Source organism: Amphibalanus amphitrite, unplaced genomic scaffold (genome assembly GCF_019059575.1).
Source record: "Amphibalanus amphitrite isolate SeventyFive unplaced genomic scaffold, NRLGWU_Aamphi_draft 001735F_arrow, whole genome shotgun sequence".
Lineage (NCBI taxonomy): Eukaryota > Metazoa > Arthropoda > Thecostraca > Balanomorpha > Balanidae > Amphibalanus > Amphibalanus amphitrite.
Window position 1 is genome coordinate 1 of NW_024883228.1, and position 117,010 is coordinate 117,010.

Below are 117,010 nucleotides of genomic sequence, written 5' to 3' on the forward strand. Positions count from 1 at the left end.
AATATTTGCTTTCGTTTCACCTAGAGCAGTTTACACAGTGTGTGCCCGTTAGTGCACCATGCCATAGCATTCCCTAATCATTTCTGAGCCGCACTGTGAAAGAATGAAGGCGCTAGCACAGGGCTGACCGGCGCTACTAAAGTTTTCGTCCGTTGCGGTCGGGTGCCGCGGCGCGGTGGGCAGCCCGGGCGGCGCTCTTCACAAGATCTCGCGAGTGAGCATATTACTTTTGACTTAAGGTCAATATTTGACCTACTTATAGCAGTTTAAAGTTAAACGTCTGTCGAAATTGCGATCCGCGGTGAAAGCAATCCGCCCCGACCGCGACACCCGACCGCGCCGGACAAAAACTTCAATAGCGCCGTACTGCCCTGTGCTAGCGCCTTAATTTTTTCACGGTGTGACTCAGAAATGGTTAGGGAATGATATGGTATGATGCATTAACGGGCACACACTGTGTAAACTGCTGTAGGTGAAACGAAAGCAAATATTTGTTAGTAAAAAACTGCGATTGCAACATGATGACAAATGATTAGATCACCGTCAAATCAAAAAAGATGCGGCTTTTTGTGACCCCGCATGAGAAGCAGCAGGCTTCAGGGATCATTGCCATGTATAATTTTTGTCATTTGTATGAAATGAACGCACGCTAGCGGCGTTTGAAGTTGACAGTATCTGACAGTCATTTTACGACATAGAAAATGTCACGACGTCTGTCAAGACAGCCTCAGATTCAGATTCACTTTCAGAATCACATTCGGATCCCCTTAGATTTTCATAAAACTGGTCCATGGGTACAGTTTTGGACGCTGATTCCAACGGTGAAGTCTGTTTTTCGCCACATATTATACTTTGGCCCCTAGAGGCATTCAAACTTTTTTTGGGCGAAGGGGGACCCCCTTAGATTTTCATAAAAACTGGTCCATGGGTACAGTTTTGGACGGTGATTCCAATGGTGAAGTCTGTTTTTCGCCACATATTATACTTTGGCCCCTAGAGGCATTCAAAGTTTTTTTGGGGCGAAGGGGGACCCCCTTAGATTTTCATAAAAAACTGGTCCATTGGTACAGTTTTGGACGCTGATTCCAACGGTGAAGTCTGTTTTTCGCCACATATTATACTTTGGCCCCTAGAGGCATTCAAAGTTTTTTGGGGCGAAGGGGGACCCCCTTAGATTTTCATAAAAACTGGTCCATGTGTACAGTTTTGGACGCTGATTCCAATGGTGAAGTCTGTTTTTCGCCACATATTATACTTTGGCCCCTAGAGGCATTCAAAGTTTTTTTGGGGCGAAGGGGGACCCCCTTAGATTTTCATTAAAACTGGTCCATGTGTACAGTTTTGGACGCTGATTCCAACGGTGAAGTCTGTTTTTCGCCACATATTATACTTTGGTCCCTAGAGGCATTCAGATTCACTTTCAGAATCACATTCGGACCCCCTTAGATTTTCATAAAAACTGGTCCATGGGTACAGTTTTGGACGCTGATTCCAATGGTGAAGTCTGTTTTTCGCCACATATTATACTTTGGCCCCTAGAGGCATTCAAAGTTTTTTGGGGCGAAGGGGGACCCCCTTAGATTTTCATAAAAACTGGTCCATGTGTACAGTTTTGGACGCTGATTCCAATGGTGAAGTCTGTTTTTCGCCACATATTATACTTTGGCCCCTAGAGGCATTCAAAGTTTTTTTTTGGGCGAAGGGGGACCCCCTTAGATTTTCATAAAAACTGGTCCATGTGTACAGTTTTGGACGCTGATTCCAATGGTGAAGTCTGTTTTTCGCCACATATTATACTTTGGCCCCTAGAGGCATTCAAAGTTTTTTTTGGGGGCGAAGGGGGACCCCTTAGATTTTCATAAAAACTGGTCCATGTGTACAGTTTTGGACGCTGATTCCAGTGGTGAAGTCTGTTTTTCGCCACATATTATACTTTGGCCCCTAGAGGCATTCAAAGTTTTTTGGGGCGAAGGGGGACCCCCTTAGATTTTCATAAAAACTAGTCCATGGGTACAGTTTTGGACGCTGATTCCAACGGTGAAGTCTGTTTTTCGCCACATATTATACTTTGGCCCCTAGAGGCATTCAAAGTTTTTTGGGAAGGGGGACCCCCTTAGATTTTCATAAAAACTGGTCCATGTGTACAGTTTTGGACGCTGATTCCAATGGTGAAGTCTGTTTTTCGCCACATATTATACTTTGGCCCCTAGAGGCATTCAAAATTTTTTGGGGCGAAGGGGGACCCCTTAGATTTTCATAAAAACTGGTCCATGGTTACAATTTTGGACGGTGATTCCAATGGTGAAGTCTGTTTTTCGCCACATATTATACTTTGGCCCCTAGAGGCATTCAATTTTTTGAATGTCGTCACAATTATACAATTATACAGTCGCCACATATTATACTTTGGCCCCTAGAGGCATTCAAAGTTTTTTTTGGGGGGCGAAGGGGGACCCCCTTATATTTTCATTAAAACTGGTCCATGTGTACAGTTTTGGACGCTGATTCCAACGGTGAAGTCTGTTTTTCGCCACATATATACTTTGGCCCATAGAGGCATTCAGATTCACTTTCAGAATCACATTCGGACCCCCTTAGATTTTCATAAAAACTGGTCCATGGGTACAGTTTTGGACGCTGATTCCAATGGTGAAGTCTGTTTTTCGCCACATATTATACTTTGGCCCCTAGAGGCATTCAAAGTTTTTTTTTGGGGCGAAGGGGTACCCCCTTAGATTTTCATAAAAACTGGTCCATTGGTACAGTTTTGGACGCTCATTCCAACGGTGAAGTCTGTTTTTCGCCACATATTATACTTTGGCCCCTAGAGGCATTCAAAGTTTTTTTGGGGGCGAAGGGGGACCCCCTTAGATTTTCATAAAAACTGGTCCATGGTTACAGTTTTGGACGCTGATTCCAATGGTGAAGTCTGTTTTTCGCCACATATTTTACTTTGGCCCAGTTTTTATGAAAATCTAAGGGGGTCCCCCTTCGCCCCCAAAAAAAACTTTGAATGCCTCTAGGGGCCAAAGTATTATGTGGCGAAAAACAGATTTCACCATTGGAATCAGCGTCCAAAACTGTACACATGGACCAGTTTTTATGAAAATCTAAGGGGGTCCCCCTTCGCCCCAAAAAAACTTTGAATGCCTCTACGGGCCAAAGTATAATATGTGGCGAAAAACAGACTTCTTCATTGGAATCAGCGTCCAAAACTGTACACATGGACCAGTTTTTATGAAAATCTAAGGGGGTCCCCCTTCCCCCAAAAAACTTTGAATGCCTCTAGGGGCTAAAGTAAAATATGTGGCGAAAAACAGACTTCACCGTTGGAATCAGCGTCCAAAACTGTACCCATGGACCAGTTTTTATGAAAATCTAAGGGGGTCCCCCTTCGCCCCCAAAAAAACTTTGAATGCCTCTAGGGGCCAATGTATAATATGTGGCGAAAAACAGACTTCACCATTGGAATCAGCGTCCAAAACTGTACACATGGACCAGTTTTTATGAAAATCTAAGGGGGTCCCCCTTCCTCCAAAAAACTTTGAATGCCTCTAGGGGCCAAAGTATAATATGTGGCGAAAAACAGACTTCACCGTTGGAATCAGCGTCCAAAACTGTACCCATGGACCAGTTTTTATGAAAATCTAAGGGGGTCCCCCTTCGCCCCAAAAAACTTTGAATGCCTCTAGGGGCCAAAGTATACTATGTGGCGAAAAACAGACTTCACCATTGGAATCAACGTCAAAACTGTACCCATGGACCAGTTTTTATGAAAATTAAGGGGGTCCGAATGTGATTCTGAAAGTGAATCTGAATGCCTCTAGGGGCCAAAGTATAATATGTGGCGAAAAACAGACTTCACCGTTGGAATCAGCGTCCAAAACTGTACACATGGACCAGTTTTAATGAAAATCTAAGGGGGTCCCCCTTCGCCCCAAAAAAACTTTGAATGCCTCTAGGGGCCAAAGTATAATATGTGGCGAAAAACAGACTTCACCATTGGAATCAGCGTCCAAAACTGTTACCATGGACCAGTTTTTATGAAAATCTAAGGGGGTCCCCCTTCGCCCCAAAAAACTTTGAATGCCTCTAGGGCCAAAGTATAATATGTGGCGAAAAACAGACTTCACCGTTGGAATCAGCGTCCAAAACTGTACCCATGGACCAGTTTTTATGAAAATCTAAGGGGGTCCCCCTTCGCCCAAAAAAAACTTTGAATGCCTCTAGGGGCCAAAGTATAATATGTGGCGAAAAACAGACTTCACCATTGGAATCAGCGTCCAAAACTGTACCCATGGACCAGTTTTTATGAAAATCTAATGGGGTCCCCCTTCGCCCCAAAAAACTTTGAATGCCTCTAGGGGCCAAAGTATAATATGTGGCGAAAAACAGACTTCACCGTTGGAATCAGCGTCCAAAACTGTACCCATGGACCAGTTTTTATGAAAATCTAAGGGGGTCCGAATGTGATTCTGAAAGTGAATCTGAATGCCTCTAGGGGCCAAAGTATAATATGTGGCGAAAAACAGACTTCACCGTTGGAATCAGCGTCCAAAACTGTACCCATGGACCAGTTTTTATGAAAATCTAAGGGGGTCCCCCTTCGCCCCAAAAAACTTTGAATGCCTCTAGGGGCCAAAGTATAATATGTGGCGAAAAACAGACTTCACCGTTGGAATCAGCGTCCAAAACTGTACACATGGACCAGTTTTAATGAAAATCTAAGGGGGTCCCCCTTCGCCCCAAAAAAACTTTGAATGCCTCTAGGGGCCAAAGTATAATATGTGGCGAAAAACAGACTTCACCATTGGAATCAGCGTCCAAAACTGTACCCATGGACCAGTTTTTATGAAAATCTAAGTGGGTCCACCTTCGCCCCCAAAAAACTTTGAATGCCTCTAGGGGCCAAAGTATAATATGTGGCGAAAACAGACTTCACCGTTGGAATCAGCGTCCAAAACTGTACCCATGGACCAGTTTTTATGAAAATCTAAGGGGGTCCCCCTTCGCCCAAAAAAAAACTTTGAATGCCTCTAGGGGCCAAAGTATAATATGTGGCGAAAAACAGACTTCACCATTGGAATCAGCGTCCAAAACTGTACCCATGGACCAGTTTTTATGAAAATCTAAGGGGGTCCCCCTTCGCCCCAAAACTTTGAATGCCTCTAGGGGCCAAAGTATTATATGTGGCGAAAAAACAGACTTCACCATTGGAATCAGCGTCCAAAACTGTACCCATGGACCAGTTTTTATGAAAATCTAAGGGGGTCCGAATGTGATTCTGAAAGTGAATCTGAATGCCTCTAGGGGCCAAAGTATAATATGTGGCGAAAAACAGACTTCACCGTTGGAATCAGCGTCCAAAACTGTACACATGGACCAGTTTTAATGAAAATCTAAGGGGGTCCCCCTTCGCCCCAAAAAAACTTTGAATGCCTCTAGGGGCCAAAGTATAATATGTGGCGAAAAACAGACTTCACCATTGGAATCAGCGTCCAAACTGTAACCATGGACCAGTTTTTATGAAAATCTAAGGGGGTCCCCCTTCGCCCCAAAAAACTTTGAATGCCTCTAGGGGCCAAGTATAATATGTGGCGAAAAACAGACTTCACCATTGGAATCAGCGTCCAAAACTGTACCCATGGACCAGTTTTTATGAAAATCTAAGGGGGTCCCCTTCGCCCCAAAAAAACTTTGAATGCCTCTAGGGGCCAAAGTATAATATGTGGCGAAAAACAGACTTCACCATTGGAATCAGCGTTCAAAACTGTACCCATGGACCAGTTTTATGAAAATCTAAGGGGGTCCGAATGTGATTCTGAAAGTGAATCTGAATCTGAGGCTGTCTTGACAGACGTAATGTCACGACTGATCACCGATCACAATCATGCACGAGGCCGGTTTCAACAAAATATGAAAACTATGTGATTTCAGATGCGCCAAACATTTCTTTGATTAGCCATATAGCGATTTACTCGGTTTGGTAAACTCGACTTTTTGGTATTTATGGCCACTCGTGAACCCCATTTGCATCACTGTGCCTCGCCCGTATTGGTGTTTTTCCAGCCGCGAACGTATAGGGGGGGGGGGATGGTCCGTTGGACCCCCCCTTGCCGTTTCGCCCCTGATCGAGCTAGAGCTTCGCGGAAAAAACGAGCGTGTTGCCCGTGACGAGAGGAAGCCGATGATACCCAATTTTAAGGTCCTAGGTCATTGGTTGACCTTGCAGGTCAGGTTTAAATGACCCAAAAGTCCGGAAAATCGGGACCTGTTAGAACGTCGTAAAGTGTGGCTGCTATGGGGTTTTCGGGGTGCTGATCACGAATATCATGTTAGTTTTGATCACAGATGATGTCTTCATGCATTTAGGCCAGATCGGGTCAGGTCAGGTCAGGTCAACCAGTAAGGGTTTTCGTAGTAGGTGGCAACCGCCTCTGACAGCTTCGTAACATGTTACGAAGGCACCAAAACTACTTCGTAAATGTTCATATGGTTGCTAAATTCGAATTAAGCTAAAAAAAAACTGGCCTAGAAACATGTAAAACTCGAAAAAGTGAACCAAGGTCATCAAAGGTCAATGACCTGACCTGACCTTCAGGTGACCTTGACACCCACCCTAATGCATGGGGGCAACATCATATCACATCTTTGAACGCTTGAAACCACGAAAAGACTGCAAACGCGCGGCTAATGCGAGCCGACATACGCCGAATCGCGATTCCGGCCAAACATGGTCTCGAAAAGTAGGTCACAGGTCAAAGGTCATTTGGGTCAGGGTCATGAAATTTTCAGGGTAGGTGTAAAATTGATGAACGCGAGGGTACTGAAAGTTTCGTCGCGATCGGCCGCTTTTAACGCGAGTTATTCGCGAACCCCCCCCCCCCCTTATACGGGCGAGGATTAAGAATCATCTCTAACATTATTCGTAGCCCAGCTCATAGTGGAGAACCGTCTTAAAAACAAGCCCATGATCGTTTGTATGAACAATTGTTTGATTTTATCAACCATCGAAGGGAAACTGCCAATACGCAATGCGCATCATTTAACCCGCGCCCCGTTGGGCTCTGCCGAGCAACGCGCCCGGTTGGGGGGGGGGGGCCATTTTGGCCCCCCTAAGATCTCGAGAACCACGCAACATAGCGACAAGCGGTAAACGGCGTTGGATAGCCCCAACGGGGAACTACCTTGTGACCCAATTTTATTGACCTAGGTCAAACCGATGACGTCACAGGTCAGGTCAAAGGTCCAATTTTCACCGTTTACAGGCACTTTAAGAAAAGCGTTGTAAAATCGAGTAAAATGCATTTCATTGAAAATCATCGATGGGGAAATGTTCTTCAAACACATATTTTGCTAGTTGAGGTCACTGATACCAGGTCAGGTCACAGAGGTCAGGTCACGGGGGGTCACAATATGAAAGTGTCGTGTGATACATGTTTTATGGTCCATTTTACATGACAAATGCGATTATATGGGTCAGGCAGCCTTTGGGGCCAGCTTAGATCACGTTTTGGTCAAGGTCAGGTCAAGGTCAGGTCAAGGTCAGGTCAAATTAGGTCAAATTTCAAAGTTAATATTTTTGCATAAAATGGGTATCGAATCGATGCAGCTCGTCACGGGGAGTTCAATGGTGGTCTTTGTTTTGCCGTACGTGGTCTAGAATTGCTAAAAATTGAGTTCAAAAATGTGACGTCATCATTTTTGAACAGTTTTTTCGCTATAACTTGGCCAAAAAACGAGATATCGATCTGAAATTTGGTATGTATATAGAAGAGCGCTGGAACTATCACATATATTCCGGTTTTTTTCGAAATTCGGAAAATTTTTGGATTTTTTTAAAGTTTTTCTAAAAAAATCAATTTTTTGAGTTTTTTTGGTCAAAAACCAAAAATTTGAAAATCCGAGATAGCAGTTTTGTAGCGCCGCTTTTTGTCTACTAGACCATATAAAGAACTTTGAAATTGCTTGATAACTGTAGATTTGGTGAGCGTTTCAAGATTGCATGTTTTTTGCTCATTTTTGCTCGAACATGACCTCAGTTTGACCTCAATAACTCCTGACCTAAGGTGACCTAAGACTTGAAATTTGGTGTGAAGGTGTCAAATTGATGCCCGGGAAGGTACTGAAAATTTGGCGGCGCTGCGCGCCGCCGTTTTCTTGCTATTCAGGAAAAACCACAGGGGGGGGGGGCCAAAATGGCCCCCCCCCCCCCAACGGGGCGAGGGTTAAAGCATTTAAAGCGAAGTATGTAGTGACGGCGTTGTTCATGCACCTGTAAAATTGGATGCGTTTCATATCCAACACAGCTTCTCTATCTTCTCCAGGGCGGTACAGAGCGTACAGAGTGGTCTGGGTATGTAGGTGACCTTTCCCCTCTATGCGTAACTGGCTGCTGTGTTACGTAGCGATCCGCGGTAAGCGACGTCCGAACGAATATAAAACTATAATGAAGAAACTACATTTTGTATCAGAGCTGTAGAGATTAGGCCACTGGAGGTCAGTAAAGGCATTTCTTTTACTCTAGTCAGTCGAGTTTCTTGACGTTTTTTCCTGCACTAGTCGGCTCATCGCTCATGAACTTACAGAGCTGGAAGTGATGGAACATCGCATAAACGATGACTTTTAGTCCCACTTAATCGATAAAACTTTTAAATCTCATTCGCTAAAGTGGCCTAAGATTTGGTGATGATGTCAACGGTTTTGCCTCCAAAGGGCAGAACCGCCAAAAGCGACGTTGTTCTATTTCTTTTTTTTTAAGCGGCGCAAGGCCCGGGTAGGTCATTGAATACGGAGCGAGTAAAGCGAGCGAAGCAAGCGAAGTCTTTCGTAGATCAACGGAAATTTCTGAGTGTGAGCGGCCTTTGGTTTGCGAGGCTTATAGCTCAGCCAGCAACCACTTGACCGATTTACTTGCGATTTACTTGATTTATTTACTTGCGGATTTTACTATTTTTGTAGGTTAGCTTCATTCCTTCTACCAAGTATTGGACTATTCCCAATGCATGTGGGTGACCCCTTATGCACGTGCCACGTGCAAAACGAAGTGTCAGTTTTGTAACAATGGCAATGTCTCGGTAACTACTGAGCCGATTGCGCTAAAACTTGGCATGTAGGTACTATAGGTAGGCACCCACTAGGCAATGCATTTGCATGTGCCACAGTTGGGATGCTGCTGCACATGCGCACGTGCAGGGGTCGATTCCAGATCTCGAGAATGGCTGGACCAATTGCGCTCAAATTTGGTACGCGGTTAGGGACCGGTTAGAAGGGTGCCGTACAAAACTCAGTTGTGGCCCATTTTGCTCGTGAGCACGTGCAGGGTGCCGCTTCAAGATCTCGAGAACGGCTGGGCCGATTGTGCTCAAATTTGACACATCGCTAGAGACCGGTTAGTAGGGTGTATTGCACAATGCACAAGTTAGTTGGAGGTACCCTCGCAATTTCGCACGCGTAATTGCGTCTAATTGCGTCACCCTCTCGCTTGCTCCGTTGGTCGCCCCAAAAGGCGTTTTACTGGTCAATATGCTTCGAAAGAATTATGATTAGACGTTAGCCCTCTCCGGCACAGGGGCTGGGGGGGGGGGGGTTAACCCTCGCACGACCAGGCCATTTCTCATAACACGAACGACCAGGGGAGGGGGGGTTGTTACGACCCCCCCTGGCGTTTCGAAACGGAAGGTCGTAGAGCTTAGCGGAAAAAACCAACGGATTGCTCTCAACGAGATCTCGCGATTGGTGGTATATTTTTTGGTCCTAGGTCAACATTTGACCTACTTATGACCGGTCAAAGGTCAAATTTTCCGAAAAAATCAAACTTTTTCAACTTTGCGCAACGATCGCGGCAAAACGGTGAGAGATATTAACTTCAAACCTTCAACAACGTATTCCCCACTCAATTCTGCATCATATATGGTGTTTTTGGTGTATTTACCCTATAAAAGTAAGAGGCCTATTGCTGATGAGTGATATGGTGTCACATCACCCTCCGGTGTTTGTCCCGATTCGTCGGCTGTTGACCACTGCTCCGCTATAAATACTGTAGGTAACGACTCAGAAAAGATATGTGGATATCCACTGCAATGTGGATAGCATCAGCAGAAAACCTCGGGACTCGGTACACACTTCGTGAAAATCCGGCCGGAGGCTGTACCTCTTATGACGTCATAACTCCGTGACCTGACCTGACCCGGTCAATTTTCTTGCACCACACGATAGCCAATGCTTGCCCCAACATGCATGGGAAGTTTCAGCATGATCCATCAAACAATGTGGGTATCACCGGCAGAAAACATAGGGATTCGGCGCACACGTTTGGTAACTGTCGGCCGGAGGCTGTACCTCTTATGACGTCATAACTCCGTGACCTGACATGACCCGATCAATTTTTTTTCGGCAAAAGATGCGCAAAGGTTGCCCCAGAGGGTATTGAAAATTTCAGCCCGCTACGACAAGCCGTTTAGCGTGCACTTCGAAAAACCTCAGGGGGGGGTTGATACACCCCCCCCCCCTAGGCGTTCTAGGGTTAACCCTCGCCGGACCTATAGGTTTTCTACATACGCGCCGGCCGAGGGGGGCGGGTACGACCCCCTCGCCGTTTCGCCCCTGGTGGAGCTAGCGCGTCGCGGAAAAAAACGAGCGTGTGCGCCGTTACGAGACGCAGAGATTGGTACCCGATTTTAAGGTCCTAGGTCGACCGGTGACCTCTGAGGTCAGGTCAAGTGCCCCAAGGTACGGTTCAGTTTTTGGTGAATAACTTCGCAAAAAACGGCCGCAGTGCCGCGATTTTGGCAGCATCGTGTTCGCCTCGCTCAAGCGCGTCGAATGATATACTTTTTTCGGGTCAGGTCAACTTTGGGTGTTGACCTCAGGTCAAGGTCAGGTCAGCACCCCCCAGATCACTAGTTTGTTTAACCCGCGCCCTGCTGGGGGTCCTGGATTTGCACGCCCTGCTGGGGGGGGGGGGTGTTTGAACACCCCCCTTCTAACTCGGCTCCTGGGCCACGCAGCGATACGCGGAAGGCGGCATTCGAAAGAGCGTCAAAAATAATGAGGAAATCACTTCGGTCAATTTTTTGGTCAGGTCAAAGGTCAGGTCACCAGAGGTCATTGAAGGCAAAATTTCGCCGATTTCCAGGTCGAATGTCGACAATTTCCAAGAAGCCAACGCATAACTCGGGAACCAACAGAGCTACAGCGCCGCGGAAAAGCGCATTCGATAGCCCTATTAACACGCCCTTTCTGAGTAATTCTCTCAGATTTGACCTAACGTCAACGGTTTTGCCTGCAGGGGGCAAAAACTGCAAAAATAGCCGATTTTTTTTCGGAAACAGTTTTTCTGCAATAACTTTTGACCCAAGCCTTGTACGAGCTTACTTTTACCGTCATCGTGTTCCTCTCGTCAAGACGCATCGAATGAACTATAACTTGACCTTGAAAGGTCAACTTGAAAATTTGACCTCAGGTCAAGGTCATGACCTGACCGGAAAGGGTCATGTTGCATATCAGTCGATCCGTATCGTCGAGCTGAACACATCTAAGACATTTTCGTCGCTCTAGCATGCCTCTATCAAAACTTATTTGCGAAAAACTGTTAGATACCATTCGTGACCTAAGATGACCTCAGGGCATAAACAGGGGTCACGGACACCATTTCCATGTTCAGTGTGTCTAAACCACTTGTAATTCAGTGTTTGGGAGTGTTTATAATGTCTTTCGTCCAAAAGAGGCGCATTTCAATTTTCTCCCATTGACAATTATAAGGTCGCAAAATTGACCTGACCTTAGGTCATCGATATCAAAATTCTGAGATATACATTTTGTACATGCTATTGCTCTTAGCAATCGCTGAAAGTTTCAAAGCGATCGGTCACTCGGTGTAGTTATGACAGACATTGAAACTTTTTATGAGGTGAGGTCACTTCAAGTGACCTGGTGACCTGACCTTGAATGACCTTGGTCTGAAATTTTCACAACATGTGTAGAATTGATGTATGATAAGGTGTAACAAAAACGGCGGCGCTCTGCGCCGCCGTTTTTGAGATATTCGCGAAAAACCACAAGGGGGGTGTTCAAACACCCCCCCAGCAGGGCGCGGGTTAAAGAGGTCATGTCGCATATCATACGATTCGGCAGGTCTTCCTGAGTCCATTGGTGACTTCCCTGACTCGCTAGCTCAATTTGATCAAGAGTTATTGACGAAAAACTAATATGACCTTGATGACGTCATAAATGACGTCACGCAAGGTCTGCATCTGACCTTGCAAGGAGTGCATCAAATCACGATTCTGTGTGCTTGAGATGGTTAGAGATCGTTCCCGGCGCCAGAATAGCAGTTTTCATTTTTCCCCGTTGACTTATAATGGTGAGGTCACGAAAATGACCTGACCTCATATGACCTTTAGGAAAAATCCGAGATATACAAGTTGTGAGACTCATAATGGATACTAGATCCTGCAAGTTTCATTTCCCTGTGACATCTCCTCTGGCAGTGAGGGCGTTGCGAAGTTGCGACATCTGAAGACCGTGCAGAGGTTCACTTATGACGTCATAGGTCAGTGACCTGACCTGACCCAAAAATACGGTTGGTGTCAAAAGCTCCGGCTTGAATCAAAGGTCAGGTATGCCAAGTTTCAGCTCTCTATCGCCAGCGTGTTCGGAGCTATCGCGAAAAAAAAAAACTATGGGGGGCGGGCCCCCCTCGGCCGGCTAGGGTTAATGCACCCCCTCCTAAGGTTTTTTTTCTTGCGAATAACTTGCGTACAAAGTGGCCGATTGCGACCAAACTTTCAATGCCCTCGCATTGATCAATTTGACACATACCTACCCTGAAAATTTCATGACCCTGACCCAAATGACCTTTGACCTGTGACCTACTTTCCGAGACCATGTTTGGCCGGAATCGCGATTCGACGTATGTCGGCTCGCATTAGCCGCGCGTTTGCAAGCTTTTCGTGGTTTCAAACGTTGAAATATGTGATTTGATGTTGCTCTCATGCATAAGGGTGGATGCCAAGGTCACCTGAAGGTCAGGTCAGGTCATTGACCTTTGGTAACTTCGGCTCACTTTTTCGAGTTTTACTTGTTTCTAGGCTAGTGTTTTGAGCTGAATTCGAATTTAGCATTCATTTGAACATTTACGAATTAGTTTTGGTGCCTTCGTAACATGTTACGAAGCTATCAAAGGCGGTTGACACGTACTACGAATATCCGTCACGACCCCTACTGGTTGACCTGACCTGACCTGACCCGACCTGGTCTAAATGCTTTAAGACATGATCTGTGACCAAAACTAACACGAAATTTGTGATCAGAGCCCCGAAAACCCCCATAGCAGCCATACTTTACGACTTTCTAAAAAGTTCCCGATTTTCCCGATTTTTGGGTCATTGACCTGACCTGGAAGGTCAACCGATGACCCAGGAACTTAAAATTGGGTATCATCGGAATCGTCTCGTGACGGACAACACGCTCGTTTTTTTTCTGCGAAGCACTAGCTCGATCAGGGGCCAAACGCGAGGGGGGGGGGTGTACTTACCAATCCCCCCTTGCACCGTCGAAGGACGCAAAATGGCCTGTGCCGGCGAGGGTTAATGATAAACATGAACATGAAACATGAAATTAAACCATGAAATTGAAATTGAAAGTGACCTAGAGTCAAGGTCATGACCTAACCATGGAAAGAAGATGCTGCACATAACCGATGCTTAGGTATGAAAAATTGTACACTAGGTGCTTACTAGTGAAATCACTTACAGAAAATCAGGATAACGTTTACTAAAACAATGCTTTGGCGTTAAATATGACGTATGTCTGAAAATGGCGGGGCTATATTTTTGCCATCGATCTACAGATGTAATGAAGTTGACCCTCCTTAGGTCACTTAGAGCTATCTAAAAACAAGGGAAGAAGATTTTCAATGCACCCTTGTCCCTTATCATTGACAAAAAAAACAAAAAAACAAGGAAGCCCACGCTTCGTTGGTGTATAATTTGGGCTTGTTTGTCTTGAAGTAAAATCCCTTATCATTACCTGGTGACGTGACATCGAACACCCCGGGTCGCTTTTACATGTGCGAAAAATAAGTATGTCATAAGTTGAACACACAAAAAAAAAAACGGTAGCGTAGCGCTGGTGTAGCGCCCTCATGATAAAGTTCACCCAACACTTCTCGCGAGTCAAACGAGGCTCATCATGATTGAATAAGGAGTTAGCATTTTCAACAGGATTTGGAGAATGGTTGGGGATTGTTACGATAACGAATGCTTGCACTTATCACTGATTTCACCATTCTTTTTTTCAGATAGTGCCCTGTATCAAGGCCGATGTCAACGTTCCATGCGCTTCTGGGAATGTGAATAGGCTTGTTTGGGCAGTGACACGGCTTGCAGCCGTGACTAGGCAGCGGTAACTACGAAGAGACAACAATTACCGACCCGTCTACACGATATCACAATGCACCGGTGGAGAATAGCAGGTGAGACCCGGTGGTAATCGACCTTTTATCGAATGCTTGTGGCTAACGTGTGTGGCTTTTTTGACCCTCGCCCATATTGGTGTTTTGCCAGCCGCGAACGTATAAGGGGAGAGGGGGGTCCGTTGGACCCCATCCTTGCCGTTTCGCCCCTGATCGAGCTAGAGCTTCGCGGAAAAACGAGCGTGTTGCCCGTGACGAGAGGAAGCCGATAGTACCTAATTTTAAGGCCTTAGGTCATTGGTTGACCCTCCAGGTCAGGTCAATGACCCAAAAGTCGGGAAAATCGGGACCTGTAAGACCGTCGTAAAGTGTGGCTGCTATTGTTTTTTTTTCGGGGTGCTGATCACGAATATCATGCAAGTTTTGATCAGAGATGATGTCTTCATGCATTTAGGCCAGGTCAGGTCAGGTCAACCAGTAGGGGTCCTGCACTCCTGCCGAGTAGGTATTCGTAATAGGCGTCAACCGCCTCTGACAGCTTTGTAACGAAAGCACCAAAACTATTTCGTTAAATGTTCAACTGGTTGCTAAATTCGAATTCAGCTCTGAAAACTAGCCTAGAAACATGTACGTACAACTCAAAAAGTGAATCGAAGTCACCAAAGGTCAATGAACTGGCCTGACCTTCATGTGACCCTGACACCCACCCTTATGCATGGGACCAGCATCATATCAAATGTTTGAGCGCTTGAAACCACGAAAAGACTGCAAACGCGCGGCTAATGCGGGCCGACATTCGCCGAATCGCGATTCCGGCCAAACATGGCCTCGAGAAATGGGTCACAGGTCAAAGGTCATTTGGGTCAGGGTCATGAAATTTTTAGAGTAGGTGTAAAAATTATTACCGCGAGGGTACTGAAAACTTCGCCGCAATCGGCCGCTTTTTACGCGAGTTATTCGCAAAAAACGAAGGGGGTCCGTTCGACCCTCCCCCCTTATACGGGCGAGGGTTAACTTACCCAAATCTAGATGACTTTTTATCTAAATCTACGAGTATAGCTCCTACACGGCTTTGACGTTTTATTGCGTCAACCTCAGATAGCGGCTGGAAAAGTAAATGAATTGCACCAGAGAACGGTAATGCGATAAAAAAGTTAAATTAATCACGTAAAAGCAATTATAGAAAGTGCATTGCAGCTCATACATCTAGGCATGAATTTCACGATTACTCTCCTGAATCATGGCACACTATCTCTGAATGGCGAATAGTTATTTTATGGGCATCAATTTCTGCTTGGGCTTTCTCTAAAACAATAGCAAACCGCGAAGTAACAAAATGAGATTTGAGTAAGACGAGGCGCAGCAATCAGACCCCATTACTATAAAATACAATCTAGCCAGTGGCTGAAAAAAAAAAACTATCCAAATAAAGCAGCCGACTGTTTTTCCGCGGTGATTATGAAGAAAGATGCAGTGCTTAACCCAGTTTTGTTCTCCGTTTCCAGCAGCCGTGGCGCTGGCCTGCGCTGCCGTCTGCCTGGGTGACGATACTACCGAACCAAGCATAAGCCCTTCGCCAGCCACAGCCGGAACCATGACGACACCAGAGTCGCCGAACTCCGGGTCCACGGTCGCTGCCAGTGCCGGACCTACGGCCGCCTCTACAGCTGCCAGCGCCGCCAGCGCCGCCTCTGACCCAGGGGGCAGCACGGCCGCGGCCGACCCGGCCACCTCGGCCTCCTCCGCGTCACCGCCGGCGACGGATGACGTCAGCGCGTCGACACCGACAGCAGCCGACGGTGACGGCGCGTCGACCGCGGCGGAGCCGTCTGCGGAGGGCGAGGCGGCGGTGGAGGTGACGACGACGGCGGCAACTGAGACGACAGAGGCTCCGAGCCCGGCGGCGGCCGTCGACAGCTCGGCGGAGACGGAGACGACCGAGACCGCCACAGAGTCAACAGAGGGCTCAGCAGCCACTACAGCGGCGTCAACTGCTGCAGAGACAGCCACGACGGCATCTCCAGCTGCCCAGACCTCTGCTGAAACGGTCCCGGAGGCAACGGAGTCTCAAGCGTCTGGGTCACCGCCCGCAGCGTCCACTGACGGACCATCGGAGCCTGAGACCACCATAGCCGCAGAAACGACGGCCACCACAGCAGCTGATGAGACCTCAGCGGCCACAGAGGCCCCTGTGGTGACCACCACACCCCCACCAGCGCCTACCACCCAGCCATCGACTGCAGCACCGACCGCAGCTGGGGACACATCTCCAGCGGTCTCCCCAGCTGGGACGCGGCCGCCGAGCCCCGGGCCGGCTGGTGTCAGCAGTGCGGGGACAGAGCCGACAGCTGCCTCCCCGGCCGTCAGCACCGAGCACCCGGCTAATGTGACAGCCAGTGAGCGGACCAGTGAACGGACCACGGCCACACCGCCCGTGGAGACCTACGGCTACCCGAGGGTAAGCGGCGCCTCTGTGTCCGATCCCATCTAATCCCCGGTCCGCTGGAGTCATCAATCAGGCTGGGGATAAAACGGCACCGCCAGGCATCAGACGTCTGCCTTGGACCGTCCTCCCCGATTCGCCATAGACCGTCTCCGGACCCTCCCTCCCCTCCCCTCCCTCCCCTCCCCTCCCGACGCTCCCCTCCGATCCTCCTGGCGGGCACCTCTCCGCTTTCCCTGACCCTCCCCGAGCCCCTCTGATCCTCCCAGCGCCTCCGCACACTGGGCCGGGGGTCCGGAAAAGTGCTAGAAATTATTTGTGATTGAGTCGTTGATCTCAGTGACAAGCAAACATGCTAAAAACGAAGTGGGGCTGCTTAACCCTCGCCGGACCTATTGTCGGACCCCCCACCCCCTCGGCCGGCCGAGGGGGGAGGGTTCGTACTTCGTACGACCCCTTTTTGCCGTTTCGCCCCTAATGGAGCTAGAGCCTCGCAGAAAAAACAAGCGTGTGCGCCGTTTCAAGGCGGAACGATTGATACCCGATTTTAAGGTCCCAGGTCAACCGGTAACCTCTGAGGTGAAGTCAAAAAGCCCAAGGTAGGGTTTGGTTTTTGGCAAATAATTTCGCAAAAAAATGGCCGCAGAGCAGCGATTTTGGCACCATCGTGTTCGCCTGGCTCAGGCGCGTCGAATGGTATGCTTTTTGTTCGGGTGAGGTCAACTTAACCCTCGCACGACCAGGCCATTTCTCATAACACGAACGACCAGGGGGGGGGGGGGTTGTTACGAGTCGTAACACGACCCCCCCTGGTGTTTCGAAACGGAAGGTCGTAGAGCTTAGCGGAAAAACCAACGGATTGCTCTCAACGAGATCTCGCGATTGGTGGTATATTTTTGGTCCTAGGTCAACATTTGACCTACTTATGACCGGTCAAAGGTCAAATTTTCCGAAAAAATCAAACTTTTTCAACTTTCCGCGGCGATTGCGGCAAAACGGTGGGAGATATCGACTTGAAACCTTAACTATCGTGTTTCTTGATCAATTCTCTATCGTTTGGTATGTATTTCGTTTCCCTAGCTCTAAAAATGGCGCGTTGGGAGCGCCGGAAGTCGGCAAGGTCACAGTCGGCGGCAGAAATTCGAAATATCAAAATTTAAATTTTTGAAATCTGATTGTATTTTTGGATTTGGGAGGTCCATTTGCTCCCTATAGAAGCTAATATTGCTGCATATTCCCATTGAGGTGACAAGAATTAGCAAAATAGTGGTTCGGGCGCTTTTCAAAAATAGTACCGGACGCTGTTCCTCTTGTGACGTCATAGCTCCGTGACCTGACCTGACCCGGTCAATTTTCTTGCACCACACGATAGCCAATGCTTGCCCCAACATGCATGGGAAGTTTCATCATGATCCATCAAACAATGTGGGTATCACCGGCAGAAAACCTAGGGATTCGGCGCACACGTTTGGTAACTGTCGGCCGGAGGCTGTACAGGGACCCGCAGTTGCTTCTGTACACACTAGTATTTCAGCGTATTCTTTGCCTGTGACACCGTTGGAGGCGAATTGGGAAATGATTGTGTGCTTATTGAAACCACCATCTGAAGGGCTTTAAACTGATGTGCTGCTCTCCTAATTCAATGAACTTTTTATGGCTATATCAGCAAAACATTGTTTTCAGCGCTTTTTCCTGCCCCATTCCTTCTGAAACCTGGAACCGCTTATTCCATTTACTCCTGCCATCTGACGATGGTCGTGCTGACTACTAGTTCCGGCGCTAGTTACTGCTCCAGTTTTGCACCCGGCACAAACTCGGGCGGCGCCGGCCCGTGGCTCGACCAGGGAGGGTCGGACCGAGCCGACTGCCTGGGGCGCGGTTAGATCGGACGCCCTGCTGGGGAAGGGGACGGGAGTGAGGGGGAGGGGAGGAGGTCGTCACGTGGTCCGTCCAAGCTCGCAGACGACCTGTCCTGCGCCCAGCGATGTTCCGTGATCCAAAATGGCACGAGAGCTGTGGAATGCCTGGAGGAGACGCTTCGAAAGCGAACTTCAGCAGCACTAATTTACCATATTCTGTGGAGATAAATGAATATTAATATTATCTTAATGAATATTATCTTAATGCAGAAAAAAATTGTATGCCTAAACTGTCTAAGCTGTATCTTTTTAAAAATTGGAAATAGGATTATTTTTAGGGACTTATAGGTTTCGTATATACAGTGAATTGTGTTACATTGAGCCGTTTCGCTGTTATGGTTACTAACTGAAGAGTTATCCTTTTTTCTCACATGGAATGACAATACAATAACAATACGAATAAAACCAGACGTTTCGCACAAAAAAGTGCCTCCGTCAGTGGCAAAAAATAAGTAATTAGGCATACATGTTTTCTTTCAATAAAATTGATGAAGTAGTTATCTTTATTTTTTTAAGATATATTTTCAGCAGTTTTTAAGCACATCATGGACGCTTATAAACATTTGTGTATTTTATCGGCAACCCGGCTGGCCAGACCGAGACGGTGCCGCATATAGCTCTCATCGATGTTAAACCTATACACTTATTTTTCTTCACTGACGAAGGCACGTTGTTGTCCGAAACGTTTGGTTTTATTCGCATTGTTTTTATATTGTCATTGTCCGTGAGAAAAACATACTCATATGGACTGGTCTCAGTTCATGTAGAAATTGTTGCATATTCATCAACACAGATAAAATGAATATTAGCCGTCACCACACATATAAGAAGAGTTAAGTAGACCGCGCCCCCTGTTTTTCACCAATAAATCGCGGCACAGCGAAGGATTGCGACGATTCTTTGGTGCCCTGGAGTTAAACAATTTTACAACTTCCCGGAAAATTAAATAGCCCTTATCATTTTTCCATCTTGTCTGAGAATTTTAAATCCCTGAACCAAATTACCTTTAATCTGTGATTATTTTTCTCAAGATCATGTCAGGCCAGAATAGCAATTTAAAGTCAGCGCACATCTTCTGTTTCCATAGTCGTTTCGTGATTAGCAACGTGACAGCATGTGAAATATACTATCTAATGTTTGTCTCATTGATTGTTGTGGGTGCCAAGGTGACGTGAAACTCAGGTTGGTCATTCACTTGAAATGATCTCGGTTAACTTCCTTAAATTTACACCTTTTTACTGTGGTTTTTAGGAAGTGTTGGTTTGAAATTTAGCACCCATTTTAGCATTTGAAAACTAGGCATACTTAGGTATCAGTTATAGTGCTTATGCAATATGTTGCAAGGCTGTAAGTGCTGGTTAACATCCTATGGATAGCCGGCAGAACGCCTAATGGGTAATCTGGCGTGACCCGTCCTACCCCAAATGCTTTGATACATCATCTTTGATCAAAGCAAGTGCAAATTTGGAGTCAGAAGCAAGCCAAGTCCCAGCGAACTTCACTTGGAGAAATTCTAGCAGGACTCAATTTTCCGTGCTTTTGGGTTATTAACCTGATCTGGGAGGTCAACCAGTGACCTAGGATCTCAGCATTGACCAGGACATAAAAATAATTAGCTTTCTCTCGTCAGCGATGACCAGGACCCTCAAATCATCGGATTTCTCTCGTCACGAGCAGCTCGCTCTTTTTATTTTTCAGCGAAGCTCTGGCTCTTTTTATCAAGGGCCGAATGGCTGAGGGTTTCTACGCCCCTCCGCTACATGTAAGACGCTGAAAAGAAATGACTAAATGGGTGAGGGTTAAATATCGATTCGTTTTTAAGTGCCGAAGCCCGAAACACTTTAATTTACTTCGATAGCAGTTTTTAAGACCAACGAGCTCGAATACTATAACTTCTTGAACAATGTAAGCACCACATAAAATGAATCGTGAGAGAAGCGGCTCAAGATTAAGGAGCTATGAGACACTTAATAAAAAACGGCATAGATTAGAAACTGCACCTAACTTGCACTGGAATTTTAAACCCTTTCGTTGCAGACAGGTATGTAGATTAAATTTTAGGATTGATTTCAGCTGATGCTCAAATGGAGCTATTCATCCGTTCATTCATGCGACCATCCAATTCCATTCATAAAAGAAGCCGGTGACAAAATTGCTCATTTTAGATAAGTGTGAAATACAAACTCACTAAAAGTTTAATGATACGGCAAATTTGACAGCTTTCATAATGAACAAATAACTTTAACAAATCAAAGTTGAGAGCCCCAAATAGGGGAGAGGTAAGATGAGCCAAGGGGCAAGTTTAGCCACCCCATGTTTCTCAGCTCCTATGGCGCTAATTGACTTGAGCATCCATGTGCCGTTCGCTTACGATGCTGCAGTCTTTCACGTGAGACGGCAACGTTCTCACGCCCAGCACCCGGTAACATGTGGTATCGCCCCTGATAACTAAGACATGTTTTGCCTTTAAAATGAGATGGTTGTTATCTGCGGTGCATGGTTATTTTCCTTAGCGGGTGTCATTAATCGAAAATGGCCACGGGTGGGGCAGGATGAGCCATTTTCACCTGGGGAAGATGAGCCGGATAAGCCATTGTTGTCTCCGCTGTCGAAAACCAAACTGAGCTGCGCTTGTTTCTGCTGAATAAAAATGGTAGGAAACAATTTTTCTTTGTTGATTACACAAGTTGTATGTGATTTGCAGATTATCTGAAGGATAAAATGATTTCTTCCGTGATAGAAACCTTGACGAGTTATTGGAAGGCTTAAAACAGTCAGTTTTTGATGGAGGAAAAAAACTTTGCCATAAGTATGTATGCCATGGAGTAAATAAAAGAGCGAGCCCACTCTTCGCCGCGCCCGGGAAAAGAAGAGGTTCGCTTTTTCTATCCATGCTCAACTATCCCCACGACGTGTCTCTGTGGTAACCACGTGTGTCGCCGGCCGGCACGGGAGTTCCCGGCGCAGACCGATTCGCGCGCCGACTTGTGACGTCGCTACCCCGCCCCGGCGCTGGGGAGGCGGCCCAGGACGTGTCTGTTCGTGAACTTTGTCCCATCACGATGCGACCGCGTGGCTGCGGCCTGCGCTGCCGCAGTGCGTCGGCCAGTGACCAATCCGCGCTCCGATCGGCAGCCACGTGGTGTCCGAGTGCTTCTGCGCATGTCTGGGCCCGGCCCGCTGCGTCGGGCCGCGCGCTTCCCCGGGACTTCTGGCCGAGCTCTTGGCCCGAGCAGACGCGTCACGTCTGGCTCCATTAGGCCCGTTCTGTCCGGGATTTATAACTTAGATTAGGCAGGGCATATTTGGCAAACTTGGATTTCATTCTCGTCTCTTCGTCGCTCCATTGTCTGATTCGCTGTTTCGGTTTTTGCCTTCGTTTTGGAACTTAAAATATAACAACCCGCTCTTTTAATTAATTCTTTTACTTGGGGCCGTTTGGATCGAACTGATTGAATTTTTGGAACACGCACCAGGTTGATATTTTCCATTTCTGATTAACGTAAAATCCAGTCACTGATATGTGGTGAACCGCCCCACAGCACCACATATTGGTGACCGCCGACGTGATTCTTGTTCGATTTTTCCATACTTCCGGGTTGTCGCCTCCGCTCATTCCCGAATCAATTATTTTATTTTATTCCCCCACATGGATTGCTATTCCGTCGCTCCACAGTGGCTTCTGCGCCACTTTTCCATGATGGTTTCTGTGCCATCTCTCCGCCGTGTGATTAGTTAGGTATTTATCTTCTCGGTGATTTTATTTCGGCGTTCCATTGGCACTTTCGGATTTTGCACTCGGTGTTTTAAATTTTAATTGTTCAGTGCATTGCAAACACCGGCTATACTTTAACGATCATGACGAACGAGGGCACGATGGAACCCGCTCATGCTGAGCCGGTCCATCATGTGTCGATCAAGCCGCCGGTTTTTATGGAGACCGCGGTTGACGGCTGGTTTGCTATTATGGACGCCCAATTTAACATTGCCAAAATCACCAACTCGCAGACCAAATTCTACCACGTTCTCTCTGCCCTGCCTCCGGAAACTATCTCGCACATTCCGCGTGCTGTCTTGAGCAACAAAAATTTCTCTGAGCTACAGACAGCCGTCACTGACATGTACGAAAAGACAAAGCCAGAGATGTTTGAGAAACTGATCAGCAAAACGCGTCTGACGGGCCGCCCCTCACTCTTTCTAAGCGAACTCAGAGAGGTGGCCGACAAGGTTGGCGTCGGAGACGATCTCGTTCGGCACAAATTTATCCAGTCGCTACCCACAGGCATTGCTACGGCCCTGGCTTCTCAGCGCGAGCTCTCATTGTCGCAGTTGGGCAAACTCGCGGACGAACTGATGCCTCTTGTGCAAAACTCAGCTGCTAACATGGTTCACTGTCAGGATCAGGACCCACAGTCCGACTCACAGGAGTTCCTTGTGGCTCAGCAGCACCCAAGGTACCACAGGGCCACTCAGCCGCAGAGCCGAGCCGCCACACACTCCCCTGCTCGTGATGCTCGTGATTCAAGAGCGTCTCTCGGTCTCACGCCGTTCCACCCTGACCAGAAGCCGAAAGTATGCCGTGCTCACCTGTTTTTCGGCAGCAGAGCACGCACTTGCAAGCCATGGTGTCACTGGCCCGACAAAGCTGCTGATCTGACCATGCAGCCGTCCTCACGAGCTGCATCTCCCTCCCGTGCAGCCTCAGAGTCGGGAAACGAGAGGAGCAGGCCGTAAACGCAGCCCTCGGCCTGCCGCTCCTTAGGGTAACAGCCAAGGTGAATGATCAGCCCCTGAAATTCATCGTGGATACTGGCGCTGGTGTATCCCTGGTTCCGCCCTCCTATGTGAACGGAACTATAATCCACCCGTCCGCTGTTTCGATCACAACTGCCAGCGGGCAGCCACTGCGCGTGCATGGCGAGGCCACTCTCGATATTGTCCTCCCCACACTCAGACGCAGTTACACATGGACATTTGTAGTGGCTGAAGTGACAGAGCCACTACTCGGTAACGATTTTCTCGCTCACAACTCGTTGGTTGTCGATTGTGGTTCCCAAGTTCTCCGCGACTCCACCACTCTGCTCTCTGCTCCCGGTGTACCGACGACCGGGGAGTCTGTTCATTTGGTGATAAATGATCTCGCTCAGGTGCCTGAGGCAGTGCGGCCCATCCTAGAGGATCACCCCGCTGTTCTCAGCCCTAACCAGCCGGATTACACAGACTCGCCAATCAAAACCACTCACTTCATCGACACCGGCAGCGCTCCACCCACGTTCGCCAGCCCACGCAAGCTGCCGCCCGACAAACTAACCGCAGCAAAGCAAGCACTCGATGTGCTGCTCAAAACAGGAGTGATTCGTCCGTCTAGGTTCCCGTGGGCCTCACCCATCCACATGGTTCCGAAGAGTACTCCTGGTGAGTGGCGTGTCACCGGTGATTACCGCGCGCTCAACGCCGTAACCAAACCGGACCGCTACCCACTGCCGCACATTCAGAGCCTCTCAACCAAGCTCCACAACGCTCAGTGGTTCAGCAAAATTGATCTGCTCCGTGCATATCACCAGGTGCCTATGAACCCCGCTGACTCAGAGAAGACGGCCGTCACCACGCCCTTCGGCTTGTACGAATACGCCTTCATTCCAATGGGGCTTCGCAACGCAGGTGCCACATTCCAGAGGGTCATGGACGGCATCTTCCGAGACGTGCCGTGCGTATTCGTCTATCTCGACGATATTCTGGTATTTTCCGAGAACCAGGAGCAGCATGAGAAAGATCTGCGCCTCGTGTTCAGCAAGCTGGCTGAGCACAAGCTTCGCATCTCACTGGAGAAATGCGAGTTCATGAAGAAGTCACTCATTTTCCTCGGTCATGACGTCACCAGCACAGGTGTCACACCTCCCAAGGCCAGAGTGAAGGAGATTCTGGACCTCCCTCTACCGCATGACTCAGAGTCACTGCGTCGCTATCTGGGACTCATCGGCTTCTACCGGCGTATGATTCCGCGATTCGCCGATGTCACGTTCCACCTGACCGAACTGATTCGACTCAATCCAAAAAGCAAAGAACTGACGTGGACAGAGGAACAGACTCAGGCGTTCAGTGACAGTAAAGCAGCGCTGGCTGGCGCCTGCACTCTGCCACATCCAGTGCCACACTGCGAGCAGTACGAGCTCGTTACTGACGCATCACAAGTCGCGGTGGGTGCCGCGCTCCATCAGATTGTGGACGGAGTACCCGTTCCCATTGGCTTCTTTTCACGGAAGCTCAGTCAGGCCCAACAGAAGTACGCCGCGTATGACAGAGAGCTACTCGCGGCTTATCTGGCCACACTCCATTTTCGTGACATGATCGAAGGCCGCCACGTTACCCTGCGAACAGACCACAAGCCACTCGTGCGCGCTTTTCACAGCCCGCACACGGCTAAGTCTGACCGCCAACAGCGTCACTGGTGTGTCGTCACGGAATACATCACGGAGGTCTCGTACATTCGTGGCAGTGACAACGTGGTGGCGGACTGCCTCAGTCGCCCGGTACATGCAGTGTCCCTCGATGCATGTGACCTCCATTTTATCGCGGCGGCTCAGAAGCAGGAAAAGGAGAGAGACGCCGACAGTGCTGATACAGAGCACCAGCATGCCGAGTCAGGTTCAGAATCGCGCTCAAAGCCGCAGGACATCTCCCGATTGGAGCCAGTAACACTGTCTGGCGACATCACAGTCCTGTGTGAAAACACTGCACCACATCCACGCCCGTACGTACCAGAGGCATGCAGGCGCGCCGTGTTTGATCGTTTTCACGGCCTGTCACACCCGGGTAGGAAAGGCACCACCCGTCTCATCAGCTCTCGCTATTTCTGGCATGATATGCGCCGTGACATTGCGCGATGGGTGAAGGAGTGTGAAGCATGCCAGGAAGCCAAGGTGCACAGGCACACTCGTTCTCCGCCCGGTCGATTCGATGTGCCCTCGCAGCGGTTCGAAACTGTACATATAGACATAGTCGGGCCGCTGCCCCCGTCAGTACCCCACGGGCACCCCTTCACCGCGCCATTTCGTTATTTGTTGACATGCATCGATCGCGCCACGCGTTGGGTCGAGGCCGTGCCGTTGGTCTCGATCACCGCGGAAAGTGTAGCCTCTGCTTTCCTCGACACTTGGGTGTCCCGGTTCGGAGTTCCGCTGCATGTTGTCACGGACCGCGGTTCCCAATTCGAATCAGAACTGTTTGCACACTTGTCTTCAATGATAGGTTTCCATCGCCTCCGAACCACTGCTTATCATCCGACATGTAATGGGATGGTGGAACGAGTCCACCGAACGCTCAAAGCCGCCATCCGGGCGCGCAGGCAAGAGTGGCTGCGCGCGCTACCCGTCGTTTTGCTAGGTTTGAGAGCCATGCCAGCAGAGTCGGGTTTTTCGGCATTCACTGCCGTCACAGGCGCGCAGGTGCTGTTCCCCCGCTGCGCCGTCGAGAAGGTCCCCGTCGGGACAAAGTACGTCCAAGAACTGGCCAAGCGTATGTCAGAAATCGATTTCGTCACACTCTCACAGGGCTCGAACCATGCCCGCACACCACCGACACATGTGCCACCCGATCTCATGACATGCACACACGTGTGGGTACGCGTTGACCGCGTGCGGCACTCTCTGGAGTCCCCGTACCGCGGCCCCATGCGAGTCATCAGACGCAGCCCTAAAGTGTTCACGTTGGAGCTGCCGACTGGCGCCCACGACACTGTAAGCGTCGACAGACTCAAACCGGCACACATGCCGCCACCTGAGGACACGCTTGGTCCGAGCAGTACCGAGCCTACGGCTCCGGAGCAGCAGCCGTCACCATCGACCTCGCTCGGGCCCCTCGCCACTGGGGCGCCCGACGAGCCGACACCGACGCCAACGACTACAAGACCGTCCAGCAAGAGGACTTCAAAACCTGGAGTGACGTCTTCCGCATCGCCGGCCAGGGACGACAAGCCGTCCGCGGCTGCGCCGGTGCACACCCGCAGCGGCCGCCGCGTGCAGTTCCGGCCGCAACCGGACTTCCGATACTTTTGAGTGCGCCCGCGTACGTGCGTTCGAGGACGATCCTGATCGCGTGGCGCCGACAGTGAAGTGATAACTGCGTCGCGCGGTGTAGTGATTCTTGCGTCGCGCAGGACCGTGCAGTGACAATTGCGTTGCGCCGTACCGTGTAGTGATTGTTGCGTCGCGCAGTGAAGTGTCGATCGCGTCGCGCCCGGAGTGATGTGAAAAGTGATTGTTTTGGCTTATCGTGTATGCGCTCCGCGCTGAGGCGGTGAGTACTGTGGTAACCACGTGTGTCGCCGGCCGGCACGGGAGTTCCCGGCGCAGACCGATTCGCGCGCCGACTTGTGACGTCGCTACCCCGCCCCGGCGCTGGGGAGGCGGCCCAGGACGTGTCTGTTCGTGAACTTTGTCCCATCACGATGCGACCGCGTGGCTGCGGCCTGCGCTGCCGCAGTGCGTCGGCCAGTGACCAATCCGCGCTCCGATCGGCAGCCACGTGGTGTCCGAGTGCTTCTGCGCATGTCTGGGCCCGGCCCGCTGCGTCGGGCCGCGCGCTTCCCCGGGACTTCTGGCCGAGCTCTTGGCCCGAGCAGACGCGTCACGTCTGGCTCCATTAGGCCCGTTCTGTCCGGGATTTATAACTTAGATTAGGCAGGGCATATTTGGCAAACTTGGATTTCATTCTCGTCTCTTCGTCGCTCCATTGTCTGATTCGCTGTTTCGGTTTTTGCCTTCGTTTTGGAACTTAAAATATAACAACCCGCTCTTTTAATTAATTCTTTTACTTGGGGCCGTTTGGATCGAACTGATTGAATTTTTGGAACACGCACCAGGTTGATATTTTCCATTTCTGATTAACGTAAAATCCAGTCACTGATATGTGGTGAACCGCCCCACAGCACCACATCTCAACTTACCCCGCCCATGGGGTAAGATGAGCAACGTGCAAGATGACTTTTGACGTAGCCTTTTCAGTACAAAAATAAGCGGTATGGAACATTTCTGGCCACCATTACATGCGCAACTGACCACTCTGTCCGTCCAACCCGTAAACGCAGAAAAAATGATCAGTAAGTTAGCCTGTAGCTAACGAAAAACAAAATGCGGCTCAACTTACCTCATTCTCCCCTACGTAACACAATTGAGGGCATTTTTTAGGCCATCACAGTATTTGTCAACAATTGTTTGGGGGACTGGGGAGGGTGGTTACTGGCTCATAAACTGCCCCCCCCCAAAAAAAAGAAACAAGAAAGAAAACGAAACCGATCATCCGCGAAAAGAACTATTGAGCTCGAACCAAGGTGACGAATCGATTTATAGGTATGCAGGATGACTAACGATGCCACTTTTTAGGCCTGGCTACACTATGCGTTTTCTGCGTGCTTTTTTTTGCGTGTTTGCGGGTTTTGCGTAATATCGTTCTAGAAAAATAAACGATATTACGTTTTTGTGATGTTTTTTATATTTAATTCTAGTTTATTAACTTCTGCATATAGCTAATGTAAAAATTATATTATTTTTTACTTTTTCTAGAACGATATTAGGCAAAAAACGCAAACCCGCAAAAAACGCACGCATAAAACGCATAGTGTAGCCAGGCCTTTTGACTTCTTGTGTCAAATAAATTCCATCATCTGGATAGCACGTCAACGTTTGTTGCAAAATGTCGTACTTGACATTTTGCAACAAACGTATACTATTTGGCGCGACTATATTATAGCCTCATAAATGTTCTGAAACTAAAACCGTTTCTTCGCAATTAACTTGGACCACGTCATCCCAGCTTATGCACGACAAAAAATAAAATAATGCTTCAGGATCACTGGCCTGAATTCCAATGCTTAAAGTTTACTCAAAACCGGTGTGGCTGAGCCTGAGGCACTCTTCGCTACATCTCGTGACGGCCACCATTGTGTTGCATTTTTCGGTAAGCTATAAGTTAATAAGGAAAAAATTGGTGAGTGGGTTGAAAACAGCCCTCACCCTCCACACCCCCCCCCCCACCCCCTCCTTCTTCTGGAAACACAAGTAACCGAAAGATCTGGCGATGGTTTATCCACTCTCCTCTGCCGCCGCGCTGCGAGGCCTCGATTCGTTCGGTATGTGGCTTCCTGAGCGGTCCTCCCCGGAGGCAAGGTGAAAGGTCATGGCCTGTATCAGAAATTTATACGTTGCTGAATATGTTTTATAGTTCTTCCAAGGCCTTGGACACCTTTTATTATATCGGATAAGCATTGCACTTTCTTGTCATTCAATACATTTAAAGAAAACTTGATCATAATCTTATACTGCGGCAACTGTAGTTCTGTTTACGGTTGCCTCTTTATGATACGGGCCACCACCACCTCCACTGCGCTGGAGCTCTGGCGTTCTACCCCTCCCCACTACGGACCGGCCCTCGGGCTAGGTGTGTTAGTACTGAGCGCAAACCTGTAGTAGTCACGTGACTTTCATTCACGTAGCGGGAACGGAAGCTATAGGCGATACCAAGGACGGGCTCTGGGGAGGCAACCGGCGCGGAAAAATAGCACGATTGTAGTTTTAGAAGAATATCTGTTGCGGTAAGAGGAATTATACAAAACGTAGGTCCTAGGAGCAAACATGTGTTATTCCTCCATACTTTGCGCTACATTTCCTTTCTCCAATGGCCAGCACTTAGCAAATAATAGCGCCATTCTAAATTGGTAATATATGTGTACAGTAGCAACTGCGGGTCCCTGTACCTCTTATGACGTCATAACTCCGTGACCTGACATGACCCGATCAATTTTTTTTTGGCAAAAGATGCGCAAAGGTTGCCCCAGAGGGTATTGAAAATTTCAGCCCGCTACGACAAGCCGTTTAGCGTGCACTTCGAAAAAACCTCAGGGGGGGTTGATACAACCCCCCCCCCTAGGCGTTCTAGGGTTAAGGTATTGACCTCGAGTCAAGGTCAGTTCAGAGCCCATCAGGCCACGAACTTAATCGAAGGAGGTCGTATCGCATATCATTCGATTCGGGAGGTCTTCCCGAGTCCATTGGTGGCTTTCCCGAGTCGCTGGCTCAATTTGATCGTGAGTTATTGACGAGAAACTCCTATGACCGGTGTGACGTCATAAATGACGTCACGGAAGGTCAACAATGCAAAAGTAAAGCATCGGATCTTGCAAGGAGTGCACGAAATCACGATTCCGTGTGCTTGAGATAGTTTGAAATCACTCCATGCGCAAAAACAACAGTTTCCTTATTTCCCCATTCACTTTTAATGGCGAGGTCACGTGACCTCGAAGAGTAGCAGGCATTAGCGAAAATTGCGAGTAGGGCACGACAGAAAGATGATTGGTGGTTTGTATGGCATGGCCATTTTTAGCGGCTCGAAATAACATTTCTCAAAAAGTCTAACTAAAGAGCAAGTTGTTGTTGATTATCACTGACTTGTGTTTAGGGGTTAATAATGACTGAATTTTTTAGTTTGGCCCAGAAATGTTGACAGCATTGTGTGCGTTGATCAATTCGGAGCTCAGGGACATATATTTTATTTGGATTATAAGCGTTTGTTTTTCACAACTTCCAGCGTTTTAACCCGCGCCCCACTGGGGTCTGCGTATAACACGCCCTACTGGGGGGGGGGGGGGGCTATTCATAGCCCCCCCTCCTAACTCCGAAACTACTGGGCCGATCGTCAAAATTCAAACGGCATCTGATAGCCCCGGAAAAACTGTCGAGCGAAACCTAATTTCATTGACCTCGAGGTCACCGATGACGTCACAGGTCAGGTCAAAGTAAAAATTATTAGCATTTTGGCTTCTTCACGTTTTGGGCCCTGGCCGCCGTCTTACAAGTCAGATCAGGCTCATTTTTGGTTCACACACTCGTGAACAGATGCTCTAGATACTCTGAGGGTACCAAACTTGTACTTTGATTTTCAGGTCAAGGTCAGGTCATCACAGGTCACGAAAATATGATATCATCCGTCGGTCACGTGACACATGTTTTATGGTCCATTTAGGTCAGAGATTTCGAATTTGATGTCGTTTGTGTCATTTGAGGTCATTTTGAGCCAAATTTAGCTCAGGTCAGGTCACTTTCAGGTCAAAAAAGGTCAAATTTTGAAGTTAAAATTTTTCAACAAAAAAGGTGTCTATTGGATGCAGTTTGAGCTCAGGAACACGATGGTGCTATTTATATTGGCGTACGATGGCAAATTCATGCTGAAAAATTGATTTGAAAAATTAATAATTGTTAATTTTTTGCAATAATGCGTATAACTTGGCCATTTTTGAAGATATTTAGCTAAAACTTGCTAGAGTTAGTCATAATAATGCGTTCTATGACATATATTCCGGTTTTTACGAAAAGTCAAAATTTTTTTGAAAAAAAAAAATGTAAAAATATAAATTTTGAGTTTTATTATATAAAATTTTCTAAATTTTCAAAATTTCGAAAATCCGAGATAGCAGTTTGATAGTGCAGTCTATTTTGAGTCCTCTCATGTAAAGGAATTGGATCTAGCTTAAAAACTGAGCTCTTGGGAGCGATTGCCGTGGTTCAATGTTTTGCTTCGAAATCGGCCGAACATGACGTCACTCTGACGTCATTTCCGGCCGACCTATGGTAGGTACGAAGTTCAAATTTTGACACAAGGTGTCAAATTGATGCAGCCGAAGGTACTGAAAGTTTGGCGTCGATACGTCAAGCGGTTTGGAAGTTATTGCAGAAAAACGGGAGGGGGGCTATAAATAGCCCCCCCCCCAGTGGGGCGCGGGTTAAAGAGCGCCGGGCCTTCAGTAGAGCGGCGAGGTGACAATTGCCCCTACATCATGTGGTTTACTGGCGCATACCTCGAAAAGTAGCAGGGAAAAGCAGCAAAGCACCTATATGGAACAAAAGATGAGTAATCAGAGGCTAGTATAAAATGTTCATTTTTAGCCGCTCGAAATAACGTTTTTATAAAAGTCTAATTAAAAAATTGGATATGATTTTAAATTACGTCTTGCAGCTGCTTGCAAACAGCTAGCTTATCTTGCAGAAAAGCGATGCAATATGTCAGAATGATGTTGGCACAGTGAACAACAGTGCCCTGAACTAGTCTGACAGGAAATTTCGTTCAAAACGACGATTGGTCAACTAATAAATTACCACTAAAGTTCATCATTAAAATCGGTAAATGTGGTGGCCTATAGAGAGCCTAAATTGTCTTGTGTTTGGTGACAACTGACGACCTCAATTTTGACCTTAGGGCAAAACTAGCATCGGAATCGTATTCTTCGATCAATTTGGGATTAAATGATACCTATTTTGTTCATATTGCGGACAGTCAGTTTGGGGGAATTTCTAGCGCTTTTTCAGGCTGCCGGCCTACAGTGCTCCGTGGCGCTGCATGATGAATTCCATCCCCGCCTCCACTCCCCCGAACCTCTCCGACCCTCCCGGTGCCTCTCAGGCTCTCCGTTCCTCCCCACCCCCACTTCCCTAAATCACTCCGACCCTCCCGGTGCCCCCTCCCCTGACTCCCGTCCCTCCCGCACTTGGTCGGTAGCGTCTCAGCCTGCCCCCTCTCCTCCCCCTCCCCCGGTCATCCTTTCAGATGAGTTCCGGGTGGACCCGTCCCGGCACCGGGCTGTTAATCTGGCCACGCTGACGGGAATGTTCAGTGAAATGGCTTGTTTTTCATTAGCGGTACCCCGATCTGTGTGCCGCCCTCAGGAATGTTAGGCCCCCGCCATCTGAGGGTCTTGTCGCAGTGACTTCCTGCCCAGGCCCGACTGGTGATTTTAGAAACGGCCTCAGATAGAATTTACGTTTCTTGTTGATTTTGTTTGATATGAAGTTTAGGTATGTGCTACATCTGGTCCTGGTAACCCTGCGAATAACTGTATTTAGGTAGGTATTAAAGCATTGCAATGACGTTTAAGAAAGAAGCATGTTATTATCGGTAGGGGCATTATCATCGAAACTATTAAATGATTTCGGTAACTGCTTCGGTCCAGAGACTCCCAAATCGGTCCCCATAAGCGTGACGCGATACTGCTCGAACCGAGCACGTTTAGATGCCTCCTACGAGTCATCTCTGTCATTACCTGTTTCCGATAAAATGCTTATCCTACTAAATGAAAAAAGGTTTACCATGCCACAAGGCGGTCATTTTTTTTTGCCGACAGACACTGTCATCGACAGCATCAAAATCAGCTCTCACAGTCCACTCAATTCTACAATCTACAGTCTCGTCTGACTGTCTATCTATCCATCCGTCCGTCCGTCCGTCCGTCTGTCCGTATGTACTTACATACGTCCGTCTGTCAGTTTATTTGTCCGTACGTCCGGCTGTTCGTCTGTCCGTCTGTATGTCCGTCCGCCCTTCCGTCTGTCCCCCTGCTCGTCCGTCCATGGCAGTTCGTCTGTCCGTCCGGGCGTTCTGCTAACTTTTGTTTGTTCTCTCTGAATGTGTATCCGTCTATTTGTTCGTTTTTTTCGAATTATCTTTTGTCGTTTATTCTGTTAATGCTTTTCTTACTGTGAATCTGTCTGTCGGCCATCGTCGGGACTCAGGAGGTTTAGCTGCGGTGACTGCCCGCCTGAGCCACGGGGCAGCGGTGCGCCGAGCCAATCTGAGACTCCCGGCTCCCACCCACCACCGTCGCTCTGTTCCGCGCTGGTCTGAGGCCCAGCACTAGAAGCGTCGGTGTTACTTGCTGGCTGGCAGCGCCACCGTGGGACTCCCTCTGCCTCAGTCTGAGATTCCCTCTGCCTGAGTCTGAGACTCCCACCCCATCACCGGCGCTCTCTGCGCCGCGCCGCGCCGGTCTGAAGCGCCGGCCACCGCCCACGGCGCTGGCCGGCGGCGCCGGCGGTCATTGCCATGACCGTGAAGTGTGAGCGGACCGAACGGGATCGCGATGCGGCGGCGGCCGCTCTGGCCTGGCGGGACCACCTGGCACTGGGGCTGTCTGGGAGACTGCGACAGACCGTGGACAAAAAAATGGCTGTGGCAGACAGCTGCGACAGTCGGCGGATAAAAGACGGTCGACAAGAGACGACTGAACACACAATGAACAAAAGACATGACAAACAGACAAACCAGAGACGAAGAAAGCAAAAGATAAGATAAAGCACATAAAAACGAAAATTCAGACCGAGCTTTATATGTGGCAGCATAATTGAAAGCCAATATGAGTGAATGCATGCGCATGCATGCACACACATACATGCACAATACATGCACAGTTCCTTGGCGCGTTGAAGCACACTAACCGTACCGGCGACTGGTTGACAGAGTATGATGGCGGATGAGATGACTCGTCCTGAGACTGAGGGCGTCGTCACCATGGTGCTGCTGCCGCGCCGGATCAGCTTCCTGGCCTGGATGGGGGTGAAGGAGAGCCTGCTGAGGTCGACCATCCTCAACATCACCAGAGACAGCGTGAGCCACGAACGGGGCAAATATTTGCCATTCCAGATGCGTAAATTAATTAAACATTTACTTCAAGGGTCAATATAAAAATGCTACAGAGGTATCGTGTCATCATCGGGATACTGGTTTAATAATTAAAATGATTTGTTCATAAAAGCCTCGATGCGCCTAAGTTTAATTCAATAATTATGTTTCGTGATGGAATGAAAATGCATTTGAGCGGCATGAATTTCCGCCTATATGTTAGTGCACAAAATCTGACCATAACATTGACATAAATCCGTCGTTTTAAGCGCTAGTAACTCGTAAGTCGTATTTCCTTCATTATTTCAGGTTTCCAACGACACGGAGCTGGAGTGGGTTTACGTGTCGCCTTCTCCTGTCTACCGTCCGCCGCACATACTGCTCCACTTCCTGATCGTATGGCGGGGCGATCGGCCAGCACTGAGCACCGTTACACCGACCGGCGGCCCTGCCAGCACCTCAGCGGCCGGCTCCGCGCCGCCGGCCACCGCGACTCCGCTGACCTCTGACCCGGCGCCGACCCCGGCGACCTCTGACCCCTCACCGACACCCGCGGCGCGCCGGCGGCGGCGGCGGGCGGCCAGCGCCGACAGGGAGGGGGCCATACCCGCCTGGATGCTGGCCGAAATGATCGCGGACAACGCCGAGGAGATCGGAGACATGGTAGGTTATAACCGCAGGTTGTTGAAATAGAGAAGGGCTATTCGTTAGAGTTGTGTTCTTCTATTGGAGACGGGTAGCAGACGGGTGGCTGAAATGGGGACGGGCTCCCGAAATGTGTTATAAGCTAGGAAATACACCAAAAATATCGATCGTTAAATCAAACATTCGATGAAAGTCCGTTACTTTCGTGCTCATGAACACCTAGTTTAGGACAACCTGCGTTCATTTATGGTTTTATTCATTTGCTTTTAGTCTGCTAGCCTTTTCTGGACTTGCCCCGTGTTGATGGTTGAATTGAAGCCCCCTCCCCCCGGCCTTGGTGACCTATCTCCGCTGACATTGCTGCGCTCTCTCGCCAGGTGTCTGCGGACGTGGAATCGACCTCGGCCGGCCTGGGCCCGCCCTCGTCCTCCTGCTCCCAGGAGGAGGGCCTGCTGGGCAGCAGTGGTCAGGTGATGGTGATCCTGGCCGCCGCCGCCGCCTGCTGTCTGTGCCTGGCGTGCGGCGCGCTCGTCTACGTGCGCCTGGTGCGCGACTCGGGCCACTGGGAGCCGCAGCCCGCCTACCACGAAGGGGTCAGTGGCTCCAACATTGTGCTCTATGACCGCAGCGCGCTCAAATGCGAGACCTGCCACTCGCCTTACATCTCGCCGCGCTTTATGTACAGAACCTGAGGCGCCGGCTGATCAGGCTCAGCGCACCTGTCTGTCTGGCTCAGCATTCTGCATAATTTTGTATCAGGTGTACCTTGCATCAGCATAATATTTTAAGCAACATATTTATCGTAATAGTCCTAAGATCGTTACAACATTCATACAATGTTATGACATTTTATTGCTATTGTTTGCTAAACCAATTGTGTATTTCGGCGGTTAAGTCTAGTCACATTTTCTTACAATGGCTTGCACTAAACTGATGTAAATTATCTAAATACACCGTTGACTGGTCGGCCTGTGTTTGTCTCGCGCTGCCGAGTGTCTGACCCGCGCGACTGGGGCGGCCCTCTGCCAGGAGCGAGTCGGAGGGCTGGACCTGCACTCGGACGCCGACTGCAAGAAGGGCGAGGAGCCGCCGGACGGCACCGGAGCCGAAGTGGTGCCGCTCACCGACGTATCCAGAACGTCGCCCGGCTCTCAGCGCGGCGACGCCAGGGTCTGACGGCTGTCCGGGGTCTGCCCTGATCTGACGGCTGCCCAGGGTCTGTTTGGGGTCTGTCCGAGGTCTGCTGAGGTCTGCCGAGGTCTGCCGGGGGTCTGCCCGTATAATCTCTCCGGGATCTGACGGCTGCCCGTGGTCAGCCCGCGGCCTGACGGCTGTTCGAGATCTGCTCGGGGTCTGCCCGGGGCCTGCCCGGGACCTGGCGCCCGTTCGCAGGCGACACCGCGGTATGATGATTCGCTCTGGAGACGTCTTGGTCTGGCATAGTGCGACGATGGAAAAGGCTTCAGGATCTGACCGAACGCGGATGATTCTGGTGCGTGGAGGCCGGAGGGTCTGACAGAAATGTCATGATTTTGATAGAAAAGCGGGAGAGACAGAGTTACGTTTCGTGGTACACTCGGGGGCAGATTGATGTTCCACCACTCCCTACCCATCGGGCTCCCATGGCTCAGCACTGGCTGCTGCCAGTGGCAGCACTGGCAGCACTGGCACTGGCAGGCAGTGTTGAGCAGTGCTGAGGGCAGGCAACACTGACAGCAGCTAGTGCTGAGCCATGGGATCGCCCGATGGGTAGGGAGTGGTGGAACATCAATCTGCCCCCGAGTGTACACACAGGCGTCAGTTTTCAGTGGGGTCAGGTAGTGCTTGGGTCTGAAAGTGTGGAACGAAGAAGCCATCGGAATCCATCGGGAACAGAGACGACGCCAGAATCTGGTGAGACACCTCGACGGTGGAAGCCCATGACAATTAGTCACGGTGTGCTGCTCTTATTGTCGTAGTGGGGACGGCTAGAGACCAAAGGGATTGGAAACCTGCATTGGCTCGCACTGTGTGATGCTCGAGGTAGATAGCGAAGTACTTCGAACCAGATACAGAACAATAAAACAGTTTGTATGCGTGAGTCGTGACTAGAAATAGCAGGAGGAACGCGTTCATCAGTGATGTAATACGAAACATAGGCATAAGTTGGGCATAAGGTATCTTCTAGTGCGAATTGGCACTAATTCTTCCTTGCAGGACAGTTCCAATGCTTATTTAGCATTTAGGCACTCAAATCGCGCCACAATAGCGATTTGCGACAGTTGCATTGCAAATGTATTAGGATCAAAGAAGTAGTGCTATGAGACAGTCTGTGGTGCCACTTTAGAGCTTATGCTATTTACTGGATTTTTTTATAAGGTGCGTGTTCATTGTCTGATAGTAAGTCCGTATGCGTGTCCTTGTTTCGTTTGCTTTTAGCTTCGCAGTTTGTTGTCGAGCGTCAATGTTATTTTGTGTCGCACAACTCAGTGCCCACTTTATCTAGGCACTTGTTGGGTCGTAAATTGAATAAATATGACAATGAGCTAAGTCTTGTTTCAGCAGCCACGGGCACTTTTCGAAAACCGGACATCGGGGAGTATCGTTGCAGCATTGAGAAAGCCTTGCATTTCTGGAGGGCTCCAGCGGTAAAACTAGTAAAACATACACGGCACCGGACTCGGAGACAAAGAACGTTGTCATACAATACAAGTGCATTCAAATATACAGATGCAACTAAAGCTAAACCAGGGCGGGCACACAGCACATGACGTGCTAACAGTGCAGTGCTCAGTGTTTACAGCCGCGTCCACAGAGCTCTGTGAAGCGCTCAGCCGCTGCTGTCGGCTATAGTGAGACCGCCGGCCCGGGGCGTCCCACCGACCGGCGCCCTAATGGGTAGCTGGCAGTCCGTTCACCCTACCGGCTCCGTTATAACGTGCAGAGCAGCGCCGGCGGCCCGGCGCAGAGAAAAAAATCAGCAGAAACTCGGCGCCGGAGCTGCCGGAGCCCTCAACGCTCAGCCAGCAAACTAACACCACTGACGGCAAATTTCACATGTAAAACGTGCACTCTTATCTAAATTTGTAACACGTGCCACGCTTTTTCACTAGAATCTCGTTTTTAAGTCTGATAGCTTCCTGGTCTGTGTGCCAAGCTCGGTGCGGTTTTTTCTCGTCGGTCGCCGGCGGCCTGCCATTCAGTGCGAGCCTATAAAGGCGTGGTGTGGACGACCGGCGGCGCCAGTGGTGAGCCTCCCCGAACACAGCCGTCATGAGGAGCTCCACGTCGCTGCTGTGGCTGCTGGGCGCTGCAGTGCTCGCCGTCAGAGGTAAGAGTGATTTACAGCTTCCAGTTTATTGTCCAAATAACACCACCGACAGACCCGGTAGGTTTAATCAATGGCATTGGCTACGATGCAAATATTTACGTTTTGGATTTACTTTGCGCAAATATTTGGTAAGAGAAAACTTTATTGACTTTAATAGTCCTAGATGACAGTAAAAAGTCTTATGTGTAATAGTGTGAGTAAAATACTTTTGTGTAGGTATGTCCAACATTGAAAACGTCTACTTTTAAATATGCATGTGTCCAAGACTCCGCAAACACCCAGTGCACGACCTGTCACAGCCCGCTAACACTCCCCCCCTCCCGCTGCCCTTCTCCGGCAGCCGAGCACCATGACGGCCTGTTCAGTTTCGGCGGCCTCGAGTCGCTGCGGGACCCCGAGTGCGTGCCCGAGTCGTACCGCCTGCCGGAGCGGATCAGCGCCATCGCCGACGAGTGCATGCGCCGCGTGGAGCAGGCCTTCGAGTCGCAGGACGACCTGGACAGACTCAGCGCCGAGCTGGCCGTCCGTGAGTGGAGTGGGTCCGGGGGCAGGGATGCAGGACACTGGCCGTCCGTGAGTGGGTCCGGGGACTGGGACAGGACACTGGCCGCCGTCCGTGAGTGGAGTGGGTCCGGGGGCAGGGATGCAGGACACTGGCCGTCCGTGAGTGGAGTTCAGGGACAGGGACGGGGACGGGGACACTGGCCGTCCGTGAGTGGAGTTCAGGGACAGGGACTGGGACAGGGACAGGGACAGGGACAGGGACAGGGACACTGACCACCGTGAGTGGAGTTCTGGGACAGGGACAGGGACGGGGACACTGACCGCCGTGAGGGGAGTTCAGGGACAGGGACAGGGATGGGGACACTGACCGCCGTGAGGGGAGTTCAGGGACAGGGACAGGACACTGGCCGCCGTCCGTGAGTGGAGTTCAGGGACAGGGACAGGGACGGGGACGGGGACACTGACCGCCGTGAGTGGAGTTCAGGGACAGGGACAGGGACAGGGACAGGGACACTGACCACCGTGAGTGGAGTTCTGGGACAGGGACAGGACACTGGCCGCCGTCCGTGAGTGGAGTTCAGGGACAGGGACAGGGACAGGGACACTGACCACCGTGAGGGGAGTTCAGGGACAGGGACAGGGTTCTGGCCGTCCGTGAGTGGGTTCAGGGACAGGATACTGGCGGCCGTGAGTGGGCCCAGGATCAGGGTATCTATATGATTTCAAGCTTTTACGACTAGACATCTTAATTCAAGGTAGGTACGTTTTTCAAAACGTACCTACCTTGAATCAGGTATCTACTCCGTCCGCGAATGGGTCCGGGCCCGGGGACAGGGCCATGGCCGTCCACTGTCCAGGAGTGGACAGAGGGGCTCTGTAGGGCGCTCGATATCAGATGTGAATTTACCAACTCGGCATTGAAATAAAGCTTTTGATAATGCCGTTCATGGTGGTGATAAGGGGTGGATGCAATTAATTAAGTGCAAGTTATGCATATAACTCTTCTTCAACTATGCGAAAGCTTTTGGTCTGCGTTCTAACATCCCATATGCGGTTCCTGTGTCTGGGGCTGTTTTACCTTGACATTGACCTGACCTTGCCTGCTGACCTTGACCCGGGCAGTGAACGACCCGAAGAACCAGGCGCGCAATATCGGCGGCTCGGTGCGCCGGTTCCAGCTCGGCATCCGCGACTGTATGGCCGAGAGCATGGGCGTGGTAGACGACGCCGGAGAGTTCGTCGAACAGAGGGTGAGCAAAGCTGGAGAACCGGCGGAAGAGCTAGCCAAATGTAATGCGGAAATTGTGAGAAATGCACAGCACAGTGGCGGAGCTTCCTATACAGTTGGTGGGGCGGCTGCTCCCCCCCCCCCGCCCCACCAACTTCCTATTTTGCCCCACCAATAAGCATTTTGCCCCATCAACTTCAGCTGATTTGTAAGACTTGTTGTTTTGCAAATTAACCTTTTTCGCATTGAGGAGCTTTGGAATGTCTGTGTACTATACACCCGGTCTCTGACGCCGCCCCGTGTCCCCCCGCCGCCCTCAGCACCGTGACTGCTATGTGTCATCAAGGCCCACCTCTGACGCCGCCCCGTGTCTCCCCGCCGCCCGTCCTCAGCTGGAGGAGGAGATCTCGGCGCTGGGCTTCCCGGCGCCGTTCGAGCGGGACGTGCAGGCGGCGTCGCGCGCCTGTCTGCACCACACGCCGGCCGACCTGAGCGTCGAGCAGCGCCAGAACTTCTACTACGTGTGCCGCGACTCGCTGCTCGAGAGCAGCTGCATGTACAAACGGCTGGCGCGCGACGACCCCGACCGCGCCCTCGACATCGGCATCCAGCAGACCGAGTGTCTGGAGAACCTGAAGCCAACGCCCACGGTGAGTTGAGCAGACTGTCTCCTCTCTCCCTCTCTATCCCTCACGCATAGCGCATATTTAACCCTGCAATAGTAAGCTGCAGATTCGGCTAAATGTGTTTTGAGCAATGGATTGTTAAAATCAGTGACCAATGGAGCCTTGCGGTTAAGACTTACAGTGATCTGGCCATTAGGGTCTCGTGGGTGATGCCTGATAGTGGGGCCCACATAGTGATTTCCCGGTCCTCGGGTCTGGGGTCAAGCCAGGCAGCGGATTGTTTCTACTAAGGAGATTGCATCCTTGGAGTGCAATGACATTCTCTAGGCGTCTCTCTGTCTCGCCGTCTCTGACCCCATCCCGTCTGTCCGCTCCCCCAGATCGTGTCGGCCATGGACGAGTGTCGGGACGCTCACGAGGTGCCCGTCCAGTACGCCACGCTGCGGCGGCGGCGCAGTGTCCCCGACGCCGGCGCCGAGCCTCTGGAGGGCTCCGGCGAGACTGAGGAGGCGGCCGAGAAGCCGGCGTCGGTCACCGAGCGAGTGCACCGGTTCATCTACTGCGTGTTCGACACGATCGGCGCGCTGCGCCAGGACGGACAGCTGGACGTGACGCCGCTCATCGAGCAGCTCAAGCAGTTCGAGGGAGACGAGAGGGTCAGTGCGGAGCGCACGTCCAATAATTGGCGCGGTTTGGCAGGCTTTCATGGTTTAGGATTTGTTAGAAGATAGGTGCGATATTCTTCCCCTTCCGTTTTTGGCCACACCTAGGTACCTGCTTTTTGCGTGTGTAAAGAAACCTGCGGCACGCAGCGCCGCGAAACCTGGTATAGCTTATGATGCATGGCCATTAATTTCTAAGCGTGTGTAATATTTTTGACCCTAGGACACATAAGGTCAGGCCACCAGGTCAAGTTGACTGACCACGCCTCTAAAAATTTGTGATTCTGCCATTCCTACAGACCACTATCTGACCACTTTTGTTGTCGTGCCGAGTTTAGCTGTTTAGATGCTCGAGTGATTACCTTGGCCTACAATTTGTGAGACAGCGTGACTGACCATTTCACGGTTTTGCCCGCAGGCTGTGAAGCTGCAGGTCGACGCTGCCACCCACTGCCAGGACAAGACTTCGATCGAGGAGTACAACATGTGCTACTACGACGACGTATCAGCAGGCTGCCACATCTTCAAAGTTCAGCAGGCCTTCCTAGCAGGTACGTGCCTACGTGGAGTACATTTTTCTTTTATTACAAAATATTGCAGTCGGTAATTTAAATAAACAATGGAAATAATAAACATTTGAATTCTAAATAAGTTTTGTTTAATTAATCTTTATCAGAAGATCAAGCGGTAAATCTGCTTTTAGTCGCACAAGTAAACCGATTCATTAAAAAGCTTTGCAGATTGTATTGGGATGCCGTGCTATGAAATTATAGCGAGCCGTTTAGTAAGCGAACGACAGTAACGCATGCTCTATTGCGCCAGTCGTTTGTTCAGGCACCACACCCTCCGTATCTCCTTCCCTCTCCCAGCTTCAGGTGACCCCTCACCGCTGCCGGAGTCAGATTCTGACCTCCCCCCCCTCCTCCTCCGCCTCCGTTTCCCAGGTGACCCCTCGCTGCTGCCGGAGTAAGTTCTGATCTCCCGCTCCCCTCTCTGGCCCCAGGTGACCCCGCGCTGCTGCCGGAGTAAGTTCTGATCTCCCGCTCCCCTCTCTGGCCCCAGGTGACCCCGCGCTGCTGCCGGAGTAAGTTCTGATCTCCCGCTCCCCTCTCTGGCCCCAGGTGACCCCGCACTGCTGCCGGAGTAAGTTCTGATCTCCCCCTCCCCCTCTGGCCCCAGGTGACCCCGCGCTGCTGCCGGAGTAAGTTCGGAATTCTGATCTCCCCCTCCCCCTCTGGCCCTAGGTGACCCCGCGCTGCTGCCGGAGTACTAGCCTGTGCTACCGGAGGACATCGTTACCTGCAGCACGTTCACGCGCTCACCTATATTGGCGCTGAGAGAGACAGCTGAAGACCGACTCCGACCGTCACCAGGACGTGGCCCGGGTCAACAGGGGTCACCGTCTCCTCCCAAACTGACCAGCCGATCTTGGTGGCCGCCCAAGTGTGATTACTACTAGTATTCTGAGGTTGTTATCCGGAGCGCTGTTGCCCCGGAGTAGATAGTGGCATTTATTATATGATAATTGTGGGTAAGCGTTGTGAAGGAGAGGCTACGAGAAATATACATTCCTAATGCTCGTGTCACCCTTGTGATGGAATAAAATGAAATGTAAAATGTGTGCTTCACTTATACTGAGCCTTCTTAGCTGAAATAATGCCGTCATACGTGCACTGCCTATGTACAGTACACAGTGAACAGTGAACAGTGCATTGCACAGCATTGACCGGTCTGAATGCCTTGAGCGTGCACTGAGAGCCGACAGCCTGGCGAGTCTCGCTGCGTTCCTGGTACGACACAAGCAGCCACCAAAACAGCCCTATCTTGTACAAAAATAGGCCCTAAAAGGGTCGTCGCGCATGGAACCGTCCCGGAGCACATCAGGTTACAGGCAACTCTGACAAATGGGCCCGCTGTTTTCGCTAGCTGACCCACCAGCAAGGGTCAAAGTTCCACAGAAACGCAGTAAAGAGAGGTCTCCAGGACCGAGCCGGGTGTCCAGTGTGCCTCTCGACCCGTCCATGGGATTTGACACTACAGGGAGCCCGGCTGTCAGTCGTGATAAATGTGGCAGGTCAGCTCCGATCGCGGCTCCGGTCCCTTCCCTCCCCCCTCACCGGGCGCGTCTCCCCTCCCACCGCGAGCGCACCCCCGGCTCCCCGGTCCCCCCGAAATCTCGGCACAGGACACAGGGGGCCAGCAACGCTAGAGGCGACAGTGCATGGCACTGAGGGCAAGACACGAACATGATGCATGCGTGTGACTGGAGGTCTGGGTTGACGCACAGATACGAAAAACGAATTTGATGGAATTGCCAGCGCAAGTATAATATGGATATTGCTTAACCCTCGCCCGTAAACGGTGTTTTGCCACCTTCGCCCATGCAGGGGGGGGGTTGGTGCGACCCCCCCCTGGCGTTTGAAAACGGAGCGTCGTAGAGCTTAGAGGAAAAGACCAACGGATTGCTCTCAACGAGATCTCGCGATTGGTGGTATATTTTTTGGTCCTAGGTCAACATTCGGCCTACTTATGACCGGTCAAAGGTCAAATTTTCGGAAAAAATCTAACTTTTTTCAGATTTCCGCGCCGATTGCGGCAAAACGGTAAGAGATATCGACTTGAAACCTTCACTATCGTGATCCTTGATCAATTCTCTATCATTTGGTGTGTATTTTGATGTCATAACTCTAAAAATGATGCGTTGGGAGCATCGGAAGTCTGCAAGGTCATTTGTGCATTGGGTCACGTCAGGCGTGTGACGTCACTGACCTGACCCTGACCCAAAATGAACTACAAGAAACAACCGACGATGCCTGAAATGGATAGCAAATTCTAATTCAGGGCATCAAAATACCCCGAAAAGGCATACAAGTGCAAGAAGTCATTACAGGTCAACCGAGGTCACTGACCTTACCTTGACCTTAAGTAACCTTCAAAATGTCAACGGACATTGTGCCAATGTCAAATCAGCCAGTTGTGATTCTAAAACAATCCATCAGTGTGTCAGGTCAGTCGGCATTTATACCAATGTGAAGCAATGTCCAATTTAGCGTAAATCTGGCGGGAGGTTGTTCCCTTTATGACGTCATAACTCCGTGACCTGACATGACCTTGACAAAAATAAAATACCAAAAGTTGCGCAAAGGATGCCCCAAAGGGTACTGAAAATTTGAGCAGGCTATCTGAAACGGTTCGGCGTGTAGCTAAGAAAAACCTCAGGAGGGGGGGCTGCACCAACCCCCCCCCCCCTACATGGGCGAGGGTTAACCCTCGCCGGCACAGGGGGGAGGGGGGTTGATGCACCCCCCTAAGTTTTTTTTCGCGAATAACTCGCGTAAAAAACGGTCGATCGCGACGAAACTTTCAGTACCCTCGCATTGATCAATTTTACACCTAGGGTAAGGTGCCTAATTAGCGACCCCCTTAATTTGAGCCGTCATTGCTCACGCTCTGTGGGTGCCACTGTATTACTGGCTTGATTTTCGGAGAGATCGTTCATTTTTCTATTAACCCTCGCCCATGTAGGGGGGGTGCAGCCCCCCCCCTCCCGAGGCTTTTCGGAAATAGTGCAAAAACGGCGGCGCGCAGCGCCGCCAAATTTTGGGTACCTTATGGGGCAAACCTTGCGCATCTTTTGCTAAAAAAAAAATTTGACCGGGTCATGTCAGGTCACGGAGTTATGATGTCACAAAGGGAACAGCCTCCGGCCGGATTTTCACAAACTGAGTGCCAACGCCCGAGGTTTCCTGCCGGTGGTACGGACATCGGTTGATGGATCGTGATGAAACTTCCCATGCATGTTGGGGCAAGTATTGGCTATCATATGGTATAAGAAACTTGACCGGGTCAGGTCAGGTCACGGAGCTATGACGTCACAAGAGGAACAGCGTCCGGTACTATTTTTGAAAAGCGCCCGAACCACTATTTTGCTAATTCTTGTCACCTCAATGGGAATATGCAGCAATATTAGCTTCTATAGGGAGCAAATGGACCTCCCAAATCCAAAAATACAATCAGATTTCAAAAATTTAAATTTTGATTTTTCGAATTTCTGCCGCCGACTGTGACCTTGCCGACTTCCGGCGCTCCCAACGCGCCATTTTTAGAGCTAGGGAAACGAAATACATACCAAACGATAGAGAATTGATCAAGAAACACGATAGTGAAGGTTTCAAGTCGATATCTTTCACCGTTTTGCCGCAATCGCCGCCGAAAGTTGAAAAAGTCTATTTTTCCGAAAATTTGACCTTTGACCGGTCAAAAGTAGGTCAAATATTGACCTAGGACCAAAAAATATACCACCAATCGCGAGATCTCGGCGAGAGCAATCCGTTGGTTTTTTCCGCTAAGCTCTACGACGCTCCGTTTTCAAACGCCAAGGGGGGGGGTCGCACCAACCCCCCCTGCATGGGCGAAGGTGGCAGATCGCCGTTTACGGGCGAGGGTTAAAATATAGTCATTTTCTGCACCAATATTCACTAACTTATTTGTAGTGAGCATTTTGGCAAACCATTGCAAAAAACGCTAATAGGGAACTCTTCCCGATTAGCGACCGGGGAGGGTCGCTAATAAGTCTATGGGTTTCCCCATATTAAAAATGGCAAAAAATGGACGACGGTGAAAACAGGGCGCCTGGGGCGATTTGCTCAAGGTTCGTTAAATTTACACGTGACGTTTGGGATATAGAAGGCCCATGGAGCGGGAGAAGTTCCAAATGTCACGTGACTAATATGCCCTCCGGCGCCCTGTTTTCACCGGCGCGGCGTCCCAAAAAATGCGACGCCTGAAAAGATGAAATATGATCTCAAAAAGGTAACCTATACGCAAAGCACTCAATCACTCGAACAGGAACGTTTATCCAACATTTAAGTAAGTAAAAACTGATCACGTGATGCTCCGAGGGCGAAAAGAAGGCGGAAACCCAAATTTTGCGGGCTATCTCGTATGATATTCGAGGTCCGCGCTGAATTCGGCACCCCTGCAGTCGGTGACGACATTTGGCATCCACTGCCACACATTGCAAGCTTCAGCAACACCTCATTTTCATTTCTCTCTTTTCCCCTTTCTTTCCCTTCTTGAGCTATTTGCGACCATGTCAGGCGCAAATAGGAAATATGAGTTGCGACACATTTTTAACCGCCATGCTGTGCACAATTGAGCGATTCACTATGGGAAAACAACAATCAATTGAAAGAAGGAATGTCGATTCAGAATAAAAAAGTTGCATCATCCTAATGTGCATCGCTTTTCATCAGAGAGGGCCCAAACACACACGTTTTGGATAAGAAAATCGTCATTTTTATTTAACCCTCGCCCTGGCAGCGCATTTTTCATAACACGGCCTGTCAGGGGGGGGGGGGTAGATGCGACCCCCCCTCGCGATTGGCTCCTATGGCACTAGAAACACCAAATTTGGTAGGTAGGTGGGCCCCCTGGAGTTCTCGCCCCTGTGCAAATTTGGTTGCTCTAGGTCAATATTTAGGGGGGTTTTGGGGGGTATAAATGTAAAAATTTCGCTAAAAACAGGTCAAAAGTTCTTCGCTTATAACTTTTGATCTAATTAAGATAGAGCAAAAAGAAAAGCACCAGTGATCTCAGCACGTCAAGGCGCGTCGAATGATATACTTTGTAGCTTGCTTAAGTGTACTTAAAGTTTTCTTAAATTTTAAGTAAACTTAAATTAATAAATTAAGTTCATGTTAACCAAATTGCATCATATTGCATATCATTGGATTCGGCTGATCACCAGGAACACAATGATACCATTTTTTAAGCTCTAGCGTCATTATGTGCCAAGTAATTGGCAAAAACGTCATTTGACCTCAGTTGACCTCATTTGACCTGACCCATGGATAAGTACACCAAACAAAGAAGCACCAAGTGACCTGCTGTTAAGTACTGTGGTTTCAAAGCACAAAAGTGATAGAACGAAGCGGATATCTCCAGTATTTTCCGAATTTAGTATTTTCCCATAGGCTTAACATTACGACGTAATGACCTCTAACTGACCTCAGGTCAGTGAACTCAAAAAAACCGAACTATATGTTATACAACTCGGTGAACTTAGCACATCCTGAAAGTTTGAAGGAAATCAGTGCAAAACTGTGAGTTGGACAGGTGCAAAAAGAAAATTGAAATTTGACCATGACCTTGTACCGGTTTTTCTGACCTGGTGACCTGACCCAAAGTCACTTGGACCTGAAATTTTCAGGTCATATGTAAAAAGGTTTCCCCATAGGCTGTGCCAAATTTGGCGGCGCTGCACGCCGCCGTTTTTACGCTATCTTCGAAAAACCTTAAGGGGGGTCGCATCGACCCCCCTGCCAGGGCGAGGGTTAAACTCACTTGAAACGTCCCACCAGAAACATCGACGACCGGGAAATAGTTTAATTTGATAACCAAAGTATGGCTGACCTTTTGACGATGTTTTACCCCGTTTTCTCCTGCCAGTTTTTCTGTAGGGAGGTGGGTCGCAAATCGGAAAGGGTCGCTTATTAGGCACCTTACCCTACCCTGAAAATTTCATGACCCTGACCCAAATGACCTTTGACCTGTGACCTCTTTTCCGAGACCATGTTTGGCCGGAATCGCGATTCGGCGTATGTCGGCTCGCATTAGCCGCGCGTTTGCAAGCTTTTCGTGGTTTCAAACGTTCAAACATGTGATTTGATGTTGCTCCCATACATTAGCCCTCGCTGGCCCGGGGGGGGGGGGCGTTTTTCGCCCCCCCCCCTGGCGAATATTTGCGATAACTCCCGAACGCTTAGGAATAGGAAGGCGAAACTTTCAGTACCTTTTCTCCCATCAATTTGACATCTTCTGAAGTAAAAAATTTGGACCTAGCCCCCTTGATGACGTCACAAGGTCCATTTTTCTAGACCCCTGCACGGCAAAAATCGGCGTCACAGACGCAAACTTCAAATAGCTGCTAAAAATAGAGTTTTAGAGATAATAACAAATTACGAGCACGGCTGTGTAGCGTTTGACCTAGAGAAACATAGAAAAATAGTTTTGGTGACCTGAGGTCAGAGGTCAGGTCAACGACCCCGAAATGTGGTTTTAGTTTTTCGCAAATAACTTCGACAAAAATGGTCCTAGAGCTACGGCAGTGGTACCATCGCATTCGCCTTGTCAAGCCGCGTCGAATGATATATATTTTGTTCGGAAAAGGTCAAGTTTCATGTTGACCTCATGTGACCTCGAATGACCTCTGGTTGACCTTGACACACGAAAGGTCGTTTATGATGGATTTGTACCCGCTGATCACGAATCTGGCATCTATTTTCCTCTAAGCCTTCATTTAGAGCTTCCGGATGGCAAAATTGTCTTATTTATTATTACTAACTTGAATCAGAGAAATAGCCTCTAGCAGGGATACTCTTCTGTGACCTTGACCTTTGAGCAGCCTTGTATCGTAAGATGAACCACAAATAGGGAACTGATAAGCCTCAAAACATTTCAAAACATCTTGGAAGTTAGCACGCAAGATGTGCGAAAAAGTGCCAAGTTTGAGGTTAATGTTCAGCGTGACCTTGACCTTGACCTTTGATTTGGAGCACATTTTCAGAATCCTCAGATTCTCTTCTTTCGTTTGACACCCAATTTTGCCGGTTTGATGCAGCCTGCCGTCCTCTAGAAGGCTTACTTTGAGATCACTACACATGTGCCGGTTTTGGCCTTTGACCTTGACCTCTGACCTTGAAAATTGACCTGAGGTCAAAAATTTTAGGTGCATTAGAATCGTCTCGTAAGGACTTTTCGCTTTGTATCGCTTTTGTTTCCGTAGCTCCCTTATTTACGGAGTTAGACAGGGGGGCGAAAAACGCCCCCCACCCCCGGGCTGCGGTGGTTGGGATTACCCCCCGGGCCCGGCCGGGTTAGGGTGGGTGTCAAGGTCACCTGAAGGTCAGGTCAGGTCATTGACCTTTGGTGACCTCGGGTGACCTCGGTTCACTTTTTCGAGTTTTACATGTTTCTTGGCTAGTTTTTGGAGCTGAATTCGAATTTAGCAACCATTTGAACATTTACGAAGTAGTTTTGGTGCCTGCGTAACATGTTACGAAGCTGTCAGAGGCGGTTGACACGTACTACGAATACCCGTCACGACGCCTACTGGTTGACCTGACCTGACCTGACCCGACCTGGTCTAAATGCTTAAAGACATCATCTCTGATCAAAACTAACACGATATTCGTGATCAGCACCCCGGAAATCCACATAGCAGCCACACTTTACGACTTTCTAACAGGTCCCGATTTTCTTGGTTTTCGGGTCATTGACCTGACCTGGAAGGTCACCCGATGACCTAGAACCTTAAAATTGGGTATCATCGGCTCCCTCTCGTGACGGGCAGCACGCTCGTTTTTTTTTCCGCGAAGCTCTAGCTCGATCAGGGGCCAAACGCGAGTGGGGGGGGGGGGTCGTACCCCCCCCCCCTTGTGCCGTCGAAGGACGCAAAATGGCTTGTGCCGGCGAGGGTTAACCATGCTGCATGCATCTTTTGTTACATTACTAAGCAGAACATGCTAAGCGAGCCAATGTTATCGAACATTGTTTATAGTTCTGTTGACTATTAACCCGCGCCCATATGGGGTCTGCCGAGCAACGCGGTCTGATGGGGGGGGGGGGGCATTTTGGCCCCCCCTCAGATCTCGAGAACCACGCAACATAGCGACAAGCGGTAAACGGTGTTGGATAGCCCCAGCGGGGAACTACCTTGTGACCCAATTTCATTGACCTCGGTCAAACCGATGACGTCACAGGTCAGGTCAAAGGTCGAATTTTCACCGTTTACAGGCATTTCAAGAAATGCGTTGTAAAATCGAGTAAAATGCATTTCATTGAAAATCATCGATGGAGAAATGTTCTTCAAACACATATTTTGCTATTTGAGGTCACTGATACCAGGTCAGGTCACAGAGGTCAGGTCACTGGGGGGTCACAATATGAAAGTGTCGTGTGATACATGTTTCATGGTCCATTTTACATGACAAATGCGATTATGTGGGTCAGACAGACTTTAGGGCCAGCTTAGGTCACGTTTTGGTCAAGGTCAGGTCAAGGTCAGGTCAAGGTCAGGTCAAATTAGGTCAAATTTCAAAGTTGATATTTTTGCATAAAATGGGTATCGATTCGATGCAGCTCGTCACGGGGAGTTCAATGGTGGTCTCCGTTTTGCGCTACAAGGTCTAGAATTGCTAAAAATTGAGTTCAAAAATTTGACGTCATCAATTTTTAACAGTTTTTTCGCTATAACTTGGCCAAAAAAGAGGTATCGATCTTAAATTTGGTATGTATATCGAAGAGCGCAGGGATTATCACATATATTCCGGTTTTTTCAAAATTCGAAAATTTTTTGGAAACTTTTTGAGTTTTTCAAAAAAAAATCATTTTTTTGATTTTGGGGGGTCAAAATCCCAAAATTTCGAAAATCTGAGATAGCAGTTTTGTAGCGCTGTCTTTTCTCTACACAACCACATAAAGAACTTTAAAATTGCTTGTTAACTGTAGAATTGGTGAGCGTTTCAAGATGTCATGTTTTTTGCTCATTTTTGCTCGAACATGACCTCAGTTTGACCTCAATAACTCCTGACCTGAGGTGACCTATGACTTGAAATTTTGTGTGAAGGTGTCAAATTGATGCCCGGTAAGGTACCCAAAATTTGGCGGCGCTGCGCGCCGCCGTTTTCTCGCTATTTAAGAAAAACCACAGGGGGGCCAAAATGGCCCCCCCCCCCATCAGGGCGCGGGTTAATGAGAAATAACGCAAGCCGTATGTATGAGTAACCTGAAACAAATCAGCCCGGCATAAGAAACGTCGTTACCTAGTTATATAATGCGTATATAGGGATGAAAAGTCATTTAGTGTCGTCGAGCTGAAGTCTAGCATAAGATAACGTTTTGATATTTGGTAGACATCGGTAGTGATAGGTACTACCTACTTAAAACAAAAAAATATGAAAAATGTATAACGCATTAGTACAGTATTTCTATACAATTCCGTCATTAATTCCTTTCAGTCTGCACAAATGATGGTTGCAATGTACGTTTTACTGAATTTCGCTCATTCCGAAATCCATTGACGAGTTTCACATAAAGCTACAGCATTTCGTATCAGCGTGATATAGGTACTGACCCAGGCTACGCTACTATTCCCTCGCCCCGTTGGGGGCCATTTTGGCCCCCTGTGGTTTTTCCTGAATAGCAAGAAAACGGCGGCGCGCAGCGCCGCAAAATTTTCAGTACCTTCCCGGGCATCAATTTGACACCTTCACACCAAATTTTAAGTCTTAGGTCACCTTAGGTCAGGAGTTATTGAGGTCAAACTGAAGTCATGTTCGAGCAAAAATGAGCAAAAAACATGCAATCTTGAAACGCTCACCAAATCTACAGTTATCAAGCAATTTCAAAGTTCTTTATATAGTCTAGTAGACAAAAAGCGGCGCTACAAAACTGCTATCTTGGATTTTCAAAATTTTGGGTTTTTGACCGCAAAAAATCAAAAAATTGATTTTTTTTTGGAAAACAAAAAAAAAAATCCAAAATTTTCCGAATTTCGAAAAAACCGGAATATATGTGATAGTCCCTACGCTCTTCTATATACATACCAAATTTCAGATCTATATCTCATTTTTTGGCCAAGTTATAGCGAAAAAACTGTTCAAAAATGATGACGTCAAAATTTTGAACTCAATTTTTAGCGATTCTAGACCACGTACGGCAAAACAAAGACCACCATTGAACTCCCCGTGACGAGCTGCATCGATTCGTTACCCATCTTATGCAAAAATATTAATTTTGAAATTTGACCTAATTTGACCTGACCTTGACCTGACCTTGACCTGACCTTGACCAAAACGTGACCTAAGCTGGCCCCAAAGGCTGCCTGACCCACATAATCGCATTTGTCATGTAAAATGAACCATAAAACATGTATCACACGACACTTTCATATTGTGACCCCCCCCCGTGACCTGACCTCTGTGACCTGACCTGGTATCAGTGACCTCAAATAGCAAAATATTAGTTTGAAGAACATTTCCCCATCGATGATTTTCAATGAAATGCATTTTACTCGATTTTACAACGCATTCCTTGAAATGCCTGAAAACGGTGAAAATTGGACCTTTGACCTGACCTGTGACGTCATCGGTTTGACCTAGGTCAATAAAATTGGGTCACAAGGTAGTTCCCTGATAGGGCTATCCAACACCGTTTGCCGCTTGTCGCTAGGTTGCGTGGTTCTCGAGATCTTAGGGGGGGGGTCAAAATGCCCCCCTCCCCAACGGGGCGCGGGTTAAAGGCGGTCGAAACCGAAATATTATTATCAAATAATCCCATCTTACTGTACCTGGATGCAGGCACTGTATTTCATATGCACCACTTACCTCAAATGTGACGGGTCTGTTCAGGGTTTCGATCTTTGTCGCTGCATTTTCATTCTACCGTTGCTGCTGCACCTCAATATGGCGCAAAGGTCGCTCCTCAATCTTCCCCCTCCTTCCCTCCCCCGCTACCCCCGGAACACAACACTGCGCTGCTTGAATATCCCGGCCGACCAATGGCGAGCGTTCGTCACTCGAAACTCGACCAATCAGGTCAGAGTATATCCTCCCGCGGGCACGCCAGCCTCGAACCCGATCACGTGACCGCCTGGGGCAGGGGGCGGGCAGCTCGAGCCTAGACTCGGGCGCTCTGTAGCAGCGCAGCTCTGTCAGAAGGGTGAGGGGGCTGCGGCGCTGCAGCATCAGTTCCAGTTGTGTTACAAACCGGAGACAGGTAGGGGGGAGGGGGTAGAATGTCCGGTGTTGACAACATTGAAACTGAACTGTCACGGCCAGAAGTGGCCACCGGAGTGACCTGTCTCACGAAGGAGCCGTCCACAGTAGCAGCCTGGTGTAACTCCAGGAGAAGCAGCAGCACAAGGTGAGCGGCAGTAGAACTCCTGATGGCATGTCTGATCAGCATGTCAGATGTCAGCCGTCAGTCATCCGGTGGCGCTGTCGCCCTAGCAATGAAATGTTATTACGATTGGATCGGTTCTAACTGGGGCATTCCACGATAGATCGTACCAGGCCCGTCACCCTCATCTCTCAGATTTGAATGAAAATTGGTACAAGGGGTAATCATAGGCTCCAAAAACACCTGCCAAAATATCAGACTTCTCAGATGAAAACTTTTTGAGTTACATTGCATAATATTTTCTTAACTTCAGATTGTAAGGGTGAGTTTGATGAGCTATAACTCAAAAACGAGCTAAGCAAGCAACAAACGGTAAACAGTTTTGAACTAACGATGAATCAAAGATTAATACAGTATTTTTAAAATTGGAAAGAAAAGCTTTACATATTGAAAAAAGTCGTAGTAGTTTTTTAAATTGTCTATAATGGCCCTTGGGACCAAAATTTTTGCCATTTTTATTTCTTCAAAATAAACCTCAGGTCCTTTAAAATCGACATGCAAAAAATTAGAAAGGTGTTCTTTCTATAAGTTCCTCATTTAAATGTATACAAAATGGGTTTCCGGGGGTTCGGTACGACCCCAGCTCGCCGTTTCGCCTCTAATGGAGCTAGAACCTTGCGGAAAAAACGAGCATGTGCGCCGTTACAAGATGCATCGAATGATACCATATTTTAAGGTCTCGGGTTCATTGGTGACCCCTGAGGTCATTTCAAGTGACCCAAATTACGGGTCCGGTTTTTGATAGATAACTTCGCAACAAATGGTCGCAGAGCCGCGATTTTAGCATCTTTGTGTTTGCCTAGCTCCGGCGCGTCGAATGGTATACTGTTTGTTCTGGTGAGTTCAGCTTAAGTCGCTGACCTCGGGTCAGCACACTGCCGTGTATTTGGCTCCGCTCCCCGACCGGGCGGCCCAGCCGGCAGCCAGCCGCCGGGCATCACGTGACCGCCCCGAGTCTGCGGCAAAGCCAACCAGCGCGGCGCTGGACAAACAGCGCCGCCACAGAGATGGTTAACAGTCCGGTCAGGCCACGAAGCTGGGTGAATGAGATCATATTGCACATCATTCGATTCGCAACGTCTTCCCGAGTCCATTGGTAGTTTTCCCGTCTCTCTAGCTCAATTTGATCGAGAGTTATTGACGAAAAAAACTCTTATGACCGTAGTGACGTACGAATGACTTCACGCAAGGTCAACAATGCAAAAGTGAGGCAAAAATGACTTCAATTGAACTTTCAGTAAACCAGTGATGTCACTAGGCAGCTTTACCACACCATTTGTAGGCTCTCTTCCGAAATCACAATTAGAGACCATTACGGTGACGCAAAATAAGTACATTTATAGAAAGAACACCTTCCTAATTTTTTGCATACTACTTAAAAATGATCCAAAAATGTTTTTAAGTAAATAAAAATTCAAAAAAATTTGGTCCCAAATGCATAAAAATGCAAATGAAAGGAAACTCGAGGTGTTATATATCAAAAATAATATAAATTTCAAAATTTTAAAAATGCATATTATTCTTTGTTTCAATGCAAGTTCAATGCCGTATAGCATTTGGCATTTGGATTATCCGTCTTGGAGTTACAGCCCGCTAAACTTGGGGCTGCAACGCAAGATCCAAAACATGTTATACACTATAACTCAAAAACTACTCATCTGATAAGCCTGAAATTGTTACAGGAGGATTCAGAGCCCCTGATTACCCCTTAGACCAATTATCGTTAAAATCCGAGAGATGAGGGTGTCAAATTGGAAAAAAGTGGTACGATCTATCGTGGAATGCCCCAACTTCTAAACATAATTGAAATGATCTTGTGATGACAAATGAAACATTTTTATCACCAAGTACCCAGGAAAATGTATTTGAGCTGTTGCCGTTTTTGTTAAAGTAAAAACGTCTGTTTTTTTCAACGGTTTTACTTTTCTACGCTAAACGTTTTAACGGTTGCGGTTTGCTAAAAAAAAACATTGTGCCTTTTTGATTTGTGATCCTTGATAAAGTTGCGGTGGATGCATGAGCAAATAACGATGTTTTACGCGAATTAGTGAATTCGTATTATGAAATGATACGGATTATTCGTTTGATCAAGAGATACATTTCCGATTACATGAAGCATTGTAATCCATTTGAAACTCATTTCCATTGCTTAGATCCGCAATATCTGTATTCCTCATAGCTCTTATGCTTATAATGAGTGGTTGAAATAAGGTGGTAGCTGCAGGTAAACGTGATTTCCATTCCCTCGTCAAGGTTCCCTCTCAGAGCCGTCAAGCTACATTTACCCGAGCTTGCTCACCATCGAATTCGTCATCCACTGACATTTTGCCGCATCTCCCCAGGTGCGATGCCTCGTGCGTATAACTGGCTCCGCCGTTTGGCTGGGCGACGAAATGCGTCATCAATGATCAATAAACCATGCACCGGCACCACACAGCATCATTGACGCTACCAGAGGCGTCATCAGAAGCGTCACCGACGACGTCATATCAAAGGTCAGCTCAGTGGGATTCGTGGGTTGGTGTATTCAGCAGGTATATGTTATTAGTCAATTTTCTATTCATATTCATATGACCTATGTTTTATTCAACCCCATATTCATATTTGCCGTTTTCACGACGGACTGTCTGGCGAATGCACCTAATTTGACCAAATCTGCACCAAATGTTTTTTTTTTCAATAAATAGCTTCGTATCATAAGCTCATTTCAGTGTTTTACTCGGAAATTATGTCTGACTATTTAAAGATAAAGTATATAAGCAGTGCATCTGTGCAGCCGAAACTGATAAATTTTAAGAAAGAAACACCTTACCTAATTTGACCAAATCTGCACCTAATCTGCCCCTAATGAGTACCAGGTGGCCGTCTTGAAAACGGTTACTTTTTACCCAATGAAACTCGTGCCGGAATTTTTAAAACAAACTATACTATATAAAGGTAATAGCCACGCGTTATGTGCTGTTTTCAATATTCTATTTTACTGCTCATGGTTATTTGGCTCTACGGAGGTTTCACGGTTATTGAAAACTACAACATACAGCCGGCGCTCGTTGGTCTTTTCCAAACCATCTATCACCGCACTATTAATTCATTGGTTGCCGAGGGCGGTTGCGTTTCATGGTTGATGCACCCTGCACGTGCACACATCCAGCTCAAATAATACGGAATCGTGGATCACAGAGTGTACTAGCCTTGCATCTAGTGAGGCTATTGTGACAACTTTGGTCTTGCGTTCCTCCTGTTTTTAGTTACTTTGTCATCGTCCATTGAACAATGTGACTGACTACAATCATATACTACAATCATGGTACTACAATCATGATTGCACTTAGATAAGCGAAGTCGGAAGTCCACTCGTTTTGTTCCATGCTACCCATTCGTTGACTGAGTCGTCACTTGCCCTTCGATGGCTTTCTTCGTCTGTTGCGTCTGTCGGTGGGTTTCATGTTATAATTTCAATTGCCATGTGTTCATTCATAGCTGTTCGGAGGACGGATTATATGCATTTGCCACATTACATACGTTTTCATGATTATCTTGCTCACATCATATTTTTCTGCCACATTTGATCGACAACAGAATTTGAAAAGTGAAGATGTATTACAACTCTACGCAGCGCATTTTAGGTACATAGGTACCAGATACATTGAAGTGTACGTCATTCCATTTCCGATTTCGGTCGGATGATTTACGAATTGTCCATAAAATGAAACTGGATGAATAGAACCATATTTGTCAAGCCATTGACGAGCAGATTTCATGGCCACACATTCGTTTCCTCAATTTCAAAACCGTCTTCGTAGCCATGTGATTGCATCTTGGAGCGCCAAAACGGAAATGATATTTATGGAGTAAGCATGCCAGCCTTTGTCCGTTTGGATTGCCGTTTATTAGCATTCGTCTTCAAAAGTTGTCGTTTTCTCGTATCTTGGTCCACTCAGTCATCACATTTGCGAACGCAACTATTAAAAGCTTGAAGTGTTTGCAATTTTTTGCTGACCGTGATTTCTTCATTGTGCACTGTACACACCAGGGTTACCGCTGCTAGGGAAATTTCCCTTTTCTATGGAAATCAGCGAAGATCTAGGGATATATGGATTTCACTCGAAATCTAGGGAAATACCACCAACCCAAAAAATTGTTGTTTTTGCCTGCTTCTGCGTTGTTCCATTTCGGGAGCGGCTAATTTTTTACATCAAAGTTTTTGTTTTGGCGCAATTTTTACAATGTGGCTAGCGCATATCACTCCCATTCGGTCAAACTGACGGTGCAAAATAATGCATCGACTCGTCTCTTACGCCAGCACTACCGCTACCCATACAGCAGTTTCCCGCGTCCTGCAACACACCACAATTTGCGATATATCACGCAATTATATTATACCACATACAGTAATGAGTAATTTGCTATATGCCAGCAGTTTCATCAGAATCTCTTACGTTAACGTAACAGAATGTAGTTAATTGCTGTTTTAGGACGCAGCGAGTATAACCATAAGCGGCGGAACGGGGAAGGCACCGGGGCACCGTGCCCCTTTGATTTTGGCATTTTAACATTAGCCCTATGGGCGTTGCATGGAAAGATGGGACCAAAAGTCGTCAGTGACCCCCCCCCCCCCTTAATTGAAGGTGTTCCGCCGCTACTGACTATAACACGAATGGTTAAAATGAGGAAAGTACATCAAATTCCATGAAAATAACCGCATCTAGGGAAATTATTCTTAAAAAAGGGAAATTTTCGTGAGAATCTGGGGAAACCAGCGGGACGCCAGCGGTAACGCTGGTACACACTTATGAGTGGCATTAAATGTTGCAATGCTTGCGGTGCTCGACAAAGTTTGTTTGTTATAGCTGGTTCTGGCTTGTGCGTTTTTATCATTGTCACATCATCATCATATCCACGCGTGTTTTTCCGTTCATACATCTCCGCATCGCTCGCTCGCAATCTTGTCCGGCTCTGCCTCGATCGCCTCATTTCACACCCATTACACGTGTGCTGCAATTGTTGCCGCTTGCTACCGTTTCTGGTCATTGCTCTGCTTTTACCATCGTCATATTCAGCCATAATTATCAGCAGCTCAGCACAAACCAGCATTAGGCAAGGTAGCTCCGGAACGCGATTGTCACAAATCCGGAGCCGATAGGTTCCCTGGCTGACCCTCTGAGGGCCGGTAGGCGGGACCCCTGCCCCCCCCCCCCCGCTGGTCGCGGCGGCGGGGGTTCATCTGTGCCGGGACTCCGGAATGTGTTTGTCGCCGACTCTCCGCACGATTGTAGTTTTATGGTCATGGGGCCGACCCCCGAGTCGGTGGCTATTCAGGGGCCAGGTGCAGGTATGGGTCAGACGAGCGTCTCGCCTTGGGGCACGGAGAGGGGGCAGGCGCGGGCTGCTGCGGTGCCGGCACGGCGGGGGCGTCCGCTCCCTGTAGGGGAGGGGAGGGGCGGCACGGACGGTCCCGGGTCGAACTGGAGACGGCGGGCCCGGGCGGACCGGCCGGGTCGCGCGGTACCCACCCGCCGCTGCCCAGGGACGCGGCCTATCAGCCTGTGCAGCGGTTCACCGACTAAGTTGGTGACTGCGCAAGGATGCGGATTGCGGATATTGGTTTGCATTTTTGTAATGTGCTCCAGTGCGATTGTTTGACTGAATTGCCTCATCTTGCACTATCGATTCACGGTGATCTGAAGTAAGGGGAGTTTGGCTTTGGGATTCAGCTCTTCCTCGTCGAGATTTGCATTAGTATTCTCCTTTGTCGCTTTGCGGAACTGCGCGATATAGCCGTTTTTTACACGCTACGACTGCCATCATCTGGACACCTAATGGCTAATCAGACTTTTTTCTACATCTACACATTCGCAACTATAGGGCGCCGCTGCACTCTACGCTTAAGCTGATCTTATCCGGCATTGACACTACTCTATTGACACATAACATCCTGCAGGAGGATGAGCAGCGAGCACCGTACGGTGTCTGCTGTGCTCCTCTGCGTTCTTTGGTCTGCTGCCTTGGTACCTACATATTCGGAGCCGGATGTGTCAGTGCCTTTGTGTGCGTGACATGACCACCTTTATCGCTGACATTTGAATTTAATTTGTTGCTTGAGGCTTTTTGCTTCACAATTTTCCACCAATGCGTCATTTGTTATGGTTTCCCCCAAACATTCTTGGCTAGGTTTCATTCCAGGCGAGTTGTTTTGAATGTGTCGTGATTTTTGTTTTCTACTGTTTTTCTTTTTATCGTTCTGTCGGCTCATGCCTATTGCCAGTTTTGTGCTTTTCGATTTTCGCGATTGCGATTTTTGCCTTTTATCATCCACTAAATGATTATCATGCAAGGTTCGCATCGTCGTCGTTTTTCTCATGTTCTCCTCTTACTGTTTTTTACTTTGCTGCAAAAAAGCCGTAATGTCTTTAATGACACGCTTTCTTTGGTACTTATGTGTGCTATTGCATTGCACTTACATCTGCATTGTTCCCTACTGAGCCGTTTATTTGGCCACATGCCCGGTTTTTAGGTGAATATTTCCTCCTTACACCACTGCTTTCTCTCAAATGAATTTCATGGATTACTTTCTGGTTCCAGTGACGTTTTGAGTCACCAGGAAATTATGGCCTACCATAGACTACTCTGTATGAGCAGTCTATAGGCCTACAGATCCAGAGACGTTCTTCTTTACACTCGCACTGCCGCACACTCACGCCCGCTGTGTGACGCTCTCTCGCTGCAGTGTAGTGGCTCTCGGCAGTACACGGGCCGATTACCTAGGCATGGCATGATTTGAACTGTTCCATATGTCGTGTTGGCGGTCAGCCACCACCTCCCGACAGTGACTGAGCCTTTGTATATACCAACCACGAATTGAGAAACGGAGCTGTTCGTCAGCAGACAAGTCGCTGGCGAGGCTGGCTGGGTCGTTTCCTATCTGGTCGCCGATGAAGGAGTGCCTCATAACGAAGGCGACATGTGCTTAGCCGGATTATGGTGACTTTTACATCCATATTGATTTTATTCGTACTCTCTTTACATCTAATTGGCCGTTTTCACGACGGAATAGCAGGCATCTATTTAATCCCCATTTAATCCTTTAGTTCCTCAGGAATTTTAGTAGTTCTTTTTAGTAGGTTCCCCAGCTTTCGAATGAATGGTGCGTTAGTTTGCTATTTTTCTATTAAATATCACATCGATTTACTTTATCTAAGGATTTATCACTAATATCAACATAAAGCGTAAGCACAATTATAAGATTATGAAATTATTAAATACTAGTACAATAGTTAAAAAAAAGATACTGAGTTGCCAGGCTACAAAGAATATATTCATTTATGGCGCACGACAGACATTTAGAAAGCAGCGCCCTGTTTTATTGCACGCTGCTAGCCGCTTCCATTGGGTTTTGCAGGCCGACGTCATTGGTCGTTACACGTATGATGTCACGCGACTTGTGGCCTGTCACGGCTCTTTAATGATCTCCACTAAATGAATGCAACAATGGCCTTTTAAGTTGATCTCTGTGGCCATCTGTCTATGGAGCGACCAATATGAAAGTTGGGTGAATTTACCGGGGTTACATGACTATGAGCAAGCAAATGTGTATCAGGAATGGATTTAGGTGGAGAATTGCGCTGGACCATGAGTGCTCGAACGCTCCCAATTCCACGCCGGTTTGGCTTTGGAGCCGAGACAGACGATGCGGGTCCAGGTCACCGCTGGGGTAACGGTGGATTGGCTGCGCCCGAGCACCCGTAACGCGGCACAATTCTCCATCTATGGATTTTCCTATTCGCTCAGCATTGTGATAGGCGTTCGTAATAGCATTTACTCTGCTCATGTACCTATCCCCGGTTATTTAAAAGAAGTTTTTGTGGGAGAATATCACGGCTTTAGGTACTCGGTGGCCCTATTCACGACTTTCAAAGAATGCTCCGATAACTAAACACCGCACAGACCTACTGCATTAGTGAATCTGACAGAAGGTCTGTGGAATTACATACCCCCTCACCACACCCCTAAAAACTCATCCAGTGTCCAAAACCACTTTTATCGACTCGCAAAAAAAAACACACACACACATACACACACAAAGCATGGGGCATGTCAGCTCTCAGTTCATTTATCATTGTCTTTACCATGGTTCAATTGCATTGCGCGATTTAAAGCACGTGAGTGCCTATATAGTATATATGTAGAAAATAATATCTACAGCAAAACATCCAAAATTACAAAGGCTACAATGCTTAAAAAGTAGGTTCATCAAGGAAGCCCATTTTTACTTGCGTTGTGTTCCCAACCATGCGATTCCAACGCGGGCTATTCGCAACGTCTGTTAAGGCACGTTAACAACTGACAAGCCGCCACCGCTGCCACTTATTCATAGATGGTTGATATCGCAGCTTGGGCGTCAGCAGCGCGGCCCACAACGCGTCGGCGCCAGCGCACGCAGCTGTTGGCACTCGGCAGCCGGTGTTGCGACTTAACGGCCGGCCGGCCCCATGAAGGAGAAGCTCTTGGTGAAGCTTTGTGATCGCCTCATAGCCGCCTTGGATGTCATCTTTCTTGGCAGATCCATCCGTTCAGATGGTGCGGTGCAGTCTGGATAAAGGACGAAGTCCAACGCCGCTAACCCCGCGACCGCCACCCCACAACGTGGCCGCAGACCGAACGGGCGTGAGGGCCGTAAGGGCCACCCCGCCATCCGGTAGGTGGCTGAGCAGCCGGGCGCAGCGGCGCCTGGGCGGCGGCCGCGCTGAGATGAAGTCCCAAACCGCCATGTCGCCATCACCGCCATCACCATTGCACCATTGCTGCAGCTGTTCCCAACCGCCTCAATCCCAACCGTTTTGCTGGCAAATCCCAACCGTTTTGCCAGCAGTCGCGCCGCGGAATGGCAGAAGCTCCAGAGTAGCCTCCAGCGCCCCTCTCCGCATGTGTGCAGGTGCACTGCGCCGCCGCCGGGTCCGACGTCCAGGCAGAACATGATATTTCCATGCTGCTCCGACGGTGGGCTGGTCTTGTTTGGGCGTTCCTCCACTGTGACGTCGGTCACGCCTGCCCCGGCCAGGGCGCAGAGGCCGACGTGTCACCATCCGGTTGCAGTCCTCAGTCGGGTCGCAACGTGTACCTCTTCCGCAGCGTGGAGCGCGCTCCCGCTGGGCAGCGATACAGCCAAAAGTAGCATAGCATGCGGGCGGCCAGCGCTGCGCCGGACAGCGGACCCATGCCGGGGGTATGCCGGTCTCGGCCATTAGCGGGGTCGTCGGGGCCGAGGCTGTACATACAGCTGGTGACCGCGTGAGCCGCCAATCGAAGCTCACGGCTTATAAGCTCGACGCGGGCATCACACGCCGTCCCGATGGGAGCTCCACGACGCCGCCGCGAACTCCAGCGCGGTTCGCAGCGCGAAGACCAGTACGGACGGCCGGGGCAAACGGCGTGCGGGAGTCGCAGGCGACGTTCTGCGGACAGAAAGGGTTGGGCATAAGCTGGTCGGCAGGACACTCTTGAGCCGAGCCTTTGATGTAATTACAGATGATCCAGAAGCATGCACAAAAATTCATGACACACTATTCTCATTTATGTATTTGCTACATATGATATGATATACCAGCTCATGATCAGTGACGCATTCTGGGCAATATGTTCTAAAGTGAAGTAACTGAAGTTACAGCTTAAAAGCTTAAAAAAACAGCTTAAAAAAACACACACACACACCTTCGATAGCTTATGAGAATAACATGCCTTGTGTGCTTAATGCAGGAAAATATTTTTTCCACTTTTTTAGAAACAGCAAAAGAGTTGTCAACAAGCCATGTCAACTATCTAAACAATTTTTATGGAAACTGCTCTAGCTAGCTTAAAGTTCCACAACGTTTCCGGAGCACTGTACCCAAACTCAGTTCATGTTACAAGAAAAAACAGTAATAATGCCTCCTAATTTTGAATGAAATATAGGTATGAGTAATTTGATTTGGAAAGCAACAAATTTCCGCACATCATTTTAGCAAAATTACTATTTTCTTCAGCCATCAGGTTACACAAAACTATAGTAAACTTTATGATCTAGTTTACACAAAACCAAAGCCCCGATTTTAACAAATGTAGATAAAATTTAAACAATTTTAAAAAAATGTATCGTGGAGAAAATGAAAAGTGTAGATTTGTAAAGCCGGGATATTTCAATTTCACGGATTAGGCACTTAAAGAAATATCTTCACCTTTCTTTGAGCCACCAGCCTTCACCCAAGTTTTACACTAATGTAGTGAAGCAGACAATGTGGCAACTCAAAATTGTGATGGTTTGAGATAATTATGACGGTAAAAGAAAAAGCAACACAAGGTTCCTTACCCTCGTTTTTTCACATGGGTTCAGATGAGGCTTCAACTGTTGCCGACCTGAGGAGCTATAGGGACTTGAGCTTTCCAAAACTCAATTTCTAAGGGCACTGAGCAGTGTTTGGCTTTCACACGAATGCGATAGTAAGTTATATGAAGTTGACAAAGCAAGCAAAGCAAAGCATGATGCCCCGCGCGTCCGCCCGCGACCACGCCCCGCGTCCGACTCCCGACCGCCGCGTGACCCGAGGCGCCCGGCGGTCACGTGACCTACCGGCCGGGACTGCAAACGGCCTTCACCACCATTCTTGTATGACGTCATATCCTACTGAGGTGCTGATTGGTCGGAATTAGATACCTGAAGGTAATTATCTGCCGTAGTTATTTTTGTTTCATTGTTTTGCGTGTTTTCTTATATGAAATGTAATTAAAAAATTTGTCATATTTTAATCACCATTAAAACATAACTGAATAGGTATAAAAGAGAACTCGATATATACTTTCCTTGTTTTTAAGAATTTCGGAATTAGATACCCGAGGGAGCAAAGAGGGAGCAAGTTGCCACGCTGATTTAATACCTCATAGTCGAAAGGTGGGCTACTAGAACCAAAAATTGCTGTGTTTGTAAATAAATAAGTGATTTGAGGGCAAAAAATGCCCGGATTTAAACTTCTAAAATTATTTTGAACATAAAATATTTCAGTTTGAGGCATGTTAAGGCCTCTAAGGGTAGGTACTTTTTAGGTATCAAATAAGTTCCTCTGCGAAAGTTCCGTCGTGAAAACGGCCATTATGTATTTTATCGCTTTTGTTAACGAATTATGAAATAAACTCGTCATACTCTCGCTTTCTCTCCCGCAAACACTTTCTCCAGCGTCTGTTGCCGTAGTTTGACGTTTTGAATAGTTTTGTTCGTCTTATCCTGGCTCTCAGAATTTGTTATTTTTAGAACTGGCCGTTTGGACACCGATCAGAGCGTGGCACATACACAATTTACTGACTCCTTCCCTCGCAGACAGCCCACTGGAGAACCGAGCTCAGTGAGCGCGCACGCAGTGCGCGGTGACCCGTCAGTCACACCGTGTCCCGCCTCCAATGGACCTGCTATACAGCGCTGTAAAACTCTCAGCGACCGACTTGGGTTCAGAGTGTTCTCACATAATCGGCCAATTTTGTGGCATTTGCTTTGTTTCATCATGACCGACTCATTCATTTCCATTTTATAAGCAGATTTGTATTACTTTGATATTCTCGATACCCTTTTAAGTAAATTTAATTAAACTCGTTTTACGTTTCGAGGGTTACAGGACTTTTACTTCCGCACCTAGTACTGACAAGCTTACTTTGACATCAGAATTTCAATGTGTATATTTCTTCCCGAAACATCTGGATACATTTGATGCGAACCGCGACACTGACAATTTCACCATTTGACCTCACTCGGCCTGCTTTCCATCGCCAATCTTTGCCAAGGATCTGCGAATGTCTCTGCGCAGATGTCTGTTTGGGGGTCCTGTCAGCGTCAGGGCCACTCTGAAGATGCGCCTCACCACTCTGGCGTCTATATCGGGCCTGCTGAGCAGCTGGTCCTTGAGCTGAGCCGCCTCCGTCGCCGACCTCTCCGCCCCCTCCCTCAGCGCCTGGATGGTGGCGTTGGCCTCCTCCAGCGGGTTACGGGGAGCGTCGGAGGGACTTTGGCCCTCCTCCAGCTGGGTTCCGAGGGCGCCGGCGGGAGTTTGGCCCTCCTGCAGTTGGGTACGGATGGCTCCGGAGTTTTGGCCCTCCTCCAGCTGGCTCTGAAGGGTACCGGAGGTTTGGCCCTCCTCCAGCTTGCTTCGGAGGGCGCCGGCGGGAGTTTGGCCCTCCTCCAGCTGGGTGCGCAGGGCGTCGGAGGGAGTTTGGCCCTCCAGCTGCGCGCGGAGGGCGCCAGCGACGGTGTTTGCCTCCTCCAGCTGCGCGCGGAGGGCGCCGGCGGCCGCCTGGCTGTCGGCTAGCTGGGCGGCCAGGCCCGCCTGCCGAGCGGCGCCCGCCTGCAGCTGGCGGTGGAGGTCGCCGATGGCGGTGTGGCTGTCGGCCAGCTGGGTGGCCAGGGCCGCCTCCCTGGCGGCGCCGGCCCCCAGCTGGCCCTGCAGGTCGCGGACCATCTGCTGCACGGCCGAGCGCTCCCGCTTGATGGCGCTGAAGGCGTTCTGCAGGAGCGCTAGCAGGGAGCCGCGCACGCCGGCCGGCAGGTCGACGAACGGCGCCGGCGTGCGCAGGCCGGCCCGCAGCAGCTGGAAGGGCGCCGCGCTCGTCTCGTCGCGCGCCCAGTGGACGTAGCCGGCGCCGTGCTCCCGCAGTACCGCGGCGCACTCTGCGACCACCCTACGGCAACGGAGGGATTAATGTCACTCAGCGTCCTCCAGCTCTCGTTTGCTCAATGACCGAAAACACTGAATGATAATATTTTAAATTGAGACTATCTCCAATCAGATATTAAGACCACGCTAGTTAAAAACTAGACAACATAGGATTAAGATTAATTGTGGTTAACTGCATTATGTTCACTATTGCGCTCGATTTTGTTTCTGGCCATGCCCACTATCGTCTAAAAAATCATCTAAACATCCGTACAGAGGTGAAAAAGCCTTGCTACTCGCCTGTGTGGGTGGGCGCGAGCCATAGGAATAAAGAGGCAGCTTTGAGTATCTCAGATCACAGCTGATGCATTCAAAATCGATAACTTGGCCCTTTCCGCTAAAATCAGAGCTGTCTCCTCATAAAGGCCCACAACCACGGCACAATAATTTAACAGCGTCATCTCTTTGGAGACTGCTGGCGCTGAAAAATCCCGCCGGTGCGACAGCCGGTACGTTGTGAAGCGCCATAGACACCGCTAGAAAAACGGAGACACCGACGACAGCTCGTTCCTGCTCGTCGCCGGTCCCGCGGTAGCCGGGACCGGCGTGGCCTTGGCCGCTGCCGGAGTAGGGACTGGCTGACTGGGACGGGGGACGCGACGGTCACATCTGGGCTGTAACTGGGGTGAGTTCCATAACCATCAGACCGAAGGTCTTCGTAGGATCGTTGATAATTGGTCCAGACTACTGAAGAAAAGACAAGTGAATCAGTGACAATCCTTAACCCGCGCCCCAGTGGCGGTCTCAGCCAACTTCGCCCTAGTGAGGGGGGGCATATGTTACCACCCACCTCTAACTCAAAAACTAAGAGGGCTAGAAAGACGCGGTAAAAAGCAGTCGATAGCTCTCAATGCGTACGTTTGAAAGTATTTCAGTCATTTTTCACCTTAGAGCAATATTGGGGTCACCAGAGGTCATCAAAGGTCAAAATTTGCCAATTGTCATTATATTTTTCAGAAAACATGCTGCTATCTCAGGAACTATGGTAGCTAGAATAACGCAGGGAAGAGCAATCGATAGCTTTTGAACTCTTCTTTTGAAAAAGTCATTATCAATATTGACCTCAGGTCAACGGTTTGGCCTCCAGAGGGCAAAAAGTCCAAAAATAGCTGTTTTTACGAAAAGTGTTTTTCGACAATAACTTTCGACTACAAAAAGCCACGACATTTCTATTGCCAGAATCGTGTTCCTCTCGCCGAGACGCGTCGAATGAACTATAATTTGACCTTGAAAGGTCAAGTTGAAAATTTGACCTCAGGTCAAGGTCATGACCTTACCGGAAAAGGTCATGTTGCATATCAGTCGATGCGTCTCAACAAGGCAAACACAATGAGACCATCCCCAGCGTTCTGTCTCTTTCCAATTGCGAGTTATTGGCAAAAAACTGTTTGTAGCCTCAAGTGACCTCGGATGACCTGTCTAGAGGCTATCAGCAAAAATGACACCTTGGTCATCACGAGTGGACTAAATCATTGTGATTCTGAAATATTTGGACTGTTCCGATGCGTACACACGGATCTAGAGGCATTTTCATTTTTCTCCATTGACTTGTAATGGAAAGGTTTCGCCACTGACCTGACCTTAGGTCACGGATATAAAAAATCCGAGATATACAAATTGTAGGCGCCCATAACAGCATGCAATCCACCAAGTTTGAAACCTTTCTGACAAACACTGCAGGCTGGACATGATTGCAAACTTTTTTTTAGGCTTGGTCAGTTAACTTGACCTGGTGACCTGACCTGACATGACCTGGGGTCAAAAATTTCACACATTGTCCAAAATTGATGTACCAAAAGCTACCCCAAGCGGCGCGGCGCTACGCGCCGCGGTTTTTTATTCACACGCAAAAAACGCGACAGGGTGGTAACATATGCCCCCCCCCCCACTGGGGCGAAGGTTAAGTGATTTCTGATCGAACTGTATCAGGAAGTCAGGACGGGCCAGGAAGTCGATCAGACCGGTAGGTATTAATGATAGTTATTTATCGTCTGTTGGTGTGTCACTGGAATGCGGTGACTGGTGATGCATTATAAGGATCCAGAACCAGAAATTTTGAATGGCAATTTCTTTCTCTTCAATTTTGGCCTCATTTTCAACTTTATTTGTGTACCTAGTTACAAAGGTGATAAGAAAACGGCAAAAACAAAATGTGACACCTACTGTTTCCAGCTGACTTGTGAAAAAAAATGGTAACAGCTAGACATCGCGTAGGTGACAGCTTTTGAGTTTTATTCACGTCTGCATGTAAGGCCAGGTGTCCGTCGTGCACAGTGCAGGCGAACCACTAACCTGGTCATGTTCTGGTCCTGGGTGTGCCTGTCGGCGTGGAGCTGGGCCTGCAGCTCGCCGACCCGGCTGGAGACCGCGGCCTCAAACTCTGGCTTCTGGAGGTCGCGCAGGTCCACTCCGAGGACCACCTCTGGCACCCAGACGAGCCGGCCGCGCTGGTCACAGAGGCGCGCCGGGCTGAACGGCTCGGCCGGCGCCGCGGCGCGCGCCTCGTCCGCGCCGGGCTCCATGGTGCGCCACAGACTGCGGGTGTGGACGGACAGAGAGCGCAGCCGGGACGTGTCCCCGGTCCCGCGTGCGACTGACAAGTGATCGCCACCTTGAGGGGCGGGACTGGGCCTGAGAGCGCGGAGCATGCGCGACGCGCGTCCACGAGCCGGATAGGCTGCTGGGCGCCACCCGAGCGGCCCGCGGGGGGCAACTCCGAGTGAAGGGAAGCAGTTACGGCTCGGACCTGATGACCAGTCGGCAGTCAGTAGCTATCTGCTGCTGCTGTCCAGTAGCTGTCTGCTGCTTTGACTTCCCTGATATGCTACGCACGTTAGACAGCCAATCGCGCCTGTTTTGACTTCTCCGCTACACACCACGATCGCAACAGCCGGTCAGGCCATGTGTGTTTTATTTGTAAGGAAAATCACGCCCCTATTTGTGCACTTTTGCCCTTCCATAAGTTCTACATACATTGTGCATTTGACACTGTGCAATGGTACACAAAGGCGGTATCGTATTTGATCGAGGCCGTAAATACTTGCACCGTTTGTATTGTCTTTTTTAGACGAGGCGCCGAATTTGAGTTTACTCTGATTTGTAGGGAAAGGTGGAATGAGACGGCCTGCTCTGGTAAGACGAACCACCATCTACCAAATAGGTTTGTGAAACGCTCGCGAGATCAGTTCAATTGTAACTCCCCCCCCCCCCATACACACACACACACACACACACACACAAACGATCGAAAAGAAACTCATGTTTCTCTCGAGGCTCATTTATTTGTCCACGGCAGCAAAACGCTCGATCATTTTTTTTCATTTCACGGCGCAGTTTTCGTCCTGTCTTGCCGTCAATGGCCAAAGCCAGGACGCGCCGCACACCGGCCGGATTCATGTCCGGCCACCGTCGGAGCCGAACCCGCAGCTCGGCGGCCGTCCCCTCGGCAGCGGCAGTCGCCAGCGAAGCCTCCTCTATGTTGGCGACGCAGTGCCGCCAGTTCGACCTCCCTGGAGGCCGAGAGGGCCTCGGCAGCCTCCAGCTGCTGCAACACGGCGGACAGCGCCGCCGCCTCCCGGGCCAGGCGGGCCTCCCATAGGGCTTCCCGCTCGCCGGCTGCCCGCAGCCGTCTCTCCATATCGTGGAGTTTCCTGGCGGACGACCGGCGCTCCCGCTGGAGTGAGCGGGTTATTCCTTGAAGGAGTTCCATGAATGCAGCCCTAGCCTCCTCCGTGAGCTCAATGAAGGGAGACGGCAGTTTTATCGCCGCCCGCAGCAGCAGGAACGGAGTGAATATATCCCCGTTCCGTGCCCAATCTATGTACCGGGCACCGTCGTCCCGTAGAATGCGGGCACACGTATTAACGACCCTGAGGAGTGAATAAATGCACCGGCGTTAGGAGCGATCGATCAGACGGAACAAACCAGTGGTCAGATAACCGAAAAATGTTGACATCGTGAAGTGGAAAAAAGTAAACATAATGAAAGAAGCGATTTAGAGGCTACGCTTTTCAATAGACTAAAGATCGTATGATTTCAGGTGTTCGAACGTTGTGCTGAGCATTGTTAATAAGATTATTAGAAGGATGAAGAATAACCTGTTGCTCATTTCTATCAGAAATAGAAAAAAAAATAAACCAATATATATTCGGGCGTGGCCCTTCTTCAGTGGTACAAGATCACAATGGTTATTCTTCATCCTTCTAATAGACTAAAGATCGGCAGAACTTACCTTTCCATATCGGTGTTTGCGATTAACCGGTCCGGATGGATCGGGCCTGTGGCGTGCGCGGCCTGGCCACTGCCCCCCGCCACCGCCAAACACCGGCGTAGTAGCAGCGGGGTCCTCCACCGATTGCAGGTCGACCCCCAAGACTAGTTCTGGCAACCAGCGTAGCCGGCCGCGCTCGTCGAAAAGGACGGCGAGGTCCAGTGTAGGTGAGAGTTGGCGTCGGCCGCCCGTCTGCCCGTCTGGAGGGGGCGGGCTTTATTCGGCTCGGCACACCCTTTCTGGGACCTGATAGGCTCCCTGCGGCTGATACGTCCGCTAGGGTGCGCCGGGGAAGGAAGGTTGGGGGGGGGGGTGCGTGGGAGGTGATTCGACTGAAGACACTCCCTGCATTTCATACGAATACTTATTAGCCTGGGGAGCTACTCTACTGACACTTGTCAGGACTGCTTCGCTGTGCCTTCCTCTTCGCCGTGCCCGCCGTCCATCTCCGCAAACCAGAGGTGTTCTTGCGCCTGGTCACGGAAGCACCACGGTCCAAACTCGATAAGGCACGAGACGCATATTTATTTTACGGGACACTCTATATACAGTCATTTGGATACCATTTTATTGCAACTGTATCACAATTTTGACATCCACCAACAAGCGTGACCGCCTGGTGCGGCATCGGCGGCCGCACCAGGATCCCCAAGGGCGATGCAAGCGACCCTTCGGCCGGGGCCCTAACGACGTCGTCGCGTAGACCGACCATCCGCTGGAAACCGATGATTCCCAGTGGATCGAGTCTGGCCAGGTTGGGGCCGAAGTAAAGAGCCCACCAGGCGGCCGCCTCAGAGACGGCCAGCGCGTAGCGCCGCCATTCGTGGATCAACTCCTGCAAACACAACGTAACTGCGGTTAGCGAAAGATGGTACGGGGCTTATCTCATATCTGTAAGAATCTTGGTCCCGAGGGTTTACATAACCCGCGCCCCACTGGGGTCTGTAAAACACGCCCTACTGGGGGGGGGGGGCTATTCATAGCCCCCCTCCTAACTCCGAAACTACTGGGCCGATCGTCAAAATTCAAACGGCGTCTGATAGCCCCGGAAAAACTGTCGAGCGAAACCTAATTTCATTGACCTCGAGGTCACCGATGACGTCACAGGTCAGGCCAAAGTAAAAATTATTAGCACTTTGGCTTGTTCACATTTTGGGCTCTGGCCGCCGTCTTACAAGTCAGATCAGGCTCATTTTTGGTTTCCACACTCGTGAACAGATGCTCTAGATACCTTGAGGGTACCAAACTTGTACTTTGATTTTCAGGTCAGGGTCAGGTCATCACAGGTCACGAAAATATTATATCATGCGTCGGTCACGTGACACATGTTTTATGGTCCATTTAGGCCATAGATTTCGAATTTGATGTCGCCTATGTCATTCGAGGTCATTTTGAGTCGAATTTAGCTTAGGTCAGGTCACTTTCAGGTCAAAAAAGGTCAAATTTTGAAGTTGATATTTTTCAACAAAAAAGGTGTCTATTGGATGCAGTTTGAGCTCAGGAACACGATGGTGCCATTTATATTGGTGTACAATGCCAAATACGTACTGAAAAACTGATTTGAAAAATTAATAATTGTGAATTTTTTGCAATAATGCGTATAACTTGGCCATTTTTGAAGATATTTAGCTAAAACTTGCTAGAGTTAGTCATAATCATGCGTTCTGTCACATATATTCTGGTTTTTTCGAAAAGTCAAAAACTTTTTGAAAAAATATAAAAATATAAATTTTGAATATTATTATATAAATTTTTCGAAATTTTCAAAATTTTGAAAATCCGAGATAGCAGTTTGATAGCGCGGTCAATTCTGAGTTCTTTCATGCAAAGAAATTGGATCTAGCTTAAAAACTGAGCTCTTGGGAGCGATTGCCGTGGTTCAATGTTTTGCGTCGTAATCGGACGAACATGACGTCACTCTGACGTCATTTCCGGCCGACCTATGGTAGCTACGAAGTTCAAATTTTGACACAAGGTGTCAAATTGATGCAGCCGAAGGTACTGAAAGTTTGGCGTCGATCCGTCAAGCGGTTTGGAAGTTATTGCAGAAAAACGGGAGGGGGGGCTATAAATAGCCCCCCCCTCAGTGGGGCGCGTGATGCATACAGAAACTAATTAAAGGCATTGACGTCGGAGCTCAGATGCTAGGTCGGCGGCCGGTTCCTCGGCAGCGACAGTCGCCATGTCGACCTCTTCCAGTTGGCGACCCAGCGCCGCCAACTCGGCCTCTCTGGCGGCAGAGACGGGACGGGTGTCGGGACAGAGACGGGACGGGTGTCGGGACAGAGACGGGTGTCTGTCTACCTGTCTGTATGTTTTTTTTTTTGTCTCTGTCTCGGCCTCTGTCTGCGTTCTCCCTCTCTCTCTCTCTCTCTCTCTCTCTCTCTCTCTCTCTCTCTCTCCTCTCTCTCTCTCTCTCTCTCTCTCTCTCTCTCTCTCTCTCCTCTCTCTCTCTCTCTCTCTCTCTCTCTCTCCCTCTCTCCCTCTCTCCCTCTCTCCCTCTCTCCCTCTCTCCCTCTCTCCCTCTCTCCCTCTCTCCCTCTCTCCCTCTCTCCATCTCTCTCCCTCCCTTTCTCCATCTCTCTCTCTCGCTCTCCCTTTCTCTCTCTCCCTTCCCTCCCTAACCTCGCCGCTATTGGCACGGCATCCATCCCGACCTTCGGCCCAAGTGTTGTACCGCGCGGTGGTTTGTTAGGTTCTCCGATATTTCGTACCAAGATAGGAAAGAAATGAGTCAGTGCGTGCCGAGCACCAAAACCGTCAGGCTGGGGGACGAGCAGATATCTAAGGTATAAATCGAGTTGTTCGAGTGCGCAAGGCCCTATATACCCGAGTGCGTTGAGTCAGAAGCTTAATATGCCGCAGTTTCTCTCAGAAACCTCCTCAAGTCACTCTTCCGTTGAGCCCTGCCAGATGGACCCTCCAAAATCGACAAGACACATTGCGCGGGTTTATTGAAAACAAGGAACACTAGCACTCACAAAGAACGCGCACACTTCGCAGCCGCGCTACCATCGGGGCGGGGCGCCCGTCTGGTACGGCACCGGCGGTCGCACCAGCCTCACCAAAGGCGAGACTAACGATCCCTCGGCCGGGGCCCTCACGATGTCGGCCCCCAGGCCGACCATCCAATGGAAGCCTACGACTCCCAGTGGGTCGAGACCGGCCAGGTGGGGGCCGAAATAGAGGGCCCACCGGGCGGCCGCCTCCGATACGGCCAGCGCATAGCGCCGCCACTCGCGGATCAACTCCTGCAAACACAACGTAACGGCGGTTAGCGAAAGATGGTCTGGGGAAGCATCTTGGTCAGGGGCTTACATAACGGTACCCGCCCCGGAACGGACGGTGTCGGTGTCTGAATTATCAAACTTATCGAAGCGCAACTGATCGTGATTATGGAGTCTGGGAATGTTCCGGCTGGCTGCTGAACGGTCAGCGGCTCTAAGGGAGTCTGGGCCAGGAAAGAAATCCCTTCCAACACGTCTGCCACGAGGAATAACCAAACTACTGACCGCACTAGGGCCAGCTAAAAACACAAGAATACATTACGGCCCGGGTGTGCGCGACCATTGCGGATTGAGTGCACTCACCTCCCGGGTTAGGAGCTCCGGGTCGAATCAGAATGGCTGCGGCGACGGCGGGCCACTCGCAGAGCTGTAGCTGGAGGGAGGAGTCTTCCCTCCCAGTGCTCTGTGAATAAACCGCGGAAAATTTACCGCTTTCGTAAGACTGGGAATCAGTGACTAAATGGGAGGGCATATCGCGACTCACACACGCTCGTCAACTCAACACAAATGGATCGTCTAGAGGGATAATTCATTTAACAACTTCCGCGCAGTGCGGCGCACGTCATGGGTCATTGGGTGCACGCCGGCCGCTGCCTCCACACACCGGCGGAGTAGTAACGGCTGATGTGCTGGACGCGCCGCCACCTCGGCCGTCAGCCGGGCGACTTGGGCCTCAAAGCCCAGAATCTGGGCCCGAGCCTCCTCAGTCACTCAGGGCCTCAGCCTTGGTCTCGGTGGAGGTGAGGGCGAGCCTCCTTTTCATCTACCTGGGCTTCCAGCGCTGTAGCGCGTGCCTGGAGAATGGCGATTTCAGCTCCCGTCCGACGCTCTGCGGCCCGCAGGGCGGCCTCTGCGTCGGCAGCGCCGAAGCGGGCTGCTATGGGCCTGGCTATTGGCCTCTCGTGCCCGTCGCCGCTCCTTTCCGATGGCCGTCTCGGCCGATAGGAGACGGGCGCCCAATTCGTCGGCTCGGTCGGCGAGGCGCGCCCGAGCGGTTTCGGGTAGGTCCCGAAAGGGCGGAGGTAACAGGAGGGCGGCCCGCAGTACCTCCATTGAGGCCGGCCCATCCTGTTTTGTGGCCCAGTGGGCGTATTCAGCGCCGTGCCCCCGAAGGACCGTTGCGCATATATTCACGATCCTGTAGACAGACAGACCGGGGTATGGGAGATCAGAATACAACACTAGATTTGAATTGAATACGGGATTAGAAGGGGACGTTAAATTAGAAAAAAAAGCACAAAAAATTATTAAATTAAATAAATCACTGGAACACAACATGTGCGTGAATAAAGTGACGCAGGAAGGAGGAGGCAGTAAAACAGCACTAATCATGACTTACCTCGACAAGAATTCGTCGCCCGTGTGCCGGTCCGGATGCACATGACCTTGTAAGCGCCGGACAAGCCTTGCCAGATTGGTCCGGAATTCCGGGCTTGAGTTCACTGCGCCTATGTCAATACCGAGAACCAATTCCGGCAGCCACCGTAGCCGGCCCTGCTCGTGGCAGAGGACGGCAAGGTCCAGCACAGGCGGGGCGGCGGGAGCTTCTCCGGCAGGTACTGACTCAGCCATCGCAGAATGGAATGGTACAAATGATGTGGCCGACCCGAGAGATTCTTATCATTCATCCGTTTCAGAGAGATTCTCGCCCGGACGAAACCATTGGTAGACGTGACCGAGCGGGCCCGGTATTGGTCCCGGGAGGGCGGCGCGGAAGGCGCCCACCAATGAGGGGCGAGCGGGTTCCGGGTGCCGCCCCAGGGCACCCTATGAATAGTTAATCACCCGGGCGGGTTTGAAAAAAAAAAACGACGTAGCGGCTACGCTAAGTCGTGTAAGGGTAACCCTCGCCGGCCGAGGGGGGGGGGCATAGGTTTTTTCACGATAGCTCCGAACACGCTGGAGATAGAGAGCTGAAACTTGGCATACCTGACCTTTGATTCAAGCCAGATCTTTTGGCATCAACCGCAGTTTTGGGTCAGGTCAGGTCACTGACCTATGACGTCATAAGTGAACCTCTGCACGGTCTTCAGATGTCGCAACTTCGCAACGCCCTCACTGCCAGAGGAGATGTTACAGGGAAATGAAACTTGCAGGATCCAGTATCCATTATGAGTCTCACAATTTGTATCTCTCGGATTTTTCCTAAAGGTCATATGAGGTCAGGTCATTTTCGTGACCTCACCATTATAAGTCAATGGGGAAAAATGAAAACTGCTATTCTGGCGCCGGGAACGATCTCCAACTATCTCAAGCACACAGAATCGTGATTTGATGCACTCCTTGTAAGGTTAGATGCGTCACTTTTGCAATGTTGACCTTGCGTGACGTCATTTATGACGTCATCAAGGTCAAATTAGTTTTTCGTCAATAACTCTTGATCAAATTGAGCTAGCGAGTCGCGGAAGCCACCAATGGACTCAGGAAGACCTGCCGAATCGAATGATATGCGACATGACCTCTTTCGACCAACTTCGTGACCTGGGGGTGCTGACCTGACCTTGACCTGAGGTCAACACCCCAAGTTGACCTGGCCCGAACAAAAAGTATATCGTTCGACGCGCCTGAGCGAGGCGAACACGATGCTGCCAAAATCGCGGCTCTACGGCCGTTTTTTGCGAAGTTATTCAACAAAAACTGAACCGTACCTTGGGGCACTTGACCTGACCTCAGAGGTCACCGGTTGACCTAGGACCTTAACATCGGGTACCAATCTCTGCGTCTCGTAACGGCGCACACGCTCTTTTTTCCGTGACGCGCTAGCTCCACCAGGGGCGAAACGGCGAGGGGGGGTCGTACCCGCCCCCCCTCGACCTGTATGTAGAAAACCAATAGGTCCGGCGAGGGTTAAACGTCATTTTCTCAACCTCTGTGACCTGACCTGGTATCAGTGTCCTCGAATAGCAAAATATGTGTTTTATGGACAATCAGACACCGCCGTTTTGAACTTGGCGCATCATGACGCTCCGCCTGCGCACCTTTCCACTCACATCTCGTGTTTTGTCCATGTGTCCCGTGTTGGCAATTGTGCTGGCTTGTTTTGTGTCTGGGCTGCTCGGCAGGTTCTGCTGCCGAGTCCTGTCGCAGATGGTCGGTGGACGATCAGCGTGGGAAAGGCTGTGAAGCATTAGCAGCGTGGAGCCGAACAGCTTAGTTCCACCTCGACTTCCATCTGCATGCATATCAGAAGATGATGATGAGAAAGGATGATGGTAGGTATAAGTCACGGTGAGGGGTGCCAAATCGCTACCTTCATTTGCTTATTAGGCGTTTTTTTACGATAATATACCATCCTCGACTCGACATTTATGAGCCTCCTGACAGGTATGGTTGCGGTTGGTGGCAGGCCGTAGCCAGGCGAAGTCAGCGAGGGGACCGGCCGTGCGCGGCTTTGTGCGCACGTTAAACTTTGGACTCTAAATTCTGCCATAGAATCGGAATTGCGCGATCGGAGGGTAGAGGGCAGGGTCATCGCAACAAGCTTCGCTTAGCGGTGGCTCTGTCCTTGTGATTCCTTCCCATCAAAAGGTTCGGACTAAATTATTTAAAAAAAATCCTACTCCAATTTTCAAGGTTTGTTGCTGTGAATATTAAATGACATTTTTCTATCATTCATGTCACGACCAGCTGTCTCCATTCTCCAGCCGTTGAAAACGAATGCCCCTTGTGCCCCCAGAGATCCCTGAGCTGAAGTGTCCAGCTCGGCCGGCCCAGAGCGGGTGTAGTGCTGCCACCTGTACAGTACGATCAGCGCTGGCAGCGTCACCTGTGAACCGATACTGGAACCAGACCGGACCGGAGAGCTTCCTGTGGCACAGGGGCCGGGGCCGGGCCCGGCGCGGCGCGGCGGTACACCAGGATGATGCTGTACCGCATTGCGCGCTTCGATTGGGCATTCGGTGTGTGCTTTCGGTGTGTGCTTCGGTTATTTTATATGGTGATGGTGAAACATCATATTGTAAGTTCTATACAACCTACGGGCTTCAGCTGTAGGTATGTGCTTAGGAACCTATTTTGTTAGTACCTAAATGCCAATAAAATGTTATTTGTGTTTATCGTATGTCGCTGTGAAAAGGGTTATTGGGGATTGAAATGAAAGAGAATTGCGTTTTAAATTATCAAGTGGGCACCCATGTACCTTTTAACTAATCTCACAGCAATGTGATTGTAGTAAGCCAACACAGATACACTAGGTACCTATGGTAAAGACTTATCATAAGATGACTTAGTTAGGTATGCAGGCTGCAGATGTTGTCACTTGTCTCCTAATCATCTTTAACCCGCGCCCCACTGGGGTCTGCGTATAACACGCCCTACTGGGGGGGGGGGGGGGCTATTCATAGCCCCCCCTCCTAACTCCGACACTACTGGGCCGATCGTCAAAATTCAAACGGCGTCTGATAGCCCCGGAAAAACTGTCGAGCGAAACCTAATTTCATTGACCTCGAGGTCACCGATGACGTCACAGGTCAGGTCAAAGTAAAAATTATCAGCATTTTGGCTTGATCACGTTTTAGGCTCTGGCCGCCGTCTTACAAGTCAGACCAGGCTCATGTTTGGATCACACACTCGGGAACAGATGCTCTAGTTACCCTGAGGGTACCAAACTTGTACTTTGATTTTCAGGTCAAGGTCAGGTCATCACAGGTCACGAAAATATTATATCATGCGTCGGTCACGTGACACATGTTTCATGGTCCACTTAGGTCAGAGATTTCGAATGTGATGTCGTCTGTGTTATTCGAGGTCATTTTGAGTCGAATTTAGCTTATGTTAGGTCACTTTCAGGCCAAATAAAGGTCAAATTTTGAAGTTAAAATTTTTTAACAAAAAAGGTGTCTATTGGATGCAGTTTGAGCTCAGGAACACGATGCTGTTATTTATATTGGCGTACGATGTCAAATACGTGCTGAAAAATTGATTTGAAGAATTAATAATTGTGAATTTTTTGCAATAATGCGTAAAACTTGGCCATTTTTGAAGATATTTAGCTAAAACTTGCTAAAGTTAGTCATAATAATGCGTTCTATCACATATATTCCGTTTTTTCGAAAAGTCAAAAACTTTTTGAAAAAAAATGTAAAAATGTAAATTTTGGATATTATTGCATAAAATTTTCGAAATTTTCAGAATTTTGAACATCCGAGAAAGCAGTTTGATAGCGCAGTCTATTCTGAGTACTCTCATGCAAAGAAATTGGATCTAGCTTAAAAACTAAGCTCTTGGGAGCGATTGCCGTGGTTAATGTTTTGCGTCGAAATCGGCCGAACATGACGTCACTCTGACGTCATTTCCGGCCGACCTATAGTAGGTACGAAGCTCAAATTTTGACACAAGGTGTCAAATTGATGCAGCCTAAGGTACTGAAAGTTTGGCGTCGATACGTCAAGCAGTTTGGAAGTTATTGCAGAAAAACGGGAGGGGGGCTATAAATAGCCCCCCCCAGTGGGGCGCGGGTTAACACGCGCACCGACGGGGGGGCGGATATCCGCCCCCCTGAGGTTTTTCGCGAATAGCGGGAAAACTACGGCCGCGAAATTTGGTACTTACGACTATTCTCTCATCAATTTTACACATGGTTTGCAAGTTTGAACCTCCTAACTTTTAAGGTCAGGTCACCAGGTCACTTTGAATGACCCAACCTCAAGTCACTTTTTTGCAACTTTGCCACCGTGCCAGAGCTACAGTAGATGTCGGAGGCCTTTGAAAGTCACAGGATATTATAAGGTCATTAGTAGCTAAAATTTGTATATCTCGGAATATTGATACCGGTGACCTAAGGCCAGGTCAGTTTCTCGACCTACCCATTACAAGTCAACGGGGGAAAATCAACTCCCTGTTTTTACCACTAAAACGGGTCGGGATGGCCCCATATACCATACATGACTTCATATACGATCAACCTTCACTACCTTGAGGTCTGTTTTGCTGTTGGGCAGCTGTAAGGCCATGTGACGTCATCAAAGGTCACCAAAGGTTTTTTTGTCAATAACTCTGTACAGGAACAAGATACAGCCGCGCGGATGGTCTCATTGTGTTCAGCTCGTCAAGACGCATCGAAATATTATACATAATGACCTCGAGGTCACGTGACCTGAGGTCAACCTTTGACCTTAACCTTTTGAGGTCAACATATATACCATTCGATGCGGATTGACGAGAGGATCACGATGATGCCCTTAGTTTGTTCCTATCTTGACTAATTAGAAAGTTATTCGAGAAAAACTCTCTCCATAACTAGCGCCGCCATTTTGATTTTTTGACCCCTGTGACGTCATCTTTGATCTGACCTAAAAATGACCTGTGTAAAAATTGTAGACCTTGTCCGTGCGTATCCGATGCCGTTTACCGCTTGTCGCTATCTTGCCTCGTTCTCGAGATCTCAGGGGGGGGGGGGGGGGGTGGTCATCCGCCCCCCCCCCCCCGTCGGTACTAAGTTGCCGCAGACCCCCGTCGGTGCGCGTGTTAATCTTTTGGCGTTCCTCGACATGATGTTTTATGCTGTCATTTGTGGCTTCACAATGATTGTGACCACATTTCCCGTGCGTATAGTCGACTACAGAATGATGTTCCACTTTTCACAGGCAATTATTTGCCTGGATTAGTAGGCTGTGCCGCATCACACGGGCTGAGTTCACAAATTATAGCTTTGTCTCAATGCTCACAATCGACACGCTTAATTGCGTGACAAACGGCACAACTTATACGCTCCGGTCAACTGATAGCTTCTGAGGAGTGGAACATCATTCTGTAGTCGACTATACGTAGTGCGTAGGTACGCAGAAAAAAGTTGACTATTCAATCTTGTCAGAAGGAACAGAATACTCGTAAAAAACGAGCTTGCTTATCCATTTCTAGTATCTGAGACGTAAATAAATGACTTATCAAACTATAAGTCGAACGCAGTATCTACTAACCCGCATCCCGTTGGGGTCTGCCGAGCAGCGGGAGAGGGGGACATTTTGCCCCCCCCCCCCCCCGCCCTAAAATCTCGAGAACCACGCAACATGGCACAAGCAGCAAACGACCCAATTTCATTGACCTCGGTCTAACCGATGACGTCAGAGGTTAGGTCAAATGTCGCATTCTCACCGTTTACAGGCATTTCAAAAAATGTGTTATTAACTTATAAAATCGAGTAAAAGGGCATATTGTTGAAAGTCGTCGATACAAAATTGTCCAACAAACACATTATTTCCTATTTGAGGTCATTTATCCCTCGCCGGCCGAGGGGGGGGGGGCGGGTGCTGCCCCCATAGGTTTTTTTCGCGATAGCTCCGAACACGCTGGCGATAGAGAGCTGAAGCTCTTGGCATACCTGACCTTTGATTCAAGCCGAATCTTTTGACACCAACCGAATTTTCGGGTCATGTCAGGTCACTGATCTATGACGTCATAAATGAGCCTCTGCACGGTCTCCAGATGTCGCAACTTCGCAACGCCTTCACTGCCAGAGGAGCTTTCACAGGGAAATGAAACTTGCAGGATCTAGTATCCATTACGAGTCTCACAACTTGTATATCTCAGATTTTTCCTAAAGGTCATATGAGGTCAGGTCATTTTCGTGACCTCACCATTATACCTAAGCCAATGCACAGTGGGGATTTTTCCGATCTAGCACGTATTTATTCGTAGAGGGCAAACCATAGGTAGAATTGTAGCCAGATTGTGCACAGATGTTGGCTGGTGTGTCCTGGTGAGAATTTTACCTGTAAATGTGCATAATCAACATAGTATAGGGGGTTCAATTGGACCCCCCGCTCAGCCGTTTGGCCCCTGATCAGGCTAGAGCTTCGCGGAAAAGTCAAGCGTGCTGCCTATGACGAAATTAGGCCGAATATATCCAATTTCAAAGTCCAAGGTCATAAGCTTACTTTCCAAGTCAGTTTAATGACCCAACTAAAGTTGGGCAATCGAGACCTCTTGAAACTTCGCAAAGTTAGGGTGTTACGGGGTATTTTGGGGTGCTGATCACGAATTTCATGTTAGTTTTGATCACAGACGATGTCTTTATGCATTTAGGCCAGGTCGGGTCAGGTCAGCTTAGATCAATTAGTAGGCGTCCTGCCGGCCATCAATAGAAGTGTCACCTACTACTGATAGCTTCGTAACATGGAACGAAGGCACTAGAACTACTTCGTAAATATTCAAATGGCTGCTAAAATCGAAATCAGCACCAAAAACTACCCTAGAAACAAGTAAAACTCGAAAAAGTGAACCAAGGTCATCAAAAGGTCAATGACCTTGACTTGACCTTCACGTGACCTTGACTCCCACCATTATGCATGGCACCAACATCATTTCACATATTTGAACGTTTAAAACCACAAAAAGACTGGAAACCGCGGATAATGTGAGCTGGCATACGCCGAATCGCGATTCCGGCCAAACATTGCCTCGAGAAATATGCCACAGGTCAAAGGTCAGTTGGGTCAGAGTCATGAAATTTTTAGGTTAGATGTAAAATTGATGATCTCGAGGGCACCGAAAGTTTCAGCGCGATCGGCCGCTTTTTGCGCGAGTAATTTGCGGAAAACCATGGGGTTTTATCCGACCCCTTCCCCCTCCCCCTCCCCACAAGTGCGATGGTTAATAAGGTTACGGTATGTATTTTACGCTTGTCATCCTATTCATAATGAATGTGTCTCAGAAAATATGCATCATATAAATCACGAAGTAAAATTATTCGCCTATGTCCGGAACATACCTTTATCGTGCTGTTTGCCCTAGCGCTCCTCGAGTGGGGTGTTAAGATACTCTAATGTGAATATTCCGTGTTCAGGCAAGTTTCGGCAGCCAAACTAGGCGTTGTATTGTGCAGAAGAAAGTGGCGAATTCGATAGGATATATTTCGGAGTGGAAAAGTGTGGAGAACATTGTTGATTTCCTACATTTATTTAGAATACCATTCCTTCAATATGGTGTCTGTAAGGGTTTTTTGTAAAGGGCATTTTTGTGACCTTAGTAAGGTTGTGGCATACTTTCTGTTTGCCATTCCATTCCTAATAAAGGTGCCTTTCAGACGATATGCAACTTTAAGACCTCGCAAGATTAAAACCAACAGGACAGGACAATGAAATTGAGCTATACTTTCGGGCCTTGCTGAGCCTATTGAGTAATCACGCATGAGTGTGAACTTTGGGCGCATTTTTCCTAGTTTTGCTGTGGACATACAGATAAAACAATGCCATATATGAAAAATTCAGACATTTCTTAGCCCTACTGACACAAAAAATAAACAAAAATCCAAAAAATATTTTTTGAATTAATAGGCGCTAGATCGGAAAAATCCCCACTGTGCAATGGGTAAAAATGAAAACTGCTGCCGGGAACGATCCCCAACTATCTCAAGCACACAGAATCGTGATTTGATGCACTCCTTGCAAGGTAAAATGCGTCACTTTTGCAATGTTGACCTTGCGTGACGTCATTTATGACGTCATCAAGGTCATATTAGTTTTTCGTCAATAGCTCCCGATCAAATTGAGCTAGCGAGTCGGGAAAGCCACCAATGGACTCAAGAAGACCTGCCGAATCGAATGATAATGCGACATGACCCCTTTCGACCAGCTTCGTGACCTGGGGGCGCTGACCTGACCTTGACCTGAGGTTAACACCCTAAGTTGAGCTGACCCAAACAAAAAGTGTATCATTCGACGCGCCTGTGTGAGGCGAACACGATGCTGCCAAAATCGGCGCTCTGCGGCCGTTTTTTGCGAAGTTATTCACCAAAAACTGAACCGTACCTTGGGGCACTTGACCTGACCTCAGAGGTCACCGGCTGACCTAGGACCTTAAAATCGGGTACCAATATCTGCGTCTCGAAACGGCGCACATGCCCGTTTTTCTGCGACGCGCTAGCTCCACCAGGGGCGAAACGGCGATGGTTCGTACCCGCCCCCCTCGGCCGGCGCGCATGTAGAAAACCAATAGGTCCGGCGAGGGTTAATGTTACATAGGTATCATTCGAATCGGCTCTTCAAGAGGAACAGAATGGTACCATTTTGAAAGCTGTATCTTTATTATGTGACAAGTTATTGGCACAAACGTCATTTAACCTCAGTTGACCTCATTTGACCTGACCCATGGATAATTACACCAAACAGAAGCACCAAGTGACATAATGCTAAGTACTGAGGTTTCAAAGCACAAAAGTGATAGAACGAAGCGGATATCTCCAGTATTTTCCGAATTGTATATTTTCCCGTAGGGTTAACCCGGGGGTCTGCCTAGCAACGCGGTCATATGGGGGGAGGCATTTTGCCCCCCCCCCCCTAAGATCTCGAGAACCACGCAACATAGCGACAAGCGGCAAACGACGTTGGATAGCCCCAACGAGGAACTACCTCGGACCCAATTTCATTGACCTCGGTCTAACCGATGACGTCACAGGTCAGGTCAAAGGTCGGATTTTCACCGTTTACAGGCATTTCAAGAAATGCGTTGTAAAATCGAGTAAAATGCATTTCATTGACAATCATCGATGGGGAAATGTTTGTCAAACACATCTTTTACTATTTGAGGTCACTGATACCAGGTCAGATCACAGAGGTCAAGTCACTGAGGGTTAAAATATGAGAAAATCATGTGATGCATGTTTTATGGTCCATTTTATATGCCAAATGCGATTATGTGGGACAGACAGCCCTTGGGGTCAGTTGAGATTATGTTTTGGTGAAGGTCAGGTCAAGGTCAGGTCAAGGTCAGGTCAAGGTCAGGTCAAGGTCAGGTCAAGGCCAGGTCAAGGTCAGGTCAAGGTCAGGTCAAGGTCAGGTCAAGGTCAGGTCAAGGCCAGGTCAAGGTCAGGTCAAGGTCAGGTCAAGGTCAGGTCAAGGTCAGGTCAAGGTCAGGTCAAGGCCAGGTCAAATTAGGTCAAATTTCAAAGTTGATATTATTGCATAAAATAGGTATCGATTCGATGCAGCTCGTCACTGGGAAATCAATGGTGGTCACTGTTTTGCGCTACGTGGTCTAGAATTGCTAAAATTGGAGTTCAGAAATTTGACGTCATCAACTTTGAACAGTTTTTGCGCTTTAACTTGGCCAGAAAAGGAGGTATCGATCTTTTAAATTTGGTATGAATATCGAAGAGCGCAGGTACTATCACATATGTTCCGTTTTTTTTTTTCTCGAAATTTGAAAATATTTTGGATTTTTTGAGTTTTTCTAAAAAAAAAATCATTTTTTTATTATTGAGAGTGAAAATTCCAAATTTTCGAAACTCCGAGATAGCAGTTTTGTAGCGCCGTCTTTTCTCTACACAACCACATAAAGAACAAAAATTGCTTGTTAACTGTAGATTTGGTGAGCGTTTCAAGATGCCATGCTTTTTGCTCATTTTTACTCGAACATGACCTCAGTTTGACCTCAATAACTCCTGACCCGAGGTGACCTGTGGCTTGAAATTTTGTGTGAAGGCGTCAAATTGATGCGCGGGAAGATACTTAGATTTGGCGGCGCTGCACGCCGCCGTTTTTTTCGCTATTTAGGAAGAACCACAGGGGTGGGAGGGGGGCCAAAATTGCCCCGCCCTCCCGTAGGGCTATCGACGGACCCTACCACCCGAAGGGGGGGGGCGTTTCGGCCCCCCTAAGATCTCGGAAATTTACCGGCTGATTTTCAAAATTCAAACGACGTTGGATAGCCCCAACGGGGAACTACCTTGTGACCAAATTTCATTGACCTCGGTCAAACCGATGACGTCACAAGTCAGGTCAAAGGTCGGATTTTCACCGTTGACAGGCATTTCAAGAAATGTGTTGTGACTAATCGAGCAAATTGGTAAGTTATTGAAAACCATCGATGGTACATTGTTCGTCAAATACAACTTGCTATCTGTACTTTGCTATCTGGGATCACTGATACCAGGTCAGGTCACAGAGGTCAGGTCACTGGGGGGGGGGGTCACAATATGAAAATGTCATGTGATACATGTTTTATCAGGGCATATTTTAACATACTGACTGCGTCCCATTTTGGGACGCAGCCCCCTGCCTTTGGGACGTAGCCCTCGCGAAATTTGGACCACTGCGTCCCACACTGAAATGCCACGGTTTCAGCCGAAAAGTGCGAGCAAAAATAAGTAACATGCCTCGGTCTTTTACTGTGTAAAAGATGTTGGCTTTCCGATTGCTTTGAGCCCTGATTTACTATGTACCTAAGCACATACATGCCCTCTCCAGTCCTTGTGCCCTGCCCTACCCTTGGTCATACACCTTATTATGTTCTTCCCTACTATACCCCTAGGATATGTGCCCTGCCCAGTGCCCTGTCCTTAGGTCTTGTACCTTGCCCTGCCCTTTCTTCAGGCCCTGTGCCCCGCTCTGCCCTGCCCTCAAACACGATACTTTATATATTCTGCCTGGAAATTTGATGCGCTGCCTTCCCGTCTTTTGGCCCCGTGCCCTGCCCTACCCTAGTTTGAGGCCCCGTGCCCTTCGCTGCCCTCAAGCCTTGTGACACGTCCTGCCATCAGACCCCGTGCCGCTGCCTTGTCTTCAGGTAATGTGCCCTGCCCTGCCATCAGGCCTTGTGCCTTCCCATGTCCTCATGCCCCGGCCCCGCGCCCATCCTCGAGCCTAATGCCTTGCCCTGCCTCAGGCCCTGTCCTGTCCTGTTCTGCTTCCAGGCCTCATGTGCATTGCCCTGCCATTAGACCCTGTGTCCTATTCTGCCATTAAGCCTTATGCGTTGTATCGCCCTCAGGCCCGTGCCCTGCCTCGCCCTAAGTTGCTGTGCTCTGCCCTGTCGTCAGGCCTTGTACCGTCCCATGCCATCAGACCCTGTGTCCTACTCTGCCCTCAAGCCCTGTATTCTGCATTGCCCTAATGTCTCGTGTCCCATGCCCGCTCTCAGGCGCTGTGCCCTGCCCTGTCATCAGGCCCTGTGGTGTCTCCCGCCCTCAGGTCCCGTGCCGTTTCCCGTCCTCATGCCCCGTGCCCTTACCTGTCCTCAGAACCCGTGCTTTGTTCTGCCTCCATGCCCTGAGCCTTGCCCTGCCCTCAGGCCCCATACCCTGGCCCTGTTTCACCGGTGATAGCAGCACGCTGCAATTACACGTGTCAAATTGGGTTTCCATGGAGACATCAACAGGCCCATTGCTCAAACACTACCACAAGTATGACGTCAGCTCGCGGAATTTGATAACAGCGTCCGTGAAGCACCGCCCACGTCTTGTCATACCTTCGGGGCCCGAAGGTATGACAAGACGTGGGCGGTTTTTCGGGCCTTGTGCCATACCTGTGTCTTATGTCTTGCTCTACCTTTAGGTACTATTTCTTGCCCTGCTCTAAGATCCTGCGTGTTGCCCTGCCATCAGGTGTGTTGATCATCAGGTGTTCTAAGGCCCTGTGTCTTGCACTACTCTCCAGCCTTGTGTAATGATAGCCTCAGACCCGCGCCTTGCCTTGCCCTCGGACCCTGCATCCTACCCAGCCCTCAAGTATCCGTCTTAGCTTAGCTTCATGGCCTGTGCCTGCCCTGTCCTTAGGGCTCAGACTCTGTGTCCTGCCTTCCCTAAAGTCCTGTTTAGAGATGTCAAGTTGGAGCCCGCAGGCCCGGAGCCTGGCCTAAAATCCGGCCCTACAGGGCTTTTGCATGCACAGTGGATTGTATCATTGTTTTGAGGTACCTCATCGAAACGCATCGACTGATATGCGACATGATCTATCTTGGTCACGAAATGACCTTAATGTGAGGTCAAGTTCTTCTGACCTTGACATTTCGAGGTAAAAATGAGAGAAGAATGATTGTGCAAACGAAAATTCTCTACCTTTTTTAGTTCAAAAGCTTTTCATGAAACCTATATTGACAAAAATTGTAATTTTACCTGTTTTTGGCTATGGAGCCTTAACCGTTGATCTGAACTCAATCCTGACGAAATATTGACGAAAGAGCTGTTCAAGATATATTGATTGCTTTTCTCCTGTCGATTGCGCCCTCCTAGCTATCATAGTTTTTGAGATACCGGCACGTTTTCCGAAAAAAATATCGCATCATTGCGAAGTTTGACATTTGATGGCATACGGCCAGATCAGGGCCGTCATTGCCGTCTGGCCATAGGAGGATATAGAGGGGGCCACGGGTCCATGCTCCCCCCCCCAAAGCGCCCGGAAATGACACAAAATCGACACATTTCTGGGCATAATAATTAAGCAAAGGAACTTCCATTGGGAAAAGTTTGGGTTATATTACATGATAGGCAGTAAGGAAGCGAAATCCGAAGCATCCAAAGCATCCGTTCATCCAAAGCATTAATCTATGATGGATTTTTTATGTAGCTTTAAAATCCGATGATTTTTTGTCACAACTTAGGTGGGTACTGTTTGACCTTACGTCATCTAATTATTTCAAATACATAGTATCTTCAATGCAAATTGGCCATGTTTCACACGTCAACCTCTATTTTGAATCGATTGATAAGGGTGAAAAACGCATGAAGAGACGTATGTATCACATTTTAATCATGTGCATATTCATTTTTATTCTATAAGCATAGGTACAATTTAGTGCGTCAAGGGAGGTCAAACACGCCCAACGCCGTTCAGGAAAACGAGTGACTAACAACAATGTAAATGTCATTTTAAATCGCCTGTCCGCCCTTTGAATGCGGATAAAGAACGCACTACGACTTGGCGAATTTCGAGACTGGCCAAAAGCAATCACAGCCCGCTCCCAACATCCCGCTTGCAGTGCCCTCCACCAGCACACTACACAATGTATCTGTACATTATCTCACTTGCATTATATACTATTTCGCTTGCAATGTGCCCTTTTCGATCAAAGCGTGTGCCCTATGCCACCTTTGGGACGCAGTGAAAAATCCTTAAAATATGCCCTGTGTTTTATGGTCCATTTTACATGACAAATGCGATTATATGAGCCAGGCAGCCTTTGGGGCCAGCTTAGGTTACGTTTTGGTGAAGGTCAGGTCAAGGTCAGGTTAAATTAGGTCAAATTTCAAAGTTTATGTTTTTGCATAAAATGGGTATCGATTCGATGCAGCTCGTCACGGGGAATCTAATGAAGGTATTTGTTTTGCCCTGCGTGGTCTAGAATTGCCGCAAAAAAATGAGTTTGAAAATTTGACGTCATCATTTTTGAACAGTTTTTTGCTACAACTTTGCCAAAAAACGAGATAGCGATCTGAAATTTGGTATGTAGATAGATGATGGTGGGCACTTTCACATATATTCCATTTTTGTTTTGTTTTTTGAAACTCAAAAACTTTTTAGATTTCTTGGCTAATATATAAAAAAATGTTTTAATGTTTGGGGGTCAAAATGCCAAAATTTTAAAAATCCGAGATAGCATGGTTTTGTAGCCCTGTCAATTTACACCTCTTATGTCTTGATCATTTTTTCTTTATCTTCAAAGCTGTTGGCCTGACAGCTCTTCTCGCGAAGGTCTTTTTTCGGTCGAAAATGGCAGAACATGACGTCATTCTGACGTCATTTGTGGCCAACCTATCATAGCCTCCGGAAAATTTGTTTGACACAATGTGTACCATTGATGATCAGAGGGGTCCTCAGAGTTTGGTGGCAATATCTCCAGCCGTTTAGGATATATCGACGGAAAAGGTCGGGGGGGGGGGGGGCGTTTCGCCACCGCCCCCCCCCCTACGGGACGCGGGTTAACATTACGACGTAATGACCTCTAACTGACCTCAGGTCAGTGACATCAAAAAAACCGAACCGTATGTTATACAACTCGGTGAACTTAGCACATCCTGAAAGTTGGAAGGAAATCAGTCCAAAACTATGAGTTGGACAGGTGCATAAAGAAAATTGAAATTTGACCATGAACTTGTACCAGTTTTTCTGAGCTAATGACCTGACCCAAGGTCACCCGGACCTGAAATTTTTAGGGTCATACCGTAAAGTGGGGCTATTTGAAACGGATTTTACAGTTTTTGGCCTCTCCCTTCAAAACGGTTGATATTTCCTATAGCATGTAAATTGCGAAAAGGTAGTTCTCTGTAACCGCTTTCAGATAGGTCCATCTTGGTTCAGCTAGTAACCATAAATAAACTTATTTTTCTCCTTGAAGCCTGTCTCAAATAGCCCCATAGTGTGGGGCTATTTGAGACAGTTTTAGTTGCAAGGAAGTTGAAGAAAATCGGTCATGCTAGGGATAATTCTGTTGGGATATTGTGACCGCGGACCGGCCGTGTGGGGCCGTGGAACAGGATGGGTCGGCGGCCCGGCCGTCCGGCCGGCGAGCCGCCTGACCGCCGCGCGGTCACCGCGCATGCGCTCTGTGCCGTGGTTATATAAGGGCGCGACCGTGACCAGACTGGGTCAGTCGGCGGGTCGCCGTGTCCGTGCTTGGTCTTCGGTCGCTGGAAGCACAATACACCGTGTCGTGATATATGCAGCTTTACTTGGCCCTAACAATTCTTTTAATGCTATGCGACTGGAAATTAAATTTTGACACTTCTGGCAAAAAATATTTCTTTCAAAAACAGTTATGTCACCCTGATAATCAAACTTTTCGTTTTTCGTTAAACATAGCATTTCGGTCTGTCAAAAAAATTGCATTACTTTATGCTTGGGCTGTCGAAATATGATGCGACCCTAAGCTTTAAAAATCACAAGATGATTATATAGGACTATTCCTATGTCAACGACAGTGAAATTTTCAAATAAAGTTATTGTGTTTGTCTCTGGCGGCGTAAAACATGTAGGCCGAAAGTTGGTGGGGCTATTTGAGACAGACTCGCTAATGCACACCGCAATGCATTAAAAAAGGGAAACCAGTTTTCAATATGGTTGAATGAATGGCATGCATGATCGGTTGTTCCATTGCACATCAACCTGTGAAGAAATAACAGAAAAAGGTCAAACGGTTTTGAGTTTAAACCGATTTTCCTAGATCACTGCATGTTGTATCGAATGGCCGGTTACCGCACTGCATCAAGCACGTATACTGAAGGCTCACATAACAGTACGTATGTATGATAAATAACCTTCAATGGTGCCTTCTGGTCAACCAGAGTAGACATGGGTCCATTACCGACCACGTCAGTGACTGATGAAGCACATGTTATGCACATATTCACAGAGGTAAGTATTCGTCACTACCGTTAACAATATATAATGTCTTCATGAAAAATGTGCTTAGCCCATAAGTAAAACGATAGTTACGATAGACTCGGCTGCAAAGTTTTCAAAAATTCAACCATGTTAAGGTGCAGGTAGGGGTGCTTTTCGTATAACTTAAATCGTGTTTTTTTTTCTGTATTTCTCGTTTAATGCCAAATTTCTTTCAAAACTTTTCAAAAATTTCAAAAAATCCTATCCATGGAATTCACCGTTAAATTCTACAACATCCTGAGCAAAAATGTATGAAAAATATCAAACTGTTTTAACCCTCGCCGGCCGAGGGGGGGGGGGGCGGGTGCCGCCCCCCATAGGGTTTTTTCGCGATAGCTCCGAGCACGCTGGCGATAGAGAGCTGAAACTTGGCATACCTGACCTTTGATCCAAGCCGCATCTTTTGACACCAACCGTATTTTTGGGTCAGGTCAGGTCACTGACCTATGACGTCATAAGTGAACCTCTGCACGGTCTTCAGATGTCGCAACTTCGCAACGCCCTCACTGCCAGAGGAGATGTCACAGGGAAATGAAACTTGCAGGATCTAGTATCCATTATGAGTCCCACAACTTGTATATCTCGGATTTTTCCTAAAGGTCATATGAGGTCAGGTCATTTTCGTGACCTCACCATTACAAGTCAATGGGGAAAAATGAAAACTGCTTTTCTGGCGTCGGGAACAATCTCCAACTATCTCAAGCACACAGAATCGTGATTTTATGCACTCCTTGCAAGGTTAGATGCGTCACTTTTGCAATGTTGACCTTGCGTGACGTCATTTATGACGTCATCAAGGTCATATTAGTTTTTCGTCAATAACTCTTGATCAAATTGAGCTAGCGAGTCGGGAAAGCCACCAATGGACTCAGGAAGACCTGGCGAATCGAATGATATGCGACATGACCTCTTTCGACCAATTTCGTGACCTGGGGGTGCTGACCCGACCTTGACCTGAGGTCAACACCCCAAGTTGACCTGACCCGGACAAAAAGTATATCATTCGACGCGCCTGAGCGAGACGAACACGATGCTGCCAAAATCGGCGCTCTGCGGCCGTTTTTTGCGAAGTTATTCACCAAACACTGAACCGTACCTTGGGGCACTTGACCTGACCTCAGAGGTCACCGGTTGACCTAGGACCTTAAAATCGGGTACCAATCTCTGCGTCTCGTAACGGCGCACACGCTCGTTTTTTCCGCGACGCGCTAGCTCCACCAGGGGCGAAACGGCGAGGGGGGGGTCGTACCCGCCCCCCCCCCCCCCCTCGGCCGGCGCGTATGTAGAAAACCAATAGGTCCGGCGAGGGTTAATTTTACAGCAATTTTACTAAACCAATACCGTACTGTCTCAAATAGCCCCACTGTCTCAAATAGCCCCACTTTACGGTATGTAAAAAGGTTGCCCCCTCGGCAGTGCCAAATTTGGCGGGGCTGCGCGCCGCCGTTTTTACGCTATCTTCGAAAGAACTTAGGGGGGGTCGCATCGCCCCCCCCATGCAAGACCCTGACCATGCTAGTAGTGATTCGACGCATTTCTGTGCATATTGCTCGTGGTTTTTCAGTTTTTTTTAACCCTCGCCCTGGCAGGGCATTGTTCATAACACGGCCTGGCAGGGGGGGTTGATGCGACCCCCCCCCCTCGCGATTGGCTCCTATGGCACCTAGAAACACCAAATTTGGTAGTTAGGTGGGCTCCCAGGAGTTCTCACCCTTGTGCAAATTTGGTTGCTCTAGGTCAATATTTAGGGGGGTTTTGGGGGGTATAAATGTAAAAGCGGCCCTGGTGGCGCAGTCGGTTAAGGCGTCGACCCGCGGTGCGGGCGGTGCCGGATTCGGGTTCGATTCCCGGTTCCGCCCGTTCCGCGGGCGTCGTCCCCGGCTGTGTCATCAAGTGTGGGGTAGGCTCCCACTTCAGCCGTAGCCTGGGGGGGTGGGCAATGAGTGCCGGGAGGAGGAGGAGGAGCTCTCCTGTAATTGGGGCAACACAAGCCCGTTTGAGGGAGGCCGGAATTAAAAAAATCGCCAAAAACAGGTCAAAAGTTTTTTGCTTATAACTTTTGATCTAATTAAGATAGAGAAAACAGAAAAGCACCAGTGAACTCAGCACGTCAAGGCGCGTAGAATGATATACTTTTTTGTTTGCTTAAGTGTACTTAAAGTTTTTTTTAATTTTTTAGTAAACTTTAAAGGGACCCTCCCACCTTCAAAAAAGTTTATGAATTGGCATGAAAGTGATGTCGCTCGGTTCAGAAAGAGCGAAAATGAATACCTACCAAATTTCACCGAAAAATATTCACCGGTTTTCAAGATATTAGACTTTTACTTTTGTTTACTTTTTTTGGGATCTCCGCTGTTTCTAGCGACTTTATTTTAGAAGTGCGGCGTTTGCGGCAGATGTTGCGCGCAAATATCATATACCACCGCGTGCTACAAAACGTTTTAGTCAAACATTTAAAAATCGTTAGATATTTGCGCTGACGTCACACATTCAGAGGGGTATTCCTAAGCATTAGCCCCTCTGAATCAAAATGCTGCAATTTTGAAATTCAATATTTCCGATTTAAGGCATTTCTGGATGTTGTGAGTGCCGAAACCGGTAATTGTGAGCCAGGGACCCCATTTTGGCTATCTCAACTCAAATCTAATGTTAAGGTGGGAGGGTCCCTTTAACCCGCGCCCCAGTGGGGTCTGTGTATAACACGCCCTACTGGGGGGGGGGGCTATCCATAGCCCCCCCTCCTAACTCCGAAACTACTGGGCCGATCGTCAAAATTCAAACGGCGTGTGATAGCCCCGGAAAAACTGTCGAGCGAAACCTAATTTCATTGACCTCGAGGTCACTGATGACGTCACAGGTCAGGTCAAAGTAAAAATTATTAGCACTTTGGCTTGTTCACATTTTGGGCTCTGGCCGCCGTCTTACAAGTCAGATCAGGCTCATTTTTGGTTTCCACACTCTTGAACAGATGCTCTAGATACCTTGAGGGTATCAAACTTGTACTTGGATTTTCAGGTCAGGGTCAGGTCATCACAGGTCACGAAAATATTATATCATGCGTCGGTCATGTGACACATGGTTTATGGTCCATTTAGGCCATAAATTTCGAATTTGATGTCGTCTGTGTCATTCGAGGTCATTTTGAGTCAAATTTAGCTTAGGTCAGGTCACTTTCAGGTCAAAAAAGGTCAAATTTTGAAGTGAATATTTTTCAACAAAAAAGGTGTCTATAAAGGTGTCTATATGCAGTTTGAGCTCAGGAACACGATGGTGCCATTTATATTGGTGTACGATGTCAAATACGTACTGAAAAATTGATTTGAAAAATTAATAATTGTGAATTTTTTGCAATAATGCGTATAACTTGGCTATTTTTAAAGATATTCAGCTAAAACTTGCTAGAGTTAGTCATAATCATGCGTTCTGTGACATATATTCCGGTTTTTTCGAAAAGTCAAAAACTTGTTGAAAAAAATATAAAAATATAAATTTTGAATATTATTTTATTAAATTTTCAACTTTTTCAAAATTTTGAAAATCCGAGATAGCAGTTTGATAGCGCAGTCAATTCTGAGTCCTTTCATGCAAAGAAATTGGATCTAGCTTAAAAACTAAGCTCTTGGGAGCGATTGCCGTGGTTCAATGTTTTGCGTCGAAATCGGACGGACATGACGTCACTCTGACGTCATTTCCGGCCGACCTATGGTAGCTATGAAGTTCAAATTTTGACACAAGGTGTCAAATTGATGCAGCCGAAGGTACTGAAAGTTTGGCGTCGATCCGTCAAGCGGTTTGGAAGTTATTGCAGAAAAACGGGAGGGGGGGCTATAAATAGCCCCCCCCCCCCCCAGTGGGGCGCGGGTTAATTAACTAATTAAGTTTAAGTAAACCAAATTGCATCATATCGCATATCATTCGATTCGGCTTATCACCAGGAACACAATGACACCATTTTTAAGCTCTAGCGTCATTATGTGCCAAGTTATTGGCAAAAACGTTATTTGACCTCAGTTGACCTCATTTGACCTGACCTATGGATAAGTACACCAAACAAAGAAGCACCAAGTGACCTGCTGTTAATTACTATGGTTTCAAAGCATAAAAGTGATGGAACGAAGCGGATATCTCCAGTATTTTCCGAATTTAGTATTTTCCCATAGGCTTAACATTACGACGTAGTGAGATGATGTTTTTCGTACTCCAGCGTAGATGGGTAGCCATACGGCTTCCACGGTTGACAGTGATGACATCAGTCATCTTTTTGCAAACTCGTTAAAGATTTTGGGCTGTACGGGGATTCGAACCCCGGGCCTTTGGATTAGCGCTCCAATGCTCTACCTCTGAGCTATACAGACCAAGTACTTTAACGAGCTCGGGGTTCGAATCCCCGTACAGCCCAAAATCTTTAACGAGTTTGCAAAAAGATGACTGATGTCATCACTGTCAACCGTGGAAGCCGTATGGCTACCCATCTACGCTGGAGTACGAAAAACATCATCTCACGCTCTCAGTCCCAGTGGATAAAAACAACACCTAAGAATGATCCGCATAAAACTTGGCAGAAAGCTCGTTAAAGTACTTGGTCTGTATAGCTCAGAGGTAGAGCATTGGAGCGCTAATCCAAAGGCCCGGGGTTCGAATCCCCGTACAGCCCAAAATCTTTAACGAGTTTGCAAAAAGATGACTGATGTCATCACTGTCAACCGTGGAAGCCGTATGGCTACCCATCTACGCTGGAGTACGAAAAACATCATCTCACGCTCTCAGTCCCAGTGGATAAAAACAACACCTAAGAATGATCCGCATAAAACTTGGCAGAAAGCTCGTTAAAGTACTTGGTCTGTATAGCTCAGAGGTAGAGCATTGGAGCGCTAATCCAAAGGCCCGGGGTTCGAATCCCCGTACAGCCCAAAATCTTTAACGAGTTTGCAAAAAGATGACTGATGTCATCACTGTCAACCGTGGAAGCCGTATGGCTACCCATCTACGCTGGAGTACGAAAAACATCATCTCACGCTCTCAGTCCCAGTGGATAAAAACAACACCTAAGAATGATCCGCATAAAACTTGGCAGAAAGCTCGTTAAAGTACTTGGTCTGTATAGCTCAGAGGTAGAGCATTGGAGCGCTAATCCAAAGGCCCGGGGTTCGAATCCCCGTACAGCCCAAAATCTTTAACGAGTTTGCAAAAAGACTGATGTCATCACTGTCAACCGTGGAAGCCGTATGGCTACCCATCTACGCTGGAGTACGAAAAACATCATCTCACGCTCTCAGTCCCAGTGGATAAAAACAACACCTAAGGATTACGACGTAGTGACCTCTAACTGACCTCAGGTCAGTGACATAAAAAACCGAACTATATGTTATACAACTCGGTGAACTTAGCACATCCAGAAAGTTTCTAGGAAATCAGTTCAAAACTGTGAGTTGGACAGGTGCAAAAAGAAAATTGAAATTTGACCATGACCTTGTACCGGTTTTCTGACCTGGTGACCTGACCCAAGGTCACCCGGACCTGAAATTTTCAGGTCATATGTAAAAAGGTTGCCCCATAGGCTGTGCCAATTTTGGTGCCAATTGCGCGCCGCCGTTTTTACGCTATCTTCGAAAAACCTTAGGGGGTTGCATCAACCCCCCTGCCAGGGCGAGGGTTGACCCGCGCCCGGCTGGGGGTCCTGGATTTCCACGCCCTGCTGGGGGGGGGGGGTGTTTGAACAACTCGGCTCCTGGGCCACGTAGCGATACGCGGAAGGCGGCGTTCGAAAGAGCGTCAAAAATAATGAGGAAATCACTTTGGTCAATTTTTTGGTCAGGTCAAAGGTCAGGTCACCAGAGGTCATTGAAGGCAAAATTTCGCCGATTTCCAGGTAGAATGTCGACAATTTCCAAGAAGCCAACGCATAACTCGGGAACCAATAGAGCTACAGCGCCGCGGAAAAGCGCATTCGATAGCCCTTTTAACGCCCTTTCTGAGTAATTCCCTCAGATTTGACCTAACGTCAACGGTTTTGCCTGCAGGGGGCAAAAACTGCAAAAATAGCCGATTTTTTCGGAAACAGTTTTTCTGCAATAACTTTTGACCCAAGCATTGTACGAGCTTACTTTTACCGGCATCGTGTTCCTCTCGTCAAGAGGCATCGGATGAACAATAACTTGACCTTGAAAGGTCAACTTGAAAATTTGACTTAAGGTCAAGGTCATGACCTGACCGGAAAGGGTCATGCTGCATATCAGTCGATCCGTATCGTCTAGCTGAACACATCTAAGGCGTTTTCATCGCTCTAGCATGCCTCTATCAAAAGTTATTTGCGAAAAACTGTTAGATACCATTCGTGACCTAAGATGACCTCAGGGCATAAACAGGGGTCACGGACACCATTTTCATGTTCAGTGTGTCTAAACAACTTGTAATTCAGTGTTAAGGAGTGTTTATAATGTCTTTCATCCAAAGGAGGCGCATTTCAATTTTCTCCCATTGACTTATAATGGGGAGGTCGCAAAATTGACCTGACCTTACGTCATCGATATCAAAATTCTGAGATATACATTTTGTACATGCTATTGCTCTTAGCAATCGCTGAAAGTTTCAAAGCGATCGGTCACTCGGTGTAGCTATGACAGACATTTAAACGTTTTATGAGGTGAGGTCACTTCAAGTGACCTGGTGACCTGACCTTGAATGACCTTGGTTTGAAATTTTCACAACATGTGTAGAATTGATGTATGATAAGGTGTACCAAAAACGGCGGCGCGGAGCGCCGCCGTTTTTTAGATATTCGCGAAAAACCACAAGGGGGGTGTTTAAACACCCCCCCCCCCAGCAGGGCGCGGGTTAATAAAAGCTACAAACATGTGAAAGGACGCTTCCTAGAAATCACCCGACACAAAAGCTCAGCCCCGAATACTCTGCTGAGCATTCAATGCGCCCTGCCGCCTCGTCCCTGCGGGCTGCGGTTGAGTCAGAGTCAGGCCCAGCGCCCGATCACGTGGCCGCCTGTACAGGATCCGTCCACGCCGATAGCTCGACTCGAGTCAGCGGGGGTCGACTCGGAGCCGGCCGAGCCCGGCTGACCTCACCGCTGAGGAATCCGGCGCCCCCGAGTCCCGACTCCCGAGTCCCGCCCGCGCAGACTCGGCTGGTCAGTGGCGTCTGGTAGCGGCTAGCACTCCTTCACTTGCAGTGCATGCGAACAACAACGCGGCGGGTCCCAACCAATACCTACGTCAACGCGGCGATGGTAATTGATCTTTAGATGTATTGGTGTTATTGCCAGCCGCTGTCGTGTACATATGCCCCCCTTCCTGTACCTATATAGGTACAGGAGAGAGGGGGGAGGTCTGTTGGACACCTCCAGCCGTTCAACCCCTGATCGAGTTAGAGCTTTGCAGAAAAAACGAGCGGGCTGCCCGTGACAAGAGGAAGATGCAGATAGCCAATTTTAACCCTCGCCCGTAAATGGTGTTTTGTCACCTTCGCCCGTGCAGGGGGGGGGGGTTGGTGCGACCCCCCCCCCCCGGCGTTTGAAAACGGAGCGTCGTAGAGCTTAGCGGAAAAGACCAACGGATTGCTCTCAACGAGATCTCGCGATTGCTGGTATATTTTTTGGTCCTAGGTCAGCATTTGACCTACTTACGACCGGTCAAAGGTCAAATTTTCGGAAAAATCTAACTTTTTCAGATTTCCGCGCCGATTGCGGCAAAACGGTAGGAGATATCGACTTGAAACATTCCCTATCGTGATCCTTGATCAATTCTCTATCGTTTGGTGTGTATTTCGATGTCATAACTCTAAAAATGATGCGTTGGGAGCATCGTTACAAACATCTTGGCATCTCCCTGTCTTCTGATCTCAAATTTAAAACACACATAAACGAGATAATAAAGAAAGTAACCAAAGCTCTGGGTCCCCTCTATCCTATCGCAAAACACGTACCAAGAAACATTCTCCTCCAAATATACATAACCTACATACGGCCCTTTTTCGACTATTGCGACATAGTATATGACGGACTGATAACTAGAAACGACGCTAACATATACTAGTTTCTCGCGTTTATCGTAACACAAGATGAACAAATTTCAATTTATCGCAACATGTTTATCGCAACATTTTTGCCTCGATTTATTGCATCATCTAGGATGTTGCAATAAACTTGTGCATCTTTTAATGAAAGGTTTTGCCTATCTAGGAAGAAAAAATTCGGATATGTTCCTTCATGGATTGAATCGCTGCGTCGCTCGCCGGTGAGGCACGGAGGTTGAGATGCTGGAGGGACGGACATGCAATAATTCTTGAGGTGTACCTATCAGGTGCACGATGGACAGATTCGGTGCTTATCTTACGTTTATTCGCATATTGTGGCATATGTTCCCATCAATTAATAGTCGAAGTCGAGCACTCGCCGGCCAAGGGGGGGGGGGGGGGCGGGTGCCGCCCCCATACTTTTTTTTTGGCAATAGCTCGGAACACGCCCGCGATGGAGAGCTGAAACTTGGCATACCTGACCTTTGACTCAAGCCGGATCTTGTGAGATCAGCCGTATTTTCAGCTCAGGTCAGGTCAGTGACGTGACCTATAACATAAGTGAACCTATGCACGGTCCTCAGATGTCGCAACTTCGCAACGCCCTCAGTGCTAGAGGAACTTTCACAGGGAGATGAAACTTACGAAGATGTAAGTTTTATCTGTGAGACCTTCAGAGGTCTCACAACTTGTATATATCTCTGATCTTTTCCTAAAGGTCACACGTGGTTAGGTCGGTTACGTGACCTCACCATTATTAAGTCAATGGGTAAATATGAAAACTGCTATTTTGGCGCCGGGAATGATCTAAAACTATCCCAAGCACATGGAATCAGGCGCATACCTAGAATTTTGCCAAGGGATGGGGGCGGAGGAATCCCGGGTGGGCTCCTTTCTACAGAGGGTCTCCTCTCTAAAGGGGCCTCCTCTCTACAGGGGGCCTCCTTTCTACAGAGGGTCTCCTCTTTACAGAGGGCCTCCTACCTTCAGAGGCCTCCTCTCTACTGAGGAGTCAGAGGGGCCCTAGCGGTCAGACACAGACACTAACGGTTATTCACAGGAGGCCCCAGGAAGTAAGAAGGACCCTAGCTGTCACTTGTCAGGCTGGTCAGAGGGCCCTGATTGTCCTGACGTGTTTTTTTGGGGGGGGGGGGATTCCCGTGAATTTCGTTCGCCTCCGACGTGATTTTAACCAACGTGGACCTTCGGCCCACGGGGCCCTGATTCCATCTGGGGCCTCCTAAAAAACCCAAGGGGGGGGGGGGCGGACGCCCCCCGTTGGGTACGTCCCTGCATGGAATCGTGATTTCATGCACTCCTTGCAAGGTCCGATGCTTCACTATTGCATTGTTGACCTTGCGTGACGTCATTTACGACGTCACTAGGGTCATAAGAGTTTTTCGTCAATAACTCCCGATCAAATTTAAGTAGAGAGTCGGGAAAGACACCATTGGACTCGGGAAGACCTGCAGAATCGAATGCTATGCAATATGATATCCTTTGATCAACTTCGTGACTTGAGGCCTGAGGGGCTCCATGACCTGACCTTGACTCGAGGTCTACACCTTAACCCGGCCGGGCCCGGGGGGTAATCCCAACCACCGCAGCCCGGGGGGCGTTTTTCGCCCCCCCCCTGTCTAACTCCGTAAATAAGGGAGCTACGGTAACAGAAGCGATACCAAACGAAAGGTCCTTACGAGACGATTCTAAAGCACCTAAAATTTTGACCTCAGGTCAATTTTCAAGGTCAGAGGTCAAGGTCAAAGGCAAAAACCGGCACATGTGTAGTGATCTCAAAGTAAGCCTTCTAGAGGACGGCAGGCCGCAGGCAGCATCAAACCGGAAAAATTGGGTGTCAAACGAAAGAAGAGAACCTGAGGATTTCGAAAATGTGCTCAAAATCAAAGGTCAAGGTCAATGTCACGCTGAAAAAAAACGACGCGAGCCCATGTGTAACGAGAGAGGCGATACGCCATTCGAAGTGGAGTAAAGCGTGCTTCAATCCAAGATAAATAAAATCAATCAAATCACATAAATTCAATCCAAGCACATACAAATAAAATGTTTGTAAGGTGCCGAAGTTCAATGGACCATTTCTGCGGTCAATAATGAAGGCAATATGACGATAAAGTCCAACTGAGATAATCGTTGGCACGGATGTGGCCAAAATCGGGCACGAGCAGGACCAGAATTTGGCGCAACTGTATATCACGAACGGGATCCAATGCTGGAACGAACGGCATCAGCGTCAGGCTCAGCACCATAAGCTGGTACAAATGGTGAGGCAATTCAGGCTCGAACTACAGAACAGTCAAGCATAACTAGTAACTACCGTAATCTAACACGAACAGTTATGAGACCCGGCACCAGAACCTGGTACAAACGGCACCATTTTGGACTGGAGAGCGTACCGTCACCAGGCACGAACGGTTCCAGAATATGGCGCGATGGTATGTACATCAGGAAAGAACGTTACCATAACCTGGCACGAACGACATAGGATCAACCATGGAGACCAGAATCAGACACGAACGGTAAAACATAATGGACAATAACGGGTATGCAACGGCGCAGAGCAGTTGAGAGGCCACCAGCGGCGTCCGGCAGGAGCCGAGCCGGTCGGCCAGCGCGCCGTCGAGCCGCGGGCTGGCGCCGCCCGTCAGCGCCAGCCCCGCCTGCAGCTCGCCCACCGACGGGCTCCGTGTGGACATGTGCAGCGTCACGCCAACGGCAGCATGCCGCTACGGTGCAAAAAGGTTCATTTTCTGACGACTGACAGTGTATTTCAATAAGGACACAAAAATGCAGCTGCCGGACTGGCCACCCTTTGCCGACCACACATGGACCGACGGCATCGGGCGCTGCCACTGGACCCTAGCACAGACTCGATCGGATCAACACAATCTTACACCAGGCACACAACACACAACGGATCATGGTACTCAAGTCCGTGCCATCGGTGTCACTCAACAAAAACGGTGCTTCTGTCTCAATGTAAAACTCAATGTATGTACTTACTGACGCCGCGGGCGGCTCCGGGCCGCGAGTCCCATCCGGACCCAACCCAGCACAGCCCAGCCCCCGGCCCGATTCAGCCCTATCACCGGGCACCGCTGCCAGTGCCGAACAGGGAAGGACGGACACCAGAGAACAACTGATGACAACGGACTTACGAGAACTTACAGCATCGAAACCATTATGAGGAAACACGTTATCGAGATACACAACAACCCATACACACTTCACACGCCATCTTGACGCTCACGACTCCGACGTACGCTAGGCCGCTGGCCACCCTTTGCCGACCACACATGGACCGACGGCATCGGGCGCTGCCACTGGACCCTAGCACAGACTCGATCGGATCAACACAATCACTAGACTTACACCAGGCACACGAGACACAACCGAACATGGTACATGCGTCCGTGCCATCGGTATCACGCAGCAAAAACGGTGCCTCTGACTTCTGAGCTTGATAACCAAACTCAACAAAAACGGTGCTTCAGAGCTTGACAACCAAACACCGGACACGGCCAGCAGGACCTACTGCAGCGCCTCGAGCGATCCTGACATAGGCCATGTGGCGGCTGTTCACTGGCTGCCACAGAGAGCACTGCTGACGTCGCGGGCGGCATCGGGGCGCGGGCAGGCACATGTATTGTCGCCGCGGGCGGCATCGGGGCGCGGGCAGACACATGTATTGTCGCCGCGGGCGGCATTGGGGCGCGGGCAGACACATGTATTTGACGCCGCGGGCGGCGCCGGTCCCCAAGTCCCGTCCGGACCCAACCCAGAACAGCCCGGCCCGGCCGCTCCAGCAGCTCACTCCTGAGGGCAGGGACCACCGAACTGATGTTAGTTACGCCGTGAAATCGGACGGAGTCATGGAGCTATGTGAAGGAAATACAATATTGAGCCTATTACGGTTTTCAAAAGCGTTTTTTCAGCGACGCGCTAGCTCCACCAGGGGCGAAACGGCGAGGGGGTCGTAGTACCCCCCTCGGCCGGCGCGTATGTAGAAAACCAATAGGTCCGGCGAGGGTTAATACCGCTGGAATTTGGCTTATTGAAGTAAAAAAATGCGGTTGGAGCTCTGCTGGCTCCAGTTCTATGAACTCAAAAATAGGTCACCTTATCCACACTTACATAGTTATGACAATGAACATTGAAGAACTAACTGACGATTGACTCAGTTAGTATCAAGGAGGAATCATCCCTTGCACGCCTAAAATAAGCAACCGAATATAGCGCATCGCAACAAACATACGCGCCAAGTACAAAGAAGTGCATCAATACATTGTCAATACTTACTGCCTTCTGTTTAAGTTTGTACATCTTGCATCTTATGTCATTCAGATTATGGCCGTTGAACGGCTCCCTCTTGTACAGGTCTCTGAGGTCATCCATACTGGGTACCCGCCCACCGCGGGCTTTCAGTATCGCCCGCAGTCTCTGCACTTCGGGCACAGACCACTTTACATATCGCTCTGAAAAAATAAAGAAATGTTAACCCTGTTATACGCCTTGACTAGCCTGAGGCAAGTTTTTTACCAGCGCCGTGACGCTCTTCCAATCACAATACATCGATGGAAGGACAAGGGTGCATTCACAACCTTTCTAGTCAGGTAATGGGCCGCCCTACAGTTATACACGTTGTCAAAGGTGAAAATTATTCTATTGTGACACCGTTGACGAACTTCCTGATAGACAAAAAGGTAAAACACAACCAATTACTGGTTGCTTTAAATGATTTTCTCACAGCACAAAATATTTAACCTCAGGCCATCACCTTTGTTTCAAAGAGTTAACTTTCTAATTACATACTTATTCGGAAACACTGACGCCCGGTGTGATACCGACTTTACATCTGTTATACCCGCATGATATACTTTCGTCTGCTCCGGGTGATTTAGTGATAAATAGCAGACATGGTTGTTTAGTTCAGCACTGCTTAGCGGGCATCAACCGGGTAAACGGGCCTACCTAGAGCGTCCAAACAGTGTTGCGGTAGAGCATCTCATCTTCCGTCGGAGAGGCCAACAGCCTGGTGAGACTACTACAGAATATGTGTCCGCTTTGCGAGCACTAGCCAATATATGTTACTTCAGGACGATAAATTAGACATCGGCAGCCACATCAGCCGCACAGCACCAGCCGACGTCCGGCGCTCGGAAACGGAGGAACATCTGGCCACCCTTCCAGACGACGCCGTGTAGGTATGGAGCGACGGCTCGGCGGAGGGAGGTGTCTCAGCCAGAGGGAGTGAAGCGTTGATAATCCTCCCCTCGGGCGAGGAACACGAGCTCCGAGCCCCCGCAGTCAAGATATGCAGCAGTACCCGCGCTAAGCTGGTGACGATCCGCGGGGCTCTGGAGATGCTGCTACAGCTGGAAGGCGGCCCGGCGGAGAGCCCAGTCATCGTCTGCTCAGACTCGCAGGCGGCGCTCGCCACGCTGGCGAGTGGTGCTGGGAGTCAGACGACCGACGGCACTCGGTGCCGCCGTATGGCGACTGCTCCTGACTCCGAGTCCTCATACAGTGGATCCCGGCACACTGCGGAATACCCGGCAACGAAAGGGTGGACGTGCTGGCTAAAGTGGCCTCCAGCATGTCGCAAGCCGCCGTCCCGATGGACGTCCGCTGCTTCGTAAAGGCTGATTGTTTGAATTGGACAATTGAATTGGACAATCATATACGAATTAATTTCGTGAAGGCTGTCAGCCTTGGCCGCTCCGCCACCAAGGCATGGCATCGCAGCTGGACAGACAGCATCTTCAAAAAACATTATGGGAGACCGGATGCCGATGCCGGTGCTTCTGGTGTCTCGGGACGAGGCGGTTAACGTCCACCAGCTGCGGGCGGGACACTGGAGCCACTCGTAGTTATCTGCGCAGGATCGGACGCCACCCCGAGCGCGAGTGTCCACAGTGCAGCGACCTGGCCTGCCCAGTGCAGTGGCGCGCTGCCTGGTGTGCCGCGAGGGTCCGGACACACCGGAGCGCGTGTTGCTCGGGTGCCCATGCTTGGCCGGAGCGAGGCTCCAACTACTCGGAAACATATGATCGGACCCTACGCAGCTTTGGGACGGCGGTGTCGTGGCGGCCTTCAGCCGCGGCTACCTCAGTCACCGAGAGCCGTTGGGCTACGGCCGGCCATGAGCCGACCCGCGGAGAACAAGAGCAACAACTTCAGGACGATTGAAGATAAGACGATCAGATACCTCGTGGTGGAACAGATCCTGCATCATCATCTAGCGAAGTTCCTGCAAGACGGTGCCCTCACCCTGGAGAAGGTGCTCGATTTGTGTGAAGCCTACGAGCGTTCAATCCTCCAGTCGTCTGATGGCTCGTCATGAACACAACGCAGTGGCTAATATCAGCCGACAGCCGCGGTTGACAGAACACCCAGCATCTGTAGAAGGCCATGCGGGAGCTAGGGGCTCGCTGACCATGCCAACAGCCAGGGCCCCTCAGTGTCCTGCCAGACGAGTGACCTGACGCGTCTGTGGAAGGAAGTCACTATGCTGCAGTCGGAAAGAGGAAGTTAACACGAGTGAAGAAGGCCACCATGGCGTTTCATGTGTTGCAGTGCAAGGTAAACACCTGCAGTAAGTAAGGTGACCGGCCCTGTCATCCTGGAGGCAGAGAGGCGTAGGCAAGCGATGACACTTACGGTGGATGCTGGTGAAACCTGCTCGACCTTGAGACTTTAGTGCAGAGTACGTCTGCCGTCTCTAGGGATGCACTTACGAGCCATCCACATCCAACCTCCTCAGGTTCGGGAGAATGCATTTCAGCGTGACAGGTAAATACTCTGCGACGTCTGCGTGCCACAGCCCGGTACCAGTCGGTGGATGCCAGCCTCTTCCTGGTGGATACATGGCCGCTGCGGAAGCCATCACAGGCCTGGGTCTGATGCAAAGCTGGGTGTCACCATTTCCCAACATCAGGTGAGGTCTTCACCATACAAGAGGAGGGGGATGCGATTCTCCCGACCATCAATGGCTACCAGCATTACAGCATCCTCGTCCCAAATGTCCCATCCTCGTCCCTAAGCCCACGGACTACAAGCTGCGCCGTCTTTTGCTCTCTGTTCGAGATGAGGTGCAGGAGGAGCGGAAGACATCGTGGAGAAGATTGAAGCGTCCTCATGGGTGAACCCGCAGGTCTTCTCTCGCAAATTCAACGGGCAGCGTTGACATCAGGTGGCCCAACTCACATATTGTGGCTGAGATATATCCTCTTTCGACAATCGAAGAGTACCAGGCTCGACTTCATGGCAGAGTCTACAGCAACATCGATCTCCGGTCGGCATGTGAGCAACTGGAACCCCATCCGGAGAGCAGGAACATCAGCGTTCATCTCGCACGGTGAGTTGATACGATTTCTGCAAATCACCTCCGGCCTGGTCTCGACAGACTCTGCTTGCCAGAATCTCCTTCACAACTTGTTAGGGAGCTCAGAAGTTTCCTCTCGCTGACTTGCTGGTCGAATCGCTCCATCCCAGTCTGCGCTTACATCCGACAACTTGCTGTGATTCTACGGAAGGAGTGCTGTTCGAGTGGATGGGGGAAGAGTCAAGGTTCCAGACCATCAAAAATGGTACCGAGCAGCCCGGTTCTGACGCCCTTAAACCGAGACCTACCGACAGTGGTGACGTCACGGCCACGCGCATCCGAATCATTCATTTGATAGCACTGCTGGGTGCTGGTGCCATCATGTCACAGCTGTCCTGACGGCTCAGTGCTTTGTCCTGACGAGCGGTGCTCTTTGTCCGACCGTGAGGCCCTCAGTGCCGTGCAAGCAATGGAGCGGTGGAACGTCTACCTCTGAGGGCGACGTTTAACACTCCGGACTGGCCAGTCCGTGATGAACACGCTCCTCGCCTAAGTTCTCAGACTGGGCGGGAGCACCTGTTGCTAGGTGGTAGGCTCGAATGCTACCGTACGTCTACGAAGTGACGAGCGCCCCTGCCAGCAGGATCACTGTCGCTGACGCACTGTCACGCCAGCGGCTGTCCACTACAGGGCCCGTAGAAGAAGCCGATGAGGAAAAGGTCGTCATCTGCGTCAGGGGCGAACACCTATCACCGCTAACGGAGAAGAAGGTTCGAGAGGCAGCTGTAAAGGACCCTGAGGGGTGTTCACGGGCACCGCACACTGCTGCGTGCGGTGTGTGCGGTGCGTCCAGCAGGCGTGGGGGTAGGGGATGGGTAGGCGGCTCTGACGTCACGGCTGCGTGCGGTGAACGATCCGCTGTGGCCAGTCCCGACCGGCCACAGCGGTCGCTGTGTGCGGTGACGGAAGGCTGACGTAGGGACGCAGTGGGCGGAGCTTGGAGGCTGTGTGCGGTCCGACCGCACACAGGGCCCGTGAACAGCCCTCAGCTCTCCAGCAACTGAGTGACGTCATCCTTTCCACTTCAGCAAAACTCGTCCCCTGCTGTCATTTCGGAATTCGGCAACACCGTGAGACTTGCTATAGGCATGTCGTGCCACTCTCCGTATCTCAAATCGTCCATTTGATACTGATGTCCATTGATACGGCTTTAAAGATGCTTCAAAGACGGCAAAAACCCATACGTCCTCGCGACCGAACAGGATAAACTCAATGCAGACAGCATATAACCACATGTCAAAAGCCCTCACGTCGTCCTTGTGTAGTGTAGCGACGTATTGGGTTTTGACGTTGCAAGCATTTCATAATCTGCAAGAACGTCTATGGGTTTACCGACGTGGATTTTGTCACTGGCACATAGGTTAGCCATGACGTGTGGGTTTTCGCCGACGTAGTGGGTTTTGACTGTGTCACTTCCGTGCTTTTCAAAGACGTGTGAATTCCAAAATTTGTTTTTCCTCTCCCAAAAAGCTTTTTTTGGTTTTTGAAAAAAATCCTCATGGCATGAAATAGAGCTTTGCAAGCTGGTCACAATGGTGTAAAAAACGAAAAATGACCCAAAATTGACATGTGGGGTTTTGACTTTGGACGGCAGAATGTGTTGGACTTGGTGCTTCATGCTTCCTTGTCTGCCGTTTTCTTTGTTTGTTAGCCATTGCCGCAAGATACATAGGTGCCTCTACTAGCGAGTCTAAAAAATCGGGAGGGGCAAACCATCAACATTTAATGTTTCTTTGCATATAAAAAGGTATACAAATTTAACAAAGAGGGTATTTAATGCAGGAAATTTCAATACGTTTATGAAAATAATGCAACACGTAAAGCTGATGCAGGCGATGTAAGGCGCCAAACCTTTCACTTACTTTTTTTGCGGTCCTTCTTCCGCTGTTCATGGCCTGTGGACATTAAAAAATATAGTTAACATTAGGAATAGAACCACTTAACCATGTAATTCTGTTAACATTACATGGTTATGCATGAGAACATAAATTTGGCCGGGGCGTCGCAAGTCCATCTACGACACGTCGCAAGTTACGACACATGTCCCGTCGCAAGTTGTGTCGTAGCGAAAAAGGAGGGATGTTGAGGAAAGAGGGGTTTGTCGGAGGATACGACAGAACGTAGCTACGACGAGGCTTAAATACCCGCTTTACTCGAGAATTTAAAAGGCTACACGATCAGCTGATCCCGTAGTAAACGTCAGTAAGGTCGAAAACTCTATCACGCATAACGGAACATTCGCCTTTCTGGTTTGAGAGCTTATGAGACAGCCAGGTCAAGCATGTTCTCTGATTCTGAAGCTTTGTCTCAACTGGGTGACTTGTGATCGCTAACGCTCACATAATTTGCCATAAAATTTGGGGTCGATCACAGGAGATTCGTGGCTAAAGAGCATCTAGAAGCTATGCTTTAGAAGAAATGAGTTCAGAGAGTTTGAAGTCACAGAGAGGTAAGAGAGTTGAAGTTGGAGGTCACAATTGGAGGTTACAGAGGTCATCTGGGACACGTCAGGTCACAGAAGTCAACTTGGGGACACGTCAGGTCACAGAGGTTAACTTTGGGTCATCACAGAGCTCAATTGGAGGTCAACTGGGACACGTCAGGTCACAAGAGTCAGCTTGGGGTCATCAAAGAGCTCAATTGGAGGTCACGGAGGTCATCTGGGACACGTCAAGTCACAGAGGTCAACTTGGGGTCATCACAGAGCTCAATTGGAGGTCATATGGGTCATCTGAGATACGTCAGGTCACAGAGGTCAACTTGGGGGTTATCACAGAGCTCTATTGGAGGTCATGGGGGTCATATGAGACACGTCAGGTCACAGAGGTCAACTTGAGGTCACCACAGGGCTCAATTGTAGGCCATCTGGGGACACTTCAGGTCACAGAGGTCAACTTGGGGTCATCAGAGACCTCAATTTGAGATCAGCTGGGACACGTCAGGTCACAGAGGTCAGCTTGGGGTTATCAGAGGTCACTTAGAGGTCATAGAGGTCATCTGGGACACGTCAGGTCAGAGAGGTCAACTTGGGGTCATCACAGAGCTCATTTTGAGATCATCTGGGACACGTCTGGTCACAGAGGTCAGCTTGGGCTCATCACAGAGCTCAATTGGGACACGTCAGGTCACAGAGGTCAGCTCGGAGTCATGAGAGAGCTCAATTGGAGGTCATATAGGACTCGTCAGGTCACAGAGGTCAACTTGGGGTCATCACAAAACTCGGAAGTCATCTGAGACACGTCAGGTCACAGAGGTCAGCTCGGAGTAATGAGAGAGCTCAATGGGAGGTCACGGAGGTCATCTGAGACACGGCAGATCACAGAGGTCAACTGGGGTCATCACAGAGCTAAATTGGAGCCATGGGGGCCATCTGAGACACGTCGTTTTTGGAATTGGGAGAATCTTTTGGGGGATGCCCCTCGCAACGTCCAAGATCGCCTTTCTGGACTCGCCAGTAGTTGCTGGAATGATATAAGGCTGCTTTGTATCCCTGAATACCCCAATGAATTTGAATATAACATATTATGCACCATTTTTAACACTCGCTGGCACGGATTGAGGCCTCACAGATGACCCGTCGGTTCAAGCTCTATAACTCGCGTTAGCGTCAACGGATTGTAACCAATTTTAACTCAAGTTCAAACAATTTTACACTAACCATGTAAATTTCGTGACCATGGCCCGAATGACCTGTGACCTGTGACCTCTTCCTCAAAGCAAGGTTAGCTTACGACACAACTTACGACTGCTATTTCAAATTCGTAAGTTGTGTCGCAAATCAGGCAACTTGCGACAGGCTTTACTACTTAAGTAACGCTACTCATCGATTGATCCCTCCAAAAACGACTTACTACACAACTTGCGACACGTCGCAGTTACGACGAGGCTTACGACGCTCTGGATTCCTCCGGCCAAAAAGATCTTTTCGCTTCATGTCTTGTTAAAGATTTTGAGTTTGTCGTTTCGTTAGCACGACGTCCCCTAAACCTGCACCTGTCTACTGCTTTTTTTTTGCCACCCCGAACAAGAACGACTGAGGAGGGGGGGGCTTGATACGACCCCACTTACGTTTCGCTCCCATGGAACTAAAAACAGCAAATTTCATGGGAAAGGGGCTCATGAGTCCTCGCTCCTACTACATCAATATTAGAGGGTTTGCATGGATAAAAGCCAGCCATTAAAAATAAAATGGCGCTTTTCAGCACGAAACGCTACGTGTCTCGAAAAAAAAAACATAAAAGCTAGAACAATTTAAGATAGCATTCGATAACTTAGAACAAGCCCTATCGAGCTTTATCAAAATATTTTGTCTCAATACGTTAAGCTCAAGATTTCACCAAAGGAGACGCAGTGAGTGTTGCTTAAATACTTTTTTGCATATGACATTTCATATGTAACAGATTTAGCAAAATTGCAAACGAGGCCGAGGGTAGACGAGGTTGGGTGGCGGGCGGCGCTTCACGCCGCCATCGAGCTGCTATTGCAAAAAAAAAAATCGCCCATGGGTCGGATTCCTCCCTCCTCAGACGGACGTGAGTAAAGGCATTCTCGCATGGACAATGCAGTTATTGAGCGATACGCTTATTATCCTGCATCGATCGCAGTGCTTCAATAAATGCATATGAACTCACCTATGCAATTGCCCTCCCACTATAAAACTTCAGGCCGGACTATAGTCTGTTCCATATCAAGCTTGCGGTCGGAGTCCCCTTGGCAGTTCCAGGCAATTCGCTGAGCGCGCTACTCCATTCAATAATTTGAGTCTTAGAATGTAAGATGTATGCACAGAAATCACGCACTGCCTTCAACAGAGCACTTCAGCCGCAAGCTTGACATGGAACACACTAGAGATGTAGTGAATGCGCCTCACCTCCTTCATCGTCCTCTTGGCGATCATCAGCCGGACCGCCCTCATTTTCAGAGCCTGGCTCGTCGAAGTCCTCTGAAAAACCGTCTCTGTCAGATTTAAGAATATGTGTGATGCAAAATAAGTGCCTGCCATAATGGGCAAGCATTTCTGAAAAAAAAAACGCTGAACGGAACATATGTGCTACGGTGGTACCCGGACTGCTTTGGCTATCCGCGCTCGTCCTTCATCTGAAGTACAGCACCATGGGTCTGCATATAACCTAGTAGTACCAGTGAACTTTAACGGTCTTACATTGCCTTCGCTCTGTACGATTCTCTTCATGGTGTTATTGCATTGCCTCTTTAACACTACATTGCAAATTAACCCGCGCCCCGCTGGGCTATTCAGCCATACGCCCCTGCTGGGGGGGGGCAGATTCTGCCCCCCCTGTCTAACTTCCGAACCGATGGTCGTAGAAGAGGGGAAAACGGCAATCGAAAGCTCTCAACAAGGCGGATCTTAAGAGCCAAATTTTTTTGCTTAAGTAGGTCAGAGGTCAGGTCAAGGTCAGGTCAAGGGTACAAAATGCAAGTTTCTACAGTATCGGCCTTGCACCGTAGTTGCCGAAAAATGGACTGAGACTGATTGCCCAAAACGTGTTCTTAGACTACCAAGACAATATTCGTCGCACACAAGGTCATTCAAAGGTCAAGGTCAAGGTCAGGTCAGGTCAGGTCAGGTCACCAAAAACAAAATATAGAAAAGGGCATGTGCGACACATGTTTTATGGGTCATTTTACTCATGGAATTCAATAGGCACACTCAATAAGTGATATGGACCACCTCTGGATGAATTTCAGGTCGAGGTCAGGTCAAGGTCAGGTCAAGTGAGGTCAAATTTTGAAGTTGGTTGTTAAGGCCTTAAAAGGTGTCTATCCGATGCAGTTTTTCACGGCGAATCGAATGGTGCTATTTTTGTTTCCGTACGAGGTCTAGAACTTCCAAAAAAATCATTTTTCAAAATTTTTGTGTGGCGTGACGTCATAAAATTTTGAATAACTCCCACATTTTTGAACCGATTCTTCTAAAAATTGGTATGTAGGTGCACATAGACCACTTCTTTGACATATATTCCGGTTTTTTCGCTAAACTCAAAATTTTGGATTTTATAAATATTTTCCCAAAAAAGTCAGTTTTTTGGAAAAATGTTGGCCAAAATCCAAAATTTTCAAAAAACCGAGATAGCCATTTGATAGACAAAGTAGAATCACGTATAACCTTTTTTGTTACGTCTTGATTCCTTTAAAAATGAAGATGTTAGCGGCGTTTGAAATTTTGCCGTTTTTGAGGCGAAAATGGCGAACATGACGTCACTAAAACGTCAATTTCTCAAAAATTTTCCGACGGATTTCGCTCAAATTTTCAGGGAACGTGTCAAATTGATGTATGATAAGGTACTGAAAGTTTGACGTCGCTGGCGTAACGCGTTTAGAAGTTATTGGCGAAAAACGGGAGGGGGGGGGCAGATTCTGCCCCCCCCCCCAGCGGGGCGCGGGTTAATGCTTTAACTGCATGAAATGTCTGCTAAAATGACAGACGAATGGTGATGTTACGATTAGCACATGTACAAACGATTAGTTACCTTCAGTGAGCATCTCCTCCAGGCTCCGTCCGCTATATTTTGAGAGGCATCCTTCGTCCAGCTTCATCATCAGGATGGAGGCACGCGTCAGTTCGTGAGTAGCGTCTGACAGTCTGTAGTAACCACGATGCACGTCTTTGTCATGTCCCATGTGCCGGGTGAGCACCTCCATATCGAATTCACCCATCTCTAGAATCTGGGACGTTGTAGCACAATATTTCCGTAGTTTTGTTGCATGGAAGAGATCTGCCCTGTTTAGTGCCATGTCCGACAACTGCTCTTTAAGCACCACGCCTGCGTTGTAGTGTCCTGTAGTCCTCGCCAGAGGGTTTGCGAACAGATACTTGTTATCCTTGTCAATGTACGTCTCCCGGTTGTCTACCAGTAGCTGCAGCGGAGCCGCGCAGTCGCTCGGTATCAGGGTGGGGACCTTGTTCCCGCACTTGCCGCGGGACATGACGACGTCGAGCTCGTTGAACAACTTCTTTTCTGTTTCACCCATTGACTTGTTCACTTCTTCTACCGTCTCTTGTTTGTACATCTCTCGGTTGATCCATGATTGCAGCAGGATGCTGCTAAGCTCCTTAGGACGGCGTTTGTTGAATACTAGCAAACGGGCGAGAACCGCTTTGCTCAGCCTTGCATAGTCTGTCATGCCATGTATTCCCTTTTCTGTCATTTCTTTCACTCGTTCCTTCATTTTTTCGGTGAAAAGCTTCAAATCGCTGGTAAAGGGCAGCATGTCTTTCTTGTCATACTTGTTCGACTCGCGGTTCTTCAGCGCTACGCTGCTGATCTTCACATTCCAGAATTGGTCCACGTGATACAAGAACGCCTCAGCATCTTTCACTTCGCTTTCTTCTTTCTTGATCAGCGCAATGCCCTTCTTGAGAGCAGCCAGCTGTCGTAGTTCGCCTCCAATCCGCATGGCCTTTGAAGGAGTTTTGTATGTGGGCAGCCCGTGTGGGCGTTTAGCTTGTCCTGCTCAAACCCACAGACGGATTTGGTGGCACTTACAACCGTATCAAATCCTTCGCCATTGATCAGCTCTTGCATGCTCTTTCCGGCTGCTTGGACAACTTCGCCCATCATCCTTAGGCGCTGGCTTATCTGCGCAAAACCCGACCTTCCAAGTTTCGCGTGCAAGTTGGCACCCCACTTCTTCAGGAGTTCATCGTTCTTTATGGTCTTCGTAACTGCATCGTCGTGCATACGAGACAATATGTCCTTGTGATACCCAGTATTTTCTTCTTGGCCGTCACTCAGGAGCGTCCGGCTCTCTGCCAGCACCGTGGGAATGTCTGGGCATTCTGTTTTGCGAGCCACACAGTGATGTTTTATGTGCTGCATCATGTTGGTTTTAACCACAAAAAGATAGCAGTAAGGACATGGCACGTAGTCGTCCACGGACGCCTGGTCCGACTTCCTTCCCAAGATCATGTCACCTTCACCCCTTTGTAGGACGAGTTTGTTGTGCTCCATGTTGCCTTTGTTGATCATCACGGTGATTTTCATTTTTCGTTCCTGCTCAGAATCACACTCCTGGATATCCTTGACTTCCTTCTCGTCACGGTGGACCGTCTTGATATGGCGCCATATCAGATTTCTCTTTTGCTTGCAATATATGCAAACATTTTTTTTCCGCACTTCGCCGCACGATGCGCCGTTCCTCGCCGACTGAGATGTACGCGACTGAGAACTGTGCTGGGGCGGAGCCACCTCAACACCGTCGCTGACATCAGACTCAGCTCCCTGTTCTCCGTATTCGTTCTCCTCCAAATGGTGGTTCTCGGGAGCCGTGATCTCTGTTTGATTGCACATCAAGTGCTCAGGAAAAGTCCATGTGCCATGGTCCCCTGCATCCTGGACTGAAGCCCTCGAAGTAGAGCAGGTGGGTGACATAAGGTCGTACTCGCTTGCAGAGAACGGCGTCATGTCGATCAGTTCAGTTGGCAGTGCTGTTGAATAAGAGGTTTTTACTGACCCACAAACTCCCGTCTCAGAGGTAGGTGGGGAAACACGAGACGGGGCTCCAACCGTCGCCCCAGTAGTTGTACACAGATGAAGAGCATCCCATCTTCTAGCGTCCGGGGTCGGGACGGGCGGCAGGCCTCCAGCCGCAGTCTCGGAAGTCGCACGCAGATGACGGGCATCAGCCGCTTCCCGCTTCAGAGGTCGGGACGGGCGGCGGGCTCTGGCCGCAGTCTCAGAAGTCTCACGCAGATGAGCACCCACCTTCAGCGTCCCGGGGTCGGGACGGGCGGCGGCTCCGGTCGCAGTCTCAGAAGTCTCACGCAGAAAGAGCATCCCACCTTCAGCGTCCGGGGTCGGGACGGGCGGCGGGCTCCGGTCGCAGTCTCAGAAGTCTCACGCAGATGAAGAAGCATCCCACCTTCCAGCGTCCGGGGTCGGGACGGGCGGCGGGGCTCGGCCGCAGTCTCAGAAGTCTCACGCAGATGAAGACATCCCACCTTCAGCGTCCGGGGTCGGGACGGGCGGCGGGGCTCTGGCCGCAGTCTCAGAAGTCTCACGCAGATGAAGAGCATCCCACCTTCCAGCGTCCGGGGTCGGGACGGGCGGCGGGGCTCTGGCCGCAGTCTCAGAAGTCTCACGCAGATGAAGAGCATCCCACCTTCTAGCGTCCGGGGTCGGGACGGGCGGCGGGCCTGGTCGCAGTCTCAGAAGTCTCACGCAGATGAAGAGCATCCCACCTTAGCGTCCGGGGTCGGGAGGGCGGGGCTCCGGTCGCAGTCTCAGAAGTCTCACGCAGATGATGAGCATCCCACCAGCGTCAGGGTCGGGACGGGCGTGGGGCTCCGGTCGCAGTCTCAGAAGTCCACGCAGATGAGAGCATCCCACCTTCCAGCGTCAGAGGTCGGGACGGGCGGGGGCTCGGTCGCAGTCTCAGAAGTCTACGCAGATGAAGAGCATCCCACCTTCAGCGTCAGAGGTCGGGACGGGCGGCGGGGCTCGGCCGCAGTCTCAGAAGTCTCACGCAGATGAGCATCCCACTTCAGCGTCAGGGTCGGGACGGGCGGCGGGGCTCCGGTCGCAGTCTCAGAAGTCTCACGCAGATAAGAGCATCCCACCTTCTAGCGTCCGGGTCGGGACGGGCGGCGGGCTCCGGTCGCAGTCTCAGAAGTCTCACGCAGATGAAGACATCCCATCTTCAGCGTCCGGGGTCGGGACGGGCGGCGGGCCTCCGGTCGCAGTCTCAGAAGTCTTACGCAGATGAAGAGCATCCCACCTTCCAGCGTCAGAGGTCGGGACGGGCGGCGGGCTCGGTCGCAGTCTCAGAAGTCTACGCAGATGAAGAGCATCCCACTTCAGCGTCAGAGGTCGGGACGGGCGGCGGGGCTGGCCGCAGTCTCAGAAGTCTCACGCAGATGAGCATCCCATTCAGCGAGGTCGGGACGGGCGGCGGGGCTCTGGCCGCAGTCTCAGAAGTCTCACGCAGAGAGAGCATCACACTTCAGAGCGGGGTCGGGACGGGCGGCGGGGCTCTGGCCGCAGTCTCAGAAGTCTCACGCAGATGAGCATCCACCTTCTAGCGTGGGTCGGGACGGGCGGCGGGCCTGGTCGCAGTCTCAGAAGTCTCACGCAGATGAAGAGCATCCACCTTCCAGCGTCCGGGGTCGGGACGGGCGGCGGGCTCCGGTCGCAGTCTCAGAAGTCTCACGCAGAAGAGCATCCCACCTTCCAGCGTCAGAGGTCGGGACGGGCGGGGGGCTCGGCCGCAGTCTCAGAAGTCTCACGCAGATGAGCATCCCACTTCTAGCGTCAGAGGTCGGGACGGGCGGGGGGCTCTGGCCGCAGTCTCAGAAGTCTCACGCATGATGAGCATCCAACTTCTAGCGTCCGGGGGGACGGGGGCGGCGGGCTGGCCGCAGTCTCAGAAGTCTCACGCAGATGATGAGCATCCACCTTCCAGCGTCCGGGGTCGGGACGGGCGGCGGGCCTCCGGTCGCAGTCTCAGAAGTCTCACGCAGATGAAGAGCATCCCACCTTCTAGCGTCCGGGGTCGGGACGGGCGGCGGGCCTCCGGTCGCAGTCTCAGAAGTCTCACGCAGATGAAGAGCATCCCACCTTCTAGCGTCCGGGGTCGGGACGGGCGGCGGGCTCTGGCCGCAGTCTCAGAAGTCTCACGCAGATGAAGAGCATCCCACCTTCAGCGTCCGGGGTCGGGACGGGCGGCGGGCTCCGGTCGCAGTCTCAGAAGTCTCACGCAGATGAAGAGCATCCCACCTTCTAGCGTCCGGGGTCGGGACGGGCGGCGGGGCTCTGGCCGCAGTCTCAGAAGTCTCACGCAGATGAAGAGCATCCCACCTTCCAGCGTCCGGGGTCGGGACGGGCGGCGGGGCTCCGGTCGCAGTCTCAGAAGTCTCACGCAGATGAAGAGCATCCCACCTTCTAGCGTCCGGGGTCGGGACGGGCGGCGGGCCTCCGGTCGCAGTCTCAGAAGTCTCACGCAGATGAAGAGCATCCCACCTTCCAGCGTCCGGGGTCGGGACGGGCGGCGGGCCTCGGTCGCAGTCTCAGAAGTCTCACGCAGATGAAGAGCA

General features: G+C 49.2%; 4 protein-coding genes, 2 long non-coding RNA genes and 4 other non-coding genes across 13 annotated transcripts; 6 read left to right on the forward strand and 4 right to left on the reverse strand.

The window, feature by feature from the left end:
- The first annotated feature begins 14,289 nt into the window (after positions 1–14,289).
- On the forward strand, positions 14,290–37,393 carry LOC122374897 (mucin-19-like). Of its 3 annotated transcripts, XR_006255303.1 has the most exons (7): positions 14,290–14,476; positions 15,922–16,874; positions 34,058–34,204; positions 34,529–34,882; positions 35,242–35,457; positions 35,894–36,356; positions 36,673–37,393. XR_006255303.1 is itself a non-coding variant. In XM_043353955.1 (6 exons), the coding sequence occupies exons 1-6, from the start codon at positions 14,455–14,457 to the stop codon at positions 36,038–36,040; spliced, it is 1,839 nt and encodes a 612-aa protein (XP_043209890.1). In that variant the 5' UTR covers positions 14,290–14,454; the 3' UTR covers positions 36,041–36,496. The 3 variants fall into 3 exon arrangements, 2 of the variants coding, with proteins under 2 accessions (XP_043209890.1, XP_043209892.1); XM_043353955.1 differs by lacking the exon at positions 36,673–37,393 and having other exon boundaries at positions 35,894–36,496; XM_043353957.1 differs by lacking the exon at positions 36,673–37,393 and having other exon boundaries at positions 15,925–16,874; positions 35,894–36,496.
- Positions 37,394–38,036: 643 nt separating this feature from the next.
- On the forward strand, positions 38,037–42,805 carry LOC122374896. Of its 2 annotated transcripts, none has more exons than XM_043353953.1 (7): positions 38,037–38,174; positions 38,515–38,700; positions 39,801–39,928; positions 40,299–40,556; positions 40,913–41,188; positions 41,613–41,745; positions 42,439–42,805. In XM_043353953.1, the coding sequence occupies exons 1-7, from the start codon at positions 38,117–38,119 to the stop codon at positions 42,465–42,467; spliced, it is 1,068 nt and encodes a 355-aa protein (XP_043209888.1). In that variant the 5' UTR covers positions 38,037–38,116; the 3' UTR covers positions 42,468–42,805. The 2 variants fall into 2 exon arrangements, with proteins under 2 accessions (XP_043209888.1, XP_043209889.1); XM_043353954.1 differs by lacking the exon at positions 42,439–42,805 and adding an exon at positions 42,139–42,213.
- A 10,079-nt stretch (positions 42,806–52,884) lies between these two features.
- On the forward strand, positions 52,885–77,493 carry LOC122374899. The gene is made up of 4 exons (XR_006255304.1): positions 52,885–53,119; positions 55,498–55,650; positions 76,503–76,652; positions 77,117–77,493. It is a non-coding gene; the product is annotated as an uncharacterized LOC122374899 (long non-coding RNA).
- On the reverse strand, positions 64,839–68,458 carry LOC122374898. The gene is made up of 2 exons (XM_043353958.1): positions 68,176–68,458; positions 64,839–65,848 (listed from the first exon to the last, which is right to left on the reverse strand). Exons 1-2 carry the CDS (start codon positions 68,403–68,405, stop codon positions 64,921–64,923), a joined length of 1,158 nt encoding a protein of 385 aa, XP_043209893.1. The 5' UTR covers positions 68,406–68,458; the 3' UTR covers positions 64,839–64,920.
- On the reverse strand, positions 72,811–74,998 carry LOC122374900. The gene is made up of 3 exons (XR_006255305.1): positions 74,780–74,998; positions 73,744–73,843; positions 72,811–73,404 (listed from the first exon to the last, which is right to left on the reverse strand). It is a non-coding gene; the product is annotated as an uncharacterized LOC122374900 (long non-coding RNA).
- Positions 77,494–94,816: 17,323 nt separating the features above from the next.
- On the reverse strand, positions 94,817–94,889 carry Trnas-gcu. The gene has a single exon. It is a non-coding gene; the product is annotated as a tRNA-Ser (tRNA).
- Positions 94,890–95,114: 225 nt separating this feature from the next.
- On the forward strand, positions 95,115–95,187 carry Trnas-gcu. Its single transcript has one exon. It is a non-coding gene; the product is annotated as a tRNA-Ser (tRNA).
- A 183-nt stretch (positions 95,188–95,370) lies between these two features.
- Positions 95,371–95,443, forward strand: Trnas-gcu. The gene has a single exon. It is a non-coding gene; the product is annotated as a tRNA-Ser (tRNA).
- Positions 95,444–95,626: 183 nt separating this feature from the next.
- On the forward strand, positions 95,627–95,699 carry Trnas-gcu. Its single transcript has one exon. It is a non-coding gene; the product is annotated as a tRNA-Ser (tRNA).
- Positions 95,700–101,319: 5,620 nt separating this feature from the next.
- LOC122374894 lies at positions 101,320–114,584 on the reverse strand. Its single transcript, XM_043353952.1, has 5 exons — positions 112,449–114,584; positions 110,828–110,899; positions 107,820–107,852; positions 102,873–103,048; positions 101,320–102,389 (listed from the first exon to the last, which is right to left on the reverse strand). The coding sequence occupies exons 1-5, from the start codon at positions 113,374–113,376 to the stop codon at positions 102,384–102,386; spliced, it is 1,215 nt and encodes a 404-aa protein (XP_043209887.1). The 5' UTR covers positions 113,377–114,584; the 3' UTR covers positions 101,320–102,383.
- Between the last annotated feature and the right edge of the window lie 2,426 nt (positions 114,585–117,010).

Excerpts from the sequence above, each read along its gene's own strand:
- LOC122374898 (XM_043353958.1), bottom strand. The coding sequence starts at position 68,405 with ATGGAGCCCGGCGCGGACGAGGCGCGCGCCGCGGCGCCGGCCGAGCCG. Across the intron at positions 65,849-68,175 it reads CAGGACCAGAACATGACCAG|GGTGGTCGCAGAGTGCGCCG; the intron begins GTTAGTGGTTCG and ends CCGTTGCCGTAG.
- LOC122374896 (XM_043353953.1), top strand. The coding sequence starts at position 38,117 with ATGAGGAGCTCCACGTCGCTGCTGTGGCTGCTGGGCGCTGCAGTGCTC. Across the intron at positions 39,929-40,298 it reads GAGAGTTCGTCGAACAGAGG|CTGGAGGAGGAGATCTCGGC; the intron begins GTGAGCAAAGCT and ends GCCCGTCCTCAG. Across the intron at positions 41,746-42,438 it reads TCAGCAGGCCTTCCTAGCAG|GTGACCCCGCGCTGCTGCCG; the intron begins GTACGTGCCTAC and ends CTCTGGCCCTAG.
- LOC122374897 (XM_043353955.1), top strand. The coding sequence starts at position 14,455 with ATGCACCGGTGGAGAATAGCAG. Across the intron at positions 34,205-34,528 it reads TCAACATCACCAGAGACAGC|GTTTCCAACGACACGGAGCT; the intron begins GTGAGCCACGAA and ends TCATTATTTCAG. Across the intron at positions 34,883-35,241 it reads CCGAGGAGATCGGAGACATG|GTGTCTGCGGACGTGGAATC; the intron begins GTAGGTTATAAC and ends CTCTCTCGCCAG.
- LOC122374894 (XM_043353952.1), bottom strand. The coding sequence starts at position 113,376 with ATGCGGATTGGAGGCGAACTACGACAGCTGGCTGCTCTCAAGAAGGGC. Across the intron at positions 107,853-110,827 it reads CCAAGAGGACGATGAAGGAG|GCCATGAACAGCGGAAGAAG; the intron begins GTGAGGCGCATT and ends TAATGTCCACAG. Across the intron at positions 103,049-107,819 it reads GAAGAAGGACCGCAAAAAAA|AGCGATATGTAAAGTGGTCT; the intron begins GTAAGTGAAAGG and ends TTATTTTTTCAG.